General features: G+C 44.1%; 2 protein-coding genes across 2 annotated transcripts; both read left to right on the top strand.

Annotated features, from left to right (window-relative positions):
• The first annotated feature begins 9042 nt into the window (after window positions 1–9042).
• On the top strand, window positions 9043–87732 carry SPTLC2 (serine palmitoyltransferase long chain base subunit 2). Its single transcript, XM_068946671.1, has 12 exons — window positions 9043–9245; window positions 20493–20687; window positions 29073–29227; window positions 30308–30456; window positions 30780–30904; window positions 35608–35701; window positions 38644–38749; window positions 39584–39803; window positions 41530–41656; window positions 74523–74658; window positions 75947–76076; window positions 82526–87732. The coding sequence occupies exons 1-12, from the start codon at window positions 9129–9131 to the stop codon at window positions 82643–82645; spliced, it is 1674 nt and encodes a 557-aa protein (XP_068802772.1). The 5' UTR covers window positions 9043–9128; the 3' UTR covers window positions 82646–87732.
• Window positions 87733–90537: 2805 nt separating this feature from the next.
• Window positions 90538–117708, top strand: ISM2 (isthmin 2). The gene is made up of 6 exons (XM_009675685.2): window positions 90538–91112; window positions 109325–109585; window positions 110073–110415; window positions 111614–111754; window positions 112373–112450; window positions 112965–117708. Exons 1-6 carry the CDS (start codon window positions 90975–90977, stop codon window positions 113480–113482), a joined length of 1479 nt encoding a protein of 492 aa, XP_009673980.1. The 5' UTR covers window positions 90538–90974; the 3' UTR covers window positions 113483–117708.
• Window positions 117709–121896: the final 4188 nt, after the last annotated feature.

The raw sequence follows: 121896 nt of genomic DNA, 5'->3' as shown, positions 1-121896 counted from the left end.
ATGAGGTCTGTGAAGAATGCACCTCGACTCTTCTGGCCCCGGGAAGATGCAGCTGTGCTTTTTCTGCCAGGGGCAGCAGCACAGAGCATGATTTGATGCAACTCAGCAAGAAGAGAAAACATACTCTGGGTGGGCAGCAACACTGCGTGTGAATACACTAGTGCAAGGGGGTGTTACGCCTTAGCTGCATATTTGCCTTGTGCCTATCCTTGGAGCCTTGCGGTACCTGTCACTGGTGAGCTCCAAGCAGTTTCCCTCCTGGTGAAGCTAAGGCAGAAGTTGTTCCCTGGGATGCTCCTTTGCCTACCTCACTGGCAGTGTGGAGGCAAGGTCTTCCAGCAGGCAGTTCTCTGCCCATACATAGCGCATGCCTAATGACTGGCAACTGGCTCAGACTTCACTGCTTATAAAGACACTGCATGGGCATACAGTCCTAGAACCACAATTTATTGCAGCAATTCAAACCCTAGCCTTTTGTCTTTGCACTGCACCAGCTGCTAGCGTAGGAGGCACTCAGACAGTAACCCCCCTTCTCCTGCAAAGATGGAGTGTGCAGAAACCACATTGTACCCCGGGGTTCACCACTCCCACTGTCTGGAAAGGGGGCAGCACAGCCCTTACCCATTATCAAAAGAGAGAAAGTGGGTCTGGGGCGTTCAGAAGAGCATACAAACATTATTGCCTGGGAGCCTGGCATCTGGAAGGGAGAAGAGAGGAGAGCGCAGTCACCATGGTAATGCTTCGCCTCATTTAACTGCAAAGTAACCTCTTGTGACATTACATGCAGCTATTCCCGGCACATCTGCCCTCTATATAGCACAGACAGCATGCTGCACACTTATGCACACACAGCAACCCCCTGCACCTAGACCACACAAAGGGCATGGACATACTATATACCCACCCTGTTCTGCAAACCCTCCCCACCAAATACAATGTGCACAACACAAATGTGCTGAGCAACATACATTCCCTCAGCTCTCTCCCAGCCACATCCCCAATGCCTCTAAACAACCAGCCAGGCTTACAGTCCCTGCTCCTACAGCTCTATGCCTCCCTGCTGCACAGACATAAGATGCTGTAGAAGCACAAAATCAGTGCATGCTCAGGCAGCCTCCAAGAGCCACACGCTGCCTGTCTCTGCCAGCCTTGCCACAACACCTGTCTACAGTTTTCGCGCTGTTTATCCTTAGATGCATTTTGTTCAGATACCGTGGCATGAAGGAGGAATAAGTTCAGCTCCGTCTCCTTCACTTTCCTCTGCTTCGGCCTCTGAGGGAAAAAAACATCCCTGAGAAGCAGATATATAGGGAGATGACCATGCCCTTCTCCACACTGAATTCATGAGGAGCTGGTGAGCAAGTCCTCTGGCCCTCCTGGCTGGACCCTGCTGCTCACATTTCTTGGCAGGTTAACTGTAGGAAATCAGTTTTGGTGCCATTTCTCCTCAAAGCACCCTATGGATCCCTGGAGAAGGGCTCAGCTCCCTGCCGATAGCAGGGAAACAGAGGCACAAAATGGCAGTGACCAATTTCATAGCACAGCAGGAGCACTGCAGACAGAAACCATGAGCTGAGTCCCTATGCCCTCTTCTACACACCGATTGGCTACCATGCCACAAGTACAGATCAAACTCAGTTCTCACTAATGCCACCAAACACAACCTGAGGGCATCTCCTGAGCTACCCCTGTCATGTCAGGTCCCATCATTTCTTCCAGAGGCTGCTGGTGGGGTTGGAGCTCAGGCCATGTTACCGTGATGGGCACAGGCCTGCCCTCAGCCCGGCCAGGAAACAAGCAGAAACTCCTCAGCCATACGTACACTATTGCTCCAGGTAACAGGGCCTACCAGGCCCAGATTGCTAAGGCCCAAGGTTCCCGTATCACACGGTACAAGATCACTGTCCTTTTCTGCCTTGTATAATGGTGATTTTTAGCAAGCAGTTAGGGAAGGCAGACTGTCAGGGTGACCCATCTCTTTAGAGTGACAGCCATCCCTGTACCCTGGAGGGTTGCTAACAACAGAGTACTCCTTGGTTCTGCTACATAGCTTGCATGCTCTATAGATGTGACCTTACAAAAAGCTCTAAGAACTGCCTCAGGTGAAAAGGTCTCCTTTAGGGAGCCAGCAGGGATGCCAGACTGTATCATCTTGGGCCCATTCTCCTCCTTGTAGACCTTTCTCAAGCTCCCCCTGCTCACCTCAACTCTCCTTCTCTTCAACTCCCCCCCCCCCATACCTCCCCTAAAAATGACCCAGACTCAATATCCTCAAGCCTGACTTCCCTGATCTCAGTGTGATCCACCTAATGTGACCAGTGATTTGACATACATGCTCAAGGATATGACTGACATGAAATCTCTCCACCTGGCTGCCCAGTACCGCTGGTCAAGATGGCCCCATTTCTCCCAGTACTGGTCAGGGTTGCACGTCTCACCCTCCCCTATATCTGAGAAGGGACAGGAACCTGAAAAGGCAATTCCTGTTCCCACCCCTGCTCCGCTTTTCTTCTCCACTCTCATCATTGCTACCTGCACCCCTGACTATGGCTGAACTCAGTTACTCCTGAGGCACAGACCTTCTTTTAGCCCTGCACAGGAGGTGGATCCAGGGCAGGGTGAGTGCTGTCTGCAGAGCCCACAGCCCACCAAGCCGATGCTGCTCCAGCCTGGAAGAAGGCACCTAATGCCTGAGCACACACTTCCCTCTTATGGTCATGCCTGATACAGCAACTAGACATCCAGGCCTTCAGCACCTTCACTGAGGCTGTGATTTTCCAGGGAAAAATGGTATTTCCAGTAGTCACCTCACACTTTTCAGGCACAGTGGTCTCTTGAGGGGCAACCATGGAGCCTGGTCAGCTGATGCTAATCAACATGCACAATGTAAACCGTGCCAGCAGCCAAGGCAACTCCCAAGTCCTCAGCATGTATCCTGCCTGGCGCACAACACTTTCTCTGAGGGAAGCCCAAGCATCCATCCCTGGTCCTGCGGCAGATTCCTCTGTGGTAAGACACAACCTCAACATCTTTCCTTTCCCCAGCTTAGGCATGGATTTTACATACTTTGATTTTGAATGGAAGTTTTTAACTGCTCAAGTTATGAGTAGTTAGTGATTCAGTTCAATTTCTCCATCTTTTCCATACACATTGCACAGTATGACAAAGCCTCTCTCTCCTTCTTATCCAAATAATAACGTCCAGCAAATTTCTTGCCAAAAAAAGAGGCAATCAGCCTTCCCAGGTCTCCAGTGCTATTTCCTCTGGACTGAGCTGATCCAAGTAGCTAGTTCCCTCAGTGCTCCTATCACCCCAAATATGGTATTTGTATTTAAGGAGCACTTGCTTCACAGGAAGGGTAGTTTATTCTTACAATTAATCTGTGGCCTCCTTCCCCGACCACACTCTGCCAGGCTCTGTGCCCTTCACCAGTGTTGCTCAGAGTGCTCTGCAGCCATTGGTAAAGTGAGGCCACATCTGCTCTGAAACCATTTGCCAGTGTAGCAGGGTTTGGGGTCACTTCCACAGTGCCAAAAGTCTGAGGACCAGATACTCAGACGTATGTAAGTGAATAAGCAAAAGTTAGAAATTAAAATGTCTTGGGGCTCTGGGTCCTAATGCATACACAGTTATATCGGTATTCAGTGTTTTTGCTGATATAGCTGATAGCGCTTGGAGAAGTTCTGCTGGAAAAAGAGCCCTATTCTGCTGACATAAGCTGCCTGCACACAAGGAGGGCTTTGCTGGTACAACTCTGCTGCTACAGCGATATCACCCACATTTACATGTAAATTAGGCCTTTGTTTATACCGCACAGATGCAGCCTTTCACTTCATCCTGAATGGGGAGGGGAGAGGGAGGGTAATGGTTTCCACTAGCCTCATTTTAAGGATTAAGAAAGCGAGGCACAAAGAAATGAATTTGTTGCCTCAACATCACCCAACACGGGTGGCAGAAGGCACAGAACCTGGTCTTAGGTTACCGCCATAGGACCTTCTTCACTTCTAAAACCGGCAGGGATAAACGAGTCTGTTATTTAATAGGAACTCCCATCACGTCAGTTATGCAAGGTCAAATCCCAGATGTGTTTGAGAGGAAGGCACTAATAATGAATGTTCTAGGGAGCCCTGTATCCAGCAGGCTGAGGCCTGTGTAGATGCAGGAAGCACTGTCAGAAGGGAGATTAAAATGGTCCTCTTCCATTTCCTGGGCTATTCAGATATGCTCCAAGACAAGCATTGGGAAAATATTTAATGGGTAGCTCATCATCCTTCTTCTGGCTGGACCAGATATCCCAATCACTACAAATAGGCCTAAAGTAGCCTAACTAACCAAAGTAGCCTAACTGAAGCTGAGGCCTAAAGAAAGTTTCCACTACCTTGCTTCACTGTTCACCGAACTGTGGCAGTAGGCAATAGTGACAGTGAATGTCCATGAAGGATATACACAAACTGAAACAGCACAGGTGATATATGACATATCACAGGAACCAGATATAAGACCAGGAACTATGAGAAGATCCTGTTCCCAGCCACTACTGCCCAAGTCATCACACACTAAATTCACCTCCATTCTGCCATTACTCTTCCACCTTGACCGCAGACTATATCAGGTCATATTTCCATTGACAAAAGTCAACATAAGCCAAGACTGATGACAAAACAAGCCATCCCACCTCAGTCACTCATTCCCAAATCGATCTCTCCTGCTCTATGAAACTACGGAACAGATAACGGACAGAAGGCAAACTACACAGGATGACCAAATTGTCCATTTTTGCCAGGATACTTTAAACTCCTATTAGCTTCTTTTGGTGGAAAGTCCAGAGCTTTCTGGAGCTACAGCCTCTGTTGGTTCTACAGTGCTAGTAAGTAACCTGAAAAGTCACATCACCACACAATGCCACCATGGTGGCATAAGGAAAGATTTAGATCTCAGGCTTCAGAAAAAGCAGGTATTGCCATGGGTTGGGTGAAACGTTGTAGAAGTGGGTGGATATAACTGCCAGCCTTTGATCAAGTTAGCTGTAGGAAACAGCCCAGCACCATAAAAAAAAAAAAACCCCCCACACACACACACACTGCACAAGTCACTGCTCAAAAGAAAGACAAATGTCCAGGAATCTGAACTGTGTGGGTGGGAGGAACTTCCTGAGTACATTCTGCACAGGAATCGTGGGGATGGGCAACATGACGAGGAGCAGCTAAAGCACAGAGAACAAAGCTCCGAACAAGGCTAGGATAGTCCTGGTAGTCAGTCCTGACTGAAACTCAGAGAAAAAGGGGTCTTCAGTATTGGCTGAAAGAAGGCTGGAGCCTTGAACAAGGAAACTCTTTCCTGCTGTTTGATTCCCTCGCACAATGAGAAACAGCCTTATACTTATTTTGCAACAAAACAAACAAACGAAACAAACTTTAAATACAGTTATCTATTTGTCCTCCTAACTGAAGGATTCAGCTTCTGCCTACCTGCATGCATCAAAAGGCTACAGCTGCTTACATCAGTCTGTCAGTAATCCCCTCTAATGCATTAGATTCCCTCCCATGCAGTGTTTGGCTGGCCAACACCCTGATCCTACACATACTATCTCACCCCTTCTTATACTCTTATGGCTTATCAGACCCATAATCATATACATCTTTCAATCCCTGGTATATCCTCTCAGGCCTCTTGCAGCTCCAATCACATCCTTCACTTTCTGACTCCTTTCCCATTTCACCATAAAAACGTTATGCAAGCCTGGCTCGTTTCTCCAGGCAAGTACGCTAGACTAGCAAACAGTCCACCACATTTACAAGTTCTAGTCCAAATCAGCGTGCAGAGCTGCCAGAGTAAAATCAAGGTTCCACTGCATCATATAGCTTTAGAACTTCAATTATCTCCAGAGCAGTATTATTCACAGAGCAAATGACATAGAAGCTGTGGTGAGCCCAGAACTGTGACATTGACTGCAGAAGGCATTAAGGACAGAAAGGGAACAGAAACAATTTTAAGCTTAGCTGAAGTTAAACCAACAACATTGTTTAAGAAGGTGTACCTATCTCCCCCCCGCCACCACCAGAAGGCAATCTTCCCATGAAGTTCAGCTATAGCTTGACAAGTTCTCCTAGGACACCCCTATAGCTATCTGCTTTCTTCCAAGGCTATTTAACTAGCTATGAGATTGCTAAAGAGCTTTCCACACTTCTGCTAGTTCTCCTATGCCTCAGGCAAGCATTCTGCCACTCAGACTCAAGCTACACATCAATGTTCAGTGTTTCCCTACTGTCACTTCCCTATACAGTCCCTGGAGTTTCAGGGCTGGGTTGCTATAGCCTGAAAGAAAAAACAAGGAAACAAACCACACTCACCTCTCAGCACTGCATAGGCTCGCCCACACAGCAGCCTTTTCAACCACACCTTCAGCAAACACTTCCTGCTTACCTGCCTGCACCTGGAGACAGAAGGGGAAGGAGAGGCACCTGGAGAACATGGTCTGCTCCCTCTCACAGCAGCCCACCTTTTATTAACTACCTTGAATGCAATGGCTGAGCCACTGCTTATTCTGTCTTTGCATTGCAAACGTAAAAGTAAATGGCTTAGGCTTATTTCTGACGACAGCTGCCTTGAGAACTTCCATGGAGATTCTCCCCATAGCTGGCATCATTCATATAACCAGTTTGTCTCAGTTATCTACTGTCTCTTTTCTCAAAGAGAATTTTTTCCCCTCAGTCACAACTCAGCAACAAGTCCTGGTCGTCTCTTATCACTGGAGAAGGCCTTTGCTGTGCCTGTTTGGGACGCTGGAGCAGAATATTTTTCTGCTGCACTTCTCTCTCCTACTGTTTACCCAATTGCTCCTTCCTGAATTTGCCTTCTGCTGTCTTGAAACTTTGCAGCCCTACTCTGTGATCCCTAAACCTACAGATGGTTAGAGACAGCATGCATTGACTCACGTTAGTGATGTAAGCTGTCGGTTGATATAAGCCTGCTGTGCAGCCATCCCTGCCAGTCTGACTTGTTACTTCTGATCTGTTCTTCCTTTTTGACTCATTTGTCTTTTTGATACAGTTCTTTGCTTCATTCACTTCTGAGTAAGGCTGTTTGCTCTGCCAGTTCACACAAATAGCATTGTGGAGACCTAAAAAGAAATTTAGAACTGGAATTTACTGTTCTGAGTTTATTTAGCTCTGCTGCAATTTTGTAACTGGAGAAATAAGGTGCAATCATGTGTGTATGCAGGTGCCTTGCATGTCAACAGAGCCATACCACAGCTGCCCACAGGTGTGACTCTAGGAGCTCTGCAGGATGTGCTTGGTGCTGCTAGGGCAGCAGCTGCACCTAGAATGGCACCCCTGCACTGGGGCCTGTCTCCATGAGTGCCCTGAACTCTTCTGTCACTGCAGCCCCGCAATGAGTGTGGCCTTGCCTGCCCTGCCTCCCACCCTATGGCAGAAGGGGCCAGGTGCCCCTCAGGTACCAAGTTACATTGGTACCATGCTGAGGACAGGTGGGTCCTGTCAGCTTGATGAGGTCCTATCTGCACGAAAGTGCTGCAACTGCTGTGGGAGACTGCCCAGACCTACAGGAGTTAATTGGTGGGTCCCTTAATGTTTTTTCTTCCTGTCTTTTCTAAACCAAACCTGAAACCATTGCACTGTATGAGTTTGGGCTAGTTGGGCTTAACAACAGGATAAGGTAACTAGTCTACAAGTACCTACATGTGGAAGGGGTTTGGGCTCTCTAATTCAACAGATAGCGCTGCAGTGCTATCCAGTTTCTGGCAGCTGACATGGCTTATCCTCATGAGAAAGAAAGTACCAGTACGTGAAACTCCCATGTGTGAAGGTGGGCAGGGGGTGTAGGGCACTGCCTCACACACACACACACACACCCTGCCACTGGACCATTTGCATGGTAATTCTGGACCATTTGGTAATCCAAACTTCAGTAACAAGGATTGGTAAAGATTTACTCCTGAACTAAATACAGCGTTCAGTTCACCCAGTCTTTGGACGGAATGCGTATTTCCAAACCCAGTCAGAAAACAGTCAAATTCATAGCCAAATACAAAGTGATTTTTAATCACAGCTGCAGGCAGAGTTAACAGACTGGCAACTATAGGTGTCACAGCTCCCCATTCAGCAAAGCATTCAAGCATACGGCTATCTTTTAGGCCCGAACTTAAATCCTACTGACTTAAGCTCTGCCTGGAGCTCGTCTGCAGAGTTTTCCGATCGGGTCCTGCACCGCCCAGGCGGACGAGAACCAGGCTACGCCTCTGCCGAGCCGATCCCGGGCAGTAAAGGGCGTCAGAGCGATTCAGCCTGACCTCGCGCGCCGATCAGAGCACTTCACGGCGGGAGCCTCCGGCAGACTCCTGCTCGGGTTATCTGCCTTTCACAAGTGCGTCTGGAGGCAGCCAAGGGTGGCCCGCGGCGGGCCCCGACGGGAGCCGCCCGCCCCAACCCTCCCCCGCTGCCGGCAGCCCGCCGCGTTTGGCTCGGGGAAAGGGGTAACAGGCCTCTCGGGCCGGGGAGGGCCGCGCACTGCCGGCAGCCGCCCCGGCCCGGCCCGGCCGCTGGGACGCCATCCGCCCCACCCCGCGGCGCAGCCTGGCCGTTGGGACGTCACCCGCCCCACCCTACCCCTCGGCACCGCCGTTGGCGCACCTACCTCCACCGCCGAACACCGGCCCCGCGAGCCCGCCCATTGGCTGCGGCAGCAACCAATGCCCTGCTCCTTCCTCCTCTCATTGGAGGGAGCCCACGGTCCGCCCGTCCCCTCCCTCCATCTTGTTCCGTGATTGGCTAGCTCATCCCCTACTCTTCGTTCCCGGTTAGCTCTCAGCTAGGTGATTGGACAGCTTTAACCCCTCCCGGCTCCGCCTCGCCCTGAACTTTCTGCTTCGCGATTGGGCAAGCCCCTTCCTTCCCCTCACCCCCCTCCCCTCTTAGGGGCATGCAGCGTTCTTATTGGGCTCTGTTCCCCGGGCTCCGCCCCCTTCCCGTCGGCTCCGCTGCTGGCCCGCCCCTTGGGCGTGACGTTGCTATCGGCGATTGGAGGAGGTGGTGAGGTCGTGTTTCCGGTGCGGTGCGGCGCGGCGCGGCCGGGTGGGGGCAGCGGAGCGAGGCGGCCGGAGCCGGAGGATGGAGCGGCCCGCGGCGGAGCCGGGCGTCCAGCCCCGCGCCAACGGCTGCAGCGGCGCGGCCCACGGCGCGCTCCGCAACGGCTACGTGCGCGGTCTGCCCGGGCCCGACACCCAGGTGTGCGCGGCGGGGCGGCGCGGGGGGCGGCCGGGCTGGCGGCGGCGGCGGCGGCCCTGGCGTTGGGGCCGGGCCGCTGCTGGGGCCGAGCCGCTGCGGCCTGAGGCGTCGGGAGCCTCCCGGCGGGTCGCTGCCGGTGCCCTTGCTAGGGGTCGGCCCGGCTCGGAGGGCGTCGCCGCGCCGCGGGGGGAGCGCGGCTGGGCCGGGCCCGGCCCGGCCCAGGCCTGCGGCGCGCAGCTCCTACCGGTGTTCGCCGAAACCTGGTCTGGGCGGCGGGGTGGCTGCCGCTCCGGGGGGCCGTGATCGGTAGCCGGTGACTGACGTGAACCGGCCGGCTGTGGAGTCCCCGCAGAGCCCTTACTGCGAGGTTTCTGTTAGCAGTAGCCTCTCAGGATAAACCTCGCTACAGTGTCGTAAGTCTGCGTTTTAGTGAAAAACAGCTAAAACCGTTTCTTCTGCTGTCTTGTTGTTACAAGTGTGCTGTGCAGTGCTGCAGTTACAAGTAGCTTGGAATAGGGACTCCCATCATCTGGAGCGTTGAAGGTTGATGCAGCATTTCCTGTCCTGCTGCGTTAACTTCTGAAGGAAGCGTGTATTTGGGCTCCCAAAATTGCGGTTGTTTCTCGGGAAAATGCAAAATCTTTGTGTTACAATATTGGGTACTTAATGGACCCTCAGAAGGGCAATCCTGGTGGCATGGAATAGATTGTGCTTCCTTGAACACTTACAGCTGGTACTGCTGCTTGAAAAAAACTTTCCTCTGCTATCAACCCTCCTGCTGCTCCTTGTTTTCACTCCTGCTTTCCTAGTGTAAGTTTGTGCAGCCACTGAGTGAATCAGATTGAGACCGGATGCAGGCTAAAATTAAACGTTTGGGATTTTTTTGTGAGTTAACTTTAAGCCGGGTCATATACCAAATTTCATTCTCTGTGTGGACGCTCATAGTCTCATGCGGACGCATGGAAGGGGATAGCACCGTAATGGGAGTGAACAAATAGAGGAGGGTACGATAGTTTCTTTTGGCAGCAGCGTCAGCATGTGCTGGTTTAGCATTCAGGGAACTATGACGTTGGTAGTCTTACCTTGAAAACACTAAGCATGGTGGACCATAAAACCTTAGCTGTAAATTTTTACACTGAGTCAAAGCTGAGAGCTTCCATTCCCTGCCTTCCCCCTACCCCCTCAGATCTGAACAGGGTCATGTTCTTCTGCCAACAGAAAAATAGAAAAGCAGGGTGTGGAAAACTTTTCCTTGAGGATTTTGTTCAGCTGTGTATTTGGAAAGCATAATGGGAAACGCAGCATGTAAATGTAAGAGTTGTCAAACTGAGGAAGCTTTAAAAAAATTGTATAATTGAGAAATTATATTCAGTTAGTAGCATGTGTGTGCTGTTACATTTGAATGCGTCTTGCAAGTCCCTAGGCGTTTGGGATGACTACCTGTAGAAGGAGCAAGGCTCATTGGAGAACTGATAACAAGAGATTCTGGCAAAAAGCGTAAGTTGAAGTAACGTTATCAGAGGATACAAAAGGAGTTTGACAGACTTTTAGATCTTTCTTGCATCTGTTTGCTGGTCAGGTAAAGGTTTATAGTTAGGAGTCTTGTATTCTTTTCTTCAACCTTTTTACTTGGACCAAATCACTGACTTTCAAAATGAGGGTTTAAATGTAATAACCTTAATTAAAAGACTTAAATCTCCTGACTGTTTAGGTGTACTAGCTGTTTACAGCTTTTTTTCACATGGTGTTGGTGATGGAGGTTTGCTGCTGCCAAAGATACAGTTACTGAAATATCTCAGGTTTGGCCACTTTGGCTTTCTGGCTTTTGAATTTTGGTTGTTCTGCCTTTACACAGAAAAGGGAAACATGTTAAATCTCACCATATATGTTATATGCTCGTGTGTATGTTTTTATACGTATTTATACCTATTTGTACCTATCTATACATAGGAACATGCCACATTTAACCCTTTAAAATCTGCAAGTGAAGAGTTCTGTGGAATGCAAACTAGTAAAGCAGCAGCTTACAAGTGAGGGTGCAGTTCCTAATTAATAGCAAAGAACAGAAGAGTAAGGATGAAAAATAAGGTGTTTTTGCAAGAACACCTATGACAGGATCCTTAAGAGAAGTAAGAGGCAAGAGGAGAAATTGCATCTAGATCAAATGAAGATATCTGAGTGGGATGGGGTAGTAAAGCCATTGGTGTAAAGTGTTACAATCATTAGAGATTTATCTGGAAAAGCCTGGCGCTTGTGAGAGGAAAGCTAAGAGGCAGGACAGTATTCACCACGTTCTCCTTTAGACTCATAGGGCAGGCAAGCTTTACCCACTTTAACAATATGAGAGGAGGGATCTGCCCCTGCCGAGGGAATTTCTGCTGTAAATTCCTTGAACCCCTCTCCCCTTAACGTTTAGATTCAAGGGTATTATCCTTATGATAGAGAATTCAGATTGTCCTTATACCTCCCTCCACAGTGAGACACGGGTATTTCACAGAGCAGACTGAAGATGGTGTTCATCTTAATTTTTAAAAGTTGTTTTAGTTGGTAAGGGGGAAGAGGGGGACTTGCTGCCTACTGTAGATGTGACTTTGGCTACCTTGGAAAAGTATCTTGGTGAAAGTATCACCAGAGGCTGGGAAGGTAACAATTTGAAATCAGGATTTCAGCAGGTAGAAGCAGCGCTCTGTTGAAGTGCTAAGAAAAATAACAGTTCCTTCTTTTGCTTTCATGGCAAGTCGTATGTTCAAGTTTCTTTGTGATTCTGCTAACAGTTAATCTCTCTTGAGATTCAAATTCAGTGAATGCAACCATGTAACTGTCAGCACTTTTATTAAAACAAGTTGAAGAATCATCTAGCAATTACATTGTGGGATATTGAAGAAAAATAAGTAACTTATTCCTGTCTCCTTGTATAATTAAGGGAGAGCAAGATTAGAAAAAGTAGTAATCTGTGGATGGGTTCAAAACTAAGGTAGTGCTTCAATGTAGTACTGCAGCATTTAAGATGAAGGCCTAACACAAAGGCCTGACATCTCCAAGGATGCCGTTATGACATGAGGAAATGACGCAGCCAAGAGAAAGGAAGCAAGTCTAAATAAATGAATGATTAAGTTACCTCTCCAAGTTGTGCATAATTCTGCTTTATGTATACTTATGGTCTGTTGGAGAGAGTGTTAAGTGAGTTTGATAGAAAAATGGTTTTTAGGATCTATAAAGACACTTGTGGGAATAATAAAGGGTGCAGAGAAAATTGCTTTTTCTTTCTGCAATACAATTTTAAATCGGAATATATTTCTCCATTGCGGTATTTTGCTCTAAAGCAAACTGCTAATGGTTTTCTAACACTGCATTTGAAAAAAACAAAAACAAAAAAAACCCTTCATGTTGCATAAAATGAGGAGATTGGGACATATTTAATAGATCAAGGTGCCTTTATTTGCCATAATAACTTATTGGAATCTGCCCATTATTATGAACAGTTTTTCAGTAATATGTTTTTTTAGACTCTCTAATTAAGCTTCTTACCTTAGAATGGCTTCTGTTATGCTTCTAGAAATTGGGGAAGAAAGACTTAAAGTAAACGAAGTAATTGGAATATGGGTCTTAGGTCTTAAGTTCTTAGTTCCTGTTGTACACAGTGTTTTCAAGTCAGTGCTTTGCAGTTATGTACAAGAGGGAATGATATAAACAAATTTAAAATTCCTTGAAGTTCTAGAAGGATTTCAGATACCACAGTATAGCCGTTTCCAGAAAATGTATTGTGTACGCGCTTTGTCAAACCAGGTCTCATACTACTTCCTCAGGAAGACAGGGTATAGTTTGGTCAAGGAAAGGGGGAAGGGAGGACTGTAGGATTTGCATTCCTTTAAAATTCTCACAAGTCCTGAATTCTTACAGCTATTCAAATGGGCAGAGTAGTTTTTTGTGGAAGCTCTGGTGTCCACACGCTAACTATAGTTTGTGTAGATCTGTGACTTTTTTTCCTGTTTGATTTTATAGATAGTGGTCTTATTAGTTGTAGGCTTATCTCATGAGATGTTTCAGGGTGCAGTGGAATGCTGTCTTCATTTTGATTTTTGTAGAGACTTTTTGTGGAATCAGGTTGAAAGTGATTTCTTTGGGAGAACACGTTTATGAAAATGAGTGCAACAGATCTTGGACAACTTTCTCTCATTATAGTGAGTTAATCAAGTCTAATAATAGCAGTGATATACATACGCCCTTATTGGGGATAAAGGTTAAGTTAAGGTAGAGATTTTAAATCACTGCATTTTTAATAACTGGCCTATCTACTGGCATACCATGGAATTTGAGTACGGAATAGTGTTTTCTCAAATCTGAGCAAATTTGTAATGCGAGTACTTCTGATAACAAGAAAAACTTTAGTCCTAAAGAATTAAATCTCAAGAACTTATTCACAAGGAAGTGATCGTTCCCCTCTGTTCACCACGTGGGAGATCACATCTTGAGTCCTGTGTCCGGTTTTGAGCTGTCCGGTACCAGCGAGATACTGACATATCCATTTGAATCTACAAGTCCAGCGGAGGGCCAGCAAGATGCTTAGGGGCCTGGAGCACGTGAGGTACAAGGAGAGGCTGAGAGTCTTGGGTGTGCTCAGCCTTAGGAGGAGAAGGCTCAGTGGAGACCTTACTGATGTCTACTTCCAGCTGGTTGCAGGATATAGAGAAGATGAGGTCAGGCTCTTCTTGGAAGCATGCAGCGATAGAATGAGAGGCAACGGACATAAGTTTTAACATGGGACATTCTGATTAGGTGTAAGGAAAATTGATTTGCCAAGAAGGTGGTCAAATACTGGACAGAGTTGCCCAGAGAGGTTGTGGAACCTCCATCCTTGAAGGTGTTCAAGGCTTGACTGCACATGGCCCCGAGCAGCCTGCTCTAATTAGACCTGCTTTGAGCTGGGAGTCGACTAGCTCTGGAAGTCCCCTGCGTTATTCCATGTTTGCTCAGAAACTCATGGATTGCAGGAGAGTTTGTCCAAGTTAAAGATCTCAGTGTTTAATTCTTGAACCCCTGTAAAAATTTATGCTTTAAGAATTTGAAACATGTATTTTTGAAGTCTTCAACAGAGCTGGATACGGAAAGTACTACTTCCTGCCTCCTGCTTGTCTGTTTGATTGACCGCATTTATTGCGTCAGTAACATAAAACCAGAGTAGAAAATTAACTGAGCTAGAAAAGGCTGCAGTCTCCTTCAGATGTTTAATTGACAAAACTAAATTTCTGAAAAAAAAGTTATCTGTGCGTTAGGATACTTCTCTAATGCCAAATTTAATCACAAAAGACTGTAGGCCTTTGTGGAAGGAACAGCTACACAGCATTCCTATCTGGCTAAATGAATATTAGAGGCCGTCATATTAAATTAGTAGGTGTAGTGTCAGTGTTGTACCTGTTCCTGCAAATTTGTGTGTCTGTAGCAGTATAAAAAAATCTGTGGTAGTTGTTAATATGGCTGGCTTCTCTTAAATTTGAACATGTGCTTCTGAGGAACTGCTCTGGATAAAAGTTTGTTTAAATCTTTCAGTTATACTGGGACTGCCATCTCCAATCTAGCTGATGTTAAGGCATGAATACTATAGGTGTTACAAATGTGTGCAAGTTCTTTTTCTGTTAGAGCGTAACTGCTTGAGTGATTTGTCATATTTTGTAATACGTTGTATTTTTCAGTCTCAATTGCATACTGCTATTTGTGTTTTCTTAAATGTTATTCTTTCAATTCATTGACAAAAAAGCTTTCTCTTAATTATCTGTTGGCTTCACTTTCATTAGCAGGAGCATAAAACATTGGAAAACCTCCTTGAAGCTGAGGGCATAACTGCTGGCCTTCATTAACAGAGTTCAGAAATCAAGTCTAGAAAAAGAACTGTTTTTTTTTTTTTTTTTAGTTGAAAAGAGTCCTAAAGACTCTTCACAATTGAGAAGGTAGGAGTTGAAAAGTTGATGTAGTGGTGGGTCTTAACACCTGTAAAAACCAATGACAGTGACCTCTAAAGTACTTGAGGAACACTTTCAGAGGTATCTGAGAGCCTAGAGATTGGACTGCTTGAGAGAACCACTAAACCAGTGCCAACTTGCTATGGAAATCTATCTTATAACTATGCGCTTAACTAAAAAAAAAAAAAAAAAATTAAATGTTACAGCGTTTCAATGAAGAATGCTTTTATACCTTAAATCAATTGAACGTACTAGATAAATATTCCAGAAGTGTTTTAAGATCATTTAAGGCAAACTATCAAAAAACCTTGTCTTGAAAATTCAAACTGTCAGCTGTATATAGTTTGGTATGAATCACAAGCAAAAAAAAAAAAAACTTGCTTAATTGAATCATTCACTGGTAAACAAAAGAATATGTTTAAACTGTGAACGTTTATGAAGACATATGCTGTTTGTGTGTGGTTTCGGTAAGTGCGTTTTATTTAGCAAAAGATTGTGCCAGATTTGTTGGAAATAAATAGTTGCATATGAAAACATTTGGTTATGCCCACCAAAAAAAAAAAACATTTAGTTAGAAAAACAAATAGTACAATACATAGGAGTGTTAATCTGTTTTGTAAAGCAAGTTTCAGTCCTGTGTTTTTTTTTCTTTAAACTTAAAATGTGATTCAAATCAGTTCATTCTTGATTTTGTTATTAAAGGCATCTTGATCCTTTTACCTGATTGAGATCTGAAGCCTAAGAACAAAGGCACAAGAAAGAGCATTGGAGGTGATAGTAAAATTGCCACAATTTCCCATATATGACTTTAAAGTATTTGAACAACTCAAGATGGACAGAAATACCCTTTCTGTCTGTGTAGAGCTGGTGACTGACCCTAAGACACTGAAAAATCTGATGCTATCTGGAGGCCCAAGTATTCTTTAAAGCATAACCTTGGGCGGTAATTATGTAAGAACATCAGATTAGGCATGCTTGTGCTGCATGCGTACGTCCACAGTCCCATCCTCTGTCTGTACCAGAGATGCTGTCATACAAGTCGTAATGATTCTAATTTGTAGGATAAACTAAATCTTAAGAGAATTTTATAATGTCTGGTGAATTGGAACTGTTTGTTACCAGACTGGGGAGGCAATTGTAATTAGATTCCCTGATGTGTTCTGCATAGACCACAAATTCAATTCTTTCTAGCTGTAACTATTTAATGATTTTGCTTCAGTAATGGTTAAGATACCGTTTTAAGTGATTTGTTCCCCCCAAAACTTGGGCTAACGTAATTGTGACGCGTAGCTGATCTGGAACGCCATCTGTCTGCTGCCCTCTATAACCAGTTGACTGGTGCTCTAACTTTTCTCTTGCAGCTGAATTTCTTAATACGATAGCACTTTTTTTTGTGTACGTGCATTGTGGGCGTGATCACTTGCATCTAGACTTCCCTGGGGACATGTGAACATATGCCTGCTTTTTCCACTTTTTGAACTCCATACTTAGGTGAACCCTTGCTTTTCTCTGTCTCCACTTAAGCATGCAATGTATTCCGGTTCAAAGATCATGGTTCCCTCAGCGTTATGATAAGACTTATTTGTTGAAACCATAAATGTCTTAATCTTGCATGCTTTGTTTTCAGAAAAAGCAGTGAATCACTAAACTGTACCCCCTTCTTTCTTGGTCTCTGAGATTGAACTTGCTGCTCCTTTCCAGCTGTCTTAGAGCGCAAAGAAAGTAAGCCTTCATTTGAAGACTAGTATGTGGATACACAAAGCATTCTTGGGAAAACAAACAGGCTTGTATCTAAAATCCGGCTACAGAATTCCCTTCTACAGGCAGTGCTAGAGTGTATTTATAGTCATCCTGTGCTTCGTGAAAAGTCCATGGAATTGCATTTGGAATATTTCTTTAATATTTGGTTCAAATTTGATCATGCAGCAACTTCTCAGCTTGTGAAACAGATAACAAGTATAGAGGGCTGTATAAGCACCTTGATAGAAGAATGCTAAAGAGGTGGAATTGATTTGGGTATGTGTTGAATCAATATAGAAATTCCCGAAAGGGCCTTTCATACTGAAATGTTGTTTTTGACAACAAGGAATAATTTTTTTGGTTTTTGCCCTAGTGTAGGATTTCTTATGAGCGGAGGCTTCTCTGAAGACCTCAATCAGTATACTTTGCTTATTTTTCTGATTCAGACTGCATGCAGATAAATATGTAATTTTTTTTTTCAGAGATATATTTTGATATTAATTAGCCTCAAACTCACACCCTTAGAATGTATCGTTTCGTCTCTTCCAGATGAGCTCTCAGTTACCTGGAAAAGATGTTAAAAGCTGTTATGTGATCTCTGTTGATTAGATGCTGTGTAATTTGGGAAGTTACCACTACCAGCTGTCTGTCTACAGCAATCTGCTACTAGCACACAGCTACAGGCAATAGATACGTAGGATATCTGCTTCTCAGTTGATGCTATTCACAGCCTGATCAATCAGTGTGAAAAACACAAATTTCGGTTTACTTTAATATATCGAGTTGTGAAATTACAGCAACTCAGACATTTTGTGCGTGAACTTTTAGTTCTGAATGCAATAAAATTCTACAGTATCGTAATTGGAGTCATGGCGATACGGTTGAGCAATCAAAAGAGTAATAGAGAAGAGAAAGCTCTCATGGTTTTTCCTTGCAGTGTTGGCTCACCAGGCTGTTGACTGCCATGCTTCTCCCACCCTTTCTCCTTCCGCGTAGTTGCTCGTTCTTGTTTACTGAGAGATATGGCATGAGATTGTGGAGCTATTCTGTAAAGACTATCAGAAAAATAATAAATAACCTGGAAATTGTTATATTTCCAACCTGGATCAGTTCAGTGTTGGAGAGCTGCTGTGCTGAAAATCAGATGAGCTTTAGCTGTACAACCCAAAGAGCAATGGCTCTTTGGGCAGATGGCTCAGAGTGGGAGCGAGTAGGAAAGAGGGAGGAGTTCCTTTGGTTGGCACTGTTCCTGAAGAAAACATATAATGAAACTGTGGCCTTGGTTAAAATTTTAAATTGCTGTACTCTCAGCTGAGATGTAACCACGTGCTTGTACTCCTATTCCAAAGCATGGTAATTTTTCTAACTTAAGCCACTGGTGTAGTCAGTATGTTCTTAAAACTATGCCAGTCTTAAAACTAGCCTCAGAGCACTGCAAGTTGGTCATTTACATCTGGCATGAGTACATGCTGCTGCTGAAAGGGATGGTCTCAATCTACTGTTTTGTCTGCACGCTTGACTGATTCTAACATCTGCACAACTGTCAGGTGACCAAAGCAAGGAACTGCTCTGGTTGAAGCTTTACTTTGCTGTGCAGCTAACTGGGTGCTTGTGCTGGTAGAAGGGCAGAGATGGAAATGAGTAGCTGCGAGAGATGGGTGTTGCAGTTCATGCTCAGTTAGTGACTATGTAGCTATAGCATAATTTTACCCTAAGAGCAAATGCTTGCTGCAAAAAAATTATTTTGAAGCTATTAATGCCAGTCTTGAAATAACAGAATTGCTCTGATCTGAGATCAGCAGGCAGCAGCTTCCAAATAACTCAGTGTCTGGTAAGGCAAGCATATGTGCTTTGGTTATTAATCATCAGCTGTTACAAAGGTTAGTACAACTCTGGCTTCCTTTTCGATCTGTCTTGAGGTGACAGTATGAGTGTTATAGCAGAAGAACTTGTTTTGCTCTGTCTGCCAGCCCCCAATCCCTCATTAATTATTATTGTCCTTTCTTGGTGTACTTAACGATCAACCTCTTTCGTAGGAGCTGATGTTTCTTTGCTGAGTAGAATATTTAAAAATGCATTTCATGTTGTATGTAGCTATGAACTGCAGAGAAAATTGAGCAACATCCTAGATGTGTCCTTGTCCTAGCCCTTGTTTCAGGGTGGTGTTATTAATATAGGTGATTACTGAAAAATGTTATCTTGGTTTCCTGCCTATTTTCAAGTTTCTCCCATGCACATCTGGCAGCATCCTTCATAATATACTCAGATACTGCACTCATAGCAGTATAGCAGAACTGAACACCAAAAGGTAGTCTTAATCTACTTAAATTACCTAAAATATACTCCTTTTTGTAAGCCAGCGAATACTAGCAAAAGTTAATCTAATCCTGAAAGCACTAAGACTTGTTGTTACTTTTGATCCTAGAGATAGGAGGTTTGTCTTGGGCTTTGTTCTTTCACATTCATAAATAGCTCTTCTGTAGCTTTTAGGAATACAGATAGCAATTTGCATCTACTGGTTGGGTTTCTTTGTTTTCGTACGTGGACTTCTGAGATCTGGATCTTTAACTTAAGTTTCCTTGAATAAGTAGTCTAACTAAAATGATGTCATTCCCACTCTCCCCCCCCCGCCCAAAAAAAATTATGTTGAGTAAGCTCTTGCCTTGCAGCTGCAGAATTTTTTCTGTAATAGTCACAAATATTATGCATTACAGGACTCGTACCTGAGGAGGGCATGCACGTGTGTTACAGCACTAGTCCAGTTCTTGTCTTCAGGAGGTAGTCTTGATCAGCCTTTAGCAAGTATTTAAGTAAGAAAATTATTGTGGATTTTGTGCAGAAAGGCTTGCTTGTTCTGTGTGCAAACATGTATGCAATGGTCAGGCTATGTGTATACAATGACTTTTTTGTCCGTGATATAACGTCCACCTCCTGTATGAGTGCAATATTTATGGCAGCATCTTTAGGCTAAAGCTATGGAGACGTGTCAATTATACTTGTTTTGCTACAGTAATACAGGCTCCCAAAGCTGAGTATATTTTGATATTTTCCAGTTCCTTGTTCAGTTTTCCTAATCCTGATAATATATCATTTAGCTTAATAAAATTATTCCTCAGTTCTATTTCTTCTGTTTCTGATGTAAGCCTGGGAAGCCTCGCTGTTCTGTTATTTCTGTCTACCTGGTTCTTGTTGAAGGGGGAAGGCAATTCTTTCATTTGGGGTGGCCTGAATCTAAGCAATGATATCCCTATAACTTATCTAGCTGAGGAACTTGAAGCAAGTGTTAGATGAGGCTGCACTGAGCTGGTAACTGTGACTCTCATTATGTTGGAACTTTGATGGGTGAGGAGTCTCTCGCAGCATCCTTGTACGTGGAGGCTGGTAGTATTTGTCAGTAATGCTTGGGCCTAGCCAGAAGTACTTTGAACTGGGCAGGGGGAATCCAAAGCTTGTAATAGGTCACAGTAGGCCAGGAACTACTCTGAAATGCCTATCCCGTGTTTCTTGAATGAAAATCTCATGACTGCCTCTCTTTAAACTTTTGCTTTAGATTCATCATATTGTGCACAATGGAGGATTGTACAAAAAGCCTTTCAATGAAGCCTTTGAAGAAACACCAATGCTGGTTGCTGTGCTCACCTACGTAGGCTATGGTGTTCTCACTCTCTTCGGATACCTGCGAGATTTCCTGCGACAGTGGAAGATCGAGAAGTGTCAACATGCAACAGAAAGAGAGGAACAGAAGGTAACCACTGGGAAATATCAATGCTCAGTGGGAAATGATGTGGCTGAGACTATAGTTTAGGCATTTCTTTGGGGAGCAGTCTGTTGGTGGATTTTTTTAACTTTTTTTTTTTTTTTTTTTTTTTTTTTACTGTTTTCCATGCATTCGGACTGCCCCATTAGTTACGTTAGTACCACTGTGTGATTAAACAAACTAACAGTTCTTTTTGTTGAGTTAGAGCAGTTCCCTGATCTGGTTCACCGCAAGGCTGCATCAACAGATATATCCACATGCTGAGAGATGCCCCAGTTACTGAAACAAGGGTTTGGGAGAGGGTCAGTGCATAAGGGAGAGTGCATAAGTCAGCATCATCAGCAAAAGAAAAGCTTGTTGAAGGATCCGAGTTTGAGAGTAGAGGGAGGCTGTCTGACACTGTTCTGGTAGCTCTGTCTGTGTTTTGAATTGGAAGCATGTTACTAAGTCTCTAGCCTGTGTAGTTGCAAAGAAAAATTTGTGAATGAGAACAAGGTCACAGCTGGATGTTTTAAATTCATAGGGTGTCCAAGACACTAGCAGGTTAGCCAGTGAGTACTGACTCCAGACCCACTGATAGTAATTAAGAATAATAATAAGGTGAAGAGGTTTGCCTGCTCCAGGAACTCTTCTGGAACAGATAATCCTGATTTTGAATTGTCTTAGTCTATTTTTATAGGTCTTTATTCCCTACAGGAGTTACTGTGAAGAAAGCTGCCATCTAAACTTGCAGCTCAGTAGTTGTTTCCTGTTAACTCTTAGTGTGAGCCCTCTTAGTGCAGTGTAAATACCAGTGAGCTCTGCTCTGAAAGTGGAGTGAATTGGCTTACTCTTGCTCATGGGGCGTCTGGTTTTCCCAGCCACTGGCTTATAAAACTTTAAGGTTGGTTGTTTTTCATTTGCTGGTTTTTGGTTCTGCATACAGCAACACAAGCAGTTGCAGAAAAAGGAGCGGAGGATGGCAGCTCAAGAATGCAAACAAATAACCAAGGGTGGGAAGGAGAGGAGGGAGGAAGAAAAAAGGACAGCTTATTTTGGAGGCAGCGCTGAGTTAAAGTGCATGTCAAATTACGGTAGATTAGCTAAGATGCAGTAAACTGATACCTAAAATTATTTCACAGTAGCTTCTTTATGCAAGCACCGTAAATTAGAATTAAGCTGATTCATAGTAAGGCACTTAATTCCAAAATAGAAACATCCTCATAGGAATTTAACAAAGAATAGATATTTTATATTAGTTGGAAGTACAGGAAGTTAAACTTACACTATTTCCAAAACTGACTTCTGGAGTCGGGAAGTAAAATTTGGATCCCTCTTAATTGTTACAGCACCCAAATAAGGATTTATAACTAAATCTGAACTTGTAGCCTGCTGTGTTCATTAATTTCAGTTCAGCTGCTCTGCTTTATGTCACCTGAGAATATGAGTCCTTGTATTTTTCTATGTATAAAACAAATAGGTACAGAAAAGAATCGGAACAGTCAAAGGGCTGCAGAAACCTGCCAAGACTAGATATTAGAATAAGGGGTGAAATATTGGTCTGTACTCACATTACTTGAAATGAGGATTAAAGATGGGTAACTGAAGTGTTGGAGCAAATTAGGTCTATTGTATAACAAAACAGAGGAATGACAGTTCAGAGCAATGCCTCACAGATTCTGTCAGATCCTTTGAAAAACACTTCTTCTGTTACCAATGTAAAGTGTGAGACAGCTTATGGGTAGCCCTTTTCTGTAAAAGCAGTCATAACTCCTACATGAAAGCATACAAAAGGAAGACCTCAGGCAGTAGGTCCAATTTGGAAAGACAGTACTGAAATTAGGCTCTCCATAGACTGTCACCATGCACTGCAGCACAGAGTTTGTTTAGCTACTGACTATCCTAGTTCTAAAAAGAAGTCTAGCCTCAAATTTTTATAAATTAATTTTCATATTGCAGCTTCACCTGAAAAACGTTTGTTTTACAAGTATACCTCCTAGCTATACTTGCAGATGAGTTGGAACCCTTTAAGTTTGTGTATGTTGGTCATGGCTTGGAGGGAAGAGGTGCTTGTATTTTGTCCTTTTTTTGTACGTGGGACCTTTGTGGATGGATCTAGGAAGAAGTGCTTTTTATCAGAAGGATCTATTAGCTGTGGAATGTGACAAGGGGGTCAGTGAATATGGTATAAGAATGAAGAAAAGGAAATTCTGTTAGAGTTTTGGTGCTGATGAAATCCCAGCCTAATGTACTTCCTTAAATCATGTTTCTAGTGCTTAGATTGGAATAGCTGTTTCTGATGTAGGAAGAATAGGAAAAGTGATTGCATGAGGTCTAGAACATACAGTACTTACACTCACATTTTAGTGCTTTAGGCTATGTTTGCCTACCGAGGAATTAGTGAGAATGTATTGTAGCTTATCTAGTGTGGGAGCCAGGCTATGTTTTGGTGTAAGGGGTTGCTCGATGACTTGTTTTCAAACAGTTTATCGTGACTTTCAAATACTTGAATTTCTTCAGCTTCTGCTGAACTGCCCAATGATCTTCTAGGGAGGAGAATAAAGATGCTTTTTTGTAGAAAAGGCTTAAAACTCACACTTGTAAATCAAAGGAGCTCTGTGGTTGTCCTGGGCTAGTCTCTGGCACATTGTCACCTCTGTGTGACATTTTTATTCTTCAAATTCTAAACAGCCAGCTAGATAATTATGATTTTCTAAAATATCAAGCAAAAGGGTTAGCTTTAGCTTTCTGAAGTAGCTCATAAATTAGGAGAAAAGCACAAAGCAAAAGCCTTTGTGCTGCGCAAAAGCAAAGGGAGTAGCTGTGTAGATGAATAGCGTGCAACGACCTGCTTTGTGAGCAAAACTAAATTACATAGTGCAAGTATTTCGTAAAGGTCTGAATGAGCGTGTCCTAAAAGTGATGGAATGTGGATTTTCTATGGTGTATTTCCGAAGGGAACTGCAGTTAAAAGCGTAGCCTAAACTTAGGTCCAAAGTGCAGCATTTACAAGGGTGTGTGTTTTTTTTTTTAATTTTTTTATTTGTACGTTTTGGAGGACAATTGTTTAGTAGAACAAATCCTTCCTCAAATTGTTTGTCACTTAACAGTACTGTCTTAGTCTGTGCACCAGAACTAGAAAATGAAAGTGACCAAACTAATTTAAAGAGCAGTCTTTCCAGTGGGATTACACCGAGCTGTCTCTGACGGGGTAAATTCCTTGAAATTTATTAGAAAGCAGTGCGTTGGAATTAAAGATTCTAGATAAACACAGTATTCACCACCAATGGAACACAAGGATGAAAAGGTACAGCCTGTGCTAACACTGATTTCCAGGAAGTAGTCTTTTCAGTTTTTGGCTTCATTTAAAATATATCCAACTGGATTTTTCCTGAAAACATACCCACTATGATATATTATCAGTCTGTTGTAGACGTGAGTAAGTGGCAAGCTTTTAACAGTTTTCAATTACCCTGGTATCAATTGATGCTTATCCAAATTAACTCAATGCCTAGTGCTAACCTTCCCAGTAGCAGCGTAGTTAAACCTGCAAAATCTACATCATATTTTATTGGGAGAATGAAGAACACTTTTTACCTTTCTTCCAGTCTGATTTGCACATTAGTTACCTTGTGTATTTTGTATACAGAAACAGCTTTCCAAATGGAGACCTGACTCTTAAACGGACCTCTTGCTGCTTGATAGTTTGCCTGTTTAGAACATGTTTCTACCCTCTTCAGTAGAGAGATCTTCAGCAGTTGTTCACAGGAATTCAGCTGTAGGAGTAATTGAGGGCAGTAACATGTGGTCTTCTGCTCAGTGTTGTCTTTAGCATCTATATTGCTCATCATTGGCCTACTGAGGATATAAAGGCTACCCACAGTCGTTGCTCCATTTTTTTTTTTTTTTTTCTGGACTCATATAGCACTGAAATGGAACTAGTCTTTCTACTTCCTTTTAGAAGCTTGAGATTTGTTGTGATTGTCTACTTGATTTCCATTCAGAGTCAGTTTTATATTATCGGTCAATGCATTATATGAATTGCAGATAAGCCCTGCTGGTGCTCATGGCACCATTTGTTAGCTTAGGTGCAATGCCATGAAAACTTGGCTCTACGAGCAGCGTAATTACTGCATTTGCATGTCACTGTGCCCCAAGCCAGTGGTTACAAAGCTCTCGTTATGACTTGCGCTTGTTGTACAAGTATTCATTTACAATAGGATGAAATCTTGGGTTCCCAAATGACTTGTGTTAAGGTGCTGCAGCCCCAATGGAGAATTTTATTCTTTCCCTTATTTCACTCTTTCTTGAAATTGCTCTGCCTTTCAGTGAGATCACTGATATTCAAGTTGCTGCATCTGGCATCCCCTTACTGGTAGGGGGATGTGTTCTGGGCTTAAGTAAGCAGGAATGAAGCTATTGAGGACTTCTTAGCTCCATGTTCATAGGGATTCAGAAGAAAGAACAGATTGCTTTTGCTCCCTCCTTTGGTAACAGTATATCCTTTGCAAATTTTTGACTGGGTGGTCTCTTTGAAGACTGTTCAAAGAAACAGCTTACTCCCAGAATATTTTTTCTCCAAATGACTGTTGTTCTAGCTAAGGCTGATATTCTTAGTCTGTTATGGCTAGAAAGAGTGTTGGATCTGAAATAGGATGAGAACTTGATAGAAGAATAATAAGCTCTAAAGGCTATTTAAACATAACAGTGATTGCCTCCAGCAGTGCAAACAGGACACTTGCAACACAGCGCTGTGGCTCCACATGAAATAGTAAGAAATTTTGAAATTATATGGATTGATAGTTTTTTTTTTTTTTTTCTCCTCACAGAAAAAAAAATTTTGCTGTTCAAAGGTTGAAAGCACTTAGTTTTCATGAGGAACTCAAGTTGTCTTTTTGATCTGTTGTCCTCTTTACTCTCCATCTGGAATGCTACGCTTTAGAAAGACGGTGAAAGAAAAACAGACGAACTATCTGATCCTGTATGCCAGTTCCAAAAGAAGGCTCTCGAGCAATCTCCAAACTCATTTCTAAAAGGTAGCTGTAGAAGAGGCCAACAGACAGTTCATTGTTGTTTGCTGTAGTTGGAAGTCAGGGCCAGCTTCTAGAGACACGATATCCTTACTCCCTCTCTTTTTTGTTTTCCCAGACATAGGTCACAAGAATCTGTTGGTGGGTTTAGGGTTATTGAGAAAAAAGACAATCCGGTTCTGATTTATGCCAAAACAGCTCTTGCTGCTTGTCCTGTTTCAAGGAACCTTCTCATAACAGCTAGCTGAGGGTGGTTTGTGGGGGCCATATATAAGGGGGTTGGCATTAGGCTGATGATTCCCTTAGAACCATTTGCAATAATCTTACTGGTTCCTTGACACCCCCAAAAAGTAAAGTTAATGTTTAGACCTTAATTCCCTTATCCATAATATATCCTTTGAATTGCTGTTGACATGTAAGACACCTTTTTACTTGTAACTATTTCACAGTTAAATCTCTTTAAACTTAGATTTGTGTTGTTGGCTTGTAAGGTTTTTTATGATAGCTTGTGTTATATCCCTTGGTGCTGTGGCCCTGTTGTGGGTGATCATCTGTATCTTACTAGTTGAGCTTTTTCTTCTTCCTGCTTTGTCAGCCTGCGTGTCAAAATCAGACGTGCTCTATCTGATCAGTAATCTGAGGTGAGATTGGACTGTATCAGCCCAGCCATACCTACTGGAGTTGGTACAATGACTCATTTCCAGGCTCCTAGTCAAGAACCTTAGCTAAAGTCTCAGTTGACTTCCTGGGTCCCATAGCTAATGTGCTTAAATAACTTCTGCAAAGCTGAATCCTCTTGTGTGGATGATTAAGAAGAGTTGAAAAGGGTTCAAAATATCTCGGTAGACTCAAATTAGATTTAACAACTACAAATCCCTCAAGTATTGATCTTCTGATGTGCTAGGGTTTTTTTCCACCTTCTCACTTGACCCACCCCTTTAAAAATGCTGTAGGAGAAGCTTTCAGACACTTGTGGATAATTTCTTGAATTCTGTGTCATGGATTAAGATGGTCTTATTGCGTTGCTACAAGTACTCTTATGCATATGACCACTTTCTAAAAGAGCACAGTAGCTATGTAACTTTTCATATATGAAAGAAAATGTCAAACACGCTTGTCAATACCAGGACACTTTTCTCTTTTGTGAGTATAGCCCACTTGTTAGTGACTCAGTCTTGCAACCACCTTCTGCCTGGGATAGCATGAGATACTGAAGCTGAGGAAGGACAGAGCTATGTAGCTACTTCAGAAAAGCAATGATTGTCTAGAGGATTGCAGCTTTATTTTAGCTGACTGACCGCTCCTGTTGAGCTTCCTTGACAGAGGACCTTTAGAGAAGACATGGCGTGCCCACGTGAAATAACAAATGGGGAAGAAGTGGTTGCCCTTCAGTCCATCTTAGCTCATAGAAATCTTGTTCGTGCTTCCTTTCTTTGCTGAGAAAGGACATACTTGTGATTCCCTGGAAGAGATCCCTAGCTAGGTTTGGTTTGTTTTTCTGTGGTTGAAATGAAATGGTGAAAAAGAATATCGTTGTGCCTTTTTGGCACTTCATTGTGCACAGGTTAGTCAGAAGGGGTTTAGGTGTAAATATGTTTATTGAGAAGTTACAATGTTTGGGTTCCATCTTTCCTATGCAACTTCAGGTAAGAGGATGCAAAGGTGTGGACCTAGACGGTTCCTTTATTCCAAACTGGAAGGACAATATTGTTAAGTCATTAAAATCGGAAGGCAAAAAAAGTACTCGTCCTTCAGCTGAGCATTGTAAGAAAAAGCTTGTCAGTGCCTGTTTATTTCAATTAATATTTAAAAGCTGACATAAACGCTCCCAGCTTTGGCTCAGCGGTAAAAATGTCAAATACCCTAATATTTGGTCAGGAAACTATTCTCTTTATTATTGCATCACCAAAAGGCAAATGTCCTTTCCATGTTTTGACTTCTCTTATGGAAAAACAGGGAGAAATGCTATGCCTGCTCTTACCTTTGTCATAAATCCTATTTTCTCCCTTTGTAGATCATTGCAAAGGCATTTTTTGCCACAGTGACAAAAGTATTGTGCATTCTTACCACTACTGAATGTCAAGCTTCCTTTGAATTAAATAGTAATAAGGAAATCTCATGACTTCTGAACTTTGTAACTAGGCCAGAAAAACATGTTCTTCAGCACTCAGATGTTCTTGCTGTCATAGTTAGTTTGACATTCTTGGGTTATCCAGTCAAGGCAGACACTTAAGTGTTCCTGAAAAAATGTAGGAAGGGAAGCTAGTATTCAGGAAATACTCATACAAAGAAATCCTGTGGGGCTTGAGCAATGATAAACCGTGAAGAGAGGTGCTGTAATGTAGCTTAATTGTTTGGATTCTGAACATAGAGGTTATCTGTAGAACAAATTTCTATGATAATACCAATAATTGTTATATTAAATGCATTTCTTATATACATAATAAACAATGGCGGAGCACCTTGGTTTTCACATTCTTTGTGTAATTCAGTAAAGCAGTGCATGCTGTTTGTTGCTAAAAAACCATTGCACGTTCCCTTGTTCTTGACTCCTAACTCTAAAGGTCGAATACAAATCTCTTGCAATGACTGTACATCCATGCATTTGCTAAACAGGATCATTGCCCATTTTCTGGGTAGATGCTCTCTTCAGCTACCCTAAAACGTCCCAGCGAGGTCAGCCATCAAGTTGGAATACCGACGCTCTCTTTCCAGCTCTATTAGCAAGTCCTAGTGTGGAGTTCAGAGAAGAAGGCCTCGTTGCATCACTAGGAGCTCTCAGTTCATTTCCTGTATCGCTTTCAGACTTGCCCATTTTTTAGACTTGAGACTTTCTAACTTGGTGCATGACCTAATGCAGTGATTTTTTTTTCTTGTTTGTGGTTGATGGCTTTTAGATTCCTTGAGTTACTTAAGGTTTGACTGAAAAGTAATTAGGAAAAGGTGGCCTATTTTTCAATAGGCTTTTATTTGTTCTGCAGGAATTGGCACCTACTAGTGAGGAAACCTTGGAAGCATGGTAGATTTGCAACTTGAGAAAGCTTGAAGATCACATTTGGCAGAAGGACTTCACACTAGTAGCGGAAACTCTTTGGTTCCCATTGTTCAGTTTTGCTGCTGTCTCACTTCAAGCAATTTTGCCCTAGCATGAACTTCCAGCAGTGATAATACTGGACTGGAAACACTTAGGATGGAATTGGTTTCAGGACTTGAGACTGAAGAGCACTTAACTTTTGATTGCATTTTCTTGTTTTCTCATCTCTAAGCTACGCTCATTGATACGACAAACAACTCATTCTCCTTATATTACAGCAAACTGGGAGTATATCTTTGTTTTACTTGGGATACTTCTGATGTGTTTCAGGACTTTGTCCCATTGTACCAGGACTTTGAAAATTTCTACAACAGAAATCTCTACATGCGCATTCGAGACAGCTGGAACAGACCAATCTGCAGTGTGCCAGGGGCTAAAGTGGACATGATGGAGAGAGTTTCCCATGACTATAACTGGACATTCATGTGAGTCAAAATTGGAGGAAAGGCTTTTAACAACCATCTTAAAGGAGAGAGTGTCTAAGAGCAGATTGAAGGCTGTGAGGCTAAAGGAGTTGTGAATCATGTTTGGTTGTTTCCACAGGTGTGAATTGATGAGTTTTACTGTTTTGAAACACATCTGACCACCAAAATAATTATTTTTATATAATCTTTTGAGTATCAATATTTTTCAGTGCTCCTGACTGTTAATATATGTTGGGCAGACTCTTATAACAGCATTAATACTTCTGTGTGAGGTGACTAGAACCTGGAATAGATACTCTGTGGAAGTTATGACTTTTTGTGATGTTTTGACCTGCTTTAGAATCAGTCTCAGCACTTGAAAGTTGTTGCCTGAAACTGAGCTTAGCACAATTACTTTGAGTTAGAACTGAAATAGACTGTGGAGGCAATAGAAATTCAAGCGCAATGATTGTTAGAAATTGGGGTTGACGTACCACAAGGTTCAATGTGAAGAGGTTTGCAGCATAGTACTTGATGAAACTAGCCATGTCTCTGCTTGACTTTCACATGTGAAAATAATAAGCAAACCTTTCTTCTGCTAAACTTCTTCCTTAATCTTGTCACGTATTGTTAGCACGGCAGTGCCAGATGTGTTTCCTTTCTGTGGTTAGAGGATATCCTGCTTAAGGGGCTGCCAAGTTAATTGATCTAGAGATCTTATTTTGTAATTGGAAAGAAAGCTGTATATTTTTGGAGTGGAGGGGGAATGTGCCGGGGAAACAACAAATGGTTTGAGAAGTCTCGAGCAATATTAAATGATAGAAAATATCCCTTTTAATATAAACTGTCATAGGTACTTGCTTCTACGCTTGGTCTGAGATCACAACGGAGAGGTGAACACCTTTTTCACTGATTATTTCAGTTTGATAATGGAGGATCATTAACCCCTCCCCTCCCCCCCCCAAACCTGAGTGGTTGGTTGTGTTGATTTTTACCATTTCAGCATTATCTTCTAGGAAACTGAAATAAGAATCTTCCTGTATGGTTAGTTTTACAGTTGCTGATGTCTTAACCTGTGGTGGTGGTGTTTCTTAAATATAGGTACACTGGGAGAGTGATAAAGGACATTATTAATATGGGTTCCTACAACTATCTTGGATTTGCACAGAATACTGGGGCTTGCCAAGAAGCAGCAGCTAAAGTTCTGTCCCAGTATGGAGCTGGGGTGTGCAGCACTAGGCAGGAGATGGGTAAGTTGCAGCGAGATCAGATATTCTTATTGTATGCTTTGAAGTTTGAAATCTGACCTCTGGCTTCTTTTAAACATTACTTATTCCAGCTTTTGAACTTTAGTCTAAGCAATCAAGAAGTTGTTACCAAGTGAAGATAAATTGACTTGCTGGGTTTAGTTTATACAGCACAGCAGTTGACTCATTTATATTTTCAGGGTTGTTTTTTTTTTTTGGTGGGGCTTTAAACAAAGAGCAGCCTAGTTGCTGAAAAAACTACTGTAGAATACAGCAATAAGGGAAGTTTCTCCTCACTCTGGATTTTTTTTTTGTTTTATATGCAGGAAACTTGGACAAACATGAGGAGCTGGAAAAGCTAATTGCCAGATTCCTAGGTGTGGAATCTGCAATGGCATATGGGATGGGGTTTGCGACCAACTCTATGAACATTCCTGCTTTAGTTGGCAAGGTATGGCTTAAGTCACTGGTAAGAATACATCTAACAAAGATTCTGCTGGTAGGTTTTCCAGAAGCTACTTGTTTGTTTTTGCTTTTCTTCACTGACAGCCCCTGCAGATACACTCTACGTGGAAGCTATAGGTCACAGTGTGCATCTCCATCTTGGGCAAAAAGTCTTTTGGGAACACAATATCCTGGAAACCAGTAGTGGTCTTTCCATCTTTCTGGGGGAGAGCGTAGCATTTACAGCTTGCTTCCTCGGGCTGCTCATTACTCTATGAAATAGTGGCTGATTAACAGGCTGATTGGCTGAAGGTATTTTAATGCTCTTGGGACACTAAGGAATGACTGTCAGTGAGTTGAGCAGATAAGCTGAATTGCATGTTGAAACGTAGAAAGTTTATTATCTTTAAGGGACATCTGAAAAATCCTTACTTTGAAGGAGTAAATTCCTAGTAGAAAAACTATCTGAAAAACAAGGTCAAATGTAACGAGTGGTTATCTCTACTGTGTGCCCCATAAACCAGTATACTATACAAACAGTGATAATTTAGTAATCGGAAAATGAAATGGAGGAGAACTCTTTGCATCTTCTGATATAAAATATATGTTCTCTTATCTCTTGCTTAGAGTGAAATAGTGAGAGTCCTGGGACTGTTTCTTCTCTATGAAGATGATTCCTTGTTAGCATAATGCTATAAGCATATTGGAATTCTTTATCCCTGTGTACTGAATTATTTTCCCTTTATTTAATTTATTTTTCCACTTCCTGAGATCATTTTCTAAATTATTCCACTTGTGATATCTACAGTTCATAAAATAGCTGCCTTGTTCTTTCCAACAATTTTTTTTCTCTTAGTGATTGTTCTCCTGAGTAGCTGTAGTGTCTTTCCACTTCTAAGAGTATTTGTAACTCTGAAGCAGCGCTATCTGCTTTGTGCCTCTTTTGTCTTGGTCTGTTATATTTTAAATGTCAGATGCTTTCCATAATGATAAATGTTTTTGGATCAGATGCTAGAGAGGAACTGAGCGCATCAAATCTAGTCTTTCTGGAGTTAAATAGCTCCATAACACTATGTTTTTGAACAACATTTATGTTACTGTGACTAATTCACATCTGCTCTTTGTCTTCCTACCTTTTTGTGGTTTCTCTTAATCAGCAAAATGATTCATGATTTCTGTGAGATTTTTGGATTCACAAGTCTGGTTAAACATATGTTTGTCCGAGTGTTCTACCTGTTTTAGTCAATAAAAATTGTCCATTACCACGCAATAACTCAAGATTTTTTTTTCTGTGTATGTGGAGCCCACTGTATTATCTTTAATAGCTTATCAAAATAGCTTTGAGACACCTCACTTCCTTAGTTGCAACATTTGAACTTTAACTGTTTTCACATACATTGAGAGTGTGTTAATGGTAAATTCCAAGTCATGTAATATACCTGTTTCTATATATGTAACTTATACATGTAATAAAATAACTTCTTTCATACTCAAATGGATTACAGCAGGTCTGAACTGTTAGCGATAAGCATACTTAGTTTTTGTGCACTTTAAATAATAATAAGTGTCTGCCTCATAACAATAGAATTGCCATTATACTTCGGTGAATATCCCAAACAAAAAATAACCTCCTCTGAAAATAAGAGCCGTTGTTAAATGAACCATTTTATAGTTGCGAATACTAACTAAATGCTGCTTCTGACTGCCTTACGTTGCTTTGTATTGCACTTTTGATCTCTTTGAATCTACAAATAAAGAAGTACTCGCATAAATCAGAATTCTGAATTTTGGCACCACCCAGCGCGTCATGGCTGTGTGTGCACAGCCTATTTGGCAAGGCTTTAATAAAGAAACCTCAGTGAAGCCTATAGATTATAGATCCCCTGCATGATTAAACTCTTGAGCTCTTAGCCAACTGTTGTTTGTATCTGTCTGCTTGTCCTATGTACGTTTTGGGTACAAAGCTGCTTTTGGAATATGCATTGTTAGAGTTTTGGCAAAATGTAACTGATAATGACAATTGCACTTGGCCAGAAGGAGTTACTTTGATAGTCAATGATAGGACCTGAGGCTGTTTATTGTCTATATCATATCTGGGTTCTTACATCGTAGTTATTTAGCTTAAAATACAAGCCACTGTAGTAAAGTTGTTCACGTATACCTTTCCCTTTTTGCTCTGTAGAATCCGTAGGCACTTAGCTTATGTTGCTCCTTAACCCTCTTTTAATGGAACAGCTATGACGTGATTATCCTAGGATCCATTTCTACCCCATAGTCTGGTCAGCGTTGCCAGCAAAAAGAATTCAAAAGCTTCATCAGCTATACCCAGCTGATCTTTGTTCAATATGCCTTGTCAACAGCAGCTTCTACTAAGCAGATACTCAAAACAGGTTTAGCTGGTATAGATTAAAAGTTGTATTTCAGCACTGTTAAAGCATCACTAAAACCAGTTCTTTCTGCACCTGGCAGTTTTCAGCAGGAGAGGCCCATTGTTGACAGTCGAGTTCTTGGCTGCACAGTACAGTCATTGCCAAGTCTGCTGAGTGTAGACCACAGAAAATGTGAGGTATGGTGATCACATAGTCAGAAGTTTTTAGACCACGTGAGGGGAAGTTAGGTTCTAAAACTTGCCTGTTCTGGAGTAAGTACCATTAATATAATTACTATAATTATCTGATAGCAACATTCTGTACAACCTTAGCACAGGGCTTTTCATCATAGCTCTGGACTAACAGAGGTTAGATAGTGGACTTAGAGCAACAGTATTTAAAGGATCTTATTGTGGTCAAAAGAAAACAGTCAATGAACTTCCATATCTAGTCAGTTTGAAATTAAATGCTCAGGACTGAATTACACAATTCACATACACGGCACTTTGCAGTAAAACATGGTTTTAACTTCAGTTTCCATGTCTGTCTTGTAGGATTCATGTGGTAAGTCTTATCTTCAGTGGCATATATTTCTTTTGATACTGGCAGTGTGGTCTCTAATTAGCGTTACATTCTGAGACTTAAGTTTGGGAAGACTGATAAATGCAACCAAAGTGTCATTGTGGTAGCAGCTCCTCAGTTTTAGATAGGATCATCAGCAATTGCTGCACTGAAAAAGTGGTTTTTCTGATCCCTTGCTCTCTCTAGAGGCAGGCAATACTAGATTTTCTGCTTCTTCAGTTTTAAATTCATTTCTTTTGTCTAATTGAATGTCCCGTTCTGTTACAGGAGGGTGAAATTAGGCTGCTTATCACTTTGTTCTTAAATTCTCTTTCTCTGCCAAGCTGTCTTACTTGTTTTTATGGGGAAGCTGCTTCTAGACTGTTAGGGTTTTTTTGCCTATAACTTCCTGCCATTTAAGAGGAGTGCTAATACTGGATTGTTATGTTCGGTTTTTGATATGGTAGTATCTAACAGTATTTGAGAAGCAATGCACTGTGATATATTACACTTAATCCTTGTCCTGTGTAATAGTTCCAAAGAGCAAATAGTAGTTATTTCACCAGTCTCTGAAATATGCAATGTGGATCGATCTTGTAGCACCAGTTTGAATGCTTCAGATTTTGTGCAGTTTCTGGGGGAGACCAATCTCAGACTTCCCAGGAAAGGGATGTAGAATACGTCTAGGTACAATGTGATTCTACTGCAAAATTTCCTTTGTCATGGGGAAAATACTCCTGTTGTCTGATGGCACCTCTTTGGGTAACTGTAGGCATTGCCTTTCACAATCCCTCCTAGTATCTCTTGTTGCAGAGAAGAAATTTTCTTGAATCTTCCCTCCACCAGCGTGTCGAGAGAAACATAGAGGGACCAAGTATTTGGTGTCACATCTTCACTACCTTGATGTGCTCTCTGGATTTTTAGTTTATCAAGGTCATTTCTAGAGGTGCAGTGGTTTGCCTAGTAATTGGAGCCAAGCTGGTATAGAAGTATCACTAGTTTAGAACTTGGTCCCACAGTATATGTTCCTGCATACGTAGACCACAGTGGCAGCGCTGTGCAATGAATGTTCAGCATATCAGCTATTGACCTGGAATCACTGTTGCTCTCAAAACAGGCATCTCCCAGTTTGGTATTTGTCTAAGGATGTATTTCATTTTTCCATATAATGATAAACACGTTCAATATAATATTTAAGGGCTTCAACAAAAAAACTTCTGAATTTCACTCTTCAGTTTTGTTTTCTGCTCAGTGTCTCCTGTATGTTAACTCTACCTATAGAGTGCTTTATACTCCTAATCTTTAAAGAAAGTTAGTCCTCTCGGTGCCACTGTAAACATGAGGATTTACTCAGTGGTTACCTCCTAATGTACGAAATACTACAACTTAGTGATTAGGTCATTAATCTAGGACTTGGGTGACCTGGATGCTATTTTCTAGCACCACTGTAGGCTTGCTGAGTGAACAGTGACTGCTCTGCTCTCTATTTTATTTAGCAGTACAGGACTCTGTCTTTTTAACTGAAAAAGAGGTAATTCTTCAGATTAACAGCTGTGATGTTTTTATTTACCATCCTAAAGCTACAAAGTGTTTCTTAGCCTGCACTACCTGCATTTATATTGGAATATATATTTTTTTATTTGGAACTTATAAACATAGCCAAAACTACCCATTTCTTGTTCTTAAATGATCTCTAAGCAATTTGGAGTTGAAAGGTGGTGTATGCTTGCCTATGAAACGTAACCTTTTCAATATCTTCCTCTTCCCCCTTCTAATTCAGGGCTGTCTGATTTTGAGTGATGAACTGAATCATGCATCACTAGTGCTTGGCGCAAGACTGTCAGGAGCAACTATTCGAATCTTTAAGCACAACAGTAAGTATCAGATGGGGGGGCTCTGCCTTTCTGCGGATGCTATAGATCAGATACAATCTCTTCTATCTTCTAATAGCTGGACATCTAATTTCTTGCAAGGAAACAAATTGCTGGTTACCCAAAGGGTCAGAAGACTTCTTACCAAGAAGTTAATGTAGTAGCAAACCCTGGACTGGAGACCGTTTAATGTGTTCATTGTCAACTAATAACATTCATTTTTATCCTGATGCTATGCTGTCTTACGTCTCTGCATATGAAAGAGGAATGTACTACTCTCTAGGAAGTTTAGGGACACTAGTGTTCTAACATGGTTTTGTGTTACCTGGATAGCACAGCACAGTTAGACCCTCTTAACAAGGCACGTCAAATGGTAATGCAGTCTTGTAGTGGTCTAGATCAGTTTGGGAGCCAAGTTTAGGACCAAACACTGATATGATTCTATATTAACAAAAGCTTAAGAATGTGGATGTCCTAGCCATGCTAGACAGCTATGCATTGATGTGGTGTGGTACAAAGCGGGTTTCAGGGCACAAAGCATAGATTAATTTCATTGAGTTACTTGTTTAGCGTTCTTTGGAAAGAAATATTTGGAATTGTCACTTTATTAATAGTTTCAACTTTTTTCAAAGAAGGCCTTTAGAATAATCTTAAGATAAAAATACCGAGGGTTTCCTTCTTTTATTGTCAGTGAAAGAGGTATCTGGTTATCCTTAATTAGTAAAGCCACTACCTCCATTCTTCAGTTGCTCCTAAATATTCTTTTTACAATATTGATCTCGGAGGTTGTAATGACTTGCTCTCTTTGAGATGGGTCTGCGGTGGTGACGACAAAGTTTGGGTGGCTGCAATTCTTTTCCTTTCCTTGTCTGACTTGATAGTGGATCCTCTGTTGCATTGCTTGTTTCTTTTGCATCTTCTCTTTCTTGTTCTGTGTTAAATAGTTTTCTGGAAAGAAGTGTAGAGTTCAGTGGTAGCATTTGATTTTTCTTCTTCGTCCATCTTGATTGCAGCATCTTGTCATTGATGGCCCAGATAGCAAAAGCTTTGTATTCAACTTCTGCATTTGTATAAGCATACTTCTGAACAGTGCATCCAAGTCCAGAAATTCAGAGAACACTGGCATCAGAAATGGGAATCCAAAAATGCTCTTTATGGAGAGAATGGAGAGGGGACTGGTGGAACTGGAATCCCAGAAGTCTGAAATAAGGCAGCTGTGGATTTGTCCTCATGTAACTATTATAGTGACAGTGTTAAAGCCACTCGTTCTGCTGTTGAATTGACTGATATATGATAATCCTTCTTTGTATGATGGTGCTTTTGTTCATCTTCCTGATACTTAAAACTGAAGAGTCTCAAAATATTAAAATTTATTGCAGGAGTAATAGTAGCGCATAGAGCTCTGGGTATGATGAGAACGGCTTGGAAGCTCTGGTATGATGAGGTTGATCAGAAGGTCTGTGGGAATGGCGTACAAACTATCAATACAAACAAGGTTGGGGGTGCTGTATAAATCTCATAGAATGGAGTGGGAGATTAGAAGCTGGAAAAAGCAACATGACATAAAGGCAAAAGGCAGGCTCTAAATTTGGCCTAGCAAAATGAGGTACAACCCCTCGAGTTATGTACGTGTCCTGAGTCCTACTCTTGTTTTACTCAGTGCTGCCTTAATTCATTTCATTTCCCTGAAACGTTGATGGCTTCATACATATTCTGACTTTTAGAAACCATAGAACAAAATGAAAGATACTCTTAAAAATTCTTGTTCCATATTTGTTCGCTTCTTCCTACCTCATTCTGCTCTTTGTCCTTGCTATTAAGGCCAGGTCTAGCTCCCAGTCTTTTCCTCTTTCCTGATGGATCAGAGCAGAAGTTTTTATTCCAGTGTTCTGCATTAAACTGCCCCTTTCTGCCTTGAGAGGTTTGTTGGAGACAGACGCTCCACTGACTTCTCCATCTTTGTCTTTTCCTGGGCGTTAACTGTCTTCTAACAGAACTGACCTGTTCTGCTCTCCGATTTTTGGTTCCTCTTGCTGTCAGAATTACTCTTGTCTATCAGTCCTCCTCTCATGATTTTTTGTGCTCCTTGCTATGTCCTAGTGTTTTTTATCTGTCTCTTGCTCAGCATTTTAGCTTTTGTGGGTTGATTACTCCTATCTCTGCTCCTTTCTTCAGGTATTTTTCAGAACTGACTTCATGCATGTATTTGTTCAGATTACTCCTCCTTTCCTTCTAGAGTCAAGTCAAGTGCTCAAAGGTAGTTAAGTTTCAGAATACACTGTTACTAGCAACTTCATCTATCTATTTCTGGCATGCTAAGCTTTGTCCCTGTTCCTACATTGGATCTTGTTTTTTCCCTCCTTGACTTGAGTCTCTGTTCCTCCTGCACTGGTGGTAGCCATGGACCTTAAAAACTTCTTTTTCACAGGTCAATCCTTTTCTGCTTTTACTGGATAGTAGCTTTCTGTTCCATGACTCCAGTCTCTTCAGCTTTTAAACAAAAGTAATATTAAAGAAGCACTTGTTTCCTGTCTTATTCTGCACTTTCATCTGTCTTCTACTCATCTTTGGCTGATTATCCTTGAGCTTATTTGCTCTTCTTTGGCTTTATTTTTATCCACGAGGACGCTCTTGCTCCCTAAATAGCTTACTCACTTCCTACCAGAGTCGCTTGCTTGCTTGTTTGTTTGTTTGTGCCTGGTGCACTAACTCGTGCTTTAAATTTAGGGTGATCAAATTCCTCCTCAGAGTTCACACAGTCACCAATTTCCTTTAATCTCACTTGTGGGCCTGCAGCTAGGTGAAGATATAGCCCATATTTATTGACTTATGTATGATCTGACCTCCACACTGGAGCAGTTCGTGCTTTTGCGGGTATTCCTGTCTTTAGTCATGTCAAAGCTCAAGCTGTTTCGATAACCATCTAACGATAATTTCTGATGCAGATATGCAAAGCCTGGAGAAGCTGCTCAAAGATGCTATTGTGCATGGGCAACCTCGTACACGAAGGCCCTGGAAAAAAATCCTTATCCTGGTGGAAGGAATATACAGGTACGAGTTATTCTTTGTATTGTTAAAACCCTCTAAGAGAGATCTAGCTGCTTAGCAGTTCAGTTCCTTTGCCAGATCAAATTATCATTATTGCTACTTCTAAGTTTTCTTGGATATCATACCTGAGAATTAAATTGAGCTATGTGTCTCGCATCCTGGACTTTCTCTTGCTAGTACTGTAGGTGCACCTGGCACTTCCAGGATGCTTCCCACATCCTGATCAGGTTGTAGAAATGAATTAATATAAATTGATTATTTACATCAGAGCTGGGATCTTAAATTGTTTGTCCTTTCCATTCTTTCTCTGCTCGCTCAATCATACTCATGAGAATGGAAGTGTGCAGATCAAATGTTTTTTCTGAGGGTGAGTAGGAGTATGTCATAGGCTTAGCTGTGTTAAGCATTTAAATCATGGTGACTGTCAGTACAAAAATGAGGTGTTTTGGAGTACTACTACTGAGAGTATCATCAGCTCTTAGACCTAAAAATGATAGGCGAGTACATGTCAGAAAAGAACACTGACATGAGATAGGAAGTGTTAGTTCGTGTACAGAATCATCACTGAACACGTTCCTTTGCCTTGACTCACTGTTGTTGCTACTATTTAGTCAGTATGTCAGTATCCCAGAGATGTTAAGCAGGTAGAATATGGAGGTCTGGGCACTATGTGCGAAGAGGAGTTATCTTTCATCTCTGTGCAGAAAATGATCTATATAACAAGCTCTGCAGGTGGCTGCAATCACTGAAAGGAAGTGAAGGAGAAGTTTGGTGACTTTGGAATCTATAGAGAGGCTGCAAAAATTAAATCAACTCAAAGCTTCTGTTTTCCAACAGTATGGAAGGATCCATAGTTCGTTTGCCTGAAGTGATTGCCCTTAAGAAGAAGTACAAATCCTACCTGTACCTTGATGAGGCTCATAGTATAGGTGCCCTGGGTCCCAGTGGCCGGGGTGTAGTGGAGTATTTTGGACTCAATCCTGAAGATGTGGATGTCATGATGGGAACATTCACCAAAAGCTTTGGAGCTGCTGGAGGATACATTGGAGGCAAGAAGGTAAAAAGCTGGGAATTTCATGGCCCTTTCAGGCTCCTGGTGGAGTGATTCACTAAGCGTTTCAAAGTTGTTCTATTTCTTGAGTTGCCCTGGTTGTCCATTTGTTTCAAAATTTTATATACTGTTTAGTACAGTGAAAGTCTGTGTACTGCAGAAAAGCCTAGTCCAGGGAAGTTCCTCATAATTTCCACACGGTCGGTGATGAGCTCAATTTGCTGAGTGCAAGGTAGTGGCATAATATCTTTTTAGGAACCGCTAGGAGCCAGGAAGCAAGGAGTTCTTAATGTTATCTTTTAATGAGTCTAGCAGCAAGAGCTTCAAAAACCGAAGCTTTTCAGCCTCTGAGTTTGCTTTCTAAAAAGACACTTCTTGTTTTCTGGGTACTGACCCTTCTCACCTCCTAATGGAAGGTACTGCTAGAAAGTGTCGACCTTGACAAAATCCTCTTTTTGGAGGGGAGGCAGACAATTGCATGCATCTCCTTTCTCATATTTTGAAGTATACCTCACAGATCAGGCTTTTAACCTTTATTTCAAGGTAAAATACTGTTTGCTTGCCTGGACCATAGTGCTTTAGATACGAACAGTGACAATTACTACAGCCCATTCTTGTGGGGATGGAGCTTGCAGATGTTCCTTTTTGAGTTTACTGCACTTGGTTTAAAATGACTTGGACATCTTCCCCAAAACAAAGCACTGTAGTATTCTTTTTCCAAATGTACTAAGCCAGTGGGTCTAATTCTCCTGATGTAAGCTGAAGCAGCCAACAGTCCTTCACACCTGTATTTTAGCTACTATGTCGGAGAGATTGCTTCAGAAGTAGGAGGCGTTAAATCTTCCTGCCTAGCTTATTTCAAAGGTACTTTACAGTGTTTTTTGATTTAACTCTGGCTCCAGGCAGACAGCAACATAAAATTGAACACTTGCACATATCCCTAAATTGATGTTACCCAGCTTGTGCTATTTACAAGGCAGTCCTATTAATTTCATGGTAGCAGAACGTAATTTGTCCCGGTACATGTTATGGTATTCCACTGGAGTGATCTGAGTATTATAGAATGATTCTGTTACAGCTAACAACAAGCAGCCTAGATCTGTGATATGTTTATCCTTCGTTCCCATATGACCTGCCTTTATCCTGTAACAAATGTAGCAGGTACATTTAACAGGGAAACACAGGAGTGGTAGGTTTGGTTGTTGTACTCTTAAATTATACCTGCTGCTTTATTTTCATTTTGCTGATAAATGTGAATAAATGTTGTTACCTGTGCCTTGCTTGGTGACTTTCGTGGGGAAACAGTTACACTGAGTGTGATACATAAACACCTATGGGTCCTGCTCCCTGCTTTTTCGTTTGTTGTATATTTCCACTATTATAATAAACACTCTCAAAATATGACCTGCACCAGCTTGAGTGACACAAACACTTGTTGCAATCCGATGCTGGTGGTGTTGGCAGAAGAAGTCTGTCTTAGCCGTTTGTCTCTGATCACACGTTCTTCCCCTGTGACATGGAAGACAAGATTGTCATGTCCCTACTGTTAGCACTTCAAGCATTTATTACTTACACCGTAAAATCAATCCTTGAGCTACCCAGCCCATTCCAGGAGACTTTGAAAGAGGCTTGTTGCAGTGGACTCATTTTATTGTGTGATTAGGGTGCTGCAATACAGAGGTCCTGTGAGTGCTGTCAAGGCAATGCCTGATTGCCTCTTGTGTTTTGCTAGGAATTGATTGATTACCTCAGGACATATTCTCACAGTGCTGTGTACGCAACATCACTGTCACCTCCCGTTGTGGAGCAGATCGTCACCTCCATGAAGTGTATTATGGGTGAAGATGGTTCAACTTTTGGTGAGTCTTTCTAATGTTAAGCATGTGAAAGGGAAGAAGCCAAACAGAACCTCTTTATGGCTTTGGCAGAAAATTCATTCAATGGACACATTCATAATTATCTGTTAGTTCATGTAAACTTGGAATTTCTGGAGCAACAAGCCAATTTACTTATCAGATACCATGGCTATCCTACTTGGGAGATCAGCCTAATAATGGTAAAGGTATAAGCTAGAGGTAAGTCATCTTAGTCTTATGTAAGACAGAATATTGTCTAATATTGATTTTTATTCTGCGTTTAGCCTTCCTAGCCTCCCTCCTTCTCCTCCTCTTCTTCTGTCCTAATTTGTCATTTGCCTCACTTAGACTGCTTTCAGAGTATTTTGTGTATGTTTTACAGTCCTGTCTGGTTACTGCAGGCTTCTGATATTTCATCTCTAGTATAATTTGATGTTTGCACCTCAGAAATAAACACGGGAATGTTTCTGAAATCTCTTAACTTTGTAAGCTAGAGGCAGTTTCCAAGATAAGCAGACTTAATGCTCCTGGGGAAGGCTTTCAGCATATTCAGCTCTGATGTAGTTTTCCTTTTTTTGTGTTATAAATTAGAAAGGGGAAATCTGTACCAGTCTTGATATGTTCAGAGTCCAAATTCCTGCATTTCTTTTGCCTGGTAAGTAGTTAGTAGCTTCCTTCAGTTATAGTATTCAGTGTATAGCTGTTGTATCACAAATGGAGGCTATCTTGAAGTTGAAATGGTACACCACTTTGCACATAGGATACTTTACTCTCCACACAGGTTCTTTTAAAAAGTTGAGTGGCTTGTGCAGGATGACAGTGTAGTTTGCTCAGAATCTGTCCCGGGCTTTTGGTTCAGAGTCTCTTTGAATCCAAACCTATGAATGTACTGAATTACAGGAGTTTCAGGCATCTGGCCACAAGGTGGTGGTGTATACTGAAGTACCGTATTTGCTTTTGAACATGAGTCACCTGAACAGCTAACCTGATGGATAGCTCCTGTGGTGAAAAAGCTTGCTGGGCAAATAATTCAGGAATTCTTCTGTTATAATGGCTTTAGTTCAGTTTGCTTACATTATCTGAGAATAGTTTCAGCAATAGCAATTGGTGATGGCTGTAAACAGAAGTAGTTCATAACTGCAGCAAGTACCTCTGAGCAGTAGTGTCTGTCTGCACACTAGTCTTGAGTGCTCCGGAGCGGTCCATGTGCGGTACCTATACCTGCCAAGAGTTGTTGCTGCTGGCTCTCCCAGAAGAGATATTAACCCAGCTTCAAACTACATGAAGTTGTGCCAGTGGGTTGGGTCTTGCTGCCTTTTAAAAAGTATTTGAGCTCTCTATAGCTAATTATTTGCCCACAGTTTTGTGGTCTGCTCAAGCGTTGCTTGTGTTGGGTTTCTTCCAGTATCTATTTTGCTTAATAAAGTGGGAAGCAAGGAATGTGTAACTGATTTCCATTTGGAACACTCCAACTAAGGCAGTTTTGCCCCTTTCTGAGGCTCTAGTTTAATACGCCTTTAAGCCATGAGAATGGAAGCAACTTCTACTCCAGGCTGTTCTCCTGCCGTTATGCCAGCATAAGCATTCAGAGTTGAAAGGTGAACCAGATGGGGAGCTGATCTGGCAAAAAATAACCTTCAACTAAAGAAGTCTTTGTTGTTGTTGTTGTAGTGTTACTTAAATGCATGTCAAACTATATCCTAATTCTGGCTAAGGAGTGCCAGAGTTCCCAGCCGCTCTTTATATTGCAAAATAACAAAGCTTTCAAATGCCAAAAATACTTTATTTCAAGGAAGCCTTTGTATTTCAGATTTCTCTGTGAACTTTGGTGCTTTTCGGAAGTGCTGGATGCAACAACTGGATAGCCAAAGTCCTGTCCAGCCATACTCAGAAACGATTTCTGCAGCTCTCATGGAAGTGTTACTGTCTAAGCAACTAAGCCCTTGCTAGGATAAGCACCTGATAGGATGATCCTTGCTGGAGAGTGCTTTTCTGTTCATTTTTGGCACAGTGATTTTTCCTTGTTATGCATCTTTGACTTAAGCCCTTAAAGCTAGTATTACTTTGTAGACTTGTTCTTTGGATTAAGTTGGCTAAAGTTCAATTGTGTAGATTGAGCAGCTGCTTAGTGATAGCATGACAAGGTTTTTTCCTTGTTTAACGGCTTTGGCAGAAAAACTTCTGTTTGGGTTCGGTGCGATTGAGTGGGGCTCTAAAGGGCCGCTGTCTGCAACTGCTTTGATTACAAGCAAGTCTGAAATGGAATGATGCTGGTGAGAAGTAATAGCTGTAGAAGGCAAGCAAGTAGAGAAATAGTGTCAAATTGGGTCACTGGCAAACACCTCTAAAGTAATTGTGTATTATAAACATCCTGCTGCTTTTAAAGTAGCAGTCAAGCCTCATTAACAGGTGGAGGAAAACTGAGGTAGGGTAATGATTTTTGCAAGGGCACGGGAGTTGATGGAGTTGGAATCAGAACAGTAGACTGCTAGGTTCCAACGCTGTTTTGAGCCACAGCTAAATCTTTTAATGGCTTCAAGAATGCTTGCTTGAAGACAATCTTTGTAACTTTTTTGTCTGTCTGCTTCTGTTCCCCACAAACTTCTTGTGAAACTTGCCATCCTACGTGACATCACACCTTTGTGGAAATATGATGCCAGATTAAGATGGCCTGTAGTTGAGGGCTAAGTAGTAAATAATTAGTTTTTGAGGACCAGAGTTGGAATTTTTTGTATATTTTGCAAGAATAAGTTAATTCTCTCCTCCTATATTCAATGGATTTATCAATCTAATGAAACATCTGGAGGCTCTAAACTTACACTATAAGGTGTAGTTAGTAAAACTTTACCTAAGTTAAAAATTAAATATCTCCTTTCAGATCGATCTAGTAAGCTGCCAGTGACTAAATAAAATATTAGTAAGAGGTGGCACAGACAAAATGCAGATGCTATGAAAAGCGGAATGGCTGTTTGCAGACAACATAGTGTAGCAATAACTGGATAGCGCGCACATGTGCTGCCTAAATTGAGACAGTGATTTCTTTTGCATCTTGATTTCTGTTCAAACTCATGTTCTAGATATTGTTCTAGTTATTGTTGATAAGTGACTAGCAAGCCCCAATATCTCTAAAGACGTAATTAGGGGAACATGTTGAATCATGAATACAAATGTACTGCTTGCCCCTTGATCCGGGCTGCAGAAACTAGTCCAGCTGCCAAAGTCATGACAGGGCCACGTACTGGTTCTTGGAAATGGTGCTTCCGTTACTGCTTTTCAAAGTCTTCTATGTTATTAGCCCAGTGCTAGATCTCTATCCAATATTGCCTTATGTTATTTTTTAAAGACATAACTGGCTAGAAGACCATCATGCAATCTTGACGAAGTATACTCAGCTTCTAATCCCTTTGAACATTTCTGCAAAATAGTACTCCTCAAGCGGTGAACATACTGAACATGTCACATGTCTCATGGGAAGTCTCTCCAGTGATGACATACATGGATATCTCCCATATCACATTTGGGTTTACTATAGGAGAGTAGGGTGAGAGGAGGAAAGAGAAGGCTCCTTTCCATAAGAGCAGATTTTTTTCAGCTCGTTTTCCACTTCAAAGTCTTTCTGATTGAATTGTAAACAAGAGTGTTGCAGATGTTTGCCAGCATTTCAGTGGATGCTTCTCTTCCTCTGTGTTCGGTCACAAAGATGAATGCACTTCAGATAGCTTTGTAAATTTAAAAAAGGCTTATTTTGTTAACAGCAATAAAAAATGACACAATAAGCAGTGTCATTTCACTGTCAGCAGTCACAATCAGTATACTCTAAGATGACAAAGTGTTTCCTGGAATGGGACTCTGGAGATTTGTTGTGTATGAGTCTTGATTCTTGCTGTTCATGCAGTGTTTGGGTTACATAAATTGAAATCGCGGGAAAGTGAGTCAAGTTGGTGTCTGTCAGGGGCTCCTGGTATATTAGACACTGTTAGGATTCATGATGCTAACTACTTATCCTGTCTCAGTGACTTTCCAGAATCAGTGGTTCAGTTTGATGTGAAAGCTGCATTTTTCACTATCACAAACTCACTAGGATTGAGAATCCTGTCAGCTCCTTTCTACCACTTACATAAGAGCTACTAATATCTTGTGTGCAACTGAAGACCTGTTAGTATCCTTGCTATTCAGGACCCAGCCTGTTTGTTGCTCTTGATAACATTGCTGAGGGTAAATGGGAGTAAATTGTCAGTTATCACACTGCAACGTTGGCAAATCAAAATAGGCAAGATGAATGGGTCTAGGGAGGTTCATCTCTTCCTGGTGGTGGCACCTGGAAAGATTAGCTTCCTTCAGAGATGAAATGCGTAGCTTGCTCTCCCGTGTATTAGATGCTTAAGTTGAGCCTTAAATCTAGGAGTATTCTGACTTTGAACTAAAACTGACAGTGTGTTAATGACTTGTAAAAGAGGTGAACTACTTCCTTCCAGGTCCATGGGCATTAACTTAATTAGAGTCATTACACACATTGATGTTTGTAACAACTTCTCCTGCAAGCAAGATAGGAAACAGAGGCAAATATCCCACACCCAACCACAGTGCCGTTCTAAAATGGCATGTATATTTTCAGGAAAAGTTGTGGAGACACCTTGCACAACGTGACACTTATATTTTTAATATAACTGTTGTCTTGAGCACTGCACACAAAGCAAGGATTTTCCTATATAGTTTTGATGTTGCAAGCAGCGGAGGTGGCAGTGGCATAGGGCAGCCTAGCTGTGAAGTGCATAACTAACCTTTGGAGGTTAGTCAGCTGCGCATAGTTTGATAGGTATTTGTCTCAGTGGAGGGGCCCAGTTGTGAAGATCTAGTAGCTCATTACAATTAGTCTGTTATAACAGTTCAAAACAAACCAGAACTGTGTTTCTAGTCTTGACATTGCTGTGTGCAACAAACTTGTGAACTGAATCGGAAAAGCTAGTTAAACTAATTATAGACAACGAGGAATAAGAATGTGCAGCTGTGTTGGCAGAGAACTGAGACTAATTCAACTGTTTAGAGGATGGGGTCATTGCTATGCTATTAATATGCATGTGGAGAAGCATGCTGGAAACGGTATTAAGCCTGGCCTGCTTAAATCCTAGTGGAAAAGAGACTACAATTAGCGTGCTAACCTCCATGTGGTTAGTCAGGCCCTCCAGCAAAGATATGACCTCAATAGTTAAGTCATCTACCTCATCTTTAGTAGTTTCAAGTTGAACACTTTGTAAAATTCCTATTTTCCTTCTAAAGGCAAGTCAGAAGTATATGCAGGTGTAAAATATAAGTAGTAATGAAGGAATAGCCCACATTATGTTGCTTAGTTATTGAATTTTAAGTCGCTTATAGTATATTTATAAATGCAGTTTGTACCTTGTTGTTGTGTGTAGTAGATCCACAAATGGAAGCAGTAGCTGCTGTTGTACTCGGGTATAAACTATCTACTTGCGCAGGCTGAGTTGAAAACATTCAATTAGCATTAAAATCGGTTCATCTGAATTTTCTCCAATAATGCACTTGTTAATGAGGTGTTAAATTATCACCTTGGGAACCTGGGGACCAGTCAAAACTAATTTGAGCGAAGTGAAAACTTTTTTTTTTTGCTGCCCTTGAGAATCTCAAGCTCAGCTGGGGAACTGTTGGAAAAACAAATACTCTGGGGGTCATAAAGAGAATTTCCTGCTTCTCCCCAGGGAACTGACAGTTTTAAACATCACTCTCTGTATTTGTGCTTCCAGCTGGGAATCTTTTAAATCCAGCTTGTTGCTGCACCCCTACCTCCCTCCCACAGAGCATGGCAAGCCTCCAGAAAAATTGCTTTAACCTGGACTGGGCAAGAGAACTCTTTCAGCCTTTGGTGCTTTGAAGACTGTTTACAGATGTTAGCAGAGCTGTACCCTTTGTTTTGCATTGGAATGCCAGAATTCTTCAGTTCGTCTTCTTCTGAACTTTAATCAACATAGTGGTGTTTATGCAAGAGCTCATAAAGCTTTATAACCGTACCCGCTTTGTTCTCATAACATTCCAACTCTTGCTGTTTCTATTCAGGTGTTAGCTGTCATCCCAAATCTACACAGCCTAAACACTTGTCTGTCAAAGCAGAAATACAATTAGGAGTGTGGCTTCACTGAAGTGGTTTTTATTTTTCTTCATTTTTTTAAATGTTACATTTGATGTAAATGTGTGGATTGCTCTGTACTTTCAGTAACACTTGAGGAGCCACCTCTCTACAGCATGTTTCTAGTGTGCTGCTCGTACCTGGAAAGTAAAAACACTGAGTAGCAGCTAAATAGCGTATGTTGTTAGCAGCAGTTTTTTAAGATGTTCATAAGTCAGTGTGAATGCTAAAGTAAACCATATGAGCAGAAGTAAGAGCAGATAAGGTGATGTGTGTTCTGTTGTTTGATCAGCGTGAAAGTGAGTTCATGGTTCCTAATGTGATGTGTAATGTGCGAGAGCAGAAGTTTTTGAAATACCAGAATGGCTTCCTCTAAGCACTGCTTCCTGTCATCAGCCCTGGCAATTGAAACAATTTTCTACGTATAAAAGCTTTTACCAGTATCACAATAGTGCCTGCAATTTAAAGGCAGGTGGCAAAATTTAATTCTATGAAGTGCATATCATGTAATTTTTCTAATTTCTTTGGAAACAAGCAGCAGTGTAACTAAACCCCTCTCTGTGGACTGTGAGCAGGTACACAAGCCTACCTGGCTCTCAGAGACGAATTAAACAACTGTTTTTGCCTACTTTAGTGGGTTCTGATTGTAAAACGTGACTGGCCCTGGGTCAGTCCACACCAATGAGTGCAGTTAATCTAACACATTATAACATGTGCATTTTAACTTTTACTGGTGTGAAGATGTTTCCTTATGTCCCAGAATTAATACATTTTCTTAAATAGGACAGATTTCATCTCTGAAGGAAGCAGCTGTCTGAAAAATGTGCGTGCTAATTAACGTATATTTTGAAAGCGTGTGACCAGTGATCTGAGACAACTTTAAGTGACTTCAGGTTCTGTTGCAGTCTAGCTTCAACAGTAGGTTTCAGCTCAGGCCAATTTATCTTGTCAAGAACAGGGTAAATCAATCTGTAGAGCTTCTTGCTATCATAAGTGAGCTTTTAGTGCTCAGGCAGAACTGCTGCTTAGTGAAAAAGATGTAGGTACAAGGCTGTCCATGTGGGTGAAAAGATTACAGTAGATGCATGCTTCTGAAGGTCATGTTCACTGCCAGCTCGTAAGAACTCTTATACCAACTGCTTATGCCAAGATGTGGAAGCAAAAAGTTTAGTGCCTCCAATCTTTACTGTAAATAATTTTTGTGCTTTGTCTAGAGTTATTGCTATATTCCTCACAAGTAACTTCCTTTGTTCAGGACCTGGCATTGTAGAGACAGTTGTGGGTTTTACAGGCACAGCTTTGATCTTTCCAGGATTCTTGGAAAATACAGCAGTGCAGGAAAAGCAAGTCTATAAAAGTCACAGCAAAGACAAGGCCTGCAGGGTTTGGGCCTTTTCAGGCACAAAGCCTACTCTTCCACTTCACTGCAGTTCCAGGTGGCAGGCTACCAGGTGCTGCTTGCCAAATACAACTTACTAACATGGGAAAGCTAAACATCCTTTCTGTTGAAAGTACTGCAGAGTTTCAGGGTAAATCTGAGAGATCACTGGAGAAGGACAAATGCGGCTGGCATAAGAGATGTATGGGCAGATATGGGTAACTGACCTGGTCGCAAGTTTACTTTGGTTATGATCAAATAGCTCTGTGAGATGAGCTTCTTAGCTATAAGCATCTTTGACAGCACAGGAGAGATCTGAATGGCATATCTTAGAGGGTTCTGATCAGTGGCACAGTGGAGGCCTGTAGCTAGCGGTGTCCCCCGGGGTTAGTCCTGGGTCCAGTTCTGTTCAACGTATTCATCAATGACCTGGAGGAAGGGACAGAGTGCACCCTCAGCAAGTTTGCTGATGATACTAAACTGGGGGGAGAGGCTAACACACCAGAAGACTGTGCTGCCATTCAGAGGAACCTGGACAGGCTGGAGAGGTGGGCGGAGAGGAACCTCCTGAAGTTCAACAAAGGCAAGTGCAGGGTCCTGCACCTAGGCAGGAATAACCCCATGCAGCAGTACAGGCTGGGGTTTGACCCACTGGAAAGTAGCTCTGCCGAGAAGGACCTGGGAGTGTTGGTGGACAACAAGTTAAGCATGAGCCAGCAGTGTGCCCTTGTGGCCAAGAAGGCCAATGGTCTCCTGGGGTGCATTAGGCAGAGTGTTGCCAGCAGGTGGAGGGAGGTGATCCCGCCCCTCTCCTCAGCCCAGACATGGAGCTCCTGGAGCGAGCCCAGCAAAGGGCTACTAAGATGATGAAGGAACTGGAGCATCTGTCATATGCAGAAAGGCTGAGACAGCTGGGACTCTTCCCCCTGGAGAAGACGACTGAGGGGGGATCTTATAAAATGTCCAAGATAATCAAGTATCTGAAGGGCGGGTGTCAAGAGGATGGGGCCAGACTCTTCTCAGTGGTGCCCAGTGATAGCCCAAAAGACAAATGGGCACAAACTGAAACAGAGGAAGTTCCATCTGAACCTGAGGAAAAACTTTTTTACTGTGGGGGTGACAGAGCACTGGCACAGGTTGCCCAGAGAGGTTGTGGAGTCTCCTTCCCTGGAGATAATTCAAAACCCGCCTGGACGCGATCCTGGGCAACATGCTCTAGAGGACCCTGCTTGAGCAGGGAGGTTGGACTAGATAATCTCCAGAGGTCCCATCCAACCTCAGCCATTCTGTAATTCTGTGATCTGACATATTGTACAGGACCTCTTATGGAAATGGATCAAGCTTTTCACAAAAAAGATGAAGATTACATTCTGTGAAAGATTCAGATGCTGCCTTTAAATTCTCAGTGGCTTCATACACAAACTTTCCACGGAAAGAGCTCCTTCCTAGTGACAATAATAAATTACTTAATTCCAGGATAGATTAAGGAGCACATCTATGCTCACAATATCCTGCCTCTGCCGTTGATACTTCAGTTAGCAATGTTGGGAGCTCTATCAAAATCATGTTGGAGAAAAAACACTTCTGGAAGCTACTGTGCTCTATTCCATGAGACTAAGTCCAATACCACTGAGGAAAAGTAGGTATGTAGGACTCACCTGTTGATTCCCTGTATTAGCCCTTAGGGTGTCGTCCTACTGAAAGACTGTTAGTAAAAGTGGTCTGTCCACCAGTTCTCCCTGGATTTTCAGATTAAGTGCTAGGACAAAGATGAAACTGTTCTCATAATATACCTTACAACATCAGTAACTGGTCAGAGCTTACTCTTGTGTAGAATCTCATTATGATTGTCAAGCTCACGGAGCCTATTGCAGAACGCTCCTTGCATTGATTCACCATGAAGCTGATTTCTGTTCACTTTGGTGAGAAATGCGTACTCCAGTATTTATAACTGAAATCTCCCAAAGAAGTTGTCCAAAGAATAGAATACTTGAACACATTCCACGCCCTCAGCCTTGCTAACCATCCAGTTAAGTGACTCAATGTACTAACTCTGTCTCTTTTTAGACTAAATTGATTACTGGCTATTTCTAACCATAGCTGGACACTACAGATGTGTAATATATTTCTTCCACTGAATATTAAGCCTTGCTTTGCTGGAATTCAAGTGTTATTCTGACTGCTTCAAGAATGATGATAATGTAAACTTTTAAAGTGGGTGACATGGATTGTGATCGGTCTGCTGACTTTTGTCAAATACTGTTTCTTGGGCTTGCACACTTCCCATCTGATTTCACAGTTAAGAACAATACAGTGGCTGATGCAGCTGCAACTATTTTTCTTCCATCACCTGATGGGGGAATGAAGGAGAGGATTTTTGCCAGTCATCTGCAACTAATCTGCACTGAAGAACTGTTTCTTATCATGGCTACCTCATTCTCGGTGACTTTCTTGATTTGCAGATTAGTTTATCTAGCTGAACTGGCTTTGAGTTTCAGAAGAGCAGAGAAAGGCTTGTGGGTGTTGTATAGCCTTATACTTCTCTACAGGTTTAATGAGAAACTTGAAAAACAATGCAGTCAAAAATTTGATTTTTATGGCAAGCTAGAAAGGATCCACAGAGAAGTTAGCATCTCAAAAATTGGTTGCTGAAGTTGCAAAATAATCACTCCTAAGCTTGGATATCTTTGCGGTCCATCAGTGGCAGGACATGCTCGTTAGATGTGCTTAAAAGGCAGGGTAAATATCACTGACTGACTAAATGTTAATACTCTTGGTAGATAGTACCCTCTCCATATGACTGCACAAACTATGCTCCATTAGAAGTATTTCCTTCAAGGACTATTCTTGTACGTTAGAATACAAGATGATTGCTTCAATTTTGTTCCTGTTAACAGTGGAGCCTAATTTTTAACTCTCTCCCTCTCCCCCGTTAGAGGATGATATGCTTGAGTCCTGTCCCATCTTGAACAGAGGCAATGTGAGAAAAGCATTCAAGAGGGGAAGCAGATAGAATTACTGCTGCTCAGGGGTGGGAAATTACAGGTGGGAAATATATACATAAAAATGATTTGTTTGCTTTTTTTTTAGTGTAAATCAGCTTATATAGGAAACTGCAGGCCTTGCAAATCATCAGTCTGTCTTATGCTTAAATATACTTTCTCCAATACATTTCTAGACATCAAGACTATTACGGGGGGTAATCAAAGTATCAAAAAAAAAGGCAGTTGCAAAAAAATCTAGCATTTTTAAAGTTTAGAAATTAGGTTTGAATATATTTGCAATAAGTACACTTCAGTGTTAACAAAAATAATCCTTAAGTATTTGTTATCACTGCCTTAGCTTTGAGTTTTTATATAATGGGTCTTGTGTAATTATGCTATGGAAAGCCTGTTAAAGACAATAAATAATACAGCTGTAGTGATACTACTGTAAGTTTAAATATATCTACATTTTTTATGGAAAAGTTTACTTTTTCATACAGAGTCCTGAGGTTACTGGGACATCTAGCATTAATATGGGCTGGAGTGGCAGCTGTCAGTTCAAAAACCTACTTGGAAACGCGTTATTTTACTCCTGGCTTGTTAACACATGGCATTTAGTGATGCAGGTATGGCTGTTGGGCTATTCTTCCTTCCTAACCTTGAGCTTTTGCTATAGCCGACTTTGTATGTACTCATTTTGATTAGATTTTGATCCTTTTTTTCTTTATAATACTTCACACTTGTGCCTGCCTGTCAGAACAAAGTAGTAGTGGCGGGGGGAGGTTGTTTTTGTTGTTTTGGGGTGTTTTTGTTTTGGGTGGGTTTTTTTTCTTTTTTTTTGTTTTTTTTTTTTAAGGAACTTTCTCCAAGAGGGAAGGTCATAGCTTATACCCTGCTGACTGGTGAGTGTGCCCTAAGGTATTGGTTGAGTATGTGGATTTTGGTATATAGGTTGTTGTCTGCGTAGAGCAGGCCTGTTTAACTTGAGCATTATGCATATTCTTGGAAAAACTATGGTGGTGGGTATATTTAGATGTGCACTACAGCTTTTTGGTATACTTTTGGATAGAAAGGAAGTGTGGCTTACTGTAGTGTTTCTAGTGGGCTGGTCTTATATAGAGAGAGAACATCTAGGCTGTAAAATATGACATGTCCTCCAGCATAACCATGGTAGCATGGCAGAACTCATGCTAACTATGTATGTTAATATGGTAGGTGTTTGCTTTTTATCTTATCTTTTCGAGGTGGATACCTTGAGAGGAGATTTTATGCTACGTAAATGTGCTTCAGAGATGGAAGGATTTTTTTCTTATAAAGCTGTCACTTTTTTTTGTCACACTTAAGCTAAAATTTAGTAGGTCATTTATATTGAATGTTTCCTTTTTGTTATGCTTGCATATTTACTGTAACTGACTTAAAACATGGAAGTGGGCTTATTTGCTCTTCTTATGACAGATATTCAGCTGGAGGTGATAGTCTCTCTGGTTCTGTCAGGTATTTTATGTCTTTGTGATATCTTGCAATTAGGATAGACAGTTAGTAATGTTAGCTGAAGCTAGGTGACCACTAAATTATTTGCAGCATGTCCTGCCTGAAAAGTATGAAGAGCTATATCCTTCGTGATCCTCTCTTGTAATACAGAGGCAAACAGCATTTTTTTCTTCCTTACATTGCGATTTAAAATCCAAAAGAACAGTTAAATTTGATACTGGCTTCCATTGTAGAAAAACAGTTGGCTTAAAACAGATGGTAAATATAGTTCACACTCACTGTTTCTATGTTGTAAAGCTACTGAGCTGTCTCCGTGGAAGTAGATTATAAACACCCCTTTATAACGTGCTTTGCCAAAGCTTGCAGATTCCTTGGCTTGTAAAGAAATGTGGTGTTTGTATGTGTTCCTGATGTTCCTGCTCTCTGTGACTTCTCATTCTGTCGTGAAGGCCTGCCAGCCTGTTTGCATTGTACAAAGGTTTGAATCTGTTTCCTTCTGTCTCTCCTTCACTGATGCTTTGTCTTATTGTTGAGATTTTAAGAGCAAAGATGTACTTTTTGAATTCCAGTGTGCAAGGTATCATGATAAAAAAGAAAATAAAAGGTTTAAAATACTTTCTTTTCTCTAGAATCCTATTAACTTGGCAAATCACGTTCTGTTGAAGCTGTATTAATTGTTTAATGTTTCTGAGGTGGAGGCACCATGATGAGTTCAAAAGAATAGTGTGAGCACACGTTTCTTCTCTCTCTCCTTCTCTCTTCTCAGCAAGTCACAAGAATTAGTGCCAAGCAGGATATTTATAGCTGTTTGCAAGGACTGTGAATGTTTTCATGATTATGCCTTTGTGATAATAATGTAACAGCAAGTGCTAACGTATGAGTAGTATTAACACCAATCCTACAAATCCTTTCAGCAGTTAATATACAGACTTTGATAATACTTGTACCCAGGCAACACAAACTTAACTTTTCTACTGTGGAGTGGTAGCTCTAATTTTGTTCTTTAAAATTATTGATTCAGTTGAACCAATCCTTTTTATATTCAACTTCAAAATAAAGATAACTGTAATTCATAGTTATTGGAATGCAATGAATTTCAGCAATGTGACAGCAATGCAGATCCAGTGAACAAGGTATAATTAAACACGGACATGAATTAAACATAAAACTAAACAATCATGAAAAATTATTACCCTTATTTGTTATAGTTCTCAAATTGCTTTCTTGATTCCTCCCTGTGTGGGGGGAAGAAAAAGAAAAAAAGGCTGCAGACAGTGCTTGATGTTCCTCAGCAGATCCCTTAGCCTCTGCCAGAGTAGAACTGAGCAAGTAGTGTGGTGTTGCTCTTGCTTTTTCTCACAGCACAGTTATTTGTCCCTATCTGTATAGTTATTCTATTTGGCTATAATATTCCAGAGAGAACTTGAGTTTCTTTAAGTAGAAATTCGACCACTGAAAAAGCTCTATGTGGAAAAGTTACTGTAGTGTCTTATGGGGGATGTAGTTAAGATGCCATATCCTCCCTGCTCGATCCCTTCATCAGACTAGTCTCCCACTACAACCTGTTCTACAGGTCTTTGAACATATCAGAGGAGGTAAATTTAATCACGTAGAGGACTGTGAAACAACTGAGTTGTTGGTCCCATGAGGAGCTGTGCGATCCTTTGCATCTGAAATAATTTTGTGTTCAGTCCTGCTGATTTTACTTTAGTGCATGCACACACGTGTGCGCACGTGTGCACATGCACTTACACACTTTTTTGTGGTAAAATAGTGTTGATGGATAACTTTTGATCAACTCTATCAGATCAAGCATTATGTTGAATTCTCCTTTAAGTGGGAAGGGGCCTTTGTGTCTGACAGCTGTTCACAGCAGGCAATGATTTTCTTTGGCCTTGGACAAGATCCTCTTTAACCAAAGACATCAAATTCTCCTGCTTCTGTCTAGGTGAATTTCCTGTAAAGAGTAGCACTGAACACATGAACAGCATAGGATTTCTTTTCTCCGTTGTGCAGACTTTAAAGGAGAGAGAGTCACTATTTTTGCAGTGCCTGACTTTGACCTGGTAGACCGCTGTTGCTACTGAAAAATGAATAAAAAAGCATTCTACCAGCTAAACTTAACTCTAATAGTCGTTAAGAAATCTGGTAACAGCAACCTTGTTGACAGGAAGTCTTTTCCTGAGTCTTTAAAAAAACAATTTTTTGTAAATGCAATGTATTTGAATATGCAGAGAAATGGCAAGACTACATTATGCTTTCCCATCTCTTGAGCCTGCGTTCTTAGAATAAATTACAAGTTTTTGGGATGTAGTTCTTTTACATGGTTAACTCATGGATCACTTATGCAGTATGGATCTACTATTTGGTAATTCTTTAACTTTAAAATCAGGGGGTTGCTCACAAACAACATGAGCAATTCATTTTAGTGTGCATGCTCTCGTACATAAGATAAAAGCTTGTGTAAATGTAAATGAGAATTGTGATTTGCTTTCTAAATAGAATAGCTATATATATATATATATTTTTTTATAGTGCTAGCTGATTTGTTATTCAGATTTCTGCAAAGTAATGCTTGCCTTCTGACAGTTTGTATATGTTAGGCTTAGATAAAACTGATGCGCAAGGTCTATTTCACTGCAGTCTTTGAATATTGTCTCTAACCTCAAAGGGTTTTTGGCTGCTCAGGTGTTTCCAGGCTTTGGCAGGAGAATCAGTCCAGCAGAACTTTTGTGGAGGCAGACCTAAGAGAATACATGTCCTGCTGAGTAATCCCTCTCTCTTCTCTAGGTATCCCCTATGCAGACTTTCAGAGACTACCTGAGGTTGGCAAATTGCTTCCTCTAGTTGTTACACAGAGCGCCTGAGATTATAATGGCTCAGTACCCCTGTTGCATGTCATTGTCTTATCTGTACAGAGGTGAAGGGCAGCTTTTAAAATCAAGAGAAAAGCTCTGCATCTCAAGTATTAAACCTGATGAGGGTTGCTGTGCTACCAACCCAGTGGTTCTTAATACCTTGTTAAAAGGCTCATGTGTGTAAACACATGCATTTTGATGAGTTGCTCCCAGCCGGAACAGGTGGATAGTGTGAACCTTTAGCTGTGAACTCCAGAGGACTGTATTGTCTGTGGTAGGACAAAAAAAGGTCTAATTAAAAAGCTCTGGATTCAGAGGGCCAGTAATTTCTTCAGCAGCCTGAGAGCAAATATGCGAGAGAGTATTATGGGCAGTGCATCAGGCTGCACTATAGGCAACCTGATGGACCCTATGTAAGGGCAGAACAGTGTACGCTCTTCAGTGATAAATGCATTGCATGTCTCAAGTGCCGAACTTGCATAGGAATCATCCTGGTATTATGACAGCTGAAACATTTCCATATTAAATTACAAATAGTACTATCTTTCAGCGGTACTGAAGAGTTGCATGTTGCTCCCCGTATGAAGGAATATTTTAAATGAGAGATTTGAAAGGATGCATTGGTTCATTTCAAGGATGAGTTATTGGCTAAGGTATCACACTGCTGAAAAAACCTGATGTTTTAAAATAATGCTAGTTTGTGAACCCATGATATTGCACACCAAGTGAAGCCTTGAAAAACTTGAACTCCTCACGACTACTGAAGTTTGTTTTACGAAGCTCAGCAAAGACAACTGGTGCCTTGTGTGTTATTTTTTCCCCTTGTTTCATTCAATGACATCTCAATGCAGATACCAGTCTGTGTGGTAAGAGGGACTAAGGGGTTTAATAAAATAGGTTGATTTGCTGACTTTAGAAATTTTGGGTTACCTGGAAAATCTAAAATACAAACTGGAAGGAAAAGCTGTAGTAAAACCTACAGCAAAACTCTTCAGGCATGATTGTCCTTAGAGTTGTATTACGTGATTTGATACAGTGTAAATTAGCAATTCATATCACTTTGGTCACTTTATAGTAGAAAAGCTGATGAAGAGTGTTCTGAATGTGCCCTACTTCTTGGTTTTACCCAGCTGACATATTTAGCCACTGGTCATCTGTGCTATGGTGTAGCCTAATGTTTTTGGCTTCCTTTTTACGAGTATCATGCATTAGTTCATACTGTTAGTTCTGAAAGTATTTTCTTTGCGTAGGGGCAAATGGCTGCAGTGGTCTTTAGCTGATTGATGTATTGTCTGGTTTCTGACAATGCAATACATAACGTTCGCTACTTTCCTCACTAAGGTAGCAGTGGCAGCACTAACGCTTCACAGCTGGTGGGGATCTCAGCAGAAGATTTTGTAATAGACGCTATGTGTAATACAGCAGAGTTACAACAATAGCGTACAAAACAAGAACAGTATAAATAATTCATTATCAAGATGGGAATGTTTAACAGGCAAGTGTTGGAAGACAAACAAATGACTATTACCTTGAAAACGACCTTGGAAACGTCTCTCATGCCCCTTTGTGCACTCAGCCTGAGTTGCTGCATGCCTGCCTGTGTGAGCTTGGAGATAGCCGGCAGAATCTCCATTGAGGGCTACTGTGCAAGGCATAAGAAATGCTCAGACTCTGAGAAGGGTTTAAGCCTTAGTAAAAATAGATCTATATCTTTGTCTCTGTGGAAACTCTTTACTTGTTGACTCCACTGCATTATGCCCCCACCATATGTGTCCTCTGAGAAAGAAAAAACAAGATTTTCAGTGAGGTTTACCAAGTTCTTGAGGGGACAGACACTGCTATGCTAAAGTAAGACCTACCCTTGTCTGCTTATCTAGAGCAGAAGACAACTTATTCTTTCCCTGTGGAGCTTTGTTCGTACACATAGGTGTGCCAGTTTGAGAAGTGAGAGGTTTTGTGCTTTGTCTCTTGCACTTTTTGATTACTTGGAGTGTTCTGGGTAGTATGCCAGCAGCTAGAGTGTGCAACTCGTGGAGCTGATGAGTGGAAATAAAAGTCAGTTGAGATCTATGCAAAATTTCAGGTACCTTTTAATTGTTTTATTCTTAGTTTCCTCTATCATGTTTTTAAGTGTCTTTTTCTCCTAATGCTGTAATTCACATTTAAGATAAAACAATCTCAGTAGCATCCCCTGGGCAACTGGTGCCTGAAGAAAAAAGGTGTTGATTTGGTCTTGGTAGAGGATCACTCAACAATAAGCTGGGCTAACCCATCTTTTAATTCAATTTCAACAGATTTTTGTGTGTCACTGTCCTAGATGTGAAACTCCATGGGCATTTTCATTCTATTCTGATGTTATATGCAACTCCTAAAAATGGTTGTACTTGGGCTTGCAGCTCACCTTTAATTTCCCAGGCTTGATAGTTTTTCTGGCTTTCCAAGAGGAACAAAATGTTCTGCTGTTGTGAAAAGAGGAAACCACTTCATTAAATATGTACTGTTGAAAGAAATAGAAGCTGCAAGTCAAAATTTGCCTTGGAAGCAGACTCAAAAATGCTTTGAGCATTCAAATAATTGCTGCATTTAATTTGGCAGTTTGAAGCTCTGGGGACTGTTTGGTATATAATGAAATTCATCCAGCATTTTTGCATCAGTCAAAGTGAAGGTACGGTTTGCTTGCACTGTGTATGACTGTGTAACTTGTTTAATTACACTGCAAGGTCCAGCTCTCCGAGTTACTCCAGTATCCAGTATAGTGGGGATGTGGTTTCCAGATGTGTCAGAGGTATGTCACCCAATACTGCTTTGGTCTGGAAGAGACAGAAAACTTCAGGTCCTCCTCTGGCTTCTCTTAGTAGGTGACCTTTAATTCTCTGTGCGTTACAACCCTGACTCCGAGTTTTCCTCGGAGAGCAAATGTTGCTACTCCTGCTTTTGAGATGCAATAATGCAGACCCAGAAGAGGTGCAAGCCCAAATGCTGAAGATGGGACAGTGATCTGATTTGCTTAGTGTCATCTGTGTCCTGAGGCTAAGTACAGTACATCTACCTTCCCTGTAAAACTTGTGATGGAAAAGGCCTGCGTAAACAGCTTTTAAAGAAGATTCAGAATGCCTCTTTAATTTTTTGAATTGCCTATCATCAATGCCCGTTATGAGAGATTTGTGCTATGTTTTTAACAAATGGTCTCACTTCTGTGAGTCTCGTGAGTCCTGGAGTTGCACAGTAGGAGTCTGACAGACTGGAAGTTGCATTAAGCAGCTTTAGGTTTTTATTGAAAACATTGTCCTCAGTTCAAAGGGAAAGTAATTGTTCTGTGCTGAAATGATAGCAGCCCCTCCTTTACTGACAGCACACCATCTGGTTGCAATAAGTTATATGGCCCTGGCAAGGCTGCAGCTTTTTGATAGCAGCAGAAGACTGAAAAGCTTCACGTCCAGATTGGTAGAAAATAAGAAATATCCCATTTATGACAATGGCATACTTTTCTGTCCTTGATCACAAAGTACTAGATTCTTGTCTCTTTTTACATCTATTAGATATTACCTCTAAAGGAAACTTTCAGAAAGCAAAATAATGCATGGCATTCTTCAGCAGGTAACTTTTGCTGCAGATTTAACTCTCCTAACTTGTTGAGGAAGAGCTTGAATAATGATCACGATCTTGTGTGTTTCAGGTGTAATTGGCACCATTCATGGTACTTTACCACCCAAGGACGATTACTGTAGCTCTCACCCAGCGCTTAAAGTGCGTGTTATTAAAAGTTTTGGGGTTTGTTGTTTTTCTCACAGGATGGTAGTACTTAAAATTGTTTGCTGCTGTAGCTTCCGGGAGGTAGGTTCCTCTTCTGAAAACTTGCCAAGTAGTCAGTTTGCATCTATAAGTAAAACATTCAGAGTGATACTAGGTAGTTAGCTGGCTAATTGGTCTTCCTGGCAGCTACTTCTTTCTCTTGCTGTCCCAGCCAAAGTGTTACTACTTCTTCTAACCTGCCTAATTATGTGATACGTTCAGGCTTGGGTCTGTGCCCTGGCAAAACAAAATATTTAAGCAAGTGATTGTTAAGCAGAAAGGTCTGCAAGGGTTTTGGAGGGGAGAGGCAGAAATTGCTTTAGAAATTTTCTTCATGTGCTGTTTGTATTTACTTTAGGTTAAAAAAAAAAAAAAGTACAATTCCAGACTGAGGCTTTTTTTTGCTGAGTTCTCTTGCTACTTTTTGTGAAGCTAAGCACTGCAAAGTATCATCAGTTAAAAGTTGAAGCATTTTAGAGCTTCTCACTTCGGTGAAGGTAGCAGTAATACCACTCAGTGCTAGTTTTTACTTTCCTACCATTTCTATTTTTAGAGCTGGAGTCCTTGCTGTTACATTTGCAGTGTGGCATGAATAACATTTAGCTTAAATTTAAAAGTTAAGCAAAAACGCTTTGAACCTTGTTTTGCTATGCTTGTTATTTCTGTGGCTAGGCAGTTTGGACATTCATGTGGGGATTGGCCACAGGTTAAAATACTCTGAAGCCGTGTTGAGTCGTTGCTAAAATTCGGCAGAACATTTTATGTATAATAAGAAAAGTGCTGTGGCAAGTTTGACTTGCTCTTTGGCTGCCAGTGTATATAAGAAGTGGATGTGTTGTTATTTTGGGGTTTGGCAGTTTGGGCCTTCACATTTTGTGGGCAAAATACCTCGGCAGCTTCAAGCCATTTAGGCCAGATGCCTTGTATCTCTTATGTGCAGCATTTTAATGAGCAAAAGTTGCAAAGTGCTCATTTGTTGGTCTGTCAAAATGATAGACTTGAAATTTTATTCTGTTTTGGACAATTGCAGAAAGTACAAGATAGAACTGAATTCACATAGGTCATCTTGGCTGCTTTCTGTATCTAATAAATGATGACTTTACATAACTTTAGGGGTTATCAAAGATTACAGACAGACTACTTGTTAACTATGGCCTGGGTGGGCAGCTAGCATCGTCCTTTGGTCCCTAGCAGTGCAGAGACACAGAAGCTCATATCCTTAACTTCCATTTCTTAATTGTTACCTTTGCTTGGGTAATCTGGCATTGCCCAGTAGACTTTGCCACCCTTTGTCTTTCATCCTTTGCTTGAGGATTCAAGTTTACCCATGTTTTTTTGTCAGCTTGACACTTTTGGAGTATGAGTGGAAGGTGCAGAGTGGATGTTTCTGGAATCATTGTCTGGGCAAGGTGCATCCTCGCTGTCTTGACACTTCTTAATGACGTCAAGTCCTGCTGCTTCATGGCTGATTTATGCGTGTACTTGCTTGTACATGTTACCAGCCTGTGGTCAAGGAAGCTGACTTGTTTGTCCCCTGACCACATTCTTCTGAAGGTCCTTGATGAGCTGATAAAATGTGGCGGTAGCCATCCTGCTGGTGGGAGTAGTTTGGACACCTCATTTCTTGGACAGATGGTAGATGCATGAGATGTTCCCAGATCTGATTGTGCAGAACTCCGGAATTGTTCATCAAAGCTCTGGTACCTTCTGTCCACAGCTGAATGCTGCTCACATCTATAATGCTGCTACCATTACAGAAAGTGTGCTAATTAGTTAGCAGGCAAGATTCAATGGGACGCTTTTATCTTGCCAAGTAGACTGTTTTATGGCTGGGCTCGGCCAAGTCTTTATAACTCCCTAGGTCAGCAGTTCTGGAGTAACTGTTTGGTTACTGTCTTTCAAGTCCACCCATTGGCTAGGTAGATTCCTTGCGTGCCTTGGCTCCCCGTGTTTGAGAAGCCCTTCTCCACGTGCAGTGACCCTCTGGTCCTGAAGTTCCAACGCAGCCTAACCAAGGCATTTCCCACAGTGAAAAAGATTTTCTTTAAAGCAAGTTCCAAGTTACATTCCCACTCAACTTATACAGCTATCTCATCAGGGTAACTGTTTCTTTGCCTTTCTATAAGGATGCCTTTTTTGGTGTATGCCTTTTCTGAATGAGTGACAGCTGCTTTTAGTAGTAGTTTCTTTCTCCCTGATGATATTTGGCTTTCCCTCAAGTCAGGATACGATCATCTTTCATTTTTGGTTTAAGCTTCATATTTCAGGGCTGACTCTTTTAGTTCCCACAATGGATAGCAAGCAAGTTTTGTCCAAGACCATTGGTTTATTAGTGGCTGGGACTAGTGGCTGCAGCCTGTGCACTGACAGGATTGGCTGCGGCAGATCTGCCTCTAGTGGTGGAAGCGTACTCTGCTAAAATACTCTGACATAGCTTGAACTAACAACAAATGTCTTCCTGACAACTGCAGGTCAGTCACCTGATGTTTCAGTCACAGCTGCTTCAAAATCTCTCCCACTGATGCAGCCTCCAGTAATAATGTTGCATTTGATAAAGCAGACCTGCATTCACAACCTTGAAAGACCTGGACTCACTGCTAGGTAATTGTAGGTGACAGGGACTGCTTGGAGTCTTCTGTACTATGAATGTGTGCATGGGTTATTCTTAGGAAACGTAAATACTTGAGGATGTATTGTTCTCACGCATATTAACCTCCCTGTCAGCTTATTGAATTTTTTAGTTGAGAGGCTATAAAGGACTTGTATTAGGTTGAGCTCTCTAATTTTGCTTTGGTCTCACTGGGAAAGATACAGGTTGGAATATAACTGCAGAAAGTGCAAATGTTGATTGCTGGTGATGTATGTGCACAGAGGATTAAATGCACATATGGACAAAATATTTAAAGAATTTATCTCTTAGGTCATCTTCCTTCTTGTAACCTTGACAAGTTTCAACATGCAAAACCTTTTCAGCCCCTCTTGTTCTGCGCTGAAACTTGGCGTATTCGATGCTTCCCACTGCTGCTTCCCTGGATAGGAACTCTTACGTGGTTTGGATATGCTTTTAACCACTGAAGTGTCTAGTTTAACTCTATGGAGAAATAAGTGCGTGCTGTTGGCAGTGGTAGACAGCCCTTAAGTTCTGAGCTGCCTAGCTGATGAGTATGTGAGTCCTGATCTTCCACATGGTAGATCGGTAAGATGCGTTATAGCTGGAGTTATACTTGTGTGTTACCTTCCTAACCCCAGAGCTCTGCTGTCAGACACCACTGCTTTTTGTTAGTTGTTCATTTGTATAAAAATGAAACAGAGTCTGGGCAAAAATATAACATTTATCGTCTCATTTTAATGGTTAATACATTCAAAGTTTCACCATTTACAAACATCTCTGATGAATGGAACTTACTCGTTTTATGTATTTATGACTATTACTATGTTTGGCTTAGGCTGGTTTTAAGCTGATGGGTTTTAGGAGCCAACGTTATCCAGGTTTGAGGCAGGATGGTCTCTTAACCAATCTTCTGAGTTTTCTGTGGCTCTAATAACAATAGCACTGTACTGGTTTAGGCTCAGCCTCTTTAAAGCCTGAGTTTTCAGAGCCTTATAAAAGGGATTTGCCTATAGAAAAGCTCTCTTCTGTAGTTTGGCAGCCATTGGCTCGGTTTAGATCAATTGTTTTTAATGTTGCTTTTACTTAACTTCTTAAAATGTTTGTTCAGAGGGGTCTCCTTTGCACCTGCATCTTGCTTCAAAATCTTCAGCTCACATAATGAACAGTTTGGTGTTTGAGGCAAATGAAGGTGGCTAATCAAATAAGTGTAACACTGTCATGGCTATACATGGATGAGCAATCATTTCTTAGCTGATTTTATTACTATATTGTTTGGTAACATCTGTGTGTCACCATATCTCTGAAAAATTTAGACGAGCTAGGACACTGTTGGTGCTCACTGTTTGTACAGAGATGATGTCTGCTGCAAAGAATATGCAGTTTAAACGGGACCCAGATGAAGGGAGTACAAAGAAATGAGACTACCCTATTAATAAAAATACTCTCTTAATGCCTTCAAAGAATTAAACAGTAACTGCCATTGTGATATTTTGAGAGTATGTGCAGCCTGATCAGTCAGATGTTTTCGTAGTCATCAACATGAAGATTTTATTAATAGAATAGTAAACTGGAGTGAGTTTCCTTTTGAACAATTAGCAAGATCTTCTGACAAAGTGCCTTCATCACACACTCGACTCAGTTCTTTTAAATCCTCTTTAAGGCTGTATATTTTAACTGTAGTTACTTGACAGACCATATCCTTTCAGTTGCAATGTTGTGAGTTTCGTTTCTTAATGCTGAAGTTTGGTGGGGACAGGCTGGCTTGGACTTCCCTACATGCAGCTGGTAGTTGCAAACAAAAGAGAAAGTACAAATATAGAAGTGTTCCTCTGGGCTTTGGAATAAGCTGAAGACTTCAGTCTCGCCAGTATATATAAACTTAGTGAGTACACAATACATGCACCCAGCTGTTTCTTTGGCATGCCTTTAGACTCCACTGGAACTGTTTAGCTTGATAGCAAATGCAATGACAGACACTTAGTGCTAGCATAAATTTGTTTCTTAGCGACCTTTCAATGCCAAGAACATCAGCCATAATTTTTCATTTCTCCCTTTCCCATTCAGGAATCTCTTGGCTTCGCTATTGCCAAATTTTAAAATCAAGTTTAACTGTTTTGTTCTCTGTTTTAAAACACCAAGAGTTTTTTGCCCTTGCCTCCATGTTGGCTACATGCACAATACTCTTATAAAATCCAAGCAAGTACCCTGCATGCGATCTTATTAAAAAGCCATAGTCATGAGGTGAATAGCTTGGCTCACAAACATTTTAAGTTGACCCCATTTCCCAAAACAATTTATTGCTGAAGCTCCTGCTGCCATTTGGCCAACAAACGTGAGCTCTCGGTAGTCTTTTGATTTCCTAATTCACGCTTGCAAGTGTGCCAGCTCTTAAACAAGGCGACAGATAGCTCTTGTAGCGCCTTCCTCGTTATTTATAATTTATCTTCTGCATGGTGAACTTGAGCATGCAAGTGTGTCAGAAGGATAAATAACTTGACTCAGCTGTCCACCCCAGTTAGTAGTTCCTTAGTGCTTAAGTCCTGTCTGAATTAAGCAGGGCTCTAACACGATACGGGGATACAGATTCTTCTACGAGTGCTTCCTGGCAGCCAGCTCCGGGCACAAGCTGCAGAAGCTGAGTGTGGCTACAAACTCCCTTTGTGTAGCAGTGGCCCCTAGTGGAAGCAGCTCTGTCTTTCTAGTGATCTCAGGCTGTTACTATAAAGCATAGTTCATGTTTCCAAGTTTATTTTAAACCTGAGGAGCTGTGGAAAAATTCGGTGAGCTGCTTCTCTCTTCTGAGCACTTAGCTCAAACTCTAGTATTTAGGCAATTAACCAGTAATATGCATTTGCAGCACTGAATTACGGGATGACTCTAATTGTTTTTTCTTTAAGTTTCTCATTGTTTTGACAGATTCTCTTGGCATTTGCTTGTGTGAACTGATGCTTTAGAATGTGAAACTGTGCAAATACAGTGTATTGACCTATTACATCGTAATAAGTCTGTGTAGTCTTAGGTGACACTGTATAACGGCATATAATACTTTTTTCAAGATCTATAATGAAAATCAACAGATGGCATCTGAAGTAAGGGATGTAAAATTCTTATTGCAAATATTGGCGGCAGTGCAGTATTCGCGAATGCAAATTTTAGAGGAAGCAGATGGGGTACATAAGGAGCCATCTTATCCGTAGAACTTAATGAAATAAGTATTCTAAATGCTGTGAAATCTGTACATAATGTATAATAAAATTTTCATCCTCCAGGCCTTTTTATTTTCTCTTATGGTACAATCTCTCTGTAGAAACCACGGAAAAAGTTAGTTCAAGCTACCCTCTTGTTTCTGAGCTTTTGCAAATCATTTTTTGAGGCTGAAAAATTGCAACTAGATTGCTGTAGGAAAAGACCTTGCTATACTGTATAAGTGAGAGTGTTCTTTGGCACGATTGTCTGTATGAATCAGTCTTGAGCCTCCTCTCTGCCTTGAGATGTGACTTCATGTTTTGAGTCTTCTGATAGGTGATGTTACAAGCACCTTAATCAACTCTGTCAGCTATTACCGTCCCAGGTCCTTAAACATCTATTACAAGGTTTTAGCAATATCACTTCCTCTCTTTTTATATAACTTTTCCTTAAGTGGCAACAATATTGGCACTTAATCAATATTGAAGTGGAATTTTGTTCAGTGTTCCAGTTTTTTCTGTTTAGTTCAAAATCTCACCCTCTCCAGTTTTCAGTTTACTTGCTATAGTCCTCAAATAGAAACTACCTTGTTCTAAAGCTGAGCCTTGCTTCCAGTCAGATATTCTTAACTTATGCTTGTCCTTTCTGCCACTTGGACAATCTAAAAATGCTTTCTGTTTTTTTTCTGTTGTTTTGTACAAATATTGTTAGAAGTTAGGCTTGACTTGTGCTTTTGAGAAGTATGAAAGAGGGAATTTTCTGTATCCTTTATGAAAAACACTTATGTTCATGTCAGTAAAAACATTGTAGAGCCATTATGCCTACTTTAAAAAGGACGTGGGTCGTGTATTTTTTAAATGATGAGCTGTTTGCAAGTATAGCATCCAGAAAACAATTTCACTTACTATGTTAATGTTACAAAACATCTTCGTAAGCCTACAGGAGCATAAGCCCTCAGCTTAGCTTCTGAAAGCTTAGTGTAGAATCTGTTAAATCAGCAGAAGAATATTGGATTCTTGGATGAGATTTGGAAAATGCTTGTTTCCAAAACAGAATGCTAAATTCTGTCTTCCACTGAAACAGCCAACCAAAAGATGAAAAGGTAGGAATAATAAACAGATTGGAAGTGTAAGCCTTTGCAAAAATGTGAGAGTTTTAATGTGGAAAAATTCACAAGCTTTGAAAACATTACAGCATCACTCTGACTTGAAGAAACAAACTTGTAGAGAAAGAGATTTGTGACCCAAGTTCTCATCACCAGCTCGCTTTGACTTGGACACTTTGAAATGTCCAAAGCTACAAGCTTTTGAAGTAGAAATTATCACTTGTTTTCTTCTGTTTGGTCTGTTAATAACAAGGTATAGAGACAGAAGTGTCTATCCATGCTAATAAAATAGTGCTTTATCTTCACTGCCACTGATGCTCTCAGAAAGAACATCTTGAAATACACAGCCTGATCCATATTCTTTCTGTATAAGATGTGTTTAGCCACCTTATTTTCTGTGTGGATGGCAGGACATGACAGCGTGTTCTCTGTGCTTTCATAACGGCTTGTGATGTTCATGGTTTTAGTGATGGTTGGAGATTCTACTACTTTGTGAACTTTTAATTATGCATGTGTCTGGAAAGACCTTAATAGGCTGTGTGGTTAAGGATTCGCATCAAATTGGGTCATAGGTTGGCCACGTCATTTAGGAGTGATGATGGATGCTAGAGAATATACTCTTTCCATTACTTTATTCCACGCAAAGATATGGAGGCTCTGTTGATACTAGCAACAGTCAGTAAACGCTACTGCTAAGGTTATAAAACACCTCTCGGTATTGTTCCCTGTTGAAGTAGGTTGAGATCTGCTGCTTTGGTGTTTTACATGCGCTCACACACACACACGTGCACACTCACCCACCTACTAGCTAGTATAATCCCCATAAGCATTCTTATTTCACTGAGTACCTTCTTTCAGTTAGTTTAAATTTTTGCCAAGAAAGACCAGAAAAAGTATTCGTATATGAATAATTAACTTCTGTAGTCTTGAGGGAAGTATTGTACAAGGGAGGAAAAAAGGTTGATTAGATTCACTAGATTATGGCTATGTGGAGAGCAGAAGGTGAGAACCCTGCCCAGGTAAACAGTTTTACAGAATGAACAGCCCTTCTAGCAAGGTAGTCCTGCTGAGCTCGTGCTTACATGAGCAGATCTGAGGGAGTTTTTTTCCAGGTAAACTTATTCCAGGGTTAACCCCCCCCTTCCTCGACTGAAATAACCTATACCGAGAGAAACAGTTCTGCCATACGTTTTGGCTGGCACGTCTGTCAGCAGGTGGTACAGTGTTTCTCACCTCCAACACCTCTTCACTGGCAGCAGTTTGTAAGGTGGGACTAGCTTAAAAAAACAAATGGGGGGGAGGGGAACCCTACCTTTCAGATTGAAAGGAAGCCTGGTGAAAAGAAGTAATGGAGCGTTTTCATCTCAGACAGGCCTGTGGGATTTGATAGTTAGAGTAACTTGCTCCAGTTGTTGTCTTGCTGGAGATTTAAAAGATGTCTGTAATATACAGCAGCCAATCTTTTTAACAAAACCTGCTTCCTCTTAGTGGTATACTGACCCTCGTCAGAGGCAGTATGCTTTTATCAGAGCACATCTTCACAAATTTTTATAGATTTCTAACAAATCCCTGCTAGTAAATGTTTAAATTATTTTGTTAATCACGTAACAACAACTGGAACTGATGACATAATTCCATTGTACTATAGCTCAAACTGTTATGGAGAGACTGAGTACTTGGGGCAATAAATATGTCACGAGTGGAATAATTTTACATATGCTAAATAGAAATCTATTAATGTCAAGAGTTTTCTTTTTATTCTAAATCTTCCTAGTTTAATCCTAAAACTAAAGATAGGAATCTTCAATTAGTAAGTAAGGTAGAAGCATGAAATTGCTCAGTTTGGCCTTATTAATCATGTAGGCAACAAAAAATTGTTATATTAAGACTGCAAGATTAAAAGTTCTGAACAGCTGTAAGATTAGTTAATAGAACAGTATATCACAACTTCATGATAGATACCTAATGAAAAATATTTTCCATTGAACTGGTATTTGTTTGTCAACAAGTGTTGTATTGCAGCTTAAGTGTATAGTTCTGCTTTCACTGCTCAGGGATGAGTTTTGAAGATATATTCTACAGTGTTGCTTTGAAGTCTTTAGATGAATTAATCCAAGATTTAACCATCTAGCCTCCTTTGTGTTGCACCAAATGTCTTTGTTTTAGATCGAGGTGACAGTGATCCCTAGTGTGACACAGGCAGGATTTTATCAGCATGTTTCTTTGCCTAGCTGAAGTTGGTTTGCCCCTCTAGAGTTCAGCGTCAGTCCATAGTCTGATTGCATACAGTGCAACATGCCTTTTATGTCTCAAGAAGCCTTGCTGATGAGCTGTTGCATTGTTTAGAAGTACAGATTTGTAATTGCTCTCCAATTACTGCACTGAGATCACAAGAGGGGAAAAACAAATGCATCCTAGTTGAACTAAAATTTCATTTGAGTCCAAAACTGTCTATGACTGCTTATTCATTAATAGATGACAGGAACATTCCAAATATTAGATCTCCTGTAGCAGTCTTTTCAGCTGCAGTTTTCTGCAGCAGCCACAAATTCTAGGACTGTTTGTCTTATTTATAGAGGGTTTTTTTTTTTTTTTTTTTTTTTTTAGTGTGGAATAGAGAAGTTACTCAGATGTTAGCGCTTTAAGAAGTATCTGGGTATGTGGGGGTTTTTTTGTCTGTCTTTGAAATAACATGTTCATTTTGGCCATGCAATTTTTTTAAATTCATGTGCAATTTCTATTAAACTACCTTTTGTCAAATAAGGACTGTCTTAGAGTCCTTGTAGCATTTGGACTGTTAGTTTAAGCATGAACTTCTGTGATGTAAAGAGTAATATCTGGCTGAATAAATGTGGACTTCTCTTTTTGTGCCTCACTGATTAAACCATCCATTGCAAGATGAGTTTAGATTTGGTGCGATGGGATGTGCAGGCCTCTTTAATCCTGTAGATAACTAAGGTCAGTAGCAAGTTAATTTCTGCCTGAAGCAGGCACTTAAGTGTCTCATAGATCATGTTTTCCTTACAACTTATGCCTGCTTTAGCAATATAACCTCTAAACTAAGGGCTATCACAAGTGATGAAGTGTCATTCTCTTAGCATGTGGGGATTTGTCCTGGCAGAGATACTAATTTATTTTCCACCAGCGTTGTGGTGGGTATAAATCTCATGTGCCTTTAGATCTATAATCAAATACTTTCTCTGGGATTTGAGTGGGTTTTTTTTGGTTTGTTTTGTCTCCCACCCCCCAAGGAGATGTTAGTCTTCCTTTTTCAGAAATTATAGCCTGGCTTGATACGAGTTTGAAAGACTTCATATGCCCCTCTTTAATCTATCTTAAAGTATCAGAAGAGTAGAAATACTCTCTCTCTGCACAGATCTAGAAACATCATCTATTTGAGACTTGTCTAAAAGTGGACAAAAGTTTGCTCTTCGTGTTGAAAAGTATGTGCTAAGTATTGTAAGAATAGTAAAAATACTACATTCATTCAGCTGTTGTCTGCCATATTGGCTCAGCTTGTGGCACTGAACGTTTCTGCTGCAGAAACTTTAAAGCCTGACTTAACCCCACTCAAAAGAACGGGCAAGTTGTTTAAGCCTTATAAATGCAAAAGTGTTTACCTAGCATCCTTGGCCTTGTAGGATGGATAACCCTCATGATGTTACAGGCAGTGCCTTAGAATATAGGTTTGGAGGGGGACTTTTAGTGACTTTCCTGTAGCACAACTTTCCTCTAACTGTCAGCTATGAACTTCCAGCCCATCTTAGCTTTCCAAGCAGAGGCATTTATTGTATTTTGTAAAGGGAGCCATAAAGGGAGTGTGTTTCTCCTGTTTAGATGGCGTGTGACCTTTACTGCTGATACGATGGCAACAGTTCTTTAAGAGTAGGTGTGGGCTTTAGAGTAAATGATATCCCAGTTGCTAAAGCAAGGATGTTTCTTACTAAATTGCAAAAGCAATCTTATGACTGAAATAAACTTGTGAAAGAGCACAAAAGCAAAGGAGAAGTTATTAGTTAATGCTCTAATTCCAGGACAGGTCTGTCAGTAGCCAGTTTAAGCTCTTTACAGGACCCATAAGGACTTCAGATCAGATACTCTGATAAGGGGCTTCTAGTTCTCTAGCCTTTTGAAGAATTCGGTTCCAGTAATCCTCCCTTTCTTCCCTCTTTCCTTCCTTCCCTGAAGGTCATCACATTCCAGTTCCATGGATTAAAGGATGTTACCAGAATTGTTGCACAACTCCTGTGTGAGAACAGTTGGCAGGGCCGTGTCCGAGCGGGCCATCTCTGAGTGGTCTTGGAATGAAGCTGTGTATTGCCAAGAATGCCAGCTGCTGCAGAACTGTTGCAGTCCTGGCAGTCTGTCTGGGCCTACAGTTGAGCAGGCATGGACAGTGCTCTGAGCTTTGGAATATGTTTGGGGCTGGGAAGGGGTCTTGGTCCTGTCTGAATGTCAAACACTCCTCAGGTAGCAGGGGAATTAGCAGCACTGGCACCTAGTTACTGATGTCTCAAAGCGCTACTTATTTCATCTTTCTGGTCACAAAACCCATGGTTAAAACTGTAGTAGCAGTTAACAGCCTGATACGCTAGCACATACCAATGGAGCAGAGCCAGTAAATGCTGATAGGTCTGAAGGCTGGGTGCAGGCTTTTTGCATAACCTTGTAAACTCTGTTCAGATAGCATGTGGCATCACTCTTCAAGTGCAGGATTTTGTTTTGGAGTAGGAGGCTAAGTATGTTAAAATGCAAAGGAGAGGAGTTGTACAGAAATGAAAGCAGAGGGCAAGGAACTCCTGCCTAATTCTGGTTTGATTCCTGAATGCTTAGCTTCACCACAACTAGAGTTCTCTTCAGAAGGTGGTAATGACACATGGGTAGTACGAAGACATCAATGGAATATGTTTTCAAGTTCCTGATAATTCTGTTGTAGCCATGGTGACAAATTTTTAGAGAAGTAATATTTCCATTAAATTGATGGATGGTTCTGGAGCAGAGTTACAGCAGACCAGCTTCTGAGCCCGCGAATCTGAAGAATGCCAGTCTCTTCCAAATCTATCTATTGCTGTAATAGGTGATTATGTCCCTGCAGAGAACCAAGAGGCTTGCTCGTGGAACTTGTTCACGTTTCAAAGCACTCCTCCATCTATAAGGACATATGTAGAATGATAAACTCTTTTTATAGGAAGGAGTTTAGGGAAGATTATGAAGAAGTTGCCAACTACAAATTAAGGTTGCTGCTTACCCTTTAGCTTGAAGGGCTTCCAGCAATTTGGAAAGGATGTGAGCATATAGATGAAAAAACTACTGAGGTACTGAAGTTGCCTCTGCTGCTTGATGCGCTGTTAAACCCCACGTTGTGTGGTATGGGAGAAGCTGCATTTGCCATCACAGGGGAGAGGCTGGTCACAGCAGTTGTATCCAACTGTGTATGTTACTTTACTGCTTTCATGGTAACGAAATTTCATGCCCATATTGATGGGATTATAAATCACTGACTCAAAACATTATCAAAAGCTGTGCGTTTCTGCATAGGAATAAGTGAATGCAGGTTTCTTAGAAGTTATCATAGTAGCATTTTCTATCTGCCTGTAGTTTGCTCTTTCAAACTGTCCTTGGACGTTTCTGTTTTTATTGAGTGCCTCAATGTTAGAAGAGCAAGTAATGGCTTTGGCTCACTCTCTAGCGTCTTGGAGTAGGCCTGCTTTTTTTCCTTTATTTTGTAGTCTGGGGCATTTAAAGTAACTAAATAGCTGGTTTGAAAGCAGAGAAGAAAGCTGGGTCTCAACTAGGGGATCTGATTTAATGTGAGACAGTTACAAAATAATTTTTGTAAGCATGAGATGCTTGCACCTTCCCTCCCACCACTTGAAATCTTACTGTGTTTTGGAAAAAGAGAAATTAAGCTTGTGTAGAAACTCTGGAGAGGAGGTGGAAATTAACAAATGATATTCATGGAGAAGAAAAGATGTCTTAAATGGCAGTGGGGTAATTAAGAATACTTACTCGTGCCCACTAATGACAGACTAAGTTTTGCAAGCTTAACACATTCCATCCTTTTTTTTCCTTGCGCTTTCCCTTTGATTGCATGGTTGTGGGTGGAATGTCTGCTGCTCTTGGCTAGGAAAACTATACAGGTTCTTAAAGAAAATGGCATTTGTTCTGGCCTAGAGCATAGTTAATGTGAATGTTTCTTTGGGGCCTGGTGTTCCCTTTGGTTAATCGTCTTATGTCATCTACAACTTTAAAGGAAGGTAATTAATATCTAGTAGCTAGCTTCTCTATGTGGTATAGATCAGTGCTGCTTTATATTTAATGCTTTAGCATATGAATTACTCTCTGGTGAAGACAGTGTTTGGATTATCAGTTACCCAAAAATATACTTTGTGGACCAGAGACATGAAATTAATTTAGGATAAACCACACTAAATGTTACCTATCATAGCTTCATCAGTGGCAGAGTGCTTATTCTCCTAAACTGGTTGAAGTGTCTGCTTATCAGAAGTGCGTAATTATTACCTGCTTAAGTAAAATGACATGAAACGTTTTCTGGGCAGTACAGGAATAAAGTATACTGTGTGAAGTTAGAATTAAACTAAGCTGTAAATAATTATTCCTATGTATATCTGAATAGCTGGTCTACTTATACTGACTGTCTAATGTCCTGTGTACTGGTTTGCCATGCATACCAAAAATTCAATTGGCTGAACACAGGATAAACTTGCTGCTGCTGTTTGTGTGAAGTAAGCTGGATTATTAAAAGTAATCTGTTTAATTTAAACCGGCTAGGTTTAACTGAAAACACTTAGGGAGCAGCCACATGATCAGTTCAGCAAGCAGATCTAAGGAGGAAAGTAGAAACTTCCACCAAAACAGACAAGTTAGAAGATATGCACTGGACAGCCTCACGTGATTCAATAGGTTTTCATTAATTATGCAAAGTGTAAGCAAACTCTTCTTCCAGACACAGTTACCAGTGAATTTTGAGCTATTGAAAGTAATTGTGTTTAAAAGCAGGTAACTATATTGTTTTTGCAAGTTAGATCTTGATACAAATCTAACTCCAGCAGAAAAAGTAGGAAATGATTGTACTTGAGGATTACACTTATCTTAGTCCATTCAGTTACAGCCTAATCAGGAAATGAGTAATTAATCTTAATTACACTGGAGAAGAAACTGCATATTCCAATCACACTTAATTTTGCAGTGAGCACTCCTATAAGCAAGCGGTTCTGTACTCTACCTAAAGGTCTTGTGTTTGCAGTTACGCTTGAAGTGTAACTACTGTGTTTGTGATCTTACCCTTATTTTCTTTCTAGGGAAAGAGTGTGTGCAGCAACTGGCAGAGAATACAAGGTATTTCAGGAGACGACTGAAAGAGATGGGCTTTATCATCTATGGAAATGAAGATTCCCCTGTTGTGCCTCTTATGCTGTATATGCCAGCAAAAATTGGGTAGGTTTGATGGGAAAATTTCTCATTCATCTACTTCAAAACTAGGATGTGACAACAATATTAAGACTTGCCTGAGAGTAAGAAAAGACGGGCTTGCTTTTTACTTTTATGGATGTTAGTCTCATAAAACATGGACACTTTATATAAGTCGTCAAGAGAGAATTGGACTTGTAGCTTAAGGCACTGGCAAAGCACTTCAGAGAAGTAATTTTACCACTACATTCCCTTTTCAAAAGCTTTTTCATTTCATTTGTAAGTAAAGTGCATATATGCACTAAAGAGAAGCTGAAATTCAATGGAAATTAGTTATTCACATATAATGTTACTGGAGGAATTTTTCAAGCAACACATGGATCAGAAGCAGCCAACACTTTCATCAATGAACTCTGAAAATTAGAAGGTAGGGGGAGGGGTAGGAGGAGAACAAACTGTATTGATGAATCTGAAGTTTGTTAAATGCTCTAGATCTAATAGCTTACGTGTTGTTATTGCAAGTACTAGTAGAACTATATCACACAGCTTTATAAATGCTTGCGGACTTGACTGTGGTTTGAAAAACTAAGGCTAAAATTCTGCAAGTAGGATAAGTGTATACTTTTGGGGGGGGGGCAACATTAAACAAAAGCCTGATTTCAAGGACAGCTTGGCTTTGGTAGCTGCTTTTCACAGTGTTCATGTATAATACCATGCTCAACAAACGCATTCAAACTTGAAAAGCATATTTAGGCACCCATAATACCATCAAGAAGTAGCTTTGTTTTCAGAAGTTCAGAACATCTTTCGTCCTCTTCTAGCTCAGCTTGGCTTCCTGTGACTCCACAGTGTACCTTAATTAAATTGGTGAAAACAAACTTTGAAACTGCAGAAGTGTCTGCTGTGGGGGTGGGCAGCAGGGGGGAATTCCTTGCAGAGTCAGACTTCTGAGCGAGTCAGACTTCTGAGCCTAAGTCCCTGTTTCCTATCAGAAAGATTTTCAAGCTTAGGTTACAAATCCATTTAGAAACAGCCTGCTAAAAGACCAGCCCCTGCCACATATAATCTTTCAGCTTTGTTAGAACTTAATACAGTGAAATCTTTCTAGGAAGACCACCTCAGGACTGAACCAAAAAAGGCTTTTGTGAACAGGCATTCTACCTCTAAAAGAAAGCATTGGCAGGTCTGAGTTGCAGTCTTACAGGCTTATTTCATCAAAGGCCCATGTGAATTAACGTACCTAGACCTGCGTGCAGTTGCTGCTTTGTGTCCGCTTTGGTATCTGTCTGATATTGTTCCTTGCTCTCTCTGGCAGTGCGTTTGGGCGTGAGATGCTGAAGCGGAACATTGGTGTTGTGGTTGTGGGTTTCCCTGCAACCCCAATCATCGAGTCCAGAGCCAGATTTTGTTTGTCTGCAGCTCATACCAAAGAGATACTTGATACGGTAAGTGTCTCATCTTGTCTCCCTCTTGCTCGCGCCCTCTATAAACAGAGATAAGTTGTCTATTTTTTTTATGGACTGGTTCTATGTTTGGCGCACAAACTAACTGAACTGAGTGTTCAAAGCCCTGTGTAGCAAAGCTGACAATGACTCTAGATCTCTTTCCTTATTGTGTTGATGGAGGATGGTTGCCTACAGTAAATCCTAGGGACTTTCTCTTCCTATTTTAAATGACCAAACAAAGAAGTATTCCTTGGAAACAGTTCTTTTTACCTCTTAAAAGGCTCTACCCTCCCCACTCGGGCTAGTAGAACTGAATCTTTGAGAAGGAAAAAAATTCTGCTTTCTCTGACCTTTGATGCACAAGTTTTTAAAAAACAAACAAACAAACAAACAACTATATTCTTCTCAAGAGTCAGTGCAGACCTCGGCATATGACCTACTTGTTAGAATTTTTATTCCAAGGATTGCTATTCCAGTTCTTGCTTATGGCTTCAGAGCATAGTTTCCTAAACTGTTTTGTCCTGTGATCACCTCCTCAATGAAACTCTGCCATCTGCAATGTCTTCCTGACTCCTGCTGCAGTTAGCCTGTTCCAGTGAGAATGACAGTCTCCTTGAAGGAGGCCTGCCTTACAGTTAGGAGATGCTGCCTTAAAAATTAAAGATGGAATTCTACTTTCTGACAAATGTAGTTGGCAGGGGATGATATGATTGAGTCTGATTGTCCTAACTACATTTTAGTGTGGCAACTACATTTATTTTTGTGTCTTCTTTGATTAGACATATATATGGTTTGTCCTAGGCTGTGTCAAACTTCTCCATTGTGCTTTTTCGTACTTTGCTGTTCTGTGACTCAAAGCCTCTGCTAGCTTGGGTTGCAATGCTGGACATCAGGAGAGCACGCTTTGGCCTGTTCAGGGATCTGCCTGGAAGAATCCCAGGGAATATGGCCCTAGAAAGAACAGGGATTTAGGAAAGCTGGTTGATTTGCAAGGATTTACCTCTGCCGAGCTCAAGAATGGTCCATCCTGATGTGCAGAAAATGAAGCAAAGGTGGTGGATGGATGCCTGCTTGGATGGTCAAGGAGCTCCTGACAACTCAAACATAAAAAGGAAGCCTATAAGAGGTAGAAGCAGGGACCGGTGACCTAGAAGGAATAGAGAGACACTGTCCAAGCATGCACGGATAGGGTTAGGAAAGCCAACGCCCACCTGGAGTTCAGTCTGGTTAGGGAAATGAAAGGCAACAAGAAGGGCTTTTACAAGGATATCAGCTGCAAAAGGAAGCTGTGGGCCTGCTTCTGAATGGTACCCGGTGACAAAGGACATGGAAAAGGCCAAGGTACTCAATGCCTTTGTTGCCTTAGTCTTTACTGATAAGACTTGTCTTCAGGAATTCCAGGCCCCTGAGATCAATGGGAAAATCTGGAGCAGTGAAGACTTACCCTCAGTGGAGGAGGATCAGATTAGGGAACCTTTAAACAGCATGGACATACACAAGTCCATGGGCCATGATGGAATGGATCCATGAGTGCTGAGGGATCTAACCAATGTCACTGCGAGGCCGCTCTCGATTATCTTTGAAAGGTCGTGGTGATCAAGAGAGATTCCTGAGGACTGGAAGAAGGAAGTGTCACCCCTGTTTTCAAGAAGGGCAGGAATGAGGATCCGGGATACAACAGGCTGAGCAGCCTCACCTTGATCCCTGGGCAGGTGATGGAGCAAATAATGCTGGAAACTATTTCCAAACTTATGTACAAGAATGTGATTAGGAGTAGTCAGCGTGGATTTGTAAAGGGGAAATCACGCTTGACCAGCCTGGTTGCCTGAGATAACTGACTCGGTGGATGAGGGAAGAGCAGTGGATGCTGTTCATCTTGACTTTGGTAGGGCTTTTGACAATGTCTCCCATAGCATCCTCATGGACCAACTGAAGAAGTGTGGTCTAGAAAAGTGGACGCTGAGATGGACTTAACTGGGTGAACTGTTGGGCTCAAAGCTTTGTAATCAGTGGCATTCAGTCCAGCTGAAGGTCAGCTGCTGGTGGTGTCCCCCAGGGGTTGATACTGGGGCCAGTACTGTTCAACGTCTTCATTCATGACCTGGGCAATGAGACACTGCACCCTCGGCAAGTTTGCCAAGAATGCAAAACTGGGAAGAGCGGTTGACACATCAAATGGTTGTGCTGCCATTCAGAGGGACCTCAGCAGGCTGGAGAAATAGGCAGACAGAAATCTCGTGAAGTTCAACAAAGAAAAATACTACCAAGTCCTACACCTGGAGAGGAATAACTCCATGCACCATTACAGGCTTAGGATTGACTGGCTAGAGAGCAGCTTTGCAGAAAAGGACCTGGGGGTCCTGGTGAACATCGAGTTGGACATGAGTCAGCAATGTACCCTTGCAGCAAAGAAGGCCAGCAGTATTCTAGGCTGTATTAGGAAGACCGTTGCCAGCAGGTCAAGGGAGGTGATCCTTTGCCTCTCCTCAGCACTGGTGAGGCCACCTCTGGAATGCTGTGTCCAGTGCTGAGCTCCCCAGTACTAGACAGATTTACTGGAATGAGTCCACCAAAGGACCACAAAAATGATTAAGGGACTGAATCATCTGTCATATGAGGAGAGGCTGAGAGAGCGGGGACAGTTTAGCCTGGAGAAAGAGACGGCTTGGGGGGTAAGACATCTTACCAGTGTAGACTATCTCTAGAGGTCCCTTCTAGCCTCAACCATTTTGTGATTCTGAGTTACCGCTTCCTGTTCCTCCTAGGAAATACCTCAATGACCAACAGAATCAGTCAGTGACTTTTTTCCTGACGTTGTACTGCAGACAGTAGCTCAGCACAGAACTAGGGAATACTGCTGCTGGAGTTAACTGAATTGGTTGGGAAACTGTTTAAAGTACTCTCTCACTTTTTCTTTGAAGAAGCAAGGCAGCTAGGGTAGAGGGGGGGAAAGAAGGATGGCAAGGATGTTCCAGATCACTTCTCTACAGTATTACTGAAAATGAGAATATTTAAATGCAGGAAATGGTTCACACGGCTGCCTGAATGGCTGCTGTAATGGAGATGTAACACTGTCAGATGGAGTACAGTTAGATTTGTTATAGCAAAAATGTCCGATATGATTAGGTGGTAACACTTCAATAACAGGAACAGCAGGTATGAATTTGCATGTACCAACATCTTGTTTTAAAAAAAAAAAAAAAAAAAAAGATTCAACCTTCTTGTGCTTCACTGTCACTGAACTTTTAAATCAATAGCTGAAAATGGACCCTTTTGATCTCAATCTTGTTAGGAAAAGCAGAAAGTCAGCAGAACGTGCATGTATGTTTAGTGTAGTTCTGTTTCAGTTAATACCCAGTCATGTATCTGCAGTGCTGTACTTGCTGTTTCTTAGTCATTTCTGCCTTGTAAGATCGGAGAGATTCTGCCTTGGCGCTCCAACAACAGACTGTTTAAGCAATTCCTTCCCAGCTACTTGTCCTGTTACTCTTCCCTTAATTATGCAAATTCAACTGTTTTTGTTCTAAATAAAAAGTCTGAATGAAACTATGGAGGGGGCCCTCTCCTTCCCTTCCCACCCCCACTCCTGTATAGAATGAAGAGTATCATAAATTTCTCTTAGAGCATGGTAATAGAAATGACTGCATCGACACAGATGAGAGTGTGCTAACTTCTGGCCAGGTGGACATGGGGAACTGAATGGGAAGGAGGAAAAAAAAAGGGGGGGGGGCATTGAAATCTTTTATGTCATATTGCTGCACATTGAACTAGTTATGTAGAGCCACATCAGGTTTACACAGTTTAAGTTGTGCTCTGACATTATGTGAGCAACCACAGAGGCTTGCTGTCAGCTGGATTCTTTCTTCTCCCTTAGCTAGGGTCTTTACTATAACAGGCTGGTTTCACAGAGTGTTTATAAAGTACTATGTTTGTTCCCTTCCAAAACCAATCTAACTTTTATGACTCTGTTTAAAAACCTCTTTTCCTGTCAAGCAATTTACAAGTCTTTCAGCCTCCCAGAAAATGTTTCAAGTTTTACGCATTTGCTTTCACTCTGAAGACTCCTTTCTATAGCACCTCTATAGGTGCTAAATGCTCTAAATCAAGGAAAATGCTCATTTAATATATTAGGGCATGTCTACCTGAGGAAAATTAATCCAAGACAAAATGAGTTATGAATTTCAAAATGAATGAACAAATGCTGATTTAACTCAGCACATGGTGGCTTTATTCCAAATTAGCATAATTCACTCTGAAGTTCAAAACAACTGCATACTCTGGACCCAAGCATTTGCAAGTGGAGTTAATAAGGAATCGTTGTGTAGACAATTTCTTCTGTTTTCTTCTGATGCAGTGAAGGAGGATTGGTTTCAAACAGCCAATAATTAAGCCCGCCATCAGAACTGATCCCTCTGCTGAATTGTGGCAACAATAGCCAGGAGAAGAAATTAAATGAATAGAACTAGAGAGGGTCAAGGGCCTCTAAAAGTCAGTACTAGAGAAGAGAACTGGGTAGCCCATTCATGTGTGCATGGATGCTAGCTACTGCTGTTATCCTGGCATTTTTCTATACAGACTTCATCCAGGTTTGGAGTATGGTGGAGAGAAACTCAACTTGTAAATGGTGATATTTGTAATGCTTCCTTGTTCTTATTAAATAAACCCACATGATGGAGAGCAGTTCTCAGTTACAATTTTCACTGTTTTATGTAAATAAAACTTCCTTGCCCGAAAATATTTGGCTCAGGATCAGAGTGAAGTCCCTCATAACCTGCATCCCTGTGGGCTGGTGCTTTCTTTTCCGTGTTGAAAAAAATATTACACTCTCCTGAAGTCAGAGTTCACCAATGCCATTTCCTTTGTAGTCTTTGCTAGTCACATGGTCCTTTTTGTTTTAAATTAATAAAATCCTAAATCTGAGTTCAAGAATAACAGTTAACAGGCTCTTTCAACAGAAATTCAACCTTAAATTGTTTCCATATGGGGTCTTTACTTAAAGCTCTGGTAAAGCGTGCCCACGCTTTTGTTTTTACTGAAGTCCAACTTCTGGGCTTGTCATTCCCCCAGCTTTTAGAGTGCAGAGATTCTTGCTGCCAGATATAACAAGCATGAGGGGCCATTGTTTAAAGAAACAAAAACTGAACTATCCATCCAGGAAGGAAAAGCATGTAGGGATATTAACCCCCATCTGCCAACTATTCTCAAGAGACAGGCATTTGACCCAGAACATGTTAAAATTGGAGCGCTAATGTTGAATTAGTGGCATTCTGAAGGAATGCTGAGGGTGCCTATCTGAACAAACTTTAAATTCAAAGGAGTGCAAAATGCCAGCCTTTAAGTTCAAAAATCACATTGGACTTGGAAGTCATCTTCTGAAATCATCTCTTTGTCACTTGCCATGTATAAGGTAATTAGCATCACATACTGTTGCAAATTTGTCTGTAGTGACTGGTTTATTTTGGACCTCGCTGCAAAAGTGTTCTGCAAAGAAATTGCAGCCTAGGGTTTGATTTTTTTTTATTTTTATTTTTTTTTCCTTCTCTCAATAAACTCTATTGTAAACCAGTCTCTGCTCAAAGAGAATGCAAACTAAGGAAAGCCTGATTGTCTGACCAGGGATTTTCTCATCTCTTGTAGAGACTAGTAGATGTTTGATCCCTGGTAATGTCATATGACTTGCCTTTGGGACATAACGATGGAAGGTTGTGTAGTTCACTAGCAGTGCTCTGGGCTATCAGTCCTCTAAGCGCTGCTTTTGTGGTGACTTCAATCATTGAGACTTGCTTTCTAGGGATAAAAAGCTTGAGATCCTACCCAGAGAACTACTTTGTTCATTCATTGGGTATGTTGGCAAAAATCTCCCGTGCATCGTTGTTTACGATACGGAGCTTGCCGGTCTAGTGATGTGAACAAGTCCAATTAACTATATGCAGATAAAATGAATGCACCAATAAAACCTGTTAGCCCAATATTGCAGGTTGCTTTTAATGGTCTTGCAATTAAAATTCAGTCATTCAGAGATAGTATTCCAACATGCACACGCTTTTTTCGTAGCCACATAAACCATATAGAGGAGTCAAACCTTCAAATGCATCTTCTCCTCTTCAGCTTTATAAACCCTCAGGAAGATAGGACTGTATGGTTCTCAGTTGATCTGTCATGGTTGCATCTGAGATAGTATTGCTGGATGTTATATTCCTGCCTCGAGAGGGGAGTAGTCAGGTGGATACAGAGGGCCTAGTTAAGTGAGCAGTGCTTCTCACTCGGTCTTGAGACTTCTGGCTGCTAAAATTCAAGCAAATTCAGTGCACCTCTGAAGCTAAGGACTTCTAGCATGGTAAAATTTTATTCAGGTAAAATGGCTGTCTGTGGGCATGCAAAAGGGAAAATGTGCAGTTAATTTTCTTGCATGTGTTTCCTCTGCTGATATACTGTGGTCTCTTTCTTAGGCTTTAAAAGAAATTAATGAAGTCGGGGACCTTTTGCAACTGAAATATTCCCGTCATCGGTTGGTACCTCTCTTGGACCGGCCATTTGATGAGACTACATATGAAGAAACAGAAGACTGAACTCCCTCCATGTGCCTTGGTGGGAGAAACACACCCCATGGGACGCTCTGTGGCACACAGGCCGCAGAGTCCGTGAACGACACACTTATGACTGCTTAGCATAAAAGACATTTCCTCACAATACTGAAGTGGCGACATCAGCTCTAAATGGCATTTTGTAAATAGGGAGAGGAAACAAAAGCTTTGATCCTTGTGTCTTCAGGGTCTGGCCCTAGAGGTGCTTGGCTTTATTTTTTTTCTTAATGCTTTTTTATTTATTTGTCACAATGAATTCACGGCAACCCTAGTTGGCTGTGGGTGATCAGCTCAGACTTTGTATGCACCATTAGCCTTCGCAGTGCTGGCTGAGATGTTGTGAGCATGTGTGATGCTGGCATGGCAGCATTTCCAGTGTCACTGCTAGGTGTCTGACCTTCCTAGTAAGGAGCGAGCTGACCTGTCTGTTCATTCAAGAACTCCTAGAGAAACTGTTGATTGCTAACTGTAACGTACTTAACAAGATGGATAATCAACCAAAGCTTTTTTCTTTTGCAGTTACTTGTGTTTAAAACTTGAATTTAGCCTTTTTTAAATAAATGTGTTGTTGACAAGTCACTGACAGGACCATTGTTCCCAAATATTTTTTAGTTTTGTAAGCCACAAACAAAGTCTTCTGGGACTCTATCCTCTCTTCCTTCCCAGTATGGATACTAGATTGTCTCTTGGTTTTGACAGTAACTCTTCTTGATGTAGAGTAAGTGCTTGAGAGATTTTTTTCATAGGCTGAGTTTTGTCTTCCTTCTGACATGCTTTTGTTTTGTTTGTTTCTAAGTGGTTTTAGTGAGTTTTGCTTTCTCCTCCACAGGTGAATTTATCCTATGCTTTAGAACTATCACAAAACCATGAACGAGTATCTAGTAACTGATAGGTTCTAAAAAGGATATTCTTGGAATCAAATAAACCATAGCAAACCTTGTGCTTCCTGATAAGATCAGAACCACTCAAAAATCGGGGCTATGCAATGGATGACAACTAGGAAACCACTTACTTCATGCAGATCTGTGTAAGAGTGATTGCTACCCTTTGCCACACTAATTCACTGTTTCTTGTAATATTTGAGATGTTCTTTGTTGGCCTTGCTGTGAAAGGAGTTTATACAAAGAGTATAGATAGCTTGGGTCTTACATCATACGTATTTTTTCAGGTAACCAACAAAATCTCTCAGCTGGCAGCTGCATGTCTATGTAGGCCTTCCCTGAAGAGAGAACGTGCTCACAATTGCATCGAGTTTGAGATCTTTTCTTTTGCATTCCTACTGCTGTGAGATCATATTTAGTGTTCACTGAGCAGTTGTTGTTCGAAATCTTTATTTTCAAATTCCACGCTGTCTTATTCTATTATAAGTATAAAATAGACACCTCAGACACCTTTACTTAGCACACCTTAGAGGTGGTCAGCTAGTTAGCCATTGCATCTTGAATGCTTTCAGAGACTAGAACGGATCCTTGAAGAGGTACCAGAAATTTTATAGCAAGGGTTGGTTGCAGTGTTGTTTGTTCCTATATATTTACCTTGGGCACATAGATTTTCTGTAAAGATAGCAATACTCCAGCATTGTGAAGCATAAAGGTTAATTCAGGTTTTTGGCTAGCCATACAGTTCAGTTAGTCATACTTTTTGCAGGTGACAGTTGACTTTTTTTTTTTAAACAAATTCTTCATCTTAAAGCTAAAGCAGAGTGCAGCTCAAAGCAATTTGGTGCTGCAAAAAAATGTTTAGAGTTTTTCCTTTGTGTTCACTCTGCAGCTAACAGGGATAGAGCTCTTCAGTTACTAGAACCAAGCAGTTCTGCAAACTCATCTCACAAATTAGAGAATTGTCTTCCATTTTATCGAATATCTATCTACACATGTTTATAGGTCTTGTTCTATTTCAGCGTAAATGAACTTCAAAACACTGATTCTATTTTTACCATTGCATTTCAGAAATTAAAAAAAAAAATGGCTATTTTTTAAAATAGGTCAGGATAACTGTTTCTGATTTAGTCCGTCCACTAATGTTGATTTGTTAGTCTTCTGGAGCAAAGTGTGTGCCCAGTGTAAGTCTGCATTTGCAGCCTTGATAGGTATTCTAATTTGTTCAGCCATAGAGTAAACTGCAATTAGGTGAGCTTACCTTATCAGTTTGACCCGTCTCACCTGCACTCTGCCCAGGACTACTTCTAACATTCCAGCAGATTACTACTTTTCTGACTTTAAGAAGCTTTACCTCAAAATTATTGCTGCTTTCTTTCCTGAGGAAGTCAGCACAGGAATTCCTGGAGTGGAGGGCTCACTCCAGCCCTGAGACTGTTCACTTAATCATGGAACAGTTTGAGAGCTGACAAAAAGAACCAATGCAGAGGCGTAGGTATGGGTCAGTGGGGAGCTATTTTGAGCATTCCCAAATGGACAGTGGCTTGTGTCTGCTGTGCGGTCAGTCAGTTTGAAAACTGTGACATATTAAGTTAGAGGTGGGTTATCTTATATTCTACAAGTCTTCTGAGTCCTAATCGTATTTCTGGGATTTAGTTCTAGGGCAGCTTGTCTTTAGAAAGGGAGAAAAAAGTCTGGACATATATGAGTAATTCAGTTAACATTTCTGTAACAGTAAAACATTTCTGAAATTGTCAGTGTTTTAAAATGATTGGTGTCTGCTGCGATTCCTGTTGCACTTGTTTGCAGAAACTCTGTTCATGCTAAACTTCTGCAGACTTGATAGGTATATAACCTGCATATGACTGTGAATTCTGGGTTGCTAAGACACTGCAGAAATCACTCAGGCACTTGGTAGGGTTTGCAAACTGCTTGGTTACATTTCAGCCCTGTCACGTCCATTTGGGGAAGCAATTCCCCCCGCCCCGAGGCCTGTTACTCAGGGGAAACTGTTTTTGCCAAAGTCTGGTTCCTGTTGAAACTGCTTCTCAAAAAGTAGTAAATAATGAGTTTGAGATTTAGCACTTTAAGTTAGTAATTCTCTGAACATGAAAGCCAGGAAAATCTTTCCATATTTACTGAAAAACTTGGTTCCTACAACTAATGGAGTAGAGTATTACTGTATTGTATGAGGCAGACCTACAGCATGAATGGTGGCAAAGGTGTGTGGAATGGATTACTGATTTTGACAGTTATGAACGGGCTACAAGTCTGTCTCCTTTTAGTCCGGGCAGCAGAAGCAAATGAAAGAACCAGTCCTGAGAGGTTACAAAGGAAGAGAAGCTGCTTAAGAAATAGACTTCAGTCCCTGCCAACTTTTCTGAGAATTTCTAATTGAAAATGACTCCTGGTATTTCTTGAGAGACAAAATTCAAAAGAAAATGAAGGCTACTCTTGAACAAAGGGTTTTGTATTGTGCTGTATACTGGCTAAACTTATTCATAAACCTACAGTAGCTGCCTTCCCAGTACCTCTCTGAAGAACTTGGCACACAAGACTTTGCCTCTGCTGAGCTGAGCGAAGAGTTTATAACCATTATAGTTTAAGGCTGGTGACCACATTCTTTTGAGAAAATAGAGAAGCTTCTATTACTGAGCATCAGTGAAGAGTGAGAGATGTCCTTCTTGATAGCAACTGGCCTTCTCAAGTCGGAGGAGACCTTTGTGTTAAGGAGCCTGATTCATAATTTCTCTTCAGTCCTTTGGCAGGAAGGAAACCAAGTTTTGTTTTGTTTTTTGTATCAGAATATTCAGGGCTTTTTTTACACAAGACACAAACTTTTGTATAGTATCTGTGTATATGGTATATTTAACACTTTTTGTTTAGTTCCTATATTTTTCCCTCTCTTAAGGAGCATCCTTAAGGAGCTGTTGTGGTTCTTGGGTTACCAGTGTAGCATGCTTCTGCTTTAGACAAAGACTGGGGAGTGAACTGACCAAACGCTTCAGAGCGATGAAGTCATTCAGTGAAGGAATTGCATCATTTATCCTCCTCTTGCTGTTTCCTCTCAGAGTACAGAAGTGGTACCCGCTCTCGGAACTGCAGGAAAGGGGAGCGTTCCAGTGAAATTAGTGATCCAGCCCTGTGCTGTTTGGATGAAGGAAATCTAGCTTCCTGATACAGCAGAGATGGAGAAAAGGGGCAGTCGATCGTCAGGTTTTTTCCAGCTGTATAGGGATCTTTCATGTCTACTGGAACAAGGATCCTTATAATAGGAGTGCAACTTTATGGGCTCAAAGGGACACTTCTATAAAACTTTCCCACATGAAATAAATACTACTACTCTTTCTGTGCAAATTTTCATTTCTTTACATCTTTGGAAAAGTTTTTGGCTTACAGGAGTTTTCTCATCTAGAAGGCATATTATCCATTCACACAGATCATAGGAAAGGTTGGAAGAAAGACGTGAGTTGTCCATTTCATCCAAGAGAACATCTTGGAGCATTGTACCTGGAGTGCTATGCATAAACCCCCTTGCCCCATCACATAAAATAAAACTTGTGGAGATTTAGCCCAATATACAACGCTCAGTCTAAATTACTACAGTTTATACTCAACCTGTGAAGGAGCCAAGCATGTGGGTGCCTGTGTGGGTTGCACCTTCTGAATGGAGACTTGAGGTACCCGCAGTCTTTTCTGTTTTAATACAAGTGAAGCATTAGGCTGTCTGTGAATGCCTAATATGACCCCTCACTGGGTAAATTGCTGGCTTCAGCACTAGTGCTGGCACCCAAGTGGTGTTGGACCACTGTTTGGGAAAAGCAGCAGTCATATGACATATACAATTTAAACATAGCTTTGAAAAGGGGGGGGGGGGGGAGAAGGAACTCAGATGTCATTGTAATGGCTTGTATTGCTGTAAACATTTTCAGTCTTGCAAGTTGTTTTCGCGTTCAAAAATTTGGATGTGAATCCAAAGCATACCCATGAAGTGTTTATGTGAAGTATCGAGCTTCATCTTTCACTAAAAAGAGAAGTGTCTAGTGCAGAGTGGAGCTGTTCTGTTTACATCCTCAAAAGGGGTTGGGTGAAGGAGGAAAAGATGACTGTGTTGTGGTGTGTGTTGAAGGCCTTAAACTGTGACTCTTGGTATGAAGAATTGAAATTAAAACTGATCCTGAAGAATGCAGTGGATTTCAACCCACAGATAATCTGTGCTCTTAGTTAAGCAATACGTACTGTTGTTTTCTGGGGAGGGAGAGAGCGGTTCAGCTCAATTTGTGCTTGACCTTGGCTATCAGCTGTTTAAAGAGCAGAAGAGGCAGCTGTATGTGAAGGCCAAAAATAGTGCAGTTCTCTGCACCCATGCCCCTACGTAGCAAAGATTGGTAACTCGTTCCTAGGCCGCTGAAAGGGGGAGAATTATTGAGAGGGTCAGGGAGTTTGGAAGCAGTGGCAACTAGCAGATTTCCTCCACAGTAGATGAGCAGGTCTCACTTGAATATGCCAAGGGTTGGTGCAGCTCCAGAAATACCCATGGCTAAGTGAAACGTGCACCAAACCATCTGAATGCCGTAATGCACTTTTTTTTTTTTTTTTTTGCCAAATCTCATCCTGTTCAGATAGCATTTCTGCTACCCCCTAATGGTGTATTAAGCTAAATGCATCTCCAGCCTTCCAGCATTAACTTCAGAACAGTTTGAGAGAGAGATCAGAGTAACGTTGGAGCCTGAGGCTTTAGGTTAGCAGCCCCGAAGCCAATGGTGGCCCACATTTCCACAGGCCCTGGGCAGAATTACCACCAAGTCACAGCACTTAGTCTTAAATTGCACTGTATTCTTATGCCTCTGTGTTGCTATAATGTACATATATATTGGATTTTTTTGTAGATAAAACATTTTAGATAAAATTTTTAAATGGGCTCCCCCCAAAATATTTTATGCCAGATGTCTAATTTTTTTTACACTCAGAATTAACATGAAGTTGGATGCTCTGTGGGCAGGAAAAAGATAAATACATGGTACATTGGCTTTAAAAGGGTAACAATGCATGTTAAAACAAAAAGAGAAAAAAAAGAGAAAAAATTGCTTGGAAAAAATCCATTCAAATATATTCTATGTTCTGCATAATAAAGAATTCAAATAAAAAGTCATGGTTATACTGTGATTTTTCTTAATGCTAATGAGATTTGTGCCCTATTACTGCATCAAAAAAAAAAAAACAGTAACAAAAACAAAACGATGGAGTTTCCTACTGGAACAGCTAGCTAAAACTGTAGCCTGTTTCAGAGGTCAGATAAATCAGTGTTCCCCTCTGTCCTTGGACGCCAGAGCCAGGAAGCCTTGCATGTGAGATACATGCTTAGCCGTTTCCTACCAGTCTCTGGTCCATAGTACAGCAACAACCCTCCAGTCACTGATGCAGGGTCCAGAGAAGCTGCTTCTCTAATAGAGAGACGGGGCTCCAGAGGTTCCTGACGTGCAGTGGTCTCTCGAGGGCCCAGAAGTGGGCTCTGTGCTAGTCCCATAAAGCTGGCTCCTTGCAGAAAGTGGGCTAGCTGGCCTTCAGTCCTGTCAGAGTGGATTCCCACCGCTACTCTTGAGTGACAGACGGTTATCAGCTGTCATGCTGCTAATTAAATGTTTGAAAGGGCTTCTTGATCCATCTCACATGGGATTCTTGACCTCACATCTGTCTTGCAGTCTGTGGCTTGCTTTAAACATTCCCTTCCATTCATTTCAGCCCAAAGTTTGCATAAACCAGATGTTGGTGTTTGAAAAGGAGGTTCAAGACCTGTGTTCAGCTGTGGGTGCATGAATTGGCTCACGTGTGATTGCTGGGTTGTGCTAACGCTACCGTAGCAATGTCAGACTTCCTTTTCCCCTGCTGGGCATCCCTCTTCCCGATCTAGGCCAATGTTGGCCTTTTTTTTTCTTTTTTTTTTTCCCCTCAAAGCCTGCCTTTCGGTTTTTTTCCCTAATATGAGAGCGGATAACGCCCTGTGAAGATCCTGGGAAAGATGCTTGCTAGGCTGCTAGTAAATACCTACACCGTATTTCGGAGGGGCTTTGAGGGCTAGAAAAGATGTTGTGAGCAGGGGAGAGCTGGTTTAAAAACAAAGACTTGCTTCAAGAGATAGAAACTTGCTCCTGCAGCGCGGGAGCAGCTGGAGCTTGGACGCCGGAGCGCGGAGCCCTGTTTCTGCTTGGCGCAGGGCTGCGCCTGGTGGGAGCTGCTCCATCCCGCTCTGCAGCCGCCGAGCCCCGCTCCTGCCGCCGTTGCAGCCCCGCTCCCTCGCCGCCTGCCGGGTTCAGCAGCCCTTAACTCCCGCTCGGAAAGGGGGGCAGTCCGGCGCCGCGCACCCAAGCGTTTCTCCCCGCTTTGAAGGCGCCGCGCAGCTGCTGCCCCTTCCCTCCCTTGGCGGCGGCGGCCCCGCCGCGCTCGCGGCTTCATTCATGCGCCCGCTCGCTCATTCATGCCGGCGCGGGCGGCACCCTCCTGCCCACGTCATGCGGCCGCCGGGGCCGGAGCTGCCCCCGGCGCTGCCGCTGGGCTCCTGCGGCGGCACCCGCGGAGGGGAAGGCGCCCGGTGCTGCGCGGCCCGTGCCAGGCCGGCGCCGGCGAGGCGAGCCGCGGCCCGGGGGCGCCGCACGAGGAGCGGAACAAAGAGCCCGCCGGGCCGCGCCGGGCCGGGCCGGGCCGGGCTCGCCGTGCCAGAGGGGCAGCGCCCCGCGGGGCGCCGCCGGGGAGAGGCTTGCGGCGAAGCCGGGCCGTGCAGCGCCCGGGAGGGGAGGAGCGGCCGGCTGAGCCCCGGAGGGGGAAGTGAAGTCTGGCACCGCCAAGAGCCCCCCGCGCGGGGCCGGGGCCGGGGCCGGGGCCGGCTGCTGCCGCGCCGCTGCGCTCGCCCGGGAGGGGCTTGGTCGCGCCTCGTGCAAAAAGGAGCCTTTTGCCGGCTGGAGGCGGGGAGCTGCGGTGGGGCAGGCGCGCACCGGTGTCTGGGGTTGCCCGAAGAGACTTGGCAGGACCAGGGAGTGACTCCGGTGGGGGAGGAGAAGAGGAGAAAAAGAAATCAGATTGCCAAAAGGATTAGAAAGGGGGGTGGGGAGGAGAAGCCCTCTCACCCCCCCGACCCCCTCCCTCACTGGCGAAGCTTTTCAGAGTTATCCTTCAGCATCAGTGGCACCGGGAGGCGAGCCCGGGGAGAGCAGCGAAACCGAAACGTGCTCAGCAAACTGCAAGAGAGATCAGAGGGAGCGGAGCGGCCGGCGCGGCGCCCTGCTCCCTGCGCTCTTCCCGCGCCTTCCCTCGCTCCGCTCCCTTCCTCCTTAAGGGACTGACTTTGTAATAGTCGGCTGTAGTAGGGCGGGTGTGTGCGTGTGCGTGCTGCCTGCCTCGTGTGTGCGAGGTGGGGCGAGAGGGAGGGAGGGGAGGGAGAGATGTCTCTGATTAGAGGGAAAGTTGTGCTTATTCTAGGCTTTGTCTTTCTGACCGCTTTCCTGGCCGCGGTGAGAGGGCTGCCCGTGAGGAAGCAGCGCAGCAGCAGCCCCAAGGAGCGGAGCTCCAAGCTGGCCGAGGTAAGGAGCCGGCGCGGGGGCCCTTTGCGGCAGGATGGAGCGCCCACCGGCAGCCAGGGCGGGTGCTGGCGTGGGCGCCCTCCGCACGCAGGGGCGCTGGCAGGGGGAGCCGCCCGGGGGGCACCGGGGCGGGGGCAGAGCCGGGCGCTGTGGGGCTCGTGTTGCCTGGCCCGTGGCTGGGCTCCCCCAAGCCGGGCAGGCCGCTGACAGCCGTGACGCGGGGGAGCTCCCTCTGCACCGTGGCGCGGGAAGGGAGAGGGTGCGAGGGCCGAGCAGCGCAGCCCGCTGCCCGGGTTGGCCCCGGGACTGCCCGGGCACACGCGTCCGGCACGTGTCATCCGCAGACGGGCCCTCCAGAGCCCCGCACGGAAAAGTGGCACTGGGGAGAGCCATGGCTTTGCGTCCGTCCTCATTTGGGCTATCTCTTTGCTCAGAGAGGGGCAGAGCCCCTTCCCAGCTTCCCAGATTTTGGGGTGGCCCCAGGTCTCTCCTTTGCACAAAGGTTGCAGGAAAAAGGGGCATGCAATGCCATTTTAGGCTATGAGACTGGGGCTAAATGCAGTGACCCAACGCACAGGAAGATCTTTTGCCTCCAGGGGGCAACATCCCTTGTAAGAAAGAGGAGTCCAGGCATAACCTGACCTGCAGTAAAATTAGCAAGGTTTGTGGCTTGCCAGGAACTCAAAAACTCCGCTACAAAAATAAGACGTGACAGACTTGAGCCACCATCCATCCTTCACGCTGAGATGAGCCTGGGGCAGATTCCAGAGTGGTCATGCCCCATTTTCGTCCAAGCAGCCTGCACAGGGCTCGGGATCACCGCTGCGGGCTGCCTCGGTAGCTTCCGAAGGCTGCAGTGCTCGGTAAAGGTGGGGAGTTCCCTGGGCTGTGCCTCTCCTCTGAGAGCTGTATCCTGCCCAGCTCGGGCACAGGAGGTCAGTGCCTGCCCAGCTGCGCTCAGGGAAGGGGACACTTCCGCAGGCGATGAGAAGCTTGTTAGACCTGGGAACAAATGGGTGAACCTGATGAGGATGGAAGAAAGGCAAACTGGAAGAAACAAAAGCTGGCAGGGGAGTGGAGAGAAGGAAGGGTTTTGAATAAGTAAGAACAAAAACAGGAGAATGGTTAAGGCGAGCTGTTTTCTCCTTGAAACTGTTCTCTAGGAAAAAAAAAAAGTGGTTCAGACAACAGAGCTGTATTTTTAAAATACTATTTGTAAGACTGCTGCCACTAAAAAGTAGGTAAAAGGACTCACTGTAAAAAAAAAAAAAAAAAAAAAAAGGACAATATGAGATTGAGTAGGGCAGAGTGAGAGCAACTCAGCCCTTATTGGCAATACTCAGTGAGAAGCAGTGGGTTTGATCTAGCAGGTCAGCCAGACTGGCAATGAATGTACTGAGTGATGGGTGCGTCATGGGGAGCAGTGGACATACGTCACTCGTGGTTACTGTCAAAATTCAATGCTGGTCCATGCAAGAGTGGTGCTGGCAGCTCCTATCAGGTACGCGAACTCCATTCCCGTGTAAAATAAAGGAAGCGGGTGTTGAGAGTGAATCTGCAACGCTAAGAAGTTGGCCAGCGAGCAACAGAGGGTATGGGCTGTATTAAGGCAAAGCACCACCGGTTGAATTTGGTAATGGTTTTGGTTGGTGTGGAAGGAGCAGATGGAAGCAGGACTGCTGTGGATGATACATGCTGCAGCGCTAGTAATAGTATGTTGGTGCTGTACTTTTCTTGTGTAACTTAAATCATAGATGTAGATGTCCCTTTGCTCACCAGAGAAATGCCAGACTGAACATCCTCAGGCTGTTTGGCTGCAGACATAAAAAGACTTTAGGCTTGAAATCTAGGAAAATATCGTAGTCCATTTGGAGAGTTAGAGAATGTGTTTCCCTCAGTATTAGCACAGGCCAGTGCAGCCCTCAGTCACGTTTCTCTATCTTCTGGCGACTTGAAGGGCGAGGATTTTAGGCAGAATTAACTGTGGTCAATGTCAGGGCACCGTGACTGATGCTGATTTACATGAAAATGCCTATAGGAACATAGGAGCATTTCATTAGTACCTTGTAAAGTCTAACTGAAAAATCCAGAAGAAGCTACAAGCAAAGGATAGTGAAAAATGGCATATTATGAAGTTGGACAGGACCCTACAGGGCGGTCTCAGGCCCATTTTTATCTAACATCTAAAATAGGACGGGAAGCAGGGAGTGCTGTTGTCAGTACTGGTCTGTAAACGGTTCTGAATGGGGACACTGAGTGACTGGGCAAAGACCGCACCGAGCACTTGCACAGCGGGGCCTCTGCCCTGGGACCTTTGCTTCTTGCAGAAATACAAGCGTGAAGTAAGTTTCTCGGCAGAGGTACGAGAGTAGAGGCTAGGCGCAAGGAATAAGATGAATTGATTCGCCTTGGGGTCCGTTAGTGCTTCCATTTGTATTTGCGTCTTTTACGCTCTGCGTCCTTCAGGGCACTGGCTGCACGGCTCACACAGCAGAGAGAAAGTTGTAGCTATTGTAACGTATCTACCAATGTGCAGTGGCTGCATTTTGGGAGAAGATCCTCTATTTCTGGTGCCTGTGGAGGAGAATTTGGAGTAGCCTGTCCAGTTTGAACTAAAGCAGACAGTACAAGCAAAGCAGTGTGGTGGTTTAAAAAAAAAATTGCCAGAGCGATTTTTGGGTCATATGCACAGATGGTTCATGTTGCAAAGCTGATAGGTCCTGTCTCTATGGCAGCAGTGCAACCACATCTGAAGTATTGGTTACATTATGGGTAATGCCATACAGATGTGGGTAGAAAGAAGGGAGCCTGGAGAAGAAAAATAGAAATGAAGGAGCAAAGTAGATAGACAATTAAAATGATTAAACAATTACATAGAGTTGACTTCTTTTAATTTAATGTAGTTATTTAAAACAAACATTTTTCCTTTGCTGAAAATTAAATAAGAAATTTGGATAATCATACTGAGCCTCAGAGTTGTACTACTGTATTAAAACAATTTAGATAAAATTTAAAACATTAAGGCACATTCCTCAAATTTCTGAGTTAGAAGGTCTTATAATACAGGAAGGATGGAGGGAAAACCTGTTTTTATCTTGGGACAATAACTTTATCAGTGTGTCACAAAGTTCTGTACTCTAATAAGGGTTTGTTTTCTTCAGCCTTTCCAAAGGCAGTAAATGCTTGCATTTACATTTTCTCAGCTGTCAGTACTGTACAGAAAAGCTTTGCCCCGATTCCTCTGGGTCCAGCACATGCAACAGGTGTAGGGAGAATATTTTGTATGTCTTCAGTCTGTTTGACTGGGAGCTGAAAAGGCAGGAAAATAATTTTCTTTGCAAACTAGGGCTAAGAATCTAATGAGAGAAGATATTTATGCATGGCTATATTTTGAAATATATGTAGGCTCTAAAGAAGCAGATGGGTGTCTAGTAGGATTTTTAGATGGGCTTTTGCAGGTTAGGAGCATCGCTCTCCTTGAATTAGGCAGAAATGTAGGGGGTTACCTGGTCCAAGCACTATCCCAAGCTAATGGCCCTGGAGATTTGGGTAACTGAATACTTGGAAAAAAATAGCCTGTGGAGGCAAGGGACAGCTCGTCACTTTACTTAATTCTTTGTTTATTTATTAAGTCAGGGGGTTAAATGCAAAATATGTTTTGATAGAGTTGCTGGATTTCAAAATATTGGCTTTGAGTGTTGTTAATAGGAGTGTGGATTCTTTCTGACTGATACAGAGCAGTTACAGCGCTCTTCTAGTAAATAAAAAAAACCATGTTCTGACATGCGAGAAATGTAAACAGTAAACCTGATTAAATGTATATTAACTGATATAACTGCTTAAGTAACTCTGCATAGATGTAGTAGTAATAAGGGCAACAGCGATGTTGCTGTTCATAGTGGTAGTGAGCATCGTACTGGTGGTAGTCTGCTGCAGGGCAAGTCAGCAGCGTTTTGTCGAGGTCCAAGTCGCCAAGTAGAGCTCCGTTGGGGTTATGAGGTGCTGTGTGCTACCTTAGCAGTAGGGAAGCACCCTGAGAGACTGGGCAAAGCGCAAAAGTGGGGGCTCCCTGCTGCCCACGTGGGTGCTGTTGCAAGTCTGGGACTGCGGTGTGATTTGGGTCCAGGTTGGCACTTGCTGCTGGGGTTGCCCTGGCCTAAGGCTGCCAGAAAAGCAAATCTGGCTTCTCTGATAAGAGATAGCAGATAGCAACAAAGGAAATACCAACTTTAGCACAAGGGCTGTATTTGGCTGCAAATCGGTGGGTTTGTACAGCGCCTGGTACGATTGGTCCTGGCCCGTGGGAAATAAATAACAACAATACTCACGATTAACTGGTCACATCAGTCAGTGAGAATAGCAATGGGAAACTAAGTTTAAAATCAAAGGTCTGCACTTCAAAAGTGTGTGCTTGCTGTGTAGAAATCATTGTTAACAGTAGTGCTTTAAATCCACGTGCCCTGTGCATAGGTTGCTAGGGAGTCTGAGTTCAGAGGAGTGCTTGAGAGTTGAATGTACAGCAGCGTTTAAACGACGTCTGTCCTGAGTTACTAGCAAGCGAAGGAGGTCCAAGGGGAGTAGGGTCAAAGGAGCCGAGAGGAAATGTCAGCTGGGCCCGAGGGAGAGTTTCCTCGTGGGGGATTGTCAGGAGACCCTACCTGGGGGTAGCCCTGTCGTTTGGGGGCCCTGACGTCGCCTGGCCGTTGCGGCGATGGGCTGGGGGGAGCCCTGGCGTGGTGGGTACGTGGTCGCAGCGGTGCTGAGGCCTGTGGGGACGGCCTGCCTTGGCGTCACCCCGCAGCTCCCCGTCGTCTCCTGGCTCTCCCCCAGGAGCTGCCTTTGCACGGAGCCCTGTCTTCTCCTGCGAGGGCTCAGCCGGGGCAGAGCGGGCCAGCACTCCCGCCGGAGGGGCTGGCGGGAGCAGCCAGAGACATCCCCGCGGCTGCCGCAGGCTGTGTCAGTAGCAGAGTCATTTTGCCTACGGATGTGCTTTTTACCTTTTCATTTCTTCAGCAATTAAGCGTTCTTGTCTCTGGCTTTGTCCTCGGCGGAGGTCGGATTTGCGGGTACAAAACGTGCACTGAAGCATCCTTCCGCTCTGAAAGGGGCTCTTTGTGCGTAGGGAGGTGCTTTACCCTTTGTAGCAAATTTCCTTTTGAGAAGTGCCAAATTATCTTAGTCAACACAGATGAAAACCCTCCCGCCCTGGGGCTGAGTCAGGAGCAAAAACAATGGGGAGCCGGGTGTAGGGAAGCTGCTGAACAAGGGGGCTTCTTCCCTTTTCACTGCACAAATAGGTCTGCTGAGTTTCTATTGTCAGAATCAAAGGGGTTCCTGTAAAAGGCACATGTAAGGGGAAGAGATGAGGCATAAATCGCTCCACAGGGCATTGCTTGGCTCTCTGGGTTCCCAACAGGAGAAGCTGTTGTCAGTAAGCAAGGTGCCCTTTAGGAGGGACTCTCATCTCTGTTTTACTCAAAAGCTTCCCTCCATGCTGTCCTCGCAGGAGCTGAAACACCGGGTGAACACCACGCAGGATAATGGAAAAGCATCCAGCCCTTGCAGACCTTGCCCTTACATGTACACCCGGCTGGGAGACTCGCCGTGCCTCCAACCATGGCTCCTCCATGCCAAGTTTAGGCACACAAGCAAGGCAATGTGGGGAGTGTGCTGGGGAACAAAATCTGCCCTGCTCTTGTCAGTGTCTTGGGGGTGGGGGATGAAAAGCGGGTATCTCTTGTTTCCTGTTACAGGAGTTCTTCCCCTGAGAATAGTTCCCAGTCAAGCCACCCAGCCGCTTCCCCCATAAGGAAGCGTCTAAGCTACAGTCATGACAGCAAGGTGGACTGTGCTGTTCAGCTCCTCCAAGGCAGGTTTTGTTGCCAGAGTCTCTGTTTGCATTGAAAATACTGGAACTTACTGCCAAGAAGCAGGGAATTGATTGCAGCATTGTTTGCATGTGAAACTGTTTCTGTTTCAGATAGAAACCTGTAAAGCTGTAAGGACTTTTTCCCTTTCTTCCTCTCTCTCTCTCTCTCTCTCTCTCTCTCTCTCTCTCTCTTTTTTTTTTTTTTAACTAGACCATTGTGCAGGGATCCTTCATTGGGTTATTGGATACTTTTACATAGCCAGCTGTAAAAATCAACCTGCATGGTATTTTTCAGAGTTGCTCAGTTTTTGTGGGTTCTGTGTGTGTAGGGACTATCTGGGCTTGTCTAAGAAGCTGCTTAGTACTTAAGACATGAAGAGGCCAAAAAGATGGTGACTCCATGCCTCAGTTGCAGGTGGCTCTTGGTGTGAAGGGCAACAGCACTTCTTGGCCTGCAGATTGTTTTATTCAGTTTCCAGGCAAAGAATAAAGCTTCAAAGGGAACAAAACGCAGTTATCTTCCTCTTGATTATTGCTGCCTTCTGCTGGTCTCCAGCGCTTTTGGCAGGGTGTGAGGCCAGGAGCCAGCTGCAGAGAGCCAGGCAGCAGTAGGGCGTGCAGGGCAGTGGAGGTGAGCGGGGAAGTGTGGGTTTATCTTCCCTTGGATTAAAGGTGATTAGCTGGCCTGATCTGCTGGGCCTTATCTGGAGCATAGGACTTAAGGTGTGAGGCAAGACTGGGAACACGTCCCGAGCCGCGGGAGCCGAGGCACGTTGCCTTTGTCACGTGCAAGGCAGTGGGGAGGGTGGCACGTGTCAAAGGTATGCCGCCTTCCAAATGCCTCGGCCAGCCTGCTAGTGCTGGCGTGCCATCTTTAAATCCCCACCGAGGCAGTTTGAGCTTGGCAGCAAATAAGCCAGAACTGACTCTTAACACTGTCCAGCTGTCTGCAGCCAGCCAGCCCGCCCCGATGCTTCCTCCTGGCGGTACGGCTGGTGAGTCTGCGTCCCTTCCAAGAGGGTTCTTCTCCTGAGCACTGTGGTACCCTCCATCTCCTTGGTCTGCAGCGGTTCCTGCAGCCTCTCAGCCAAAAACCCAGGGGAGGCCAGGTGCGCCACTCTGCGTGATATCTCCAGCGAGACAAGATTTTGTATAGATGTCTTCACATCTGCCTTCCGCCCCCCTCCTGCTTCTGGCGGCACTGTGGGTGTATTGCACAGTTAAGCTGGCTTAAAAATCAAAGCTCTCCTTAGGGGAGCAACTAGTCCCTCTTTCCCAGGGAACGTTAGCAGCGTGTCTCACCGCACGCCTGCCAAGGAGGTGTTGAGGGGTGCAGGGGGTGTGCAGGTGCTGGGGTCTGTGCAGCTGCCTGTCAGGATCAGCTGGGGAAATCTCAGCAGGAGTTTGGCTTCCCCAGCACCTGGGACACAGCTCAGCTGTTGAGTGGTTGTGCCCACCCTGGGGAACCTTGTGCTTCTCCTTCTGGGCTTTTGGGGGTTCTGGCTGTGGGAAAGTGTCTGGCTGAGGAAAAAGAGCCGAGATAGAAATCCAGGAACTCCCCCCTCCCCCCCAACCAGAAGCCTGTGTAAAGTGCACCACCTGCTCTGGGTGCGATTGAGATGCAAATGCTTAAAGTGTTACTGAAAAACACCATTATCACTTATTATCAATTATCAATCAAAAATACCAATCATAAAGACTTGAATGAGAAGCAATGTCTTAGCTGCAGCCCCCAGAGCTGTCACTGTCCTGGGATTATAGCTAAGGTCAGCTGGGAAATAATCTACCAAAATATAAAGGAGAGGTCAGCAGGGACTAAGGTGTTGGAGAAGTGAGGCTCTCTTGCTAGATCCACCTTAGCTTTCCTCTGACTTTGGGCTTGTCTCCGTGCCCCTGCAAGCCTCAGGTTCCCATCTGGTGAGAAAAATGGTATCTTTTGTGAGGCACTTGGATATAGTAGAAACTATCTTGGAAGAGCTCATAAACAAAGACTTATAAATGGCACAGGCTGGAGCAAAAGGGAAAGTTTCTTTACCCCTGCGACCCTTTCTCCATCATGCACTGACAGACAGGGGGAATCATTAAATCCCACTGCATGGCTAGAGAGGAGACTCGGCAGCACAAGGCTGCTGCTCATGCGCCTCTATCCTGAACATACCATGAATGGTCATGAGGGAGCATTCAGCAAGGGGACTATGTCCGTGAGGAGGTTTCAGAATGACCCTGGGAGCTGTTTTGGCCTGTCAGGGAGGTGGCAGCCACAAGGACATGGGGAGGATAAACCTCAACCTGCTGGTCTTTTCCATCTGGTTGTCATCAAAGCCTGCAGCTGCTGTGGAAGGGGTATCCCTGGAAGGCCTTCCCCTATAGCGTGGCTGCTTAAATGCAGAGGTTACGGTCATAGTAGCGGGGCTCCTACAAGGAGGTCAGCCTGCTGATGCCAGCTTGTCTGCCAGGTCATTGGAGAGGCACTGGGAATGGATTCAAAGAGGAGCCACGCTTGCCCTGCTCGGCTGGTCATTGCTAGGGAGCCGCAGACTAAGCGTTTAGGGGGTGGGGGCTGATTTCTGTGAAATGACCTTAGTCGTGCTCTTCTGGGAAGCAGAGATGTGGGTGTCCCTGCCTGGATCCCTTCCCACGCAGGACATAGAGTTGCTCCAGGACCAGCTCAGGTGCCCGTTTTGCCTGTTGCTGAAGCAATCCCTGATGGATTTACCCATTTGGTTTCTCTGAAAAGCGTCAGACCCCCAGCCACAGAAATGGCAGCTCGTCCCTTCGCCTGGCCCTGCACTCCTGCTTTTGCCTCGGCTTCTCCCGGCAGCTGCCGTGCCCGGCTCCCAAGGGCGGCCGCGTCCCGAGGAGGAGCGCTGCCTTCCCAGCCCTGCTGCCCCAGCCTTTCCTTGCTGCGCTCTTCAGCCTGCTGGGGAGCGCCCGTGCTGCGCGCTTTGTGGCGTTGCTGCTGAGTTGGGGGGGGCAGGGTTACAGAGCAGCTCGCTGCCACTGCAAGGCAAGCCCACGGCTCTCCTGGGGCAGCCGGCGTGCCGCGCTGGGGCAAGGGGAGCGGGGCCACCCCACGGTGCCGCCTGCTGCGCCTCCCCCCCCCCCCATCCTTGCTGCAGCGTCTTGCAGGAGGCCGGGGCGGTGGGAGGAGACGGGCTTTGATCTGGCACCTCCGATTTCTCTCTTTAGGGAAAAGAAATCCAGACAGCTTCTCAGGAACGATGGCAGGTTGTTTGGAAGGAGGAGGAAGGGCTGGAAGGAACAGGGGCACTTGCTTTGCTGTATTTGGGTTTTTTTCCTTTCACAGTTTTGCCTGAACTGTAACGGTAAAGGAAGCAGCAGCTGGAGCAATTGGAGGGTTACGGTGTGCAGGGGAACAAATGTATATCATTAGCTGGAACAAGTTAATGGTTACTAAAGCACATGGGGTTTAGAGCTGGAACAAGTTAACAGCAACTCAGTCAGATGCATTAAGAGCTTATGTGTATTACAGCACAACTATGTTAACAGAAAACACGTGCCCTAGCGGAGACTGTGCCGAGAGCGCAGGGAGGGTATGGGTGTGCGTCTGTCACCTCCGCGGGGGGACGCGCTGCGTGCAGGCGGCGCCGGGCGCCCGGGTCCGAGCCTGCAGCCGCTCTGTCCGGGCAGCTCCGGCTGGGGCAGCGGCCTCGGGGCGCCCCTTCCTCAGGGAAGGGCTGCGTGCGCTGGCTGCGCCTCCTCTCAGCAGGCAGGACCTGCCAAGGGTTAGCCCTCGAACCTCGGCGTTTGGGCACAGTCTCGCAGTGTGAGGAGGGGCAGGGCTGTGGTACCCAGGGTGCTTCTCTGGGACGCTTTTGTGCAGCTGAATAGCTGCTTTCCCTTCTTATTATCCCTTCTTATAGCTATTCTTCCCTGAATAGCTGCTTCCTCTTCTGAAAGGCTCCTTTTGTGAGCGTGACGTGGGAGACGCTGGATCTCTCTCTGGCCTTGCCACAGGCTATCTGAGAGACCTTGGGCAAGTAATTTCCTTCGTCTGTAAAAAAAAAAAAAAAAAAAAAAGAGTTTTACAGTGTTTATCTTGCTGTTAAGGAGTTAAAATACATTTATGGTAGAGAAGCACCTGCTGGTGACACTGAGGAGGGAAACAGCTGAAGAGCCGCTGGACTCTTACTTGTCCTCCTCGTGTCACAGGTGCGCTGGGAAGTTGGCTGAGGATGGCAAGAGCAAGTTACCCGGCCACGTGCCTGCTGCGAAGGCTGCTGGGGTGAAAAGGCCATGCTGCGCCAATGGGATACACGTCAAGGAGCGCCAACGGCCGCCTGGCCAGCCACTCCAGTTTCAGTCTTGCACAAAATTGACCTCGCTGTGTCCTTCCTCCTTTCCCAAAGCTGCGCACTGTTGTTTCTCTATGCTGTGGTGTGTTCTGCACCAGGGTTGGTTGTGTCTCAGAAGCAATGCAGTTACAGACTGTGGAAAGCGTTTTGTGATTAAAGTTGTCGCAATTGTGAAACTAAATGTGAAACAGGAGGAATCCTTTGATGTTGACACCTGCAGCTCCCTTTTCAAGACAAGTGGAATAAAACTATTTAGAAAATAGGGTGATTCCATATGATCTGAAGTATTCTGAAAACTGCGTGAAGGTTGTAATCATGAAGGTGTAATAATTATCTGCCCAGCCCACAGTTTACTGCCAGCTCCCAGTGATCTATCATAAACAGGATCGTTGCGCACAACTGTGATATGTATTCCATGAGTATTGGCAGAACGCTTTCAAAAGGTAAAGGAAGTTGCTCATGTCTTTATTTAAAATGAAAAAAGACCTACGCTTATGTGTAAGTTGATCCTTAGCTGGACTGATGAGTAGAGCAGAGGCCCAGCAGTTGGGAGAGCTTGGTCTTGCTCCTTACTGTGGCCAAATCTTTCTCTTTGACAAGCTGGCTCTTTGCTCTGAAAGGGATTTGCCGGGATCAGGGACAGGACCTGGTTGTAAGGGGCTTTCGTGCTTTGTGCTTTTTGCTTGGTCTCTGTCGAACCCAGCAATTTGGCTCTACGTGGTTCCTGCCCGCCTGGTGGTGTTTCTCAGCTGGGTGTGCTCAGGAGCCCAGGCAGGCCCTGGAGTTAATCCAGCTGTACGTGGTCTGATTTGCTCTTTTAGGCTTTGCAGCAGGGGAATGGACTGACAGATGGTGACTGTTGGCACCCTTTGGTGCCATGGCAGTTTGCAGTGGAAGTCACCTCGACCATGCCCATAGGGATGGGACTAACACTGCTGCCAGTGCTGAACTTGCACTGAAGTCCCTTTTGCTGACAGGCATGTAACCAAGGGCAGAAGAAGAGGGTGGGTATCCACTGCCTTAATTTGTCTCTTCCAGAGCTCCTCTGCAGAACCCCCAAGTGATAGCTCCTATTAAATCTCCTGTTTATAAGTCAAAAGGTATTGTTTCTGATTGTTGAGATTGTAGCTAAGGAGGTCTGCCAATAACAAAGATGGGATGGCAGCTTTGCCTTCCCAATTTTCCCTTATGTATCCACCCCGTTCTTGATATCTCTAGAAGCACAGTTTTTGGCACAGTTATGGAAAATCTGCTAAGCAGGCAATGAGATGATTGATAGCGGCGGTCACTTGCCTAATATGCATCCAGTTGCTTTTCCGTCTGGCTGAAAGGCTGTGCCGGTGGATAGATTATTAGGCGTGAGAATCGAACTACAGCCCTCTGGAGGTTAAAGCGGACTCAGCTGGCTGGGCTAAAAAAGCCATTCCTTTTAGCAGTGTCTGTCGTGGGGTCATCAACCTGAGAGCATACCCAGCACTGTGGGAGGGGGACAGAGCGCGGCATGCTGAATTGGTTCCTGTTGATTACCCTGCTGTTAAATGCTGGAATTTTCCTTTCTTTTAAAGAGACTCAACATTGTTACTTATTAGCACTGGAATAACCTCCCCGTCTCTCCCGCTCCTACCAGTGAAAACAGTTCTGAACCCTGCTGCAAATGACGTGACTGAAGCCAGAGAGCTGCCTCCACCAGCCAGGCTTGGTTTCCTTCTGAAGCAAACAACCAACGCCCCTCTACGCCAGTAGCTTTATAACAAAACCCTGTTCTGGAGCTGATCCCGCTCGGTTTCAGTTCAAAGATTTTTTTTTTTTTCTGAAAATTTGCTCCAAATCTTTGCAGCTTATCTAGGTGGATATAGAGGGCAAAGTTTTATGTTTAAAACAAATCAGATTTTTCTTTTGTATTTGACCAGTTCATAAGTGGGCAGATTTGCTACAAAATGCAAGACATCTTTAAATGTTGGAGAGAGCTTGGGGGAAGAGTGGGAAGACATATAGACTCAGCTGAATGTACAAAAAATAAATAGTTATTCTGGCTGGGTTCTTGTTTCAGTACAATGTGGTAGAACTGTTCAAAGGAAATACAACAACATGAGCAGTAACGATTAAGCAACAAAAAGACGCATTCCTTATAATAATTATATCCCACAGTGCTACACCGGCCCTTAGCAGATATGTCATTTTCTTCACTGCAGTGTTAACGAGCCCAAAGTATAACCTGCATGTTGCCTCTGATCTGACTCCTGCTTGCACAAACCCCTTTGGTTCAAGCTAAATGAGTTTATGTTCTCGCTAATTGGCTCAAGGTAGGGTGTGGGTGGAAGCTGCTTCCCCTGAGCTTGTTATACAGTCGGGACTTGCTTGCTCTGCACCCCTAATGCACAGACTCCAGCATCGCTCCCCTCTCAAGGGGAGTTAACACAAGTATACTCAGCTTGGGTTTAACCCTGTAACGAAGAGGAATTCTTTTAAATGATGTGTGCAGTTACAAATAGTGTTGCCAGTGGTTTAATATGTAGAGCATGGCAGCATTTAGTGCATAGGATGATACGGAAAAATGTGCTGGAGCAACAAATATCTTTGGTTTTAGTGGCAGCAAAGAAGTTGTGTTCTTGGTTGTCGTAGGACAACACAGCATGCAGGACTAATTTCTTGATGTTGTCAGGCTTTAAATTGCTGTGGGATCTGATCTCTGACATCTCTAATCATTTTTATGTAAAGGCTGCAGCACATGAATGTTGTTCTCTTTCTTTCTTAACACAGGTTTGGTTTAGCGTCTTAAGAGAGGTTTATAGCCAAGTTGCCGATTTTAAGGCCAGAAGGAATCATTAGATCCTCCAGTTTTTTCCATAGCACAGATGCTATACATATGTGTTGAGCCCAGTAACTTGCATTTGACTGTCTCCACGAGAGATATTGACACTTTGCTTGTTAGCTTGTTCCTGTGGTTTATCACAGCGTTAAAAACGTGATTCTTATTTCTCAGTTGAATTTGTTGGGCTTTGGCTCACAAACGTTGGTTCCCGTTATGTGTTTCTGTTCTGGATTAAAGAGGTTCTGGTGCCTGATAGCTTATTTCCTTAAAGAACCAGGAAATCGAGCCATTGCTTTATCTTTTTAACATGAAAAACAGATTGAATTCTACAAGTCTCTCACTGGCAAAGTCTTTCTGTGCCTTGAAAGGTTTTTGCAGCTGCTCTCTTCATCATCTTCAGATTTCCAAGCAACTTTAATAGAGGTGTATGGACTAGAAATGGAAAAGCATCAGCTTTTAGTCTTCAGCGAAAAGGTATGGACTCTCCCTCCCCTTTCCCATATTCCATGTTTCCTTGTCATGTACAAAGCAGGTATGATGCTGGGGTTAGTTGCTATTCAGTTTCTTCCACTTCCTAACATCTTGACTGAGTTTGTGCCCAGAAATGTTTAGGCAGTCCTGCATGCAGTAGAGTCTGGGACTATTCAGGAAGGGCTCAGGAGTGGTAGGAAGACAGGTGAGATCAGTGTGTTTGGTTTTTATTGCCTTAGTTTAAGCATAGTTTTTGCAAATGGAAACTACAAGTTCTTTCCAGAGTGCTGGAAAATTGGGTTCCAGCCGCATAAAACCTTTGTTCCAAGCCAGTTAGAATATTGCTGTGCTCGTCAAGTGTACACAGAAGGAGCTGGAGCTGGGCTGGTGGAATTACCTGCTCAGCTTTTTCTTCTGCTTGATGCTGGCTGGTTGCAGAAAAAGGCTAGAACTGGGAAGCAGCCATGAGATACTGATGAATTCCAGACACTATGCTTTCTGCATCTGATGTTTGGTGGGAAAGGTACTTTCCCAGTGGTAGAGGTGGGAGCTGCTGACTACTAGTTTTCCAATGGTTTATTGATGGCGAGGTCTGCGTTGTTTGCAGTTTGTGTGTATACGGTTGTATAGCTGACTGATCAAGTGGCTGAGAGCAGGCACTGGGAGACGTGCTGAGAGCGGGCACTGGGACACGCCAAGACCGGACGGGGCTCTGCTGGACCAAAAGGCTTGGCCTCAGCAAACGTGTCCTTTCTCCTGAGCTCCAGAGCAAGGAAATATCATTTTCTGTCTGGACAGGCAAAGTTTTCTTTTTCATTAGCTAATGCACTGTAATAGGTTAGCTCCAGGCTTGATGGCTTTATCCAGCTGTTTCTTAGGCAGGACTGAGAAGAGAATGGGTATTGCATGGCAGCGGTTCACGGCTCAGGGGGGATGTCTGTATCACTGATGGGAGCCCCTCTGCGAGGGCCAACATGTTGGCAGTGCAGCGAGCGCAGTGCAGCGAGCGCGGACCGCGGTGCAGTGAGCGCGGTGAATGGGGGAGCACCCTGAGCCTTGCAGGACCTTGCTGCAGTCTGCGGCTCAAGAGGGGAGCTTGATCAGCTGGGGCAGGGCAGAAGAGCTGGCTTGTGCAGTAACCATTACAGAAAGAGTTACGCCAATGAGATCTTGTATTGTAGAGTCTGTGTGGGTGTTGGCAGCCCTTCAGTGGCTGTGGTGCATGCAGTAAAAGGCAGGAAGCATCCCTCAGTCAGGCTGCTTGCTGAGAATCAGATAATGATGCCATTTCCAGGGTCGGGGGCTGAGACTTCTGGAAGTTGTTTGTGGAACAGCTGGGCAGCTGGCTGTGGAAGCAGATCTTGTGAGGGCTGGCTGGAAATCAGATGGTGAATAAACCGCTCCTTGCCGGAGGTTCAGACCACTGGGGGTCACAGTGGTAGAGTTTGGGCCATCAAGGATGAATGCCCTGAGGGGCCTTTGTGCTTCCAGAGGACTTGGGTGCGGAGAGAGCACTGTTCACCCTGCAAGACACTCTCTCAGGCAATTCCTCTGCAGCAGGTTACATTTTCCCCGTGGGAACAATACTCTGAATTTCTTGAGCTTGTTTGGGCGTAAAATCTGAATTAGGCACTAAGTGCAAGTTTGGAGACTTGGAGTCTGTTCCTGCCTCTGTCACTGTGACATCTTTGGGCAAACTTGGGGCTCATTTCTCAGATCTCAGTTTCCATGTATATAAAATTGGGGTTGTCTATGGAATGAGCTCACCCAAACTTGTTAAGCTCATTGCAAATGGTGCATGAACGCCAGCGTTGCAGGGCTATTGGCATTCCCTTATACAGGGGTTGTGTTTCGCAGTCTGGAGCGCTACACGCAGCTGGAAGCAAACCTAGCCCTAGTGACCAGTGTCCTGTGGCTAGTGCTAGCAAAGCACATCTCTGGCTGTGCAGGACATGGCCTGGTTTACATCCCCGCATCCCTGGAAAGCCAGCTGGGGCTGGAGGCCTTCAGGAGGGGGCAGTGCTTAGTACTATGCTGCAAGCCGCTCAGTGCTGGACAGGGTGCTCACCTCCGGGATGGCGTCCTGGGAGCCTCCACAATCAAACACCCTCATGAGCGGCCAAGCCTGCACCCCATCGCCACATCCCCGTTCACTAACACAGAGCCACCTCCTCCCTCGTCTTCCCGCAGCGAGGTCAAACTCCAGGAGCCATGGAGGTACCAGCACCATATCATGGCCAGGGAGCTGGGAATAACCTGCACTGGGGCTGGGAAGAGGCCAGAGCATACTGCTGCCCAGCAAGTCCCGGTGGGGTGATGACCCTCTGTAGAGCCATGCCAGCTTAGGTTAAACCCTGTCCTCCTCACTGGCCATTGTTTTTTGCACCAGTGCAATCTACCCTGAGCTCTTCCAGCTTGAGGTGCACCCCAGGGCAGCACGGAGGGCTCAGGTTGCCCTGGAGTACAGCAGGTCTCCCCATAGGGCAAAGGTGGGCTTCTTGCCTTGCAGAGCTTGTCTGCTCTGTCCTCCTTGCTGTTTTGCCTCCTTCCGGGATCCTCCTTGCTCCCAGCCAGGGAGCCCCTGGGCCTGAGAGGGAGAGCAGGGAGACCTGGCAATAGGCTGAAGCAGAGAGACCGAGGGCAGAAGGGCTGGCACAGAGCTGGGCATCCTTTTTGCGTGGTTTTGGACAAGAGCTCTGGGAGGGCAAAGAAGGGGAAGGGGCAGGCAGAGGGGTCTGTCTCTGCTGCCTTTGTGTCACTTGTTGGTGCTGGAGGAAGTCCTCCCTGCTAGGGAGAGAAAGCAGCTTCAAATGCTCTTCCTGGGCAGGGCAACCTCCCCTCTCTTCCCACCGCCCTCTCTCTTCAGGGCCCATCTGGTAAAGCCTGTCACAAGCCCTTCCCTGCATCCAGTTCTGCTCTGGTCAGCGGCCAAGGGACCAGCAGTGTCCCTGCTGCTCTTTTCCCTCCCCCGGGGGAGGGGGACGCAGGCAGCAGAGCTTTGATGTGCAGGCACAGGGCTAGCGGACAGGCCTATGTGTGTGCTCATGAGAGCCTGGCCTGGCTCCAGCTGCCTTTGAAGTGCTCCAGTGATCAGGATGAAAGGGAGGGGAGTCCTTCCCCGAACCATCTGGCTCTAATTGCAGGTAGAAATGCCTCTCTGCATCTCCCGTGGGGAGGGGCGCTCCGCTCTCTTCGTTAATCCTGCAGCTCTTGTCCGGGCTGGCGCAAGGGGCCAGAACTTGGGAACAAAGCGGGTTTCAGCTGGGCAGCCAGAAACAGCAGCCGCTCGTGGAGATGCTGTGAATTTGGGCACCTCCGCTCCGAATGTCGAGCCTTAGGGCCCTGCAAACCTTCTCAGGGACGGCTGTGTCTTGGCCCGGGGAGGGGGGGCTTTACCATTTGTTCCTGTCTCCGATTTCTCGGATGCACTGAAGCCTGCTGTCCCTTTGACTCGCGCCCTTTCATGCCAGTGTGCGTCGAGTGCAGAAATGAGTAACGTGGGAACCCGGCGCGAGCTGTTCCATTTGGCAGGGTTTATCCGGCCGCTTCCCCGCTGCCGGCCCAGCCACACCGCACCCCCGGCCACGCTCCCCTTCCCCAGGCAGCGCGCTCCTGCTGCACTTCCCAGGCAGGGCTTGGACAGCTGAGGCCAGCGAAACGCTGTGTGCCGCTGAGATAACAGGGCTAACTGGGCAAGAGCAGAGTTATTGGCCCTGCTGACAAGTAAGTTATGTTATCATATTTGGCTAGAGAGGGGAGACATTTTCCTTTTCCCAAGGAAATGCGTATACAGCTTGGGTGCATCTATCAGCAATTTCTTTTTGTCCTTGTAGTAGCCCTTGAGCAGCATCTTAAATCTAACTTGAACCTAAATCTGTGTTGCTTGAAATAAATTGTCTGCAGCAATACTGACACCTCACAACAATTTATCTAGGTGAAGTTTTCCCTCTTGTTACAAATCCCAGCATGTGAGTCTTGCTCTGGTACTGCCGTGACTGTTAATAACCTTTGCGGTTACCCATTTCCCGGTGACGGCAATTGTGACCGTGCCTCACAGTGAAAATGCTTTCAGCCACTGCCTCTGTGTGTATGTGGGGACAGGGAAGGTTTCTTTTCCCACCAGATGTGACACTGAACACCTGGCCAGGTGTGAATGAAAAGCATTTGGGCTTCTCCAGATCTATCCGTAGCTGCCTCCAGAGCTGCTGAGACCAGGAGACTGTCAGGAAGGGAAAGCGGGAAGAGCAGAAGGAGAAAGCCAGACGAGATGGGGCAATGGGATAGCAGAGATGTGAGAAGACGGAGTGTCCCCTGGGATGAGAATCGCTAGCCTGAGTAGACCTGTAGGTTGCTCAGGTGCAGCAGGGACATAGCAGGACTGCAAGCCCCAGGCTGCCCCCGCAACAGTCCAGGCCATGGAGTATTAAACCCAATTTATTAACTCATTAATCACTGACCTGCTCTGATGTTGCAATGAGATGGGGCAGAGGAACCATCTGGTGCTGAGGACTGGATCTAATGCAGCAGTTTAGGTGAGCTGGACTTATTGAACATGTTTTGTTGCCTCCTGCTGATGCCAATCTTCAGTACAGGCAAGGGGAGCCTGGGAGCCCTGGCGGGTCCTGGCAGGGTGTGCGCCGACCTGCTGCCTTAGCTGGGCAGCTGCTTGCGCCCAGCTCAGCCGCTCTGCAGGAGATATCTGGGGGAACGAGGGACCTGTCCTCACTGCCTCTTCCCTATCCAGGTCTCTGCCTCAACTGATCCCCATTCGGCTGGGGACGAGGAGCTGCCCCCGTCAGGCAAGGCACGGGGCCTGAGGAGGAGCGGGCAGGCTGGCCCGCGGCGACACAGACGCCGCTGGGCAGCTCAGCAGGCTGCGAGGAGCCCGGCGGCGCCCCAGCCCGGTGGTGCCGGCCGGGAGGAGAGCCTGCCCTTCGTGCTGGACCTGCAGAGCTTGCCGGGGCTGGCCAATGTCGACCTGAGCGCCCAGAACCCAAATATCCAGGTGGGCAGCAGGCCTGGGCAGGCCACGGGGTGCTGTGAGCTAGCCACTGCTTGTGCTCCCTCTTAGGTGCAAATAGCTGGCACTGATAAACTCCTTGCAGAAGGAGTTATTCATGGCCTTTCTCCCTGCCCTGCAGAGCCCCTCTCCGTAGAGCAGGGGTAAAAGGCTCTAAGAGGACAATCTCTCCGTGCCTGCATGTTTTGTCTAAGCGCTCACTCCCTGCTGTTTCAGTGACTACCAGACACCTTTGCCAATCTGCTGAGCTGCTGCAATTGGTTCCTCCCACTCTGCCCCTCCTCAGTCCCTCCAGATGAGATGAGACCTGTCATGCTCATTGCACTAGTCCCATAGACCAAAGCAGCTCTGATCTGTCAGGCTAGGAGTCAGTGCACAGACTAGAAGATCTCTTCCTGCTTCAGGGGATGTCCAGCAGCTGGGCAGTCGGCTGTGCCCTGGCTAACTGCCCTGCCCATGTCTCACTTCCCAGGTGACCATTGAAGTGGTGGACGATCCTCAGGCCGAGATGGAGATGGACTTGTTGAAGGAGACGAGCAACGACTGGTCCCTGACATCCTCTGAGTGGTTGTCCCACAAGGACCTCTTCTGGCCCCTCTTCTGGGAATACACTGACCCCACTGAGGAGGAAGAGGAGGAAGAAGAGGAAGACGATGACAACCTAGATGTAAGGGACAGGGAGGAGGAGGAGGAAGAGGAAGATTACGTGGCAGAGTATGAGGAGGAGGAGTCCATGCTAAGTGGAGTGGGAGGTGACTGGGACCAGCGGTGGCCTGGGCAGAAGAACTGGATCTTTAAGGAAAAGTATAATTATGGTGAGTCCCCTCAGTCCCACACAGCCAGCAGCCACCCTGCAGACCTGCCCAGCCTGACATAGCCCTCCCTGTGCTGCTAGGGAAGGTACAGCAGTCAGTGTCTTCCAGGCACCTGACAGCAGGCCAGCCCTGACGAGGGGACCAGCACCCTTGCACAGAGGATCAGAGCATGCTGGTGCTCAGTATCTGTTTAAAAAATAAGCAAGTGAACTGGGGAGAAGGTCCAGCATCCTCCTGAGCCTGCAGGCAGACGGAAATGCCAGCATCGCAGCAGGGATTTCCCTTGCATGTAATCAGACCAGACTGCAGATTCTAGCGAAGGCACTCTCAGACTAGAAATAAGGTGTAAATGTTTAGTGCCAAGCGTCACCGTCATTGAAGCAGCTTTCTGAGGCTATGCCAGTGCCTGACGCCTTTGCTGCAGGCCTGGACGTCTCCCGGGGAGCCAAGTTGCAGAGCATTAGGCGCTCGTTGCTGGGCGAGTGGGCAGGCCCGGGAGCGTAGCGGCTCCCTCCTCGAGTTTCTCATCTAAGAGCGCGCAACCAGCCAGTCTGTTTAACTGTCTCACGACCAGTCCTTTGGGCAGGTACAGTGAGGAAGGGGGTGGGTGGGCAGTGATGCCCTACTGCAACAGTAAGGCCATGAGCAAAGCTGCAGAAACTAAAAGCTTGTTTTTGACATCAGCAAATGTCAAAAACATTGCCCCCATCATGCCTCCTGTCTTTTGCTGACTCCTGCTTGTGATAGCAAGGGAAGGAGAGAAATCTGTACAAGCTAAATATATTCCCAGCCTCAGACAGTGACTGAGGAAGAGGTCCAGCCCTCCCCACTGTGTAAGAGCCCTGATCACTTCCTACAGGAAAGCCAGGAATGAGGACTTGGCTTTGAGACAGTATTTGTCAAGGCCAGAATTGGGGCTTTAATGAGGGTCATGGGGCTGCTGGCAAAGCCCGGCAGTGAGAGCTCTGGGGTTCCTTCCCTGAGTTGCCAGTGAGGGCACGTTTGGCTCTTGATATCACTTGGCAGGGCACCCCAAGGTCACTCCAGGTGCCCCAGGCAGCGCTGGCCCTGCTTGCCTCTAAAGAGTGTCTCTGCGATAGGGCAGAGCTGAGGGTGGCCCCAGGGACCTGGGGTGGCTCCAGGCTCCTCTCCTGTCAAGGCTTTATGCAAGGTTCACTGCTCACTCTGCTTGTCCCAGACTATGAAGATGAGGAAGAATGGAGCCCATGGTCCCCTTGCAGTGTCACTTGTGGCAGTGGCAATCAGAAGAGGACCCGGTCCTGCGGCTACGCCTGCACAGCGACAGAGTCAAGGACCTGCGACCTGCCACGTTGCCCTGGTGAGTCTCAGCCTTGGCCCGCTGGGCGCCATCCAAGCCCCTGCGCAAGGCTGGTGGTCCACGCGTCATGGCAGGGCAGGTTAGGCTTTCTGCCGGGATGGAGAGGGAGGGTCACACGGGGCGTAGGCTGCATCTGGTCTAACAAGAGATCTCTTGTTAATGGGGTAGCAAGGGGATGCTTGTTCCAGAAATGCACACGCTGGCCTCAGTAGTTATTGCTTTCTCTAGGACTCAAATGCCCAGTTCCTCTTCTCCTAGGGACTGCTCATGCTTCAAGAACTAGTTAGGTTTACTGTGATCCTGGTTAATGAAAATGGCTATTCATTTCTATTAAGAAGCGCTGGTGGGGCTGGTAGGGGAGCTTGAAATCTGTTCCTGAGGCTTACTGAGAGCCAGCTCCATCCACTGGGCTTTGTGTAACCCACAGTTTTAGGCCCTTTTGGCATAATCTATCCTATTTGTCTTCCTGTTGGACCTTCCACCTTCCACACACAGGGCAGTGCCACCAAAAACAGGAGAGGGGTTTGGAAGAGGGACAGCATCTGGTGCCCTTATGGAGAAACTGTCACTCCTCCTGATGTTCATCTTGGCCCTTTGCTTTGTCTTTTCTCTCTCAAGGAGCGGAGGGGGAAATGGCCTTCCCCACAGAAGAAACTCCTTTCAAAAGTGATAACACCACAGAGCTGTTAAACTCAGGTCAGCCTTTGTTTCTTCCTCGCACTGAGGGCTTGGGTGCTTTCTGTGCAAAACCCTATTGGGAGATGTAGCTGGCTTGCTGGGAGTGGAGATTTAGCTGTGTTGTAGCTAGTTGTGTTGGGAGACCCAGTTACCCTCACAGCCCTATTTTATGGTGTGCTGGCTGAAACCAGCCTACCATGTGCCCTCCTGAAGCTTACTTGCGGTGCTGACGCTGCCAGCCCACCTCCAGTATTGGCAGATGGTGGGTACGCCGTGCAGAGTCCCCTGCTAGAGACAACTCTCTCCCCTGGAGGGAAACTCCTTCCTATTCTGTCACTGCCCTCGAGGATGGAGCAAGATGGTGTTTCTGGCCAGCCTCCCTCAGCACTCGCTCTTCCAAGGAGCATGGTAGCTTCTGTCTAATGGTTGCTAGCTCGCCTAACGCTGCTGGCTAGATTGCAGACAAATGCGAGCTGGATACAGAGGTGGCCTGGCTGCTCATGCTCTTACCCTTTTGGTGCATCTCCCCTAGATGTGGACAGCTGTGAGAAGTGGCTGAACTGCAAGAGTGACTTCCTCACCAAGTACCTGAGCAAGGTGCTGACAGATCTGCCCAGTTGCCCCTGTTCCTACCCACTGGAGGCCGTTTACAGTGCCGTGAACCTGCGGGATGAGCGCCAGGGCAAGAGCTTCCGCTGGCGGGATGCTAGTGGGCCCAAGGAGCGCCTGGACATCTACAAGCCCACGGCTCGCTTCTGCCTGCGCTCCATGCTCTCCTTGGACAGCACCACGCTTGCTGCCCAGCACTGCTGCTACGACGAGCACACCCATCTCATCACTCGGGGCAAAGGGGCCGGTGTCCCCAACCTCATCAGCACCGAGTTCTCCCCGGAGCTGCACTACAAAGTGGACATGCTGCCTTGGATCCTCTGCAAGGGGGACTGGAGCCGGTACCACGCTGTGCGGCCTCCCAACAATGGGCAGCAGTGTGCTGACAACCCCGCTGAGGAGGAGTACCTCTCCCAGCTGCAGGAGGCCAAGGAGTACTAGCCACTTGCCATGCTCAGAGGAGCCACAGGGCAGCAGGTCTTCCAAGCAACCTCGGTGGAGCCCCGGGCAGCTGGTGGCTCCTACCGCAGCCCAGGCCAGCAGGCTGTAATGGCTGCAGTCATCCCTTGCGTATCCCTTCCTTGGGAATGCAGCAGCCCAGCAAAGCCCCAGACCCTGCTCGCAGGCTCCTTATTGGTGCCAGGCAGAGGGGGGGAGGATTTACCATCCATCTTGTCTTTTCAGAAGGGTACATCAGTTCCTTTCTGATTTCCAAGGACGGAGGAGATTATCACGGGGTGATCCCTGCCATGCCACCTCGGGGGGTAGATCTCACACCATCACTTCCTGTGGGTAGCGCAGAGCCCAGGGGATCCCTGGGCTGGAGAGGGGGGAGCTGGAGGGGATGGGAGGCAGCGACAAGCGTAAAGTGAAAGGGGAACTGCCCCCGTTTACTTTTTCTAAAGCATTCTGTGTGATCCTTCAATGCAACCTGTGAGCTGAGGACCTGCAGGGTGAAATGGCCTCAATTTGTGTTGGTTTCGCACTGCACCTGAGGAGCTGGCCAGGTGCAGGAGGATCTGCTTGGTCATGCCTGGACACCTGCCCTGGCATGTGCTGGCTCTCTTCTAAAACTTGGAGGGCAGGAGGGGCAGGGCTGCCCCAGCAATATGTAGTGTGGTGCCTCCCCTCTACTCGGCTTTTCACATTCACAACTGGGAAGGAACAGGGAGAAGCCTAATGGGTTTCATGGGCTCCTGGAGGCAGCTGGGACAGGAGGAGACTGACTGCCTCGGGTCCCTTTGCAAGATGGCCTTGCCACAGTGGTTTTGGCCATGATAGAAAACGGCAGTACCGCAGTGGTTTGGTTAAAGGAAGCAGATGAGCTGCAACGCCTGTTGCTGCCTGGAGGTGGTCCTGCCGAGGCTGCCTTCCTCTCTGGGGCTGTTTGAGTCCTGGTGCTCCCCCCCAAGTCTGAGATGCCCACCTGGCCACTCAGTGAGTTTTAGTCTTGCAGCACAGCGGCTCACTCAGAGCTTGTGTCCTACTTGATTGGGGCAGCTCAGGGCCCAGCTTGCAGTTTGATCCTAAAGTTTCCACTCAACCTTAACAAACTAGCCCTGAGCAGGACCCCTACACCTCTCAGCAGACTGTCTGTGGCTGGGGCACACTCCAGCTACTGCAACTCATCCTAGGTTCTCATGAGTGATTTCAGGGAGTGGAGATTTGACCTCAAACTGATTGCTTTTAGTCAACGGACCACATGCCTGCAAAAGCATGTGGCAGCAGAGACATTTGGGGGCACTGTAATGCCCATATTGCTGTTTTCTACTCTCATTAAACCTCAGGGGTCAGTTCCCCATGGTGATGAGAACAAATTAGTCACTACTGTGAGCATCAAATGTTACTCCCTTTCCAGTCTACTGCTCAGCACTCTGGCCCTTCTCTATGGTGTATTTGCCCAGATCCCCAACAAGAGGCAGCTCAGAGAAAGCAAGTTGTAGTCACACCATTTTGTTCTCTAAACTTGCTGCTTGGCCAAGGTGAGCCTGTGAGACTCGAGCTGCCTCTGCCTAGCATGTACTGTCAGTCTCTGCGCATGGGACAATTTTCTCAGTGCAACGCCAGGTGCAGGGTGAGAATGCCAGCTGTGGGAGCAAGGAAAGGGATGAAGTGGTTTAATTCCTCCCCTACCCTGATGAACAAGAAAGCTTTCCAGATAGCCTCTATTTTCCCCATCTTTCCATCTCATCCCATTGCTGTGGATCATTCTTCAGCTGTGTGCATTCTTCTCCCAGAGATGGTTGTGTCCTGTGCAGTCGGAAGAGCCCTAGAGCAGTTAGTTACCAGTTCTCCACACAGAGCTATGCTATTTCCATTGCTGCTGCTTTGACAGAAACGCGAGCATGTAGAAGAAGAGCTGATGTGTCACAGGAGAGTCAAGTTTGGACTACATCAAAGTGGCTCCAATTGAGGAAGATGTACACATGCTAACAAAGATGTCATTAATTCTTGGAGTCTGCGGATCACAAATATGACACTCCATCGCCACCTTGGTCTTGCCTGGGTTTTCCAGCTTTTCACAGGTCCTTGGTAGTTTTCTCCCAGCACGTTTTGGGAATGAGCTTCAACGCTCCCAGGCTTCCCACAGAGAAACTAGGCCAAACATCTTTATCTCTGGACGTTGTGTAGCTCAACCTGGCAGAAAACGTTCACAGCTTTCTTTTAGCAAACTTTATGCAGCAGAAGAAATAAAAGAGGAAGTCAAGCAAAAATAAAGAAGGCTGGAATCATTTGCAGATTAAAGATTTTAACCAAGGTGGTTGGTTACTCCATATTTTTCCGCAGAGTGCTGTTAAATGCGATGGCATCTAACTTAGGTTCAGAGGATTGATTGTTCTATGCTGTTTCTGTCCTCGTTTCATCCGCTTTCTCCAGGGCCAGTAAATATACAATCTGCTAGCTCTTTGGGGAGTCCTCCTAGGACTCTTGTATGTGTTGATTCTTTTGACTTTGTTATTTATAGAATATTGCAGCCTTGGTCATGAGTGCATAGGGCTTCATTGCTGGTAAAACAAAAGCATTTATGAAATTATCACTGAACTATCCTTGTTTAACTATTACACAACTCATAGCCACAGACCCAAGTTACGGGTGCTATCAAAACATAGGCAGGTACAGGCCTTTTCCCAAAAGGCATGCAGTCTAAGATGAGAAGTCTCATGCAAAGGGTGAGAAGGAAGATACAACCAAATAAGCATGGATGGAGACCCAGATTCTAGTAAATATCAGTGACCGTTACATGCCCAACTGTTCATTTGTTAACTGGTTTCTTGTAAAGAGATAGTTCACAAGGAGGCAGTAACGAGGGGATGGCAGTGACCCGAGCAGCTTGGTTCTGGGAGCTTATCATATGTGCAAGGGAGCTCACTGAAGAAAAGGTAGAGATATTTGTACAGGAAGCTGACCGATTGAATGACCGAGGCTGTGGAAGGATGAGCTTGTTATCTTTTGTCACCCAATAGAGCATCCTCCTATTTCCTCTCCCATTTCAAATGTCATCACTTAACATAAGAGGATTCTCAGAGAAGTTTGTCTAGAATTCATGCATAGACTTCTTTGAAATAATCTTTGAAATTAAACATGGGTCCAATATTGGACCTTGCATTGAGCCCTCCGCTAAAACCTAGGTGAAAGCCAAGTGGCTATTCTGCCTTGCTTCCTCTGAGGTTTGACAGGTTTGATACAGGCATGAACTGGAGCATGAGAAACAAGAAGCAGTGTTGTTCTTCACACAAGCACCTTACACACCAGGAGTCTTTGCAGAGCACCGTAAGAAAAGTAGACATGAAGCAAGCATTTATTTTTATATCCCATCAAAGATTCTGTCCAGCCCACCCCTATTTAAGCGATGAATCTCTCAGTGTCTACTCCTTAAGTAAGTTTATTATTTTATATGTATAATATATATGAAGTGCCTTTTATTCCTACAAAATTTCATAAAGAATTCTTTATTCTGACTCTGCAATAAAGCACTTTATTTAATATGTATGTGTTGCTGATGTTCAGTTGGGGCTGAAGTGTATGTTGCTAGAAAGTTTTGCTTTGTTTAAGAGGGATGACACCTTGTTTAATGCTGCATACTTTGGGCCTCTAGCCACAGCTGTGTCACAAGGACCCTGGTGAATTTGCTTCCTTCTCTTACCATTTGCATTTGATGGTGTCAGGCAAACTTCAATAGCAGAGATGCATGCAGAAATTTCTGAATGTTGCAGATGGCACTTTCCAGCTTGTCATGAAGGAATCTGATTTTCCTGGCCTGGTGACATTTTGATGCTCCCATTCCCAGTCAGAAGAAAGCAGAGAAGCATGCAAGCCAGGATACTTTCAATTACTTTAATAATAGTGATTCAAATCCCAAAGCCTTCAATTGTGAGGTGGTGCAGGAGGTTCAGGACTAGTATTCTTTCCAAGTGTTTTGCTCACACCTAGCATGTTAAATTATCTGCTTCCTTCATACACAATATGTATTGTTTGCAATGATGGTAGTTTAAGAAGAGGGGCAAGTGATGCTGGTGGATAGGGACTGTGCTGTTGAGACTTACTCTGTGTGTGTCTGTGTGTGTGTGTGTGTGCGTCTGTGTGTGTAAAGTGAATGTAGAGGCTTTAACCCTCCACCCCCCAAAATAGATTCTAGACAGCTCTTACAAATAAACATTTTTGTTATCAGTTTGTCTGTTCTGTGATGCTTGGAAACTTGATCCCACAGGGCTCCCAACTCGATGGCTGCAGCCCCACATAGGTGAGCGTGCAAGTTTGGTGCAGAACAGCCACATCAGATTTGAAGGGGTTTGAGTACTTAGCTTTAGGACTATCCTTCCATAGCCTCTGGGTTCCCTGTGTTTCTGAATCATCCCAAGGCTTCACACTCCAAAAGTGGCCTTAGAGAGATGTAGGTGAAGATGGTGGTGCAGGTGGATGTAGATCATGTGCTAGCCAGAGGCCTGAAGATGGCATAGCCCAGTAGATGGAACCACAGTATAAAAAACAGGTGAAATGCTATTATTTTCTTTGCTCTCCTCATGCCTTATTGTATGACTTTCAGCACATCATTTTTCCACATATCTATTAACTTACCTCACCTTTCCCCACCTCTTATTTTCTCTGGTTAGTCTCTAAACTCTCTACCATGCCCTGAGAGCATAGAAAATTGCAAGGTGCTGATGAAATAAAACTAATAGCCGAAGGAAGACAGGGACTAAGGTCCTGGGAATGGGAGACAAAGGGATATCCAGAAAATGCTGTGAGAATTCTAGTGAAAAGATAGTATCCTGAGCCCTCCATCATGGCCACAAGTATGTGAAAGACTGGTCACAGTGAAGGAAACGTCTCCTAAGAGCAGACTGTCAGGGTCAGTGCTGAGAAGTAATTGAACCTTGAAGCCAGGTTTTATTCCACACGCAGCCTAGCAGTATCTGGGTGCCTGCTGACCCTACTGCTTTAAGCAGATGTTGAACATGGGAGTGGGTGGAAAAAAAAAAAAAACAAAAAAAACTGCATCACCACAGCTGGGAAACTGATTTGACAAAATGTTTCTGGCTACCGCCTCCTTAGCCAAAAGGTAATGATAGCAGAGGGATATGTAAAGCTTTCCAGGGATCACAACTTTTTGTTGCTGTTAATTTGTTGCACAAATTCTGACCGTTTCCAAGCTCTTGCTATTTCCAGCTGTTTTCCTTCCCTCTCTCTCGCTCCTTTTTCATTCTGCTGGCTGCACATCTGTCAGGGTTTATCTGCAAGTCCAACACGTGGCTCTGCTCCACAGCTGCTTGGCGCCATTGCTGGCCTCTGTTCGAGGAGGAGCAGACGGCTCCTCTCGGCGAGGGATGTTTTGTCACGCTGAGCTTTCCACAAGTTTTCTGCAACATCAGAAACATTGTTGCTTGGATCCCAATCCAGAGTGGGGGGAATGGGCTGAGCTCCACTGTGCAGGAAAAGTAGCATAGAAAAAAAGTCACTCCTACCCTGGTGTGGCAGTCAATAGTTATTACTGTGTATAACGGGCCTAATGCTTCATTCCCCTGAGACGAGGCCCCTGCTGTGCTGGATGCTGAGCCCTGCTCCAAAAACTCCTGAGCTATAGAAATCCCATAGCCAAAGGAGGGGAAACAGGAAGAATTAATACCCTAATTTTGCAGGTGTGGAAAGGAGGCAGTAAGGACTGGAGACGTTACCCAAGGTCACACAGTAAGTTTCTAGCGAGCTAGAGTCTTGAGCTGTATCTTTGCCCTCTGCTTTAGAGACTAGACTTCTTGATTTGTCTTGCCTTAATTTGCCGGCTTGCCAAAGCAAGAGCTTCAGCTGTACCAGTTCTCTGACATCTGACTCATAGCTAAGTTAATTCATACACAGACAGATCTGTGCCCAGATTTTGTTCGGCGCGATGTTGTCAGCATGTGCTTGCCCCTGCTGACCTTCTGTCTTTGCCCCAAATGAGTAGGGAGTAGGCAGTGCAGAGACCTTTTTACTGTGAATGACATTTCAAAGGGAGCCTTGCATGGTTAGCTGCCTGGGGACAGGGAGGCTATCGCAGGGAAGAATGTGGGATTTCATAGGAACATGTTTATAGCAGCAGGGATCCCACTAATTGTTTGTTTGTTTTCAGGGCTCCTGCTCCAGGAATCTGCTTCTTGGGAAATGCACAATAAAGCCCAGCTGGGCCCAGAATGAGCCACTCCAGAAGAGAAGACAGAGGCTGATATAACCAGATGAGTTTGGCCAAAGCCCATGGAGCAGACCTGAACCACAAGGCCTGGCCTTAACCTATCAAAGCGGTTGTGATGTGCTGTGGGCCTCGAGTTAAAACTTTGGAGAGGGAAAAAAATCAACCCTTTCAGGCAGAACTCAAGCAGTCTGCTTCCTGGCCTGCAGAGAGCCTCCACTGCATGCCACACATCGCGCCCTTCCAGTGGTGTGTGTGTTGGTGGGGACAGTGTGGCACACAGCTGCCAAGGTCGCCATGTAAGAGTAAAAATTACATGAGCTGCAGTTTTCCAGCCGTAGCCCTGCTGGCTGCAGCATGAAGACTGGGCTAAGAGGTGCTCGTGACAGGAACGGGTTTCCGGAGCTGTGTTTTAGTCCTGCATGTTGAGACTCCCTCCTCACGGCTCGGCGTTCCTGCTCCTGGCCCCGGCCACCGTCAGGTCACCCTCTCCTCGCCGCTCTCATTTCACTGACACTCTCACCCGACACAGAGCCACACTGCAGCCTTGGGGATGCTGCAGCCGTGCTGGGGCAACACTGCCAAATGTATCTGCCAGCTGGGCCTAAGTCCCCCCATCTCCACAGAAGAGGGACCTACACGTTTGCAGTTGGAGAAGGAATTTCTCACCCTCCTTTCCCGGCAATGCTGCCGACAGCTGCCCCCTGGAGATGCAGGAGACGAGCCCAGCTGGCCGGGCCCATCCCCTGCTTTGTTCCAGGTCCTTGAAAGCATTTCAGCATTTCTTTGCTCACCACATGGAAACCCAGCAGTAGGGATCCTAACTCCGCTCCCCACGGCCCCCGTGCAGCTCGACTGCGGAGGACAGGCGGACACGGGCTGGGGGCCTGGCGGCAGAGTGGGTCTGACATCTCCTCGCCAGGTGGGACCAGCCAGGGAGGACACCAGCCCTGAGGACAGCCAGCGTCAGATTTCAAGGCTTCGAGCGTGCTTACAAAGCAAGATACCGCTGCCGCTGCCGGGGAATGTTTTTTGAGAGTAGTGGGGTGTAGAGGAGCAGTCTGAGGACAGCCTCAGCAGCACAAGGTCTGTCTTCAGCGCAGATACCACACCAGCAGTTGTCCCCTCTCCTGCCAACAGGCCTTGGGTCATGCTTACAGGGGCCAGAAGCCATAAGCCATGCTTGTTGTTTACTAGCCAGTGGCTAAAGCCATCCATGCAGGCAGAGGCAGGTAGCGCCCAGAGCGTTGGGTGCCCTCGTCGGCGTGCCTTGGCCTGCTGTCACCCCCGCCCACACCACCCTGGCCTTGTCGAGCCACAGCAGTGACAGACCAGAGGCGGAGCTGACTGTCCCCAAGCTGGTTCTTGCGAGGAGCACCAGGCATCCCACAGGCATCAGTCCTGTCCTCCTGGGTGAGGGTGAAACCAGGCACTGCGGCTCTATGTCCTTGTGGGGCGCCTCCAGCCGGGACCAGCGCTTCCTTTCACCCCAGCTGTCACCCCGGGGTGTCCCTGGACCTGGCTCCCTGAACGAGCACCTTTCCCCGCTGGTCCCCAAGGCCACCATCTCCGTTTGCCTGGCAACAGCATGCACGAGGAAGGACCTAAACTCTTGTCCCATCTCTTGGACAAGCCCTCCCTGCCCAGTTGCGTTTCCTCGGCAGCAGGAGGAGGTTCAGGATGTTCATAACCTCCTTTGGCAGACAAAACGCGCCTGCGTCATGACAGAGGTGCCATAGTGCCCAGGCCAGCCCCGCAGCACCCCAGCACGGCAGGGCCCTCCGCTGCCACCAGTGATAGGAGACTTGTGGCAGCTTGGCTACCACCGGCTTTGGTTTGCAATGGCCACGGTGGAAGCTGAGGCTGCAGCCGACAGCTGAGGCTGTCGGGTTTCTGAAGGGCCAGGAGAAAGCCCCACAGGGCATTGCACTGAGGGACGTACCACAGAAAACAGGTTTAGAAGGGATCTTGAGAAATCACGTAGCCTTCCTCCTGCCACAGGGACATGAGCAAATCATTCCTCACCCACAGGTCTCTCGCTCTCTCCTGAGCCTAAAGATCTCCAGTGATGGAGATGCCACAGTAGCCCACAGCTTTACTGTTCTTGCAGGAAGAAATATTTTCTTAGCAGCTAACCTAAATCCTTCGTGCTTTATTTTAATTCCATTGCATCTTATCTGCAGTGGTCCCAGAA

This window comes from Struthio camelus, chromosome 5 (assembly GCF_040807025.1).
Source record: "Struthio camelus isolate bStrCam1 chromosome 5, bStrCam1.hap1, whole genome shotgun sequence".
Classification (NCBI taxonomy): Eukaryota; Metazoa; Chordata; class Aves; order Struthioniformes; family Struthionidae; genus Struthio; species Struthio camelus.
The sequence above is the reverse complement of the archived record's forward strand: the minus strand, read 5'-3'. Positions and strand labels throughout refer to the sequence as shown.

Bases quoted from the DNA above. Each gene is read 5' to 3' on its own strand.
- SPTLC2 (XM_068946671.1), top strand. From the start codon at position 9,129: ATGGAGCGGCCCGCGGCGGAGCCGGGCGTCCAGCCCCGCGCCAACGGC. The intron at 20,688-29,072 runs GTAACCACTGGG...GATGTGTTTCAG, and splicing joins CAGAAAGAGAGGAACAGAAG to GACTTTGTCCCATTGTACCA. The intron at 29,228-30,307 runs GTGAGTCAAAAT...TCTTAAATATAG, and splicing joins GACTATAACTGGACATTCAT to GTACACTGGGAGAGTGATAA.
- ISM2 (XM_009675685.2), top strand. From the start codon at position 90,975: ATGTCTCTGATTAGAGGGAAAGTTGTGCTTATTCTAGGCTTTGTCTTT. The intron at 110,416-111,613 runs GTGAGTCCCCTC...TGCTTGTCCCAG, and splicing joins TAAGGAAAAGTATAATTATG to ACTATGAAGATGAGGAAGAA. The intron at 111,755-112,372 runs GTGAGTCTCAGC...TTCTCTCTCAAG, and splicing joins CGACCTGCCACGTTGCCCTG to GAGCGGAGGGGGAAATGGCC.